Below are 144,179 nucleotides of genomic sequence, written 5' to 3'. Positions count from 1 at the left end.
TTATGGGTTTTCTTTGTTGCAAATTTACCCATTGTGCTCAATGCAGTATTATTGCTTAAAATAGTGCTCAATGTTTTAATCTGTGGACCTTGATGAGTTGAGGATCTCTGGCCTTGCTCCTGTCTGTTCCAGTTTGCTTTGGGGCTGTTCCTGATTTCCAAGGGAACTCACCTATTTTTACCTTTGTTTTAATGATATTTTTCTTCTTATAACAATGAGAAAAGTAAACATTAAGTTGGATCCTTTGAAAATCTTCATTAATTCTTTCTGGTCACTAGCTATCTATCCCTAAACTAGTTTTCTAAGGGTTTTGAAAAGTTTATCCATCTTCCAATAATTTGAACACTAAATAGCATTTAAAGTAGTAATGCCTGGAAATCAGAAGCAATATAAGATGATAACCAAACTTTTTTATTTCAATTTTAGACAGTATCTATGCAAACTAATTAAGTTAAAACCCAGAAATTTACAAATCAAGAGGACAAGGAGCAGAATTCTTGTTTCCCTTACCAATTTTTTTCATATCTGTATTTAGAGGAGAGTCTAAGGTCTACCAAGCAAAGTACCATGATTTTCCAAAGCCATCATCTTTAAAACAGACACACACACACACACACACACACACACACACACACACGTCTCTAGCAAAATATGAGTAATGTTGGGCTCTAAGCAGTGAAGTTAAGGAAAAGTCTTGTTTTCCTCTTACTACATTTTTGTATATTTTCCCAAAATTTATTCATTGAGATTGCCATATTTTTATAATTAGAGAAAAATAAGGAAAAACTCCTTGGCAAAGTTAATTATAGTAAATGCCTGCCTTCTAGGCTTCATGAATTCTGGTCCACCTCTGGGGTGTTGTTTCATCCTGAAAACCACATCTCATCTTCAGCAGAAGTAGTTACGCTAGAGATAATAAGGAAAAAGCGTTGAGGACTTGGCCACCTGCATCTCACTGAAAACTATCTTGAACTCTACATATCCCATATTTAAGGTATGACAATAGCCATATTCAAAATCCCACACATAGTCTAGCAGACATCTGAAAAGCACTTCGCCACACACTCTTTAGAAGTGTGCTATCAGATGCAACCTTAGGCTCTGACTGCTAGCTTGATTCATCAGCCTATCTCTGGAGCACTTATTCATTTGCCTAATCACAGCCTTCAAATGCAGATGTTTCTTAGGGCTGGGAATCCCATCTGGCCAGATCACCAGCTGATGTTGGCTCCAGTTCCATGATCTTGAAATTAATACTTCTGTGACTGCAACTTAGATATTTCCAAGTTCCACAGCTGTGAAACCTTCCCTCCGCTTACACAACAAGTCTCCAGTTATTTGAGTCCTCCGACTTCACACGACCTGTCACCAGTGCCCTCCTAGGAGCCTACTTTGTCTATGTGCCTATAACTCGGGCAGGGAGGGTGGGAGGGCGATGATCCTCAGGGCAAAATACCTTTGAAACCGAAATCGGTCAAAGGGAGAAATAAAGTGGGAGAACCCCGTTTATTGCTCACACACACTTGCCCCCTTTGGCTCTCCCGTGTCTCTCACCACCCAGCTGCAGAAGAAGAGACCCCACCCAACCTCTCTGGTCCAGATATGCCCTCCTGGCCCTTGTAATTATCTGTTGATATGGAGATGCACTAAAGCCAGGCTAGAGATTCTGGAAATACTGCAATGTTACCCACAGTCACTAATTTGGATATTTCACTCTCTGAAGCCCTGTCACACACTGGTTCCCAGCAGGGCTATCTTAGGGTGGGGTGAAGCATGGTGGTCGTAATCAGGGACCTTTACGAAACTAGGTAGGCCAGGTCTTACCCTCTCCAGAGTGGGTGGCTGTGGTCTGCCCCGGGGGACAAGCAGTAAGGGTGTTCGTATTCAGTATAGAATTTTAAAACAATAAGACAACTGAATGGAAGTTGACCTGCTTTTTATTACTACCATGTGCTAGCAATTCTAAATACGATCAGTGAGAAACTCATGCTCCTCAAAAAATTTCCTTCGTTATCTATCTTCTAAACAGCGTTGTGATTATTATTGAGTTTTAACTATATGTCTAACCTTCCAATTAGGACGTTTTAATTATTTATTCTTTAATAAACATTGTAGTCTACATGAAAGTTAATTTGAAGAGCTCCCCTTTTATACAGTCACCTGACTCCCCAACTTGGCTACTGTACAGATGCCTTTAGAGAGTAAGCTCAAAATTGTTCCCAAACCTTTGAGCTCACCCCAGGAGCAGTTAGCGTCTCCAGTCCGGGTGTTGTCCATACTCCTGTATTTACATAGAAAATTCACAGTCAGCCAGCGACTGTAAGACAGTTCAATTCTGTCATATTAACTGGCTCCTTGGAGTTCTTATTTCTGTTTAAAACTTAAGAGTACAACCGAGTTTGAACAACGAAGTGTGATATTTTTGTTTGGTCAGTGAAAATGTTAGCTCATGCATGCAGTATTTCGTTGAATGTTAATAACATTTTGTAACTCCAGGGGGATATCCCAGGGCAAAATACCATCAAAATCAGTCAAAGGGAAAAATAAAGTGGGAGAAACCTATTTATTACTTGCAAGCAGCCGTCCACTTCTACTCTTCCATGTCTCTCACAACCTGGCTGCAGAAAAAAGGGACCCCACCCACCCTTTCTGGTCCAAATAAGCCTTGCGCACCCATGTAATCACCTATTGATATGGAGATGGTTACCCTTCACTCCTTGGAAACACCCACTGGCGTGGAGATGTACTAAGGCCAGCTGAGAGATTCTGGAAATACTGCAGTTTAACCTACACATTTAAAATCTAAATTTATCCTTTTAAAATGATTTGCCTTACAATTAAAGAACAACTAAAAAATAATGATTACTGATTATTACATAATCATTACTCAAAATAATTTTGTTTTATAGATGAAGTGGTTAGCAGATCACAATAGCTGCTCTCTTTTTCTCTGTTATTTATTTGGTAGTTTATAGGCAGCAATGTTTGATTTTCCTTGATACAGTAATACAATATTCATATCACATACTAAAAAACTTCCAGACTCATATTCATTAAATGACAGCAATGCAAGAAGCTGACTCCCGCACACAGTGTCTTTATTTTCCCTTGCCCATGCTTGACATCATCTGTGCTCGGCTCCTACTTTATCTTCTACAACCTGGAAGGTCATTTATTTCCAATGACATGTTAATGGAACAATGGAGGTGTGTGTGTGTGTGTGCGTGTGTGTGTGTGTATGTCCCTTTGAGCTGTTACAACAAAATACCATAGACTGGGTGGTTTATAAACAGGAATTTATTTCTCACAGTTCTGGAGGCTGAGAAGTCCAAGATGGAGATGCTGGCTGATTCTGTGTCTAGGGAAGGCCAGCTGCCTGCTTCACAGATGGCTGTCTCTCCACGGGGTCCTCACCCGGCAGCGAGCAGGGAGAGGAAGCAAGCTGTCTTGTGACTCTCGAAAGGGCACTGATACTCACGTGACCTAATTAGCTCATCTAATCCTAAACACCTTCCCAAGGCCCCACCTACTAATTCCATCACAGTGGGTGTAGGCTTTCAACATAAAATTTGAGGGGCAGGGAACACAAACATTCAATCCATAACAGTGTATGTCTATAGCCATACATTAATCATATCCATCTCTCATGTGTACATTCATGTACATTCATACCCATTCTCTCTTGGCCTTTCTGTAGCATTTAATACTATGGACCACTCCTTTCTCTCTTTCCTTAACTTCTATGACATCCTTTTCCTGACTTTTGTCCAGCATTACTGACCAGTCCTTCCTTAACTCACCCTTTGAATGCAGGATGACCTAATGTTGAGTTCTGGACTTTTTTTCCTTTCTTATCCTCTTTCAAGGTTTTCAATACCACCCATGAGCCCACGATTCTTAAACAGAACATCTACCTCAGGCCACTTGCCTTTGCTTCGGGTCTGTGTTTCCAAGGGGATATGCCATTGGCACCTCAAACTCACATGTACCAAGTGTATCATCTTCCTCCAGCACATCTGCTCCTCTTGTTTGCCTCAGTTTGGTTAATGGCACTGTTGGGCAGGAAAATACGTATAAGTGGGGTGAAAAGAGTAAGGCCAGTAAAGCCCACTAAAAGGGACTCCAAAAGTTAACCAGTTAAAACTGGAAAGCCAGAAAAGACTCAGAGTTTATTAGTTAATCCGTTAAAGCTAAAAGGGCCAGGAGCAACTTGACCTGGAATGTTTGAATATTCCCCAGACAAAGAGAAGTATCTGAGCACAGCCCATGTCTTCACTGTGTCAATTAGATCATGCCATTATAAGATTTACTTCCGCCTGCTAAAAGGCCCAGCTATAAACAGCATAATGAAGACAGGAGGATTGCACCTTAAAGCTAAAACTGCATTTTAGAACCCAAGAAGTTAAGAAGTAAGATTTTTAACATACTCTTTAGCAAACGGACAGTAACTCAGCCCATGTTGGAGGCAGAACAGGCGGTCTTGATTGATATGCTCCCAGACAAGGAAGCTGCTATCCTGGGAGGAAACCAGAGGAGTAAATTTCTTGTGTTAAGCTAATTTTGCAGAATTACCCAGAGGACTGATAAGAAACTTAATGTCTCATCAAAGATAAACATCTTGAGACCACTTAACAAGTCCACACCCCTTTGTCACATTCCTGAAAAATCCTTAAAGGAGGGAACCCCCAATCTTTCAGCACACACCTCTCTGGGGTCACCGGCACTTTGTAAGTGGGTAACTTTGACTTTTTCTCAATCTTTCTGAGCGCACTTCTCTGAGGTTGCCCGTGCTTTTTAAGTGTGTAGCCTTAAACTTCCTTTCTCCAGCTTTTCAGGGTGCCTCTCCTTCCTGAGGTCACCTGTACACTTTGTCTCTTTAAGTAACTTTAAATAAAACTTTTACTCAGCTTCACTACTATGTCTCTGCCCTTCAATTCCTTGTTGCAGTGGGGATAAGAACCAAGGAAAATATACAACCCCCAACAGCACCAGAAATCTTGGAATCATTGAAAAACTAAACCTGAAAAATCATCCTAGACTTCCCCCATCAACCCCCATTTCCAAGTCCTTTCCTTTCTACTTCCTAAACACCCCCAAACATTTCTCTCTTCTCTAATTTGAGTCTTCCTAAAGAGTCACTAAACCGAATTCCTAAAATTGGGCTCCCTTCCTCTCCTTTCATCCCCCTCTTCCTCTCTGCTTCTAGAGGGTTTGTTCTAAAACATACATCAAAACTATGTCACCTCCTCGCCTCCAATCCTCTGTTAGATTCCTGATGCTATCATGACAACGTTTCAAACTCTTTGGGATGTAAACTATGGTCCATCGTCATCTGATGCCTCTTCACCTTGCCCCAGGTATCTCCAGAATCTCCTCGAATGTACCCTTTCCTTCAGCACTGCTGGGCTAGTTTGAACCCCCTAACCTGCCTTTCCCTCTTTCATATCTCTTGTCTCTTCTTGAAATGATCTTCCCCTTCCCGCCTCCTCTCCACGGCCTTTCTCTCCCTGGAAACACTGTCCTGGTCTGTTCTCCCTCGGCCCCCTGCAGATGTCGCTCAGCCTCCTGGGACTGCTCCTCCCCGGGCTTCTTTGCTCTCCCCTCCTCCTTGATGGTGCTGTTCAAGGCTTAGTGCTCTCTTTAAGTTCTCTCCCGGAGACCTCACCCGGTTCCATGGCTTTATGCCACGGCATCATCCGCTGATGGCTGCAACACTTATCTCCAGCTGATGCCCCCTTTGACATGTCCCATTTGGGTGTCCCAGGCTTCTTAATCAAGCCAGTCCAAAGTGGAACATCTCAAACTCCTTCTTTTTCTCTCTGCTGCTGCTGCTTTCTTTCCCACCCCAGCAGCAGGCACCACTGACCACCCAGGGTGGGAGCCAGAAATAAACCATGGTTTGAACCATCTCTTGCTTCTAACCCATCAATAGGTGTCCTTGGCTTTACCTCCGAAGTGCACCTCGGGTCTGCAGTGCCTGTCGCTGCCCTTCTGCCCTCCTGCTTCAACTCTTATCTTCTTTCCTGTGTCTTCGTGAAATAGCCTCTCACCAGGCTTCCCTGCTTCCACTTCTGCCTCTTTATAATTTGGTCTCCAAATAGCAACCAAAATAGCATTTGAGAAAAGCAAATCAGATGAATGGCCCAAAGGACCTCCCTTCCCCGAATCGCCTCTCTCGTCTCTCCTACTTGTGCGCTGCAGTCTGCTCGGACGGCCTTTCACCTCCTAAAACCGGGCAACCTATTTTCCGTTACCTGCAGTTGCTTCTCCCTGGAATCCTTTCCAGCTTCACCACCTCACTTGACTCTTTCTCATCCTTTATGCGCAGCTCAAGTATCACCTTCTTAGACAAGCATTCTGGAACCATATTCTCAGAGTAGTTCTGCAGTCACCCTAGTATTTTCTACCAGAACAACTGACTTCACCTGTGACATTTATCCCACTATTAATGTTTGATTTACTGACTCTCAAGCCTCCTGAAATATATGCTCCATGCAGACAGGGACCATCTCTGTCTTGCTCAGGGCTCCGATTCCGGTGTGCAGCACAGTGCGCCACTCATCACATATTTGTGAAGAAATAAGTGAGCATTGGATGCGCATGCTCTTAGGTGTTACCTCTTCTTGGAAACATTGCATAATCCCCAAATGAATTACAGGTTTAGGCAAAACTTGCTGAATTAAGGGTTTCCCCTGGACCTCTTTCCTTGCTTCTGCCGAGCAATTCTTTGGTGTGTACAGCCATCTGGGGCCTTGAGGACATTGTGTATCTCTGGCTTCAGGGTTCTAGATGCCAGTAGCAACCAGCCCCAGCCATGTGTCAATCAAAATTTCCAGACGACCTTTCCAAGTGTTATCTCTCTTTCTAGAAACTCAGAGGAGCTCAGTCTTCATCTTGGGAGAGTGACTGTATCTTAAACTTCTCTATTTCCCACAGGACTAGCACAGTTCTTTCCACACCCAAGCTTGGGAATTAATCAACACCTACTGATCTTTAATTCTTATTGGAAGTCATTTAGTTTGTTGGAAATCTACAAAACCAAGATCAGCCTTTTAGATCAGTTTAGGCATGTCACATGTCACCTTTCTGTAGTGTATTTACTTATAAATATACTCTATTGTTTCCTTAAAAAACAAAAATGAAGCAGCTAAAAGTATATACTAAGAGAAAGCCAGAGAATATAAGCTTATATATATATATATGTGTGTGTGTGTATGTATGTATTTTTTAGTCTTTCCTAAAGCACTTTGCTATCCGTAATGCTCTCATGGTACTTGTTAACTTGCCACTGAGTGAAGCCAGTTGTTTCCTTCTCATTTTGGGGTAGAATGAGCCAGCATTACATTTTTAATGTGAAATGATATTTATTTCTTCAAGTGATTGGCCTGTTAGGCGCATTTCTTCCTGAATCTGATTTCGTTCAGTCTTCTAGTTCACGTAAGACAGCATCGTAGAGAATAAAATCATAAAGATTAGACTAACATCAGCCCATATTAGTAAATGATATTCACATCTAGCTCTGGAATGTGTGGTATAATGTGTTTATCTTTTTTTCTTCCTCTCATTCTAGTGAGTTTTATTCTAATGAATGATTTTGAACTATAAGTTTATTTGTGACCATTGATTGATTTCCTTTGTTCTTTCTACTCCAAATTAAAACCCAAAGCCTCTCTCCTAACACCCCACCCTCCTGGAAGTATGTCTTATATGATGGCTTTTAAATATTTAAAAACTCAGTTTCATCATTCCCATACCATGCTTTGCTAGAGAACTTGAAGACTCTATAATGATTCCAACATGAATTGTTTTGATAAGGTCCTCAGTATGAACTCCTCTTTAATACCCGTATGAATTGAATCAGCTCATCAGTTACACAGAAGAGGTTGTCTTGTGGTGCCTGATCTCTTCCAGAGTGGCCCCAATCCCTTTATCCTGGGTAAAAAGGTGTGTTCTGACTGCCTACACCCTCCTTCGGTAAACAGTCGCAGGAGAGGACAGGGGGAAAAGAAATCTAAGGAGGCGATGAATTTTCAGACAATTCAGAAATTATACGGTATTGTCACAAGCAGGTTTCTTTTAGCAGTTTAAAAATAAACCTTTTAGTATTTTTCTAGAAAAATATTCCTCTCTCTTCCTCTTTCTAGAAGAGAAGCAGTAGCCTGTTGGATCAAGAATGGAAAGGGAAAATAGATATGAGACTTGGCTAATTAATGAAATGTTTAATCTCAGTATAAAAATGATTCCATGCTGTGCATCTCACAAATCCAGACCCGTGTGCTATTTTGGCTGTATTACATATTCAAATTCATTCAGATTTAACTGAGAAATCACTTACTAGAGCATGAAAACATGGACCACCCTTTTAACATTTGTCAAGTGAGGTTGTCTACTCCGTTTTACCCTATGTGAAATGTATGAGTCTAAATGATTTGGATTGTAAATCATCTATATTCCTGTAATTGATTGGAGCCAAGTAAAATGGAACTTACTGTGAGCAGTCATTTGAGCTCAATAGAATTTGGGAACAGCTTTATGAAATGGAAAATTTTAAGGTGGAAAAGATTAGCACAGATGTGGAGAGACACTAAACATAAAACCAACAATTTGTCTTACTTTCAAAGTTCCAGAATTCATTTGAAAGAAATACTGGAGTTATATTGTCACATTTTGAAAAGTGACAATACAATGTCTATGGTGACTAAGAAAAAAATTCTAAAAGGGACAATAGTCACTTGCTTGAGACGGTCTTTGTAGTTTTACTCCTAAGAACAAAAATATCTGCGGGCAACCTGCTTGGCACATTTAGAGGGGACTTGAATAGCATATTATGGTCCATAAATTAGGCAGAATGTTATGGAGCTGCCAAAAATGATGATATATAATGATATTTAATATTTAGGTAAATGGAAAAAAACAAAGGACAGAGTGAAACTGTGCTTTGATTTCTGTGTGTCGAGTTTCGTGCGCTTGTAATTATGTGTATGAAGATGATGGGCCTGTGGAATTTCCCCCTTTTGTTGCCTTTCTTACAGTAAAAATATGATTTGTGCATTAAATGAAAATTAGGTATTGCAATAAAGATAACAGTTCCATTCCTAACATGAAAATATCATACAGCCATCACCCATTGTTTCTTCTGTCTCTGTTTCTGTTGAACTTGATTCTTAAAAGGGACAGTGAGCTTGACTTCAATGATTCTGTTGTTCACCAGAGAGTCCCGGGATAACTGCATTTCACTGCTGAAACACCATCTGGACTTTGTTCAAAATCCTCCTTAGCATGAATTGCAGTTGCCGAATGTTTCTCCCTGTACAAACACCATAAATTATCTACTCTCGATAGGGACCTCTATCACTTTATAATTTAGGTGATTTCAACCTTTCAGGACATGGCCACTGGAACTTTGCTATACTTCACACTATATTTTTTTGGTTACAAATAGTATGTTTTTAAAGATATACTTTTTTTTTCCCACTCATATGCTCAGCTGAGGTCTCATACACTTATAGACTGGGTTCTTTCCATCTTCAGAAATTGGAAGTTGTTGTTTTTTTTTTACAAGACCGTCAAACCAAACCAAAATATGTCAGATACACCCTTAGAACAAGAGTAGCAAGGAACTATTTCAGAGTTTTCTCTAACTGATAGAAGTGTTGGAATCATTTCAATTCTCTCCTCCAACCATCTCACATTCCTTCCCTGTAATGGTCCAGCTCCTTGTCACCCCTGGGGGTTCCTGCTCCCTAAGTAGCAGGCAGCTGTCCGAGGTGATAAAAGTGTGATAATAATCACCTCGAGGTGATTCTTTGTGTTGACTAAAGGCAAACACTCCAGCCCCCAGAGATGGGGAAGAGAGATTGACCTTTGTCCCCAAACTGGGGAAACTAGAAAGAAGGCTTCATTCTGAATTTTCAGGAGCACAATGCTGCTTCTTAATCTCTCTGGGGCTGATAGGCCAGCCTGTGCTTTCCTCCATTTACTGCATTTTTGTTCGCATAAATACAATGAATCCCCTTGCAGCTGCTCAGTAGGTGCACTGGTAACGTGACCTCAGAAGAACATTAAACCCATTCCCTCTGCCCTGTGTTCTGGGTGTGGCCGTGACTCAATAGTCTATTGTATTTGGGTGTTAGGTTCCCTCTGCGTGGGAGAGCTGGGAGGACCAGTTATCAGCCGTGCAATAGCCCATCCAAGTCTGAACTAAAAGACAGGGAGGTTTTTCGCGTTGTTAAAAAAAGCAAACCCAAATAGAGTCATTTGCCCCCCCAAATTTTCTGGTCAGCACCCGTGAGGTAGTCTGCCACCAGGACCCACTCCATCCTCCTGCAAAGAAGAGTATGCTCCACAGTAAGACCCCTTGGTCTTCCCCCTGTGGGAAAATGACTTTGCTTGAAAGAATCCTTTTTCTTTTGCTAGTAACTTCTTACCCCACCCTCCTTCCTATAAAAATCTTCCATTTGTATAGTTCCCCAGAGCATCTACTTGGTAGATGAGATACACCAATTCATGAATCGCTCAATGAAGTCAATTAGATCTTCAGATTTACTCAGTTGATTTTTGTTTTTCTTTTTAACAAAGTCATTGCTTGCTTGTCATCTCAGAGCTGGGGCGCCCAAGTGGGCCTGGTCGATACCTGGCCTTCGCGACTGGCCTCCTGTGACTGCCCAGCCAGTTACCCATAGGCTGCTTCACAGACAGGCAGTAGAGGATTGATTAAAGGGGTACAGCGAATCACTGAGATGTGGCTGTCCTTACCTGCCCACTGATGTCACCCATCCAGCTCGGTTCTCTCCAAAATAGAGCCTTCCAGACTGAGACCTTCCGGACCCAAGTGACCCAATTATTAAGACCACCACGTGGAGGACAGTGGGAATAGGGAAAAACAAATGCCGACTGTCTACTGGGTACCTGCCCTGGGCCAGGTGTTTTACATACGCAGATACTCAAGAGTAACCTTGTGAGTGACATTATCATCCTGCTTTCTAGATGAGGAAATTGCAGCTCATAATTTTTTTTTTTGGCATCATCTATCTACAATTACATGAGCAACATTATGGTTACTAGACTCCCTCCATTATCAAGTCCCCACCACATACACCATTACAGTCACTGTCCATCAGTGTAGTAAGATGCTATAGAGTCACTACTTGTCTTCTCTGTGTTGTACAGCCTTCCCCATGCCCCCTGCCACATTATGTGTGCTAATCGTAATGCCCCTTTTTCCCCTTATCCCTCCCCCTCCACCCGTCCTCCCTAGTCCCTTTCCCTTTGGTAACTGTTAGTTCATTCTTGGGTTCTGTGAGTCGGCTGCTGTTTTGTTCCTTCAGTTTTTGCTTTGTTCTTATGCTCCACATATGAGTGAAATCATTTGGTATTTGTCTTTCTCCGCCTGGCTTATTTCACTGAGCATAATACCCTCTAGCTCCATCCATGTTGTTGCAAATGGTAGGATTTGTTTTCTTCTTATGGCTGAATAATACTCCATTGTGTATATGTACCACATCTTCTTTATCCATTCATCTACTGATGGACACTTAGGTTGCTTCCATTTCTTGGCTTCACAGCTCCTAATTTTTAAGTTGTGGAGATAATATTTGAACTCCACCTGGAGTCCATGGTATCCTTTTACCACCTGTTAGTCATAAGATGTCCATGCCTAAAATAACTTCTTGAACTCTAGGGGCTACTATGTGGAGACATGACTGTAAACAGACAGAGTGGAAGATCAGACTGGGTGGCAGTCCAAGGATTTTAGGGCAGCAATGGGAAGAGACAGGCAGTGGGCCATTTCTAGGTATAGGATAGTTACTGGAGAAATCATGACCCCTAACAGTGTGCCTTTATATTCAAAACCTTTCAAAGCAATTTCCTCTCCATTTTATCTGCCAGACTTCACCGTTTAGAGTGAATCCAGGCCTGGCCAGACTAGACATTTGTTGAAGTGCCAGGGTGAAGGCTTGCATGCAGTAGGGCTGAACTTGGAGTGGGGAATTTTATACCTGGGGCAGAATAAGACCCTGAAAGCAGGCAGTGCAAGTCAAGTCAAAGTCCATAGGAAAAGGTCAAAGGTCACACCCAGGGGGACCATGTAGAAACATTAAGTCCACAGTGCCAGAGGTGTGATTGAGGCTGGGTCAGAGGTCAAGAGTCTGAGACCAGATGGGGATGAGGTTGGAGCAAAGGAGGCCAGAGGGAAGCACCTTAAGACCGAGGGCCGGAGGTGCGGCTCAGGGCGCGTTCTTAGAACCGTGGCGGAAGTGGGCGTTTGCCTTTCTGGAGGCGGGTTGTTGTGCGCAGGTAGCGCTGGCTTAGAGCCAAACCAGGATTAACACCGGCACTTGGGTTTCAGGAGGAGCGGGGACTTAACACTATTTATATTTTTCAAAAAGGAAACCAAGACCAAGAGAGATTGACTAGTTAGCGGTTTCACAGCCTCTGAGTGACCGAGCGGCGGGCTGGACTTACAGGAAGGGCCCGGGAAGAGGTGAGCACGTCAGCATCCCTGAGAGCCGGGCAGAAGCAGGCAGGACCCGTGTGCATCCGCGCTCGGTGTGCAGGTTAACGCGAATGGGTGGGGACAAAACCCACTCCACAAGCGCAAATGTGCATGAAAGGTAGCTTTTATTATTTTTATGAATAATATTCAATATAATTTAAATTGCTGTGATGATCCCCTGCCGGGTGGCAAAACATTTAAGCTCCAGGTGGTGTGATAATACCTGGGCCGTGGTGGGCCAGGGGAAGGAGCAGGGTGCGGGGGGCATCTGGCATGAGCCCGCGGGTTCGCAGTGGTGTCTGCTGAGTCACCCTCAGTCCGGTCTGTCCTCCAGGCGGCCTCTTGATTTCTGTGGAGCCGTCGCTTATCCCCAGGCTCAAGGCTCCTGCAGGTCCCACCAACATGCGCAGAACGCACAGACTCATTTCCTGCCATACTGGGGCATCACAAAACCTTGTGGGAGGGCGGGGGGTTGGGTGGAATCTCTGGTCTCAGGTGCAAGAGAATTGTTCTCTTGGTGGAAAACTTGGCCCTGCACCTTTCATTACTATTTCCACACGTCTTGATCCCCGACTCCACCCCTCCTCTGATGTGGACAGCCGACACTTCCTCAATCGCATGTGAAATGTAGGCAAATGCCAGTGCAGCAGACCGAGACCCCCATTGCCCCCTAAGCCATCCTGCATGGAAATTCTGGAGCTGCCCCCCACCCCGGCCCCCTCACAAATCAGCAGGACGTCATGGGGTATTGGGCGGGATGCAGAATGCAGTGAATTCCCCTGGGGCATCCTGCCCCGGGATCATTTAGCTGCCTTGATGTTCCTAGTGACTAGACAGGATTGCCAAGTATCTAACTGACTGGGTATGATTCTGGTTCTTTCATCAGAAATTGTAGCTAAGGCCAGGTCAGCCTGACACGAAGAGAAGTCAATTGCTGGCGGCTGACCTCATCTCTGGCTAACAGTCTTCTGCAAAACACGTACAACCTTACATATTTTAGGAACATTTGATGAATGCTAATAGAATATTCTGCTAATATCCATCTATTAAAGAAACTTTTCTTTTTATTATAATAATTACGTGACTATTTTTAGAGTTGTTTGATTAGAGAGACTTTCTCTCTAATTCACACTATTTTCTTGTTTATGTCGTAGTGTCATACTTCAGTGGTGCCTGAATGTGTGAGGTCGCGGTGTAAGGGATGAATGTGATGACATGTCTTACATGAGCCTGTGCATCATTTTAGCTAATTGTGTTGTCATAAAGTTTAACTTATCCCAGAGATAATTCTGCCAGATATGTAAGTGGAGGCCGTATAGGCTGTTGTCTTTCTCTTCATCACTAATAAGACGCTCTGGGTACCACAAAAATGGAACTAGTTCAGACAGATGGGTTCAAATCCTGGCTAGTCTAGGGAGTAAGCGTCATCTTAAGTCAGTCACTTAAATTCTCTGAGTCTTCGTTTCTGCAAAATGGGTCAAAGTACCTGTTTTGTGAGGAATTTACTTTACCCTGAACACCTTTTCCAGTTTACCCCAATACACTTTCCTCTGCTACTTAGCAACTCCTTACAGATATGTTATATTTAGTAAAAATCAAGAACACAACGAGAAGGTCAAAAGAGGTCATTAAAGAAGAAAGACCTTTTCATTATTTCACCTGAGTGTATAGCTGTAGTAGACATAGTGCAAGTGTGAGAAGATCTGGTTTCAAAGCTTATCTCTGTTATTTCTGAGCAAATAATTTCTCCTAGTCTTGGTTGTACAAAAAGAGAAACAAGAGAGAGTCATGTCTAACTCCAAGAGTTGTGGCACCTAAATGAGATAGCACATGTGAACATTTTGTATGATACTTGGAACTTTATTGGCGTGCAATAAATGTTTGTTGAATTTGAATACTAAGTTGACTAAGAGTTAATTATTTGAATTGAATTTGCACGGACATAGCTTTGTATCATGGCACATCCCATAGTTTGTTCTAAGTCAGTATATCCAAAAATATGACACCAGAAAATAATCTTTCATAGACTGGCATTTTCCCCACAAAAATCAATGGTGATAATGATTTCATTTACATACAGAGAATCCTGGTGTATGTATCCTGTTATAATACAAATTTGGCTTTGATACAATGGGCAATCAGCTCCTCCACAGCAGGCTTATCCTGATCAGTTCTTTAGTCTTACAATCATGATACCAAGCTTCCGGGGTTGCATTTTTCAGATCTCGCTTATAGTACCATGGTGAAGTTAATGCCAGCTCATCCCTGTGGCACTACGATTATGTGTGCTCAAATATGTTAGTAGAATAATGAGTTGTCACTATGTTGCAGATGAGGAAACTGAGTAGAGAGATGGTCAGTACCTGCTCCAAGAAGAGATGGGATTGGGGGCGAATTGGGGGTGAACTGGGCATAGTGGAGGGCAGTTTTGAGACTGTCCTCAATGCTCTCCTACGTGACCTCCTTGCCTTCCAGTTTCCTATGTAGAGCTCTGCCCTTTTCTTCTTGCCTCAAGTTTTAAGCTTCCTTCACCCTTTCCCATGTCTTGAATTTGCTAAAATTACGTAGCAGTCAGTGTTCACTGTGGCCCCTTAGTTTCCCAGCCTTCTCTGGAGTTAAGGGCTGGATGGCTAGGGCTGACCAACGGAATATGAATAGAAGTGGCATGGATGACTTCTGGGACCAGGCACTTACAAGCTGGTATGCTTCCCTCCTCTGCTCCAGGGACCTTGGAAACCATGTGTTGGTATGGCAACATCCACGGTGGAAAGAAACTGACTCTGACTAGTTGAGTAGCTGAGGGTGCTTGTGGACTGCGTTAGACTGTGTGTGAGGAAGAAATGTACGTTGCTTGGGCTAATGCACTGAAATTTCAGGGATCATCTCTTATAGCACCTAGTATTAATAACTCCAATAAAGAACAAGATGTTTTTGCTTTTATGTGTTTACCTTCCTTTTGCAAAGTACACCAGGGCTTAGTTTTGCCTTTCCAGAATTTCATATAAATGGAATCATATAGTGTAAATGTTTTACAACTGGCTTCTTTTGCTCAGCCTAATGTTAATGCGATTCATCCACATATTTGCATGCTTATTCCTTCTGATTTCTAAGTATTCTTCCCCCAAATGGATATGTCAAAATTTATTTATCCCATTTGCCAGCTGTTGGATATTTGGGCTGTTTGCAGTCTGGGGCTTTTACAAAACATACTGTTTTAAAAATCTGAGTATCATCAATACATGAATATATGTTTCATTTCTCTTAAATAAGTTATTAAGAGTGAAATGGCTGGGCTACAAGGTAAGGGTAAGTTTAACTTTATAATGAATACCCAACTGTTTTCTAGAGGGGCCATAGCATTTCTATTTCCACCAAGAGTGTCTGAAAGTTCCAGTTACTTACGCATATGCAAGAATAAGATATAATATTCTTGGTCTTCGGTTTTGTTCTTATCTTTAAAATGGAGCTATTCTAATAGGTCTGTAGTGTGGTATTTCATTCTGGTTTAATTTGCATTTCCTTAGTAACTAATGATGGTAAGCATTTTTCACATGCTTTTTTTGCCATAAATATCTATTCTTTGGTCAAGTGTGTGTGTTCAAATCTTTTGCCACACACCCAAAAAAATTAGATTGTTTCCTTGTTGAATTGAAAGGGTTTTATATATTCTCAATAGAAATCTATCACATATATGCTTCACAAATATTTTCTCCTAGTCTGTGGCTTGCCTTTTCATTTTCTTCCCAGTATCTTTTGAAAAGCAAGATATTTTAATATTAATGTAGTCATATTTATTGTTTTTTTTTCCTTTTGGGTTCATACTTTTTGTGTTCTAAGAAATCTTTGCTTAACCCAAAGTCACAAAGATTTTTTGTTCTGCACTTTTATCTAGAAGTCATATAGTGTTGCTGAGATACTTTGCAATGGTTTTGTTTATCATGTGAAATATATTTATTTTTGCATATAGATACCCAATCACTCATTTTTGAAAATTTTATCATTTTTCCATTGAAACTACCTTGACGCTTTTGCTGAAAACTCATTTGCTATAGTGGTCTGGATTTCTTTCTGGATTTTCTATTCTGTTCCATTGTCTGTATGTTTATGCTAATGCCACTACCACATTAGCTTGCTTACTAAAGTAATCTTGAAATCAGATAATGGAAATTCTCCAACTCTGTCTTCCCACCCCCCATCCCAAAGTTGTTTAAGTGATTCTAAGTTTTTTGGATTTCTGTATAAATTGTAGAATCAGTTAGTCACTTTTAATTAAGAGACCTATAAGGATTTTGATTGGAAATGCATTGAATCTGTCCACCAATCTCGGAATAATTGACATCTTAACAATGTTGAGCTTCCAAGCATGAATACAGTTTGCTTCTCTATTTATTTAGTTCTTACCTAATGTCACTTAGTAATGTTATATAGCAGTTTTTCAATACAGATGTCCTGTACATATTTAAAAGAATATTTCCTAAGTAGTTCTTACTTTCTGATGTCATCATTAACAGTATTGTTTCCTTCTTCCAATTTACAATTGTTCAGTGTTAATATATAGAAATACCACTGATTTTTGTATTGACCCTGGATCGTGTGAACTTGCTAAATTCACTTATTAATTCTACTACATTTCTTAGAATTTTCTACATGGACAATCAAGTAATCTGCAGATACAGAAAAAGAAATAAAGTCTTAATGATGGACTTTCAAATGTTAAGGAAGTCCCAGGGGAGACATCGGGAAGGTGCCTCTCTGGTATGATTTGTGAAAGTAGACGCTAAATTAACCTGTGCCTGAAGCTGACTTCAGACCTTGTGGAAAAAGAAAACAACCAAACAAAAAACAAACCCCTCATCTTCTCTGTCCAGATATTTGTGTCCTAAATATTAATTATAGTGCTCTCTGGACTTCTGCTTACGATGAATCAGCACAAATTGTGCTAACGGTTAAATTAAATATAGTCATTTAATAAAGACTTCTCAAGGGGACTGAAATAATTAGTCCGGATTTGAATGAAACTTTCAAGCAATGTGCCTACAATCTTTTCTTAAAGAGGTGCAGGAAATATATGATGTTACATTCATTGCTACACGTCAATGAGGTTAAGCCTAAATAATTGTAATTAAGAAGGAACAGATATATAAATATTGCTTAGCATCTTCTCCTCTTTCAAGGTTACAATAAAAAATAACTTTACGGTTAAATGTTTGTTGATAAAGGTCCACCATATTTTATTCATTTAATTTCTAATGTCATCCAGCTCTTTCCCATTCTTGCCAGCTCTGACCATTTCATTGTGTCTGTGGTTAATTTATATTCTTCTGAGGGAATATCTTCCAGAAGAATATGCTTGTCTGGTTAAAAGCTATTAAAAGCATATTAAAGACCATAAGTCTTTCAAAATTTCAGAAGGTTGAAGAACCAATTTTTTAATCAAAGAATATCCTCATAATGTTTTTATGGATAGTTCATTTAAAAATAATGGCAATCTTACATTTTATTGATGCTACATATAGAGCTTTGAAATGTGCATCGGTTTTAAAAATGGTTAGTTTTATTCCCTCCAAATGTTGATTTACTCAAAATAGATTTTTTTTTTCTCTGAGACTGCATTCTGGTCTATATGTAAATTGAAACACACTCTGATTAAATTAAAAATAACCTTGAATTATGGGGCAGTTTCCTCACATGAAGTCTTTTCTTACTTAACCTTTCCATATGAAAGACAGAATCTGTATTTGGTGTCTACTAAACCTGTTTGACATTCCAGAGATGTTAGAATCTTGAAGAACACATCTTAGCTGGCCTGGGTAATGCTTTCATTGCATAAAAGAACTAAGCTGGAGAGGGATTTGTGATTTTTCAATTCTAGAAATAGTATGATGAAAAAACTGATGATCCCACGCAGAGTTCAGTGTTTGCACAACGTTTATTCAGCCAAACAGACAGCCGTTTTTCTCAGCTATTAATCCTCAGCTTTTCTTGAACTCTGGCATAAAGTATTGGTGGAAAGCAATGTTTCTGTAGTGTGTTACATTTCATTCAATAAATGTGGGTATGTGAGTGAATCACACAACTCTTTTGAAGTCAAACACATTTCCTAAGAATTTAACTCTTTAATTTGTATCAATTTTCACTCAACAGAAAATTATATTTTCATCCCATCTCCCTTTTACTTGCAAATTCGTGAGCAATAATGTAACGTAAAATCCAAAAATCTTTTCATGAGATCACTTTAAATGTCTCAAAGCAAAAAACATTTTTTGCGAGTGGCACACCTTAATTTTATTAAATTTGTCTTCACTCTTTCCTAAGTCACGCCTGAACATAACTTACGAAAACACTTAAAATGGCTTGATCCCATTAAGAATTCAAATTCCATTGCATGTTTCCCTCAAATCTCTTATCTTTTAGTTTTTGCATTTTTCCAGTGAACATGCCAGTTCTGATGGGATTACCATTTCAGCTTCCCAGAATCCCTTATGCATCCTTTTGTGAAGCAGGCTGGAATCAGTGTTGTCAAATTATCCATACGGTGGTAAAGAATAGAGCTAGAACACGTGAGAGAGACAGAAAGGAGGGAAGGAGGAGGGAGAGAAAGAGGGTGAGAATCTTTTGGAATCTTCATGAAATGCAACCAAATTGCCAATTTTATAAAACAATTAGAGCAATACTTGGCATTTGTTGTACTACCTTATAGGCCCTGCAGGAAGTGCCTTCCAAACCTTGTGTCACTATTATCCCTCTTCTATGAAGTAATCGGTCTGATTAAGCCCATTTAAGGTGGGGGAAATGAAAGAATGCAGAGATGTCCCAAGGTTACACAACAAAGAGCAGAAGTGTGACAGGCACTCAGGTGTGTTTTGCCTGGTTCCAGCAGGTCCTGCAAATCCATGTCACCAGCATGGCAGCCGGGTCTGTTACCAGCATCCATTTCCAAGAGGGCCTGTTTTCTTCTGAAATTACTCGGAATGAGGCCAAGCCTTGTGTGTTGGGTTTTCTATTCCTCTGACAACTTGTAGCAAAACCCTCACCCTCCAGAAAACTTTGAACTCTTATTCTTGGTTTTTTGCACAAGTCTCTTTGTAAATAAAAAGTGCAATACAAACAGAGAGGGATTAGGTTCAAGCCAGCATGAAATTTGCCCTCTGTTAGTCAGTCAAGCCCAGCTGCCGGCCCCAGAGGGGCTTGCTTCAGTCAGGGCAGCACTGTGGGAAGGCTCTCGAACTGCACTTGGCTGGGTCTACCAGCCACGTCCCACCTCAATGCCCACCAAACACCCTGCTTTGACTGTGCCTGCATTTCATTACTGAGCAAGAATAAACTTGCCAGCACTTTATCTTTTACAAACTGGAATAGCTGTGGTTAAAAGATGTTGAAATTTCATTTAAAATATGAAAATCTATTAATAGCATGATCCAGGTCATGTTCTCCCATCTACCCTTCTTATTCCCATCCTCAAATTTATAGCCAACTTTAATCTTTTGTCTCAGAGAGAACAAACTATTTTGTGCCCGTATTTCAACTGCCTTTGATTTCATGAATAATGACTTCTCTGTAAGAGAAGGTCTCATCGGGACTACCCATGGGCCTCTCTTCCTAAAGCTGGCGTAGAACTGCTGTCCCAGCTCAGTGCTAAAGGGTGCCAGGGTGTTCCCTTCCACCTGCAATTAGCAGCATTTGTATTTACAAAACATTTTGTCTGTGTAGGGGAGTGCTACGTGGCATTAAATTTTAGCTAAGGTAACTATACTCCATCTGCTGAAACTGTTCGCTTACAACTTTGAAAAGTATTCCAAATGTATAAACTATTCTTTCTCCCCATACTGTTTTACTGAGTTCTTAAGCAACCAAGTCTTGTATTGTAAGAATGGTTGAGGAAGAGGGCTTCTGATTAAGCCAATGTTCTGATTAATCTAGAGTTAGTGTGGGAGGGCTTTTGGTTAAGTCATGGAGCAGTCTTTTTTAAAAAGTGATGTGTAAATGCAGCATATGCAAAGTAATGCAGCTTGGGGCTTTGTTCCTTAGCCCAACGAGCTCCTGGGGAGAACTGTGCAAACTGACAGCCGGACTATCCTCTGCTTGGCCTCTCTGGGTCCTTTCTTACTTGGGTTCCAATTCCATCTTCTTACGTACTATTTGATCTGGGGCAATGCCTTATTTTCTCTGGGCCTCAGTTTTTACATATGCAAAAAGAATAACTACCTCAAAGGGGTGTTGTGAAAATTAGACAAGTTGATGCACATTATTGTCTCAGCACCACATCTCAGCACCAGAATGTGAGTACTGAGGAAGTCTTAGCTATCGTTAACAACACGCCTTCTTTAACTTTCAGTGTTTGCTGACCTCTGCATATACTCAGCATATTGCTTTCCTTTGGGTAAATACCACGTAAATCAAATTGTTTTCTTGCCATTTCCTTTTTTCTTTTGAAGAGAATTTAGCTGTGGCACAGGAAAAACTACTGTAGCAGGCTAGCTCTGGACTAGAGACACATAAAACATATTGTGAAATTTAACAGATGTAATAGTTATGTTATAGAGAGCAAAAATAACTTGGTTTGGTTTGATGAAGGCATCTGTAAACATAAGGCAGACTGGTTGGCTCACTCAACAATAGGAATTTCAAATACCTGTTTTGGATTAACAAGCGCCTTCATGATGATCTGCATTGCTATTTAAATGGCTTTGCAGAGTGAAGTGGCTGATGGCTGAAGTTTGCACCTAATTTGATGGTCTGCTTGTTTCTCATTTTCTACCTTCTTCCCCTAGATGGGCATGCAGAAGGTAATAGGAAAAGGCTTATCTGTCCACTCTGGTCCCACTCTTTGGCCACCTCCTCCATGGTGGAAGGTCGATGTACAAAGGTCACCTTCCAAGGCCCCTACCGTAAACACTCTGACTTCACAGCCAAATCACTTTTCCAGAGAGTGCCACCAGATCAGGTGTCACTTTTATGAACTTTTGATCTGGCCAACTAGATGCTGTGTGCCACCTCCTTCTTGGTTAAAATCTGTGCTCTTTAGAAGCAAGCACTATAGGAGGGTCGAAGTATGTTTCCAGTCCGATTTCAAGAATTTTCTTTCTTAAAAGTTGAAATTATATTTGAGATACAGTAGCACAGCAGAAACCTAGAATTCACTGACTTGCTCCTTGTTAGCATGTTATATTTACATAATGCACTAAAACAAGATTACAGTTCATGAACATTCTCTGTAACGAACTTATTTAGGAAGCCTATTTGAATTTCATTGAGTGAAAGAAGTCTACAGTTTGATCAAAGAGTTGACTCATATAAACATCAAGTTTATGTTTTGCCCACTTAAAAGCCAGTTTTTATTGCTTTGAAAGTGTTTGCTTTAATCTTATTAAATACACAAGGGTATACCGCTTACAACTTTGGCTTCACTAAAATGAATACAAAATGTTTTGCATTTAACTTTTAGAACATTCTAATGCTTATTTCTTTGCACTTCAATTAATAGTTAAGATACGCTTCCATCATTTAACTTCAGAGCTAACTTATTAATAATACAACAAAAAACAAAGCACCTCCCCCCCAAAAATCAAACTAGATGATAAAGCATTTTGTAGTTGTTAACATACACAGATCTCATGATTTACTTTTCATTTATATTTATGGAAGAGAAAGACATTCACACTCTTAATTTTTAAAAAATGATTGTAACTATCATTTGATAACGTGTGTAAATGTATAGTATATATTTTATACATTCTTCTAGTCATTCATAATTATCACGTAGGCTGTATATATGTCATATCTGTAAATTATGTCATTTAAAAATAAGTATTTATACAACATATAAGTTTTGGCATTGGGATTACAAATATTACGCTTTTCAAGTTTATTGACTTTCCTGAGTGTGTTTAAGTGATTGTCTAAATTTATCACGAACCAAATTAGTTAAAATCCTCCAGTAGTAGTTACATTTCAAAAGAATCTAACTCAAACTTGGGAACAACAACAAAAAGCCTCTATATTTATTTTGTGTATAAAAGAACATGGTCTATGAGAATGGTATTTCCACGTGAGGGAAATAACATGTAATTCACCAAAGGATCAGCGATTATTTCCAGTGGTCTGCAGGCTGTGGTTACAGGTTGAAACACCCTTACAACTTCACTTACGGCTAGTGCTGGGTGGTTAAATGTCGTAAATAGTCGTAAAAGGTAGTGCGCTTTTTCTTTTTTTTCCTAGCTTGAATTCACCAGCGCAGTGAATGAAAAACTGGAAAAACAAAACCTGTAAATGACAGAAACACAGACTTACAGCCCAAGGAGATACAAGCCCCAGAAACCTGTCGGGCCTGTTTTAGCTATGCGAGGCTTCAAAAGCTAGTGCTCTGTCCTGTTTTTACAGATCCCAACAGAAGCAGATTATATAACTTATTCCCTCCAGTGACACTGACTAAAATTAAGGTGCCAACAAGACTAACAATTATATCGGACTTGCTTATGTCCACTCTGATTTCAGTGCCGGAGAAACTGGGTACAGAACCATCCAATCACAGACTCTTTGTCACTTGGCTTCCCCTAGTCTGGACAAAATACAACAGTTGCCCTGTAAGACTGTTTTTGGAGGAGTGAAAATCCATCCCTTTATTACATCCAGTACTTTCTCCTCACTCCGGAAATGGGCCATCTTTCAGAGGAACATGGCATTAAGATGAGGGGGGTTATACAGTCCGCTGTAGATCCAGTCTGCAGCTCTCCCACAAGCGCCCCAATACATTGATGTCAAATTTCAGCTCTAATGATTGTCAGGCTTGAGACCAGGCATTGAATAGTTACATCCATACCTGTTCAATTTAGGAATGTAAAGGGGCTTCACTACTGCTACGCAGATAATCCTGGAAGGGATGCCACATTGAGCTGTTCATAGGTCATCTTTTTCTTAAAGTGGAGTTCTCTAGATAAACTGTCAGATAATTTGAAGCCCTGTTGGTGGCACTGGATGGGGATGATCGTACCTTCAGGGGATCCTGAGGTGGGTAACATGAGAGGTTAAAGAAATATCAGCAGGGGATCACTTTAAACAGAGAATAATAGCCAGAATCCTTGAGTGCTTACTAGGTGCCGGGCACTGTCCTCAGGGCTTTTACATATACCAACTTATTTAATTCTCCTAGAAACCTTATGAAGTACATTCGACAATGATCCCCCCCTCTAGAGATGATGAAACTGACACAAAGTTAAATAACCCAATGTCACAATAAGTGACAGACTGGGGATTAGAACCCAGCTAGCCTGGTTCCAGAGCTTAAGCAATACCGTTTAAAAACCTGGTTTCCTACAGTGAAGACCTGGGGTGAAAGCCTCCAGGGAGAACGCATCCAGAAAAGAAGTGTAGGAGCCTCAGAAGCTAAATCAGAAATTTCAATTTCACTTCAGATCAGTTTTCACAATCTGTTCAGGGAGGAGAAAGTCTTGATCTCATGCCCTCTCCCAGAAGCAGGAATCTGCGTTTTATTTCAGCTCTAAGTCTTACCATTTGGGATAAGTTTATCTTTTCTATCTTGGACTAAGTTACAAATAAATTGGTTCTACAAAAGAACATAAAAGCATAAATACTTTTAAATATGAAGTAATCATTCTGTGTTGGTACATACCATTGGTTTGAAAATTGTTTTTTAATATGGAAACAACCAAAAAAGCCAAGTAGGCTCAAATAAAACTAAATAAAAAGCGTGTGGAGAAGGAAATTAAAAACATCCTTTAAAAACAGGTAAACTTTTAAACAACCACTTTGATTTTTGTTGTTTTTGTAGATCTTATCTCCACGACAAGGTGAAAAGTTGGTGAAATTATCCAGATAATTCCTAAGGAAAGATACTTGTGTCCATGTGCCCAGACAAAAAAGGACAAGCATGCTTAGTCTGTCCCACCATGTATGTGGGTTTCTTTGATTGATTGATTGATTGATTGATTTTTGGACTGAAAATCTATTGTTCTTCTAAATCCTCAGGAAAATGTGCCAACAGCATTTAAGCCAACTGAAGCTTCTGGAAATTTGCTTTTCTTTTTAAACTGAAAGAAATTGGTAAATTCTCTATGGTAAAAATGCCAACTTAAGACAGAAACATTTTGCGATGGATTTTAGGATGATGCTTCAGTTCCATACTTGACTTCGCCAGTAGAGATTGGTCACCCTCCCCCAACCTGGTGGTGTGTTTTGGAACTTGGAGCTGCCCAGCACTGGGAGTCATTGCCAGATATTGCTCTGGGAAATCAACTCTGTATCTGTCTTAGTAGTTTTCCAGGAGAGCCATTCTACTCCCGTCCCTGCTCTGAACCAATAAACAGGTCTGCCATTACTCAGGCACCTGTCACATGTCTCTATGATGAGGCCCAGCCTGGGAAGCATAGGACTGGGCTCATGACAGCAGATTCTTCTTTAGAGGCATGTGACAAGCACCTGCCAAAGCATCTCAAATACTGTTTCATTTCGAGTTTAAGGGAGCGCATGCATCGTTTTGGAAGGTCAGAGTTTTTTGATGCAGTTGGAAAGCTGTCATCGATCCCTGTTTCCCTTGGAGGGACTGGATGCTGGCAGGCCCCCTGGATGCTGGCACGGGGGCACATGATCAGATTGATAATAGCAGGGTGGGTTGCAGGAAGCCAGAGTCAGCTCATGCAGATGAGTGAGGGTGGACTCCAGTCCCCTGGCAGCAAGGTAAAGCCAAAGAGCATTCGGCAAGCACCGCCAATGCCAAGGTTTCCTCGCTTGAAATACAGCACGAGTTCAGATGTCTAAACTCTACATGCCTCTGACCTCTGGCTCTTTCATGTCTCTATTTTTCTGGCCTGACAGACTACATGCCAATGTGGGACCCAGAATCCCTCACCCCTGTGATTTATGGCTTACAGCTGCCTCGGCGTCTCGGACGTGGCAGCTGCTTTTCAGATGTCTTCGAACCGGAGGGAGAGTGTTAATGTGAACTTGAGGGACTGCAGAAGAGAACAAGAAATGTCGATGGAAAAATCACCTGAATTCAGCCCCAAAGCTTTCCATTGATCTTTCCCTTCGGGGCCAAGCAAAATGTTTGGTTTATTTCATAAGCTAATTAGGTGTGTGAAAGGCGACTTGGCATCCGCTATTGACTGAACCCAATGAAAGTGATCACCAGGCCCGGTAATCAATAAGGGATCAATAACAAGCGTGTGATTGGATTAGCCGTTTGATCAATGCTGTGTGCTAATATATTAACAAGCAAATTACTGAGCAGCCCTTAAGAGCAGAATGCTGAGTCTGATTACATTACAAACTAGTGGGATCTAATGACCCGCCAAGTGCAAAGGGTTAGTTACACAAATCAAGACCTGAAAGTACTTTTTTTTTGATGAAGAGTTCTCCCCCGCCAAAGAAAATGCTTTTTTAAGTGAGATACAAATTAAATTACAATTAGCAAGCAATTGCACTGGGACACTAATTTCCAAGCAGATTTCATTCAGGAGGAAGCGGGTGTGTGGGTAGTTGAGATAAACAGCTTGGAGAAGTTTTAGAAAGACCCAGGTAAATATCAAAAAGAGCAGCCACAAAGAATGCCAGAATAGTCACTAGTATTTCTCCAATAAAATTCTGGTAAATAGATTCCCAATCTGAGCTCTTTCAGAATAGAATCTAATGGTGTTGAGCTTTATTAAAACCATGTATGTCTTCCCAGAACCCACTTTTGTTTTAAGAGAACTTATTATTAAGGTTTTTGCTTAAGGTAACTTACTATTTTACTTATTTCAGACTCAGAATGGGTGAACAATGAGCTACATCGGCGTGTGTGTGTGCGCGCGCGCATATGCACACAGAGTGCAGGATAGTGGCTAGCAACGAAAAGGGCAGTTTCATAAAAAAAGGAAAAAGAAAATTACAGACCAGGATGCGGTGGAGTGAAGACAGTACCCTCCACTTTCTAACCCTTCAGAACTTGTTACTGTTAGCTGATGCTCTAAGCCACCTTACAAGAATAAAACACACACACACACACGTACACACACACACACGTACACACACACACGCGCACACACACACACACATGCACACACACATACACACACGCACGCACACACACACGCGCACACACACAACCCGAGGGTTCTCCTGCCCTGCTTTCCCCCTGATCAGAGGAGCCATTTCTCCCAGTGACCGTGCTCTTTTCTGATTCCCTAAGTGGGGACCGGGCAAGCCCGGCTCACTTTCCTTCTTAATCCTTTTCCTTTTAAGAAACCCTTTTTTCCCGGTGCCTCAGGGAGGCTGAACCGATTAGTCTGAATTCTCCAGTGTTACTTTTCGCTCGGAAAGGTCTCCCGGCCGGAGGCAGGGCGGCAGCCGGCGGCGAGGGGAGGCGGGGCGGCTGGCGGAGCCCCAAGGCCGCGCGGGGCCCCCGGGGCGCAGGCGAGCCCGGCTGCAGGGCGACGCGGGCGGCCACACCGCGGAGGCGCAGGCAGGGAGCGCAGCGTCTGCTGGGACGCCCTGTCTAGTGCCCCAGGGTCGCGTGGGCACCGGGGCCATAGGCAGATCTTCCCCCTTGACATGCATTTTCGTGCGTGTCCATTTGTACACCCTAATACTTTAGTTTCTGCAAAAAGCGAATTCAATGCCTTGGAGAACCCCGAATGCTGTTTTCACCACAACTACTTTTCCATTTGGAGGAAGCCGCTGATTTGCAATGATGACAGCGATGTCAGTCCTCTCAGACCCGTTCCTTCACGGTGTTGCCCGGTGGAAAGTCCTGCTGTGTTCTTAGGTACTTTGTGGGGGGTGCCCAGGAAGCCAGGGATATACAGTGAAAGAGCTAAACTCGCTCTAAGTATCGCAGCATATGAAACTATGAAGTCACACATGTATTGTTGATGGACTCTCACCCAACACTTCACCAGTGTGAGAGTTTGAAGGTAAATGACAGATCTTTGGGATCTGATGAAGCCGAAAGCCCACCCTACAGTGACGTACAGTGTAATGACATAATAGTCTATGCTATAAAATTAATTCTTTCAGTCATCAGGGATTACCTCCACCCACGGTAAGGAGCAACATGCAGTAAAAGTCCATCTCATTAATCTCCATGCTCATCCAAAACTTAAATAGAACAGTTAAGAATATCCCACATCTCATAAATGCAAGACAGGTCACTATAATGCTCTAAACCCCCTACTGCGGTGTGGCTGCTTAACGCCTCTGACATTGTTCCACTCTTCTGCGGTGTTGTTAATTTGACGCTTTACATGATAGCACCACAAGTATTTCTCCAGGAAGAACCAGCTGCATGACTCTGAATGATAATGATCATTACGATTTAAAATAGAAACCATTGGAGGGCAAGCTTCTTGCTTGTTACTGTGTCTGATTTTGTATATTCCGGTTTGCAGGGAGAACTGAGAAAAAGAGTGAAAGATAACGGGCAAAAAAAGAAATTGCCCATGTTCAGCCATTTGTGGCTATTTCATTCAGGAATTTGTAGCTATTTCTCTTGGGAAAGGAAACAAAATCTTAAGTGACTTGATGAGCATAATTGTTAGAGTATATTACACCCTGAACATCAACTAAAGAATATACATATTCTAATCAACTTAGTTTCTAAACTGTTTTATTTTGCCTCATGTTAAATTTAATGACAGTTAATACTAAAGACTTAATGTGATGTTTGCCATCAGTTTGAAGTTGGGTGAGGTTGGAAGGGAATGTGTTTTAGAATCTCCTTTGACTTTAACCAAACTTGTAGAGCCTGATAGGGCCCCTCATCCGTGTGGGGGTGAAAGATGTCCTTTTATCTGCTTTCACACTCAGGGGCTTCATCTGCCCCAGACCTTCAGAAGTGGTTACATTCTTGAAGGCTGAAGCAGGCGGACTATGACTTGGTTCCAGTAGATGGTTCAACTGTTATCCCGTGAAGGACGGGTGATTAATCAGGATGAAAAGGCAGAGATGGGTCGTTAGCTGAAGCATACGTGCGTAATTTGTATGCTTATAAGAAGGGAACTGGTTCTGATGAGAAAATGTTACAGAATACTGGCTTGGGGTCTTCACACCCATCAGATTGGCTATTACTTAAAATAAACTAATCGCTTCACATCCCTTAGAATGGTACTAAAAACATCAGAAAATAACAAGTGCTGACAAGGATATGGAAAAATTGGGAGTGTTGTACACTGCTGGTAGGTGTGTAAATGGTGCAGCCGCTATGGAAAACAGTGTGACAGTTTCTCAAAAAGTTAAAAATAGAATTAAAATACCATCCAGCAATTCTACTTCTCTACATGGACCCAAAAGAACTGGAAGTGAGGACTCCAACAGATATTTGTACACCTGTGTTGATAGCAGCATTATTCACAGTAGCCAAAAGGTGTAAGCAACCCAAGGGTCTATTGATGGATGAGTGGATAAACAAAATGTGGTACATACACACTATGGAATACTATTCAGCCCCCAAAAGGAAGGAATTCTGACCCTGGCTATCACATGGATGAATCCTGAGGTTAAATAAGCTGAGCGAAACAGGCCAGTTGCAAAAGGACAAATATTATATGGTTTTACTTATATGAAGTCCCTAGAGTAGCCGGATTCATAGAGACAGAAAGCAGCATGGTGGCGCCAGCGGCTGGGAGGAGGGGGAAACGGGGAATTATTTTTTAATGGGTACAGAGTTTCAGTTCGGGACTGTGAGAAAAGTTCTGGAGATGGATGGTGGCAATGGTTGCACAACAGTGTGAATAGACTTGATATCACTGAGATTTCAATGACCCAGAGATATCAATGAGCTTCATATGGTTTTGAGAGAATGTATGGTGCATTTTTGCTCTTTTTTTTGGAGGCTCAGACCAGAGGAAATATTTTTGTTCCCATACTGCCCTTGGCAGCCTGGGGGCGAGGTTGGAAGGGAATGATGAGCAAGGAGTTGAACTGGTCATGCTGACCTCAGTCAGCTTTCCAGAGTAAGGTTTACAATGCACACAGGTGGGTTCTGCCTACTAGAAGCTTCCTCTACTGCTTTGAGGGTCCACAGCAAGAAAAGTCACAACTTCTGCTTTTTAATATTCATTCAACAAATATTTACTAAGTGGTTGCTGTCTACACAGATTGCCATGATAATGGTAAATGTCTGTGTCAGTGGTTAGAGCTGTAACTCCTACAAACCAGTGTCCTTTAAAGACATGTCATTGGCCATTACTTCTGAGTTTTCTAATTTTTTTTTGAATCTTATTTATATTTTTTGAGTTGGCTTTGTAGGGGGGCAAAAGTTTCATTAGTTATGAATATTATTGAATGATCATGATAGAGATCACTTCCTCAATGCACCATAGCCCTTGGAATTTATAAGTAGCAGTTTTATCTACTATGCTAAACTGGCAATCCTCTATTCTTACATTTTGAGATTTGGTATTCTTATTCATATATTTTATGTCAGAAATTTTGGGTCTAATCTTTATACATTGGAGTTTCTTGGTTTTTAATCACTTAAAAAGTATGAAGTATTCAACATGTTCAAAAGGCTATATATAATGCATGTGTAAATTATGGAGCATTAATAATGAAATGAATGTCTGTGAACTGACCATCCAAGTTAAGGGATAGAACGATCCCAGTATGGTTTAAACAATCTTTGTACTTCTCTTGGGTTCCATGTATGCACTCAAGAAGTAACACTGACCTAATTTTGAAAAACATTGGCTTCCTTTTCTGCTATGCATGTATATATTCCTAAGCAATGTATTTCCTTCTGTCTTGAATATGGAAAGTGGTGTTATGTTAAATGTATTGTCTGAAACTTGCTTTACTTACATATTATATTTATAAAACTCATCTTTTTGACATGGGTAGCTACAGTTCCATTCATTTTCACTGATGTATAGTATTCCATATGACTACACCACAGTGTGTTTACCCATTCTCTTGTGGATGGAAATTTATGTTGTTTCCAGGGTTCCTTTTTCTTTTGCTACTCTGAACACTGATGTCTGCCTTCGGGTGCACCGTGCAAAAGCTTTTCTAAGGTGCAGTGAGAAGGTGCTGTAAGTCATGTTAATGTCAGATACCTGGTTTTTTTTTTCCTTTTAAAGATGAAACAACTGGAAACTAACTTCTACTCTTCACCACACATGTACCACTTCTAATCTGTTTCCCTAGGTTTTTATTTACAGTCCCTTTAGTTTACCTTTTATACACTGTGGTGCCTCCCTCTACTCTAAAGAAATGCTTTTTCCAACCTAGTCTTTGACTATTTGTACTATAAAAGAGCCCTGCCTCCCCAGACTGTACATTTCCAGTTGATCTTCAAGCCCAACTGGAGGCAATTCCCATCCTCTGTTCCCCAACTCTCCCAAAGCTTGTGAATGGAATATTTCCAGGCTTTTTGGAAACTAATTAATTATAACTGTTAAGCACTACTTTAGTACTTCTACTGAATATAATTAATATGAAAAAGAAATAATTTAAAAATATGCAGCATATTTAATGCAACCTACAGATATTCTAGCCAAGAGTTAAAAACATCAGTATTTCAATTAGGTTTTTCATTCACTTAATCAATCTGTATTTATGAAGTGCTCCCCCTGCAATGGGTAGTGTACTAACTACTGGGGACATAGCAAGGAACAAAACAGGCATGATCCAAAAAACAGGTAAGAACTAAATGTGATCGACTTCAAGAGAAATGCGACATGCTTTAAGACAGTATGGTGGGCGGCCAACCAAGGCTGCAGATCAGGGAAGGAGGCCTTCTCAAGAGAAAAGACACTCAGTTGAGACCTGCAGGGTGTGGGATGGCCACCCAGGTTAGAGGGGCTGAGGGTGGTAGATGGGGGAACCAGTCCCAGTTGAGAAAGTCACTTAAAGCCCTAAAGAGCTTTAGGAGTGAGGAGTGAGATGGTTTTGAGAAGGTAGGCAGGGGTTAGGTCACAAAGGATTTCAAGAACACTGAAATGTTTTGGCTTATTTCCTCTAAGATCAGCAGAATGACCTGATAAAATTAATGTTTTAAATCTACTATCTGATAGCTATATGGAGAATATATTCAAGGGCACAATTGTTAGGAGTGGAGAGATCTATTAAGAGTTCTATTACAGTGGGAGAGGACAGGACACAGCCCAGGTTTGTGGATAAAGGGATGGAGAGGACTGGATATGTTTAAGATGGTCTGAGAGGCTGAAACCAGCCAGACTTGGGGATTGGTCATATGTGGGAGGAAGGTGAAGACGAGGAAAGGGTTAAGGAGACTTTTAGGTTTCTGGCTTGAGTTTTAATTTACTACCCAGACTCTTAACTGAGAAATATTCTGAGTTGTTTAAAGACATCAATGCTTCGTAATTACATAGTATTTTGATTTAAATGTTGCTAAAACCTTGTGAAGGAGACCACAGTTTTATCAGCTTTTACATTTATACAAGGGCAACTAAGACACTGAAGGTTCAAGCATTTATTCAAAGTCACATTCTTAAATAAACCTGGAGAAGGACTGTAATGTCTTCCCTTTCAGGCTAGTAGAACTTTCTTCCATTACATTTCATTACTGCATCCCTCATTGGTCTTGGACTTATCTCTGTAGAATCAGAAAAACCTACAGATGACTCACTGAACCAATTTTCTTTTTTTTAGGTCTTAGAAATGAAAAGCGTCCTAGATTTTGGTCTAGCTCCATGTTGAACTGGATAAATAAGCATTGGACCCACTTGACTTGGTTTTTCAGAATGGAAAAAACCTTTAAGATATCACATTATTTTCTTTTTTGTTTGTTTGTTTATTTTTTATTTTGGTATCATTAATATAAAATCACATGGGCAACATTGTAGTTACTAGATTCCCCCCATTATCAAGTCCCCAACACATACCCCATTACAGTCACTGTCCATCAGCATAGTAAGATGCTATACAGTCACTATTTGTCTTCTCTATGTTATACTGCCTTCCCTGTGCTCCCCCTACATTATGTGTGCTAATCGTAATGCCCCTTGTTCCCCTTATCCCTCCCTTCCCACCCATCCTCCCCAGTCCCTTTCCCTTTGGTAACTATTAGTCCATTCTTGGGTTCTGTGATTCTGCTGCTGTTTTGGTCCTTCAGTTTCTCTTTGTTCTTATACTCCACATATGAGTGAAATCACTTGGTACTTGTCTTTCTCCGCCTGGCTTATTTCACTGAGCATAATACCCTCTAGCTCCATCCATGTTGTTGCAAATGGTAGGATTTGTTTTCTTCTTATGGCTGCATAATATTCCATTGTGTATATGTACCACATCTTTATCCATTCATATACTAATGGACATTTAGGTTGCTTCCATTTCTTGGCTGTTGTAAATAGTGCTGCAATAAACATAGGGGTGCATATGTCTTTTTCAAACTGGGATCTTACATTCTTAGGGTAAATTCCGAGGAGTGGAATTCCTGGATCAAATGGTATTTCTATTTTTAGTTTTTTGAGGAACCTCCGTACTGCTTTCCACAATGGTTGAACTAGTTTACATTTCCACCAGCAGTGTAGGAGGGTTCCCCTTTCTCTGCATCCTCACCAGCATTTGTTGTTCCTAGTGTTTTCTATGTTGGCCATCCTAACTGGTGTGACATTATTTTCTTTTGACACAACAGTATGAAATCCAGCAGGATTTTATAATTTGAAAACCAGGGAAGACATTTAATTTAGTTAAGGAGAAAAAACAAATATATTCTCATTCTCCAGAAAGTGACTATTAAGTATTATATCACTTTCAAATAAATAAGTTATAATGTTATTCATATTAATGCATTTTAGTAATTACAGTTTCTTAGTACAAACTTTGGTGAAACTTACAATATTAGAAATATACAATAATGGCACCTATAAAAAATGGAAAAAAAACTAGCAAGGGATGCCTCAGGAAACAACATGCATTTTATTTTAATGAATTAAATAGGAAATCCTATAAACTTCTTTTATGCCATTCATAAAGTATTGAGATCCTTTGATAATATGCCAGGAAAAAACTTATATATTTCATATATAAGATTCTATCTATCTATAAAAGCTTATGTCGTCCTAAGTGAATTAGAGTGTTTTATATTAAAATGTTATGAATGTTTTAAATATTTCTGCTTACTATTTCCATGCATTTAAAAAAAGTCATTTTTTAACATGCATTTATGTATGCATTTAGTGTATACAAAGTATGTCCCTGGATGTACCTTCAAACTACCTACAAGCACTTTTCAGGAAAGCTGGGGCACTTAGCATCTGCCCCTAACTGCAGCCACATGCTATCAGGCACTCTGGCCATGACATCCAAACCAAGAGTCGCCAAGGGAGAGCAACAAAAATGGGCACAAGGTGAGTGGCAGAGATCCAGTGGCATCTGAATGGTGTTGTCCTCTATGCTGGGATTCTGTTCTCATGCCAAAAGGGCTGTTGATGAAATCTGGTCACCAGTGACTTTATCCAGGCATGAAAAAATAGAAAACTAGTCATACTGAAATTTTGTAAGAATAAAATATATACTAATTCATGGAAACAAAAGATACAAATGAGAGATAAGACTGACAGCCATCAACAGATAAAACCTATTCATATTAGTAAATACATATTTTGCTCAAATGTGCCCACTTTTAGTAATGTCAGTGTAATTTCAATAGCTCAGCTGAATATATATTTCAGGCAATATGAAAGATAAAGCACTATACGAACAACCCAGTTTTTCTTTGATTTAGCTTTTACTTATCCTTTTTTAGTATATAAAATACATAGATTTTAACATTTATAAAATGTCATAAATAAGATACAGGTTTTATCTTCACTTCTGGGTATGAATACTGCTTGACTCAGTTAAGGGTATGGATTATACAAGCCACGGACTTTTCCTTCCCTATTACGTAGGATGCTGGCTTGCCTTTTGTATTTGCAATCTGTATGCTGAATAAATTGGTGTGTTTTTTCCCTTGGAGAGACTACATATTTCATACATACATGGCAGTTGTAGGTACATATGTCTGTTGTAGGTACAGGTCACATTCATTGCAAGTAATTACATAGGAAGGGTTATAGTGAGCAAAGAGAGTTGATAAAAATAATAATGCAATGCTCTATATTTATTCATTTGCAATGATTTCCATGGCAGCTTCACTCAGTTTGTAAGTCTAAACATTAGTTCTCTTGCTGTCAGCACTTCAAACTCCACCTGGGCTCAGTCAGCCAAGCTGTGCTTTCTGCCTCCTAGAATCATCGTGCAAAGTAGAGATTCTGCATTCAGAATGTGGCTGAGAGGTCGGTGGGTAATGCATCCGACAAAAGGAATGCACTTCTCCTCCGCAGCTGTATGAGCTCCTCTGTTTCACAGGCTTATTTCTTTAGCCCAAGGAAAGCAGATGTGACTGAAGGAGCAGAGCAGAGACAAGAAGGTGGTAAGGGAAGAGTTATCCTTTCATAAGCACGTGTTTAATTGCAACACATTGTTTTCAGCTCATCTTAGAATATATTAAAATTTCCTGATGATCAACAGCTCATTTGATAGTCTTACTCCTGAAAGAAAAAAACTATCTGCAAGTTTTGCACATTTCAATGAAAGATGTGATGATAAATTTGCCAAATAATCGATTTTGTCCAGCTTATAGTTCTTTTCCTTTGAAATTTCACGTGTTTTATTTTTAACATTCCAAGTTTTTTTTTTTCCCCCTTCAGCGTGGACTGTGGTGGAATTTATTAAGCTGTTTAGCTTAAACATGCTAGTCATGTGTTACCTATCTCTAGGCTCTAGAATATTAAATTCACAGATTCTTTTCTACTTGAGGCTCTGACGGCCATTCATTCCTCTATTTCTTCTTTTGTATTAAATGTTTATATTCACTAAAGGCATTACCATTAAAACATGGCATTTGTCTTTAACTAATCAAAGCTGTATCTTGAAAAAAATAGAACCTGAAAAGCAAAGAAATACTCAGTAATTAGGTTGCTCATTATTAGTTGCTTTCTATGTCAGAGGCAAACTTTGTTTAACAGAAATCCAGCCAATGGTAGGTGCTGTTGGGTATGGTCAATGGTGGTTACAGATATAACAAATCAGCAAGTTGATTACATACACAGCAGCAAAACTTATCGTATTGCATTTTAGGCATCTTTGCATGTGGGCTTTAGCAAAGCTATGAATGGAAATGCTTTCATCAAGGAACTATCCCAGTTGTATATTTAAAGCTTACTTTTAAATCGTTCTTTCTGCTGTTTCTCCATCTCCTCTTCTCTCAAATACAAGTTAATCTGTTTATTTAGATTAGACAGAAGAGCAAATAATGTACCAAATAAGAGTCTGGGAAGCTGCACAGAGTTCAAAAGTTACCCTGCTGTTGATGAGAAAATAGACAAAAAAAAAAAAAAGATACCTCAGCAATATGTAATCATATTTCCTTTAGTATTTTACTGCATCAAACAAAAGACCATCCTGGATACTTTGCATTTTTTTTAACTTAGTGAATATATTTTTAAGTTAGTATTTGCCTATATATTTTTTTACCTCACTAATGAGGATATTTTTATGAAACTGTATTACATTTTAAAAACATCTCTCTCACTGATGAAGGACATTGGCATTTTAATACGGAATGAAATGTATGTCTCTTAATGTGCCTTATAGGGCTGATTGTTCTTGTACTGACCCTTCAGAGAGTCAGTTCATTAAACAATTATTCCGGGCTATATTCTGAGCTTGTGAGAGAGCAAATTTAAAGAATCTGAAGCAAAGATAATACCTTGACACAGTCAGTGAGCTGAGTGCTGGGAAACCCTCATTGCCTAAGAGTTTTCATGGGTTGCCTACATCCCTGATGTCCCATGCCATTGGGGTTCATATGATAGCACCCCAAGGAGACACTTTTCTAACCTTTCTTTACTTTTACAGCCAACATTAGGGATGCCTTTGTGGCTGTTTCTAACAAATGCATATTGAAAAAAATCCACAAATTGGTCTTTCCTTGGAATCAGCATTAGTGAAAAGCAAAATAAAATAAAAACAAATCCTGACAGCTTTCATACAAGAATTAGGGATCAGTAATGGGTAGGGTGGCCTGACACAATGCCTGGTACAAATTGTTACTCTGTAAATGTGTGGAGTAAGTGGAGAAATAAATACCTCACTACCAATAACCAGAGACCCTTCTAGGTGTCAAGTACTTCGCTTCTGTTATTTCTAATTCACACAGCAGTCCAGCAAGGAAAGCATCACTGTTCCTATTTTATAGATGAAGAAACAGAGAGGCTCAGAGAGGTTAAGAGGGAGATGTTCTCAAAGTCGTTCCAGCTACTCAGCCCCAGATCTGTTACCGTCTCTCTGCTGCCGGAGAAAGGCCTCCTGGGCTCCTGCCTCTGCCCCTCCCCTCGTTCCGAAGCCCAGGCCCCTTCACTCTGAAAGGCCCCCCATGCCCCACCAACCCCGCCAATCCCTCTCTCCAAAAAGAAATTCAAGAAACTCTTGTGCAGCACTTTGAAACCCAGCCCCACGTTGCCTCCAACGCTTGTTTGGGAGAAACGAAAGCCTTCTGGGTTTCTTTCTTGTCCCTAAAACTAGTCTGCACATGATAATCTTCACCCTCGCGTTCCCAGAGCACAGGTCCTGCCTGGACTGTCTCATCATCTAGTCCCTCTGGGGCTGGAGCCCCAGCTTGCCCTGGTCACCTCTTTTCCAGGACTGGAATCCTTCCTGTGAACTCCAGCCGGGAGTCTGGGGCCCAGCTGCCTGACGATGCATTTCACGGGGGATTTCCTAGCATTGTCTGTCTGGACCCCTTGGGGCTGCAGATTCCCTAACACGGTGCCCAAGGCCTTTGATGATGGGACTCCTGTTCACCTTCAGCTTCACCCTCAGACCCTACACCTCCGTCACAAGGAACGACTTGCATATCTCTGAATTTGGCCTGTCTGCTTTTTTCCTGCAGGACTTGATGTAAATTGCTCCCTCCGTTTGTATACTTTTTCTCTCACTCTTCGCCTGTTTTCTGGGTCTTCCCTTACTTAGAGCTCAATTTAGCACCTCCTCCAGGAAGCTGGCCTGGGCTTCCCCAAGGTACTCCAGGTTTTCTCCTCAGACTCCGTACTGTACTAAGAGCAATTTGAGGCCTTCATCACTGTATCTCCAGAAGCAAAGCTAGGACCTGGCACATTGTAGACTCTTAACAAGTATTTTTTCATTGATATCAAACTGCTTACAAGGCAATTTACAAGGACCATAAAAACCAAACAAGCAGCACTTAGATGACACTGATCTCCAGTTTCCTGGTCTTTGATGCAGGGATTTCCCTCTTGATGCAATGTTCTCAACATACTAGCTGACTCTCATGAATCTTTTAGGCAACCATGAGAATTTGAGTTCTGGTATGTGAGAAGTCTAAGTCCCTCCTGCCAGGAGAATGATTTCCATTCGTATTATTGCAAAAGGACTCATGGGATAAAGCAGTGTGATTTGCAGGTGAGGTAACACTGCAGATGAGTGTCGGATGCCATTGGGAAAAGCCTCAGTTAATGGAAGATTCGAATTTATGATCAGATTCTATCTCCACTGAGACAGAATATCGACATTTGGGGAAAGTTGCTAATTAAGAAGATTCTTTGTCTAGGAGTCTTAAGAAAGACAAAGCATTGCTCAGAATTTAAAAAAATTATATAAGGATTCCTTCCTAGGAAAAACCTGTCTTCTAACAATGGAAATAATAAACACTAAATCACATTATTGCATAATCTGGAAGGTAAGTAGATTTATAGCCACCACTGCTGCCGGGTTAGCTGCCACCCCTCCGTGTCCACGGTGTGGGCCATCAGAGGGCCAAGTCTCTGAGCAGTTCCACGCTGAGAAGGGAGAGGCTGTTTGCCCGGGAGTGGTGACGGCAAACTGAGTAGATGTAATGAGTATCTCGTGTGGAATGAAGCCACTGCAGAAGGCCTGGAACATTGTCTGCAATGTGGCAGGAGCTTTCTGGCCACATTCTCGAAGATGAGGAACCTGCTGGCCTTTTTATACTTGTGGAAATCTACTATGCAATTATCACCCTTGAAATTGTCCCTCTAGGAGTGGAAGGAAAGAAGTTCTCCGTTGTATGTTGAATTTGTGTTCCTTGAAGCTGCATTTGCATACACCGTATGCTTTTTAAAGCGTGCAATTCCTGATCATATTATTGGAAGACAACAAAAGAGAAAGGCCAAGCTATCTGGTACGCACGTAGGCTGGCACTAATGTTCCTCCCACATTCATTCATTCAACAAGGTTTTAGAGACCTAGGGTATGCCAGGCACGGTGCCTGGCGCTGGAGATGCTGTGGATACTGTGGTGAGCGCTGAGGAATGATCCAAAATGCCCTGGAGCCATAGGGCTAGTTACCATTAGGTGAGTTCTCCTCTGGACCCAAGTCCTCCTTTCTGAATTCAGAAGGCAAAATGGCCCATCAAACGCAATACAAGGAACAAAAACCCTTTCATGCGCCTACCTCTCTAATCTCCTTCTTAAATAAACTGATACTTCTCAGGCTGAATCTGCAGCTTCCTAATTATTGGTGAGGGAAGATTTATAAGTTGCCACGGTGCCAGGGAAGGTTGGGCACGTCTGAATACCTCCCACGCTGCTTGCATTTCCTGGGGGACATCTGTGCCCGTGTGAATTCACGTAGAGAGCAGAAACATTTCTTCTCGGATGCACTCCGAAGAGGTGTATTAGCCTCCACGTTTGAGACATTTGAATTATTCTGTAGTCTTCTTTAAACTATAAAGGGACATACTTTTCATCCCATGCAAATATACATTCAACCTTTTTTATTTAATTGAGTTCATGAGTCAGTCTCCTATTTTATTTTTATTTACTTATTTGGTAGTTCTGAAGGAAATGTCTCCATTTCACTAACCACTTTAAAATCCTTCCTCAAATTAAGATCAACATCTGAGGCTAGAAATTAAAGCCCAGAAAAGGTAGTAAGTAAAGAATCTTTAATTTATGAAACTGAACAAGTTGACTTATCCAAACATCTCTAGGGCTTTAATAGGGGATATCTATAATTCTCTGAATTGTATTCCTTTCACAGTGATATTTTGTAATTCCATTCTATTACCCTTGCTTAACATTAATGAGATAAAAAGATCACATTATGGCGATTGATGTTCTCCAAATTGAATGCACGTTTTCCTGTACAAAGCTGTCTGCTAATTTAAAAAACATAGCATGTAACATAGAATCATGACCATGGTCATCACTCAGCTGGGACCAGATAGCATTTTTTATCTATTCATTGGATTTAACAAGGCATGAGATGGAAGCAGAATACAAAGTATGGGTAGATTATCCCATAGCCCTCCTTTTGGCCAATTCTTGGCAGTCTCAGCAAGGAAACTGAGGCTTCATGTTTCCATGGAAATAAACCTCAAGGTCAAAGGGGCATATGGAAGGTCAGACAATGACAAAGGCACATCTGAGAGGCCATCTGGATGAGTGACCTGACATAATTAGTCACTAATCCCACTCTGGGGGACAATAGAGCTGGCAGAGAGTGTGTTTGGGCTTTGATCGTGGTCTGGCTGATCTCATGGGGAAGAGGGGAAAAAACCCCTCTTGGTAACTAAGCAGATTACCCTGGCATGCCATTAACTAAAGACGGGGTGGCCGAGGAGGCCACTGGGATACGCATTTTACATATTAGACTACATTTCCCTTTACTCACCACAAGCCCCTCTTAGGGCCATGTGGCTTTCGGATTAGCTTCTGGGTAGCATTTTTTACAGTTTACAATGGAAGGAGAGCAAGAGTCCCAAGACACGTTGCTTAAAATTCTCAGGCAACAGATGGGAAGATAGCTGGAGAACCAGCAGCATTAGCCAGCTTGGTTTACAGGTGTCAATATTTACTAAGCAAAGTTTGCCAGGGTGCCTTTTGGGAAAAAGCAGAGAGAATAGTTAATCAGTAAAACAATAGCAATCAGTCCGTCGTCTGTTTTTAGCTGAATGGTTAGAATTATAAGTTGTCTTCGGTGGTAAGAAGTGCTTGTGGGCTTCTGCCTTTCTCTTTGACTCTTCTTGTTCACATTTATTAGCCTTAGCTGACTCTGATCGGTTACCCCTCATGTGTAGCTAGCATCCTTCTATCTGAAGGGCTGGTGATGTTTTGATATTGATTGCATGCATTTTTGTAGGATGTGAACATGCTAACAGTCTTCATAGACACATGTATTTCAGCAACTGCTGAATTCACCCTGTGCCCCCCAGAGATAACTGATCACACTTGCTATGTAAAGAATGGTGACCAGCTGAGGCAGTAAGTATATTGTCTCTTTATTAGAATAGCTGTCTGAATGATGAAATTTGAAAGTCAGTGTTAGCTTTGTAATTTTGAAATCAGAATCCGATTAGTCATTTGAGTGGTATATTCCTGCAAACTACACATGGAGCAGTGAAAAGTGCTGGGCTGAGAAGCAGGCACAGGAGATGGACGGCCTCCTCCTAACTCTGCTGATGATTTGCTGTGCAATCATTTTGTGAGCATTTCTTTGTAGGAGAATGGGTGGTGCTATCTCAGGGAGAGCAACGTCTCTTTCTTGTTATGCCAACCCTGATAGCAGCTTCCTAAACATCCACTGAGAATTCAGAAAGACCTCAGGGGCATCCGTGCTTAGTGGAAAAGAGTGATTAGTAATGTCTGCTGTTGGTGTGGGAATAGAAGCACATGCAGGTTCAATATGTGTATCTCCAGGTCTGATTACCTGAAGTATCACTTCCAGTTCTATTCTAGGGAGTGGGGGGGAGGAGACTATTTACCTAAATACATTAAAAACTACCTAAAACTGTGGCATGCATTACTGTTGTTATTATTCTTAGTAGTAGAGTGACAGTAGCAACCCAGGACCCTTGAATTAAGAATGTTCGAGAAGTTACAGTGATGGAAAAAATCAAAGTGGGTTGGTTGCCAGTATTTAACTATATTTCTTCAAGTAGAATAGGCACCTAAGTCATGGGGTGTACTGACAAAACAAAGCTGTCAGTCCAAGGCTGCATGTAACTAATGACAGAAAACAGCTCTTAAATAGGGCCACAGACGATTGTTACTTAGTCTTGCTTCTTTTCTCCCTTAGGAAGGCGAATTTTGAAAGCACATCTTGCAAACTTTAACTATACCTTTGGAAGTGTTTTGAGTTGACTAATAATCCCCAGTAGTTGCTACAAGTGGCCAGACACAGAACACAGGAACATGCCCACGAGAGTGTTAAGTTGTGATGGGAAGTACGGCCTACAGAGCTTTCTGGATGCCCTTCCCTGAGGATGACATGCAGCTGTGCGTCCAGCACTGTCCCTCCTCCGTCTCCCTTCAATCTGCTACATCAGTGGTCTGTCTCTCTGCTGTGACATGTCAGTTCACGTGAGAGATTTACTGAAGCATTCTCACCAATGCAAAGGATTCCTGAATTCCCCCCTATGATTAAAAAGTACCTACAATCAGCAAGAAATAGAGCGAGTTGTATCATCATAATAACTTGAGTTATTTGAGGGCATCTCTTACATCTTCTATTTACATGGGAGAGTTTTACAAAGGGAGTTGCAGGTGTTAACAAAATTTTCATCCTCAGGTTCCACTAAATCTCTAATTCTTATGAGTTTGCCTCCTTACTCTCACTTTTGAATCTATGAGTTCTAGGAAACCAAGAAGTTGTCTGAAGACACCCATGTTTGGGAAAGTGCTAAACTCTTGTTTCTTTGGCCCACACCGTTTGATATGTAGCTGCTTCATGTCTTTACTAGAGAAGTTTGCAGGTAGGTAGTAATGTGACTTTTCAACTTTATTGAGGTATGCTTAAAATAAAATGGTAAGATATTTAAAGTGTATATTGTAGTGATTTGATATACACATGCAGTATGAAAACATTCCCATAATCTAGTTAATTAGCACACCCGTCACCTCACACATGTATTAATTTTCCTTGTCTTCCCCTCATCCCCAGCCTCTGGCAACTACATCCTCTTTCCTTCCTCGTTATATGCATCACAGGACCACCCCTCTCCAGTTTTTAATTTTTGCAGCTCTCTCTCATATATTTTCTCTTGCGCCATTGGAACATATTATTCTGTATTTATCATTTATGTTAGCTTCTTAGTACAACAAACAAATCCAGATTTCATCAAACAAATCCAAACTCCTCACTCTACTTCTCAGAGATGTCTTCCCAGAAAGCCTAGTGAGAATTACCTCCTTCCTTCACTGACATTCCAAACATTTTGCTCTAACACCTGTAGGTTTTGTCATAACTATCATAATTACTTCTCAAATATAAATTCTGATCTTTCCCTAAGATGTGAACTCTAAGAAACACTTTTTTCTCTCTCTCCAGCATCGCATACAGCTTGAGACACAGCTGGTGATTAATAAATGATTGTGAAAATAATGAATAAATGAATGAAGATATAAGTTGGTGTTGTCTTAGACTAACTCACTGCAATCTTCTTGGGCTGTAGATTTTTTTCCAAATACACTCCCATTTTTCCTCAAAAAATCATAGATTGGCTTATATATGATTTATTTACATTTTTGTCCTGTCATGTACATATTCCACTCATTTACCTGCAGTGGGGTCAGAACTGTTGAGTCCCTGCCAATCAGAAGCTTGGATGTAGTACAGCACCCAAAATGGTACTAATTGATACAAGCCATTTCACTCTTTTGAAACCAAGTAACAGCAACTACTGACTCATGTAAGAATTAGAGAGAGGAAATGAACCAGAACACAAAAGACCACACTGTTGGCTGATTTGACTAAGAAAACACATATTTTTTTCTCACAGGTATTTAAGGCATAATGCATTTGAATGCAAAAATCATAGTTTGTTTAAGTTGAATACTCTTTGTTCATAGGTCTTGCTTATTCATTGACAGAGGCTTTGTATTTTTCTGGTAATACATTTCAGGAGAAAGCGCCACGCCCGGTCTTTCTTTGTGATATACTTGAGTGATTATCATCATCTGAACATTTTCCTGAAGTAACAGCCACAGACCCAGCATCAGTTCGAAGCTATGAAATGTGAAATAATGCAAGATGTAGTCTTCCCACAAGGCTAATAATACTTCTAGTTACAAGAGGCACATCTAGGGAACGATTTGAGAACAATGCAGGAGAGGAGAGGAGTATTAAGTCATGTAATTCAGGTACTTTGTACTACCCTGGACCAGAGAGTGTTGGGAGAAGATTCTCTATGGGTCCGTGAAGCTTCTGCATGTCTTGCAAGCAGAGGCATTGACTGTCTTTGTTCTGAATTGTCTTTTCAAAGATGTGTGGCTAGTGAACACCCTTGGGAGATAAAGCTACTGTCTTCCTCTGGGGCAAAGGGCAGACATGCTTTACACCCATTAAAAGATTTGGGTTTCCTAAATTCGAGATTTCACTCATGTAATCCACTGCATGATTAGGCATCCATTTCTCTTGCCTGGTGGGAACCTGGGGACAAGAAGACTAATGCAAATACAATGCTTGCTGGGTCATGAATAATACAGTCCTTCATCGCTGATCCCAGAGTCTCATGTCTTTTGCCAGTATCTATGAAATTATGGCAAGCTAATTTGTTAGCTTGCAAGTATGGTAACATCTTAGGACCTTTACACCTTTTGACAGAAAATAAGAATAGTATTTCATGAAGAAATAGGATTAGAGCAGTACCTGAAAAATGGGTATTGTTCGGTGGTGAAGGAATTCTGTTCCCAATAGTGGACTATGTAAAATGGGCTCAGATTTTGGAGATTCTTAAATGAAGTTAAGTGGTTTGATTTTTTTCTTACATACTATACATATTTGAAGAGGGTGATAAGACGAAAGGCAATATTTTAGTAACGTTAGTCTATGGATTAGAAAGGAAAGCGAATCTAAAATGATGGAAGCTTATTTGGAATGGTAGTAATCTTAGAAGTAAGGTTATAGGGATGGAAAATGATAAAATTGATATAGGAAGAGAAAGAATAAGAGAAGAATACAAAATGTAATGGGAAACTGTCACTTCTTGCTTTAGGTTACCCCATTCAGTGTCTAATGGTGAGATGAGTTTTCAAGTCAGTACTAGCAGTGTGATCTTAAGCTCCACACCCCTGTTGTGATGATTCAAAGAAATGATGCCAGTGAAAGTGACAAGTCTTCATTTTGTAACTGTCTTCATCACACAACATACTCCAAATGATGGGTAGAAGAGGAAATAGCATATTTTGTCAAAAGTTGCTGATTTAAAGCTGCATTCTTTTACCAAGATGATTATTTCAGGATAAAGAAAACAAGGAACAAAATTATATTTAAAAATTTTTTATTAATAGATGTATACACAATTAATATATAGCAGAGGAAAGGTCTTTTTATTGGTGGTGGTGAGGAGGTGATAATTGCTTTGGATGACCTGGACAAAAATGATCTCTCAAAAGTCACAAACAACACATCTATGTTTGTTTCTTTTTCTTTTTTTTTGGTTACTCAAGAGGACCAGGGAAAAGAATAGAAAAACCTTTCACTGGACTGTGATATGCCAAGGGACCCTGAACTGGTGGTTTGCCAGATTTTCCAAGAAATGGATGATCTTTTTCATGGGATTTCTGGACTGTTTGTTTCTTTTATTTTTTACACCTCATTTTCATTTCTTACCATGTCCACCACACAGCCATGTGAGCAAGAAGAGAGTCAAGCTATACTACTTAGCACCCTTCATAAAAGATTGGCTTGTAAAAGAGAATGAGGTCAGGGGAAGACCCCACGGATTTCAGAGTCCTATCCATTTCTGCCACCAAGTTTTCCATGATCAGCGCCATGACCATGTTCTGTGCTGTCTGGCCTAGGCCCTCCCTGCAGTCTCGTCTTTGATTTCTGTCACCTCACAGGCTTAGATCAGGTTGTATGTTTAATACACTCAGTAAATAGCCCTGAGCACCAGTTGATCAGCATCGGTGAACAGAGACACAAGTTTCAGAAGCTGCAAGTCAAACATTTGCAAAAATTAGTTATTTCTCATTCTGAGAAAGATTAATATTGATTTTCAAATTCTAAAAGGATAAATAAGTGGGCAGACTTATTGACATTTCATTTAGTGTCCTGGACTTACCAGACTCCTAGGAAGCAGCCTCCATTAGCAAAGTGAGACTGTAGGGCCCCGGGAAGCTAGGGAGCCTTCCTTCCCCACCCAGCACCTGCTCTCCCCACCGCTGCTGGATTTCTCTTCATAGCATCTATCACTTTCTACAGCATCATTCACTTACTATATTGTCTGATGGAATCTAAGCTCCATGAGGGTGGGGGTGGGGCAGAGGGCAGAATCGTGGTTTTGTCTGCTTTGTTCTTCACTGTATCTCAAGCACCAAGGATAGTCCTGGGACAGGGAACAGTTGTTGCATAATCGTGAATATGGAGACAAAAAATCGTGAGAAACAAAATGATGCAAATTATATACATATGTAAATATTTATCAATGAGGAAGCTATCAATGCTTCCTCAAGCTAGCAAATTTCTTATGTTTCTTAGTAGGAAAACATGTGAAGGGGGGTGAAACAGGTAACTGAAGAAAGATTTCAGAGTTGGGAATATGTTGTCAGTATCAGGAGCTCTAGTACCTGCGACCTCTGCTTTGGGGTTCTTGTCCTCATCTAGTAAGGCAGGACCCCTAGAACAATCTGTAAGAACCCAGAGAGGGTCAACATGACGTTTATGCCCCAGATCTGCTTAGACAGGCCCCACCACGCAATCCCCGCTGCAGAGCCCCTTCTGCCAGCCTGCACCACATGCCCAGGCACAGCCAGTGCAGAGGGCTTCCCAAAGCTGGGAAGGCGCTGTGCTCGGTGCTGCAGGGGAAGCTGTCTTGTGTGTCTGCTGAACTTATATATATATTTTTTTCTTGCTTAGGACTTGTCTCCCTTATTTTTTATTTTTTATTTCGGTGTCATTAATATACAACAACCACATGAGCAACATTGTGGTTACTAGTTTCCCCCTATTATCAAGTCCCCACCACATACCCCATTACAGTCACTGTCCATCAGCATAGTAAGATGCTATAGAGTCACTACTTGTCTTCTCTGTGCTATACTGCCTTCCCCATGCACCCCCCATCCCTACGTTATGTGTGCTAATCGTAATGCCCTTTATTCCTCTTATCTCTCCCTTCCCACCCATCCTCCCCAGTCCCTTTCCCTTTGGTAACTGTTAGTCCATTCTTGGGTTCTGTGCTTCTGCTGCTGTTTTGTTTCTTCAGTTTTTGCTTTGTTCTTATCCTCCACAGATGAGTGACATCATTTGGCCTTTGTCTTTCTCTGCCTGGCTTATTTCACTGAGCATAATACCCTCTAGCTCCATCCATGTTGTTGCAAATGGTAGGATTTGTTTTCTTCTTATGGCTGAATAATATTCCATTGTGTATATGTACCACATCTTCTTTATCCTTCATCTACTGATGGACACTTAGGTTGCTTCCATTTCTTGGCTATTGTAAATAGTGCTGCGATAAACAAAGGAGTGCATCTGTCTTTTTCAAACTGGGCTGCTATATTCTTAGGGTAAATTTCTAGGAGTGGAATTCCTGGGTCAAATGGTATTTTTATTTTTAGTTTTTTGAGGAACCTCCATACTGCTTTCCACAATAGTTGAACTAGTTTATATTCCCACCAGCTGTGTAGGAGGGTTCCCTTTTCTCTGCATCCTCACCAGCATTTGTTGTTCCTAGTGTTTTCTATGTTGGCCATCCTAACTGGTGTGAGGTGATATCTCATTGGGGTTTTAATTTGCATTTCCCTGATAATTAGCAATGTGGAGCATCTTTTCATGTGCCTGTTGGCCATCTGAATTTCTTCTTTGGAGAAGTGTCTGTTCATATCTGCTGCCCATTTGTTAATAGGGTTACTTGCTTTTTGGGTGTTGAGGCATGTGAGTTCTTTCTATATTTTGGATGTTAACCCCTTGTCAGATATGTCATTTGCACATATATTCTCCCATACCATAGGATGCCATTTTGTTCTGCTGATGGTGTCCTTTTGTCTCCCTTGCTTGACTAGAGATCATTTCTAGTTTCCCACTCATCAAACACATGTAATTTTCTTCTAAAACCCAATTATTTTTAGCACATTTTGCACAAAAGTCTCCAAAATCTGACTCTTTCCTCTGGCCCCAATTCTCATCCCTTCTTACTATATTATGCTCTGGAACTGGGACCTCAGCCAGCAGATGTGTTTCATCTGATCATGAAGACTGTTTTAAAAATTGGGTAATTTTACACAAAGCTGTAGATTTCCAGTTTCTTCTACATAACCAGAGTTGACAGTATGTAGTCTGCTTTACCACAGACAAGAATCAGCTGAAGGTCTGCTATTGCTGTGACACAAGGTGGGCCTGCTCCCCGTCACCACCTGCCCTTCCCCTCTGCCCCAGCTTGTGCTGATGATCCAGTTTACTGTCTAGGCCAAAAGGTATTGGAGAAAGAGTAGAGCGAAGATGTGCCAGGCCACATTCCCATTTACCTTATTATAATATCTACTCATTGTAAAAGGTCTAGATGAAGAATCTACTCTATGCCGTTGCCCCATGCTCTTCCATGCAGAGTATACTCATCCACCTTCAGGTATTTACTGAGTACCTACTGGATGCCAGGAAACAGGGATTCAACTGTGAAAGTTCAGGGGAGAGGATGGGCTAGGGATATAAATTTGGCAGTCATTAGCATCAGATAGTATTTAAGCCACAGGATGGGAACTGTCACCAAGAGACAGAGAGTGGGTGAAGAAAAAAAGGAGTTTGTGCACCGCCCCCCCCATTTTTTGTGCCACAACTGAGCATTCCCACTGCCTTCCTTGAGGCCTTTGCATGATATATGGCAGCTACTTATTTTTCTTTTTATAATCACTAAAAATATTTTTCCCAAGTATGTATTTCCAAATGATTCAAACGGTTGCCAAATGGTACAATGAACAGTCACATACACTTTGCCTAGATTGGTGGGTTGTTAATGCTTTGCCATATTTTCTCTCTCTTCCCTCCATCCCCATCTCTCTCTACCACTTGAGAATTATTTGCAGATACCACTGAGTTTCACCCTTCGAATTTTCAACATGCATCTCCTGATGATAAAGATATTTTCCTTCACAACCACAATCAGAAAAAATATTAATATTGACGCTGTTATAGAATACACTTGTCCCTATTAAAATATCTCCCCAGAGCCCAGTGCCTCGTTTCATAGCTTTTTTTGTTTTTTGGATTTGGGATCCAACCAACAGTCACTTGTTGCATTTAGTTCTTGTATCTCTTTGTCATCTTTAATCTAGAACAGTTTCTTAGTCTTTTTTGAGGGGGTGGGAGTATACAGAGGGGGAGCTTTTGTGTTGTTGACATAGGTTTTGATGGACAGTTGTTTTCAGGATGTCCTTCCATTTGAATGTGTCTGATTTTTAGAATGTTTCTTTAGGATTAATTTAGGTTAAATTTGGGGCAAGAATATTACATAGATGACATTGGATATTCCTTATTGAATCACATCAAATTCATGGTTTCATTTTTTCCCATTAATGTTGTTAAATTTGATAATATAGTAAGATAGTATCTCTTAACTCAATTCCTCCACATACTGCTCCAAACAAGCTTTCATCCAATAATTCTAGCATCTGAAGATGATCCTAACTGAATAAATTATTTTTATAGTGCTAGTAAAATGATGACTTTCTGTTTCTATTATTCCTTTTACATTTATGAGCTGGGGTTTTGATTTTTAATAAAGAAAGCTTTTTGTTTTCTTCTTTCTAAAAAAAAACTTTTAATATATCAATTTGGACTCGTAAAGTTTTTGAAAGCATCAATATGTTGCTGTCTATTTCCGTCATTCTCCATGTTGGCGCTCAGAAGTAATTGTTTATTTACAAGCTGTCTCTCATTAGACTGTGAGCCTCTTGAATATGATTCAAAGAGTTATGTCTTGTGGATTTTTTCCCATTGCCTAATACATGGGGAACCCTATCCATGTTGATCAAATAAACGAATGAATATGACTATCAAATTGTCTACAAAATTTGTTCACAGTTTTTTTAGCAATTAAATCTTTGAGATACTGTTTATTATTTATAAATGTGACAACTATTAAAACATTAAATCCTTTTTTTATATTAAAACGTTTTGAGATCTTAAGAGGCGCTCATCTCATGCTACTAGAGGATAATTTAATAACATGTATTAAAAGTCTTTAGGGAATAATGGATAAGATTAGGAAGGAAATGATTAGAGCTAAAACACCTGCAAGTTTACAAGCAAAAGATAAAACATACAAGTCCTGTGACTCAACAATTCCATTTCTGGTGGTCTCAGGAATGCATATTTGAGCCATCAAACCCATGTTTTATCTGGCAGTCCCCTTTGTAGAGTTGTTTGGCGGCTGCCCACCCAATGGATCGATGGAATTCATCGCCATGTGGATGTGGCATGGGAAGCTACCAAGACCAAAGGAATCATAGCTTGATTTTAAAATTCAAAACAGAGGTTATTGAATCCATAGTGAACTAATAGCCTAAAAGCAAGTACTTTTGATTTTCAAAAGCCAGACTTTAATGAGAAACGAGAGAAGTTCGTACATTTCAGTGAGTCAGAGCTGAAAGGATTTGACCACAGAAGAGATGATAAAGCAGGGAAAAATCTAGAATATTATGTAAGCCTTTCCTATGGCCAGAGAGGAGAAACCAGAGGGCAGGGGAGGGAAGGCGAGGAGTTGAATGCGAATATCCTCGCAAAAACAGAATGGGGGTGCTTTGCATGGGAAACCAAAGCAGGCGCCCTGCTTTTTCCATTTGCTACCCTCTCAGGAAATTGCCCTGCACCCACAGGCGGTAGGAATGGCACCAGGGCTTGCTTAAAACAGAGGTTAGGTCTCCACGGGCTGTACATAGGTCATAGCCCAGGGAAGATGCCGGGCATAGCTGAGAATTAACGTCACACTTCTGCCAGGGCATCACGCCTAGCAGGCAAAGGACAACCCGTCGGTGGACTCAGAAGTTGAGGCTGGGGCATGGATGAGCTCCCTGACCTGTCCTGGAAATGGTCCATGCCGGAGAAGAGAGCAAGGGTTTTATCAGCTGCAGACCCCACAGATGGGGATGCCGAGTGCCGGTGGTGCACAGACCAATAGGATGAGGACCTTCTCCCGGGCAGCTCTCCCCGTACACAAGCTGCCCTTGCACCCAAATGCTATCTTGGGGAGGAGGAAGGAAAGTTTTAAAACCTCAAGAGATATTGCCTAGGTAAGTGGTTTGACTTTTAAGTTGAGTATATATATGCTTGAAAAGGACTGAGTTAAAGTGGTGACTAGGATATTATCTTTGATTAGCTAATTTAAAGTTTTTCAACTATTGAGTGGGAATAGAGATTCCTCAGCAAGATCATATCGATTCTAAGAGGGCTAAATAAGAATAAGAAAATTAACATGAGGAGTAGGAAATAAGAGAGTTAATATTTTTTTATGCACCTAAGTTGTAGTAAGGTAATGAATGACCTTGTAGCATAAGGAACTTGCCCTAAGGAAAGGATCAGACAAGCACACAAAACAGTGTTACAAAGATGAACAAGTCAGAGACATCTTAATACTAAATAAAGTGTTGTACAATTTTACAAGTCATCAGGCAATATGTAGAGTGATATTGTAGAATTGTGTTTATTGATACAGAAATCTGATCTCAGTGGGGGTATCAATAGAGTTCTTCTGTTAACCTGATCATCTGTCTAAAAGAAGTATTTCCATCCCAAATTCTGCATTTCCCACCTAAGTTCCTTGTTTAATTCCTTAAAAACAGTTAGTCTTATTTGTAATTACTGCATTGATTTTTCTGTGTGTGTGTGTGATATTATCTAAGCAATAACAGTAGAGCTATTATGTCTATTTTATGTACTCTTTACATCTACCTTATTCTCCAGTATGGTGCCCGGCTTGGGGTAGCCTCCACTCATCATATTTGTGGAAAGACTATAGAATAAATGAAAAACACATTCAAATTATAAACAGAATTTACAATGCCATCTTATTCTCATAAGAAAACTATATTTATAAATATGAATGGAAAGTCTAGACATATCTATGTATATGTATACATACATTAATAATGGTTACTCTAGGGAGGCAGAAATTGTGGGTGATCTGAATTTCTTTAAATTCATTTGTAACTTCTAATTTTTCTACGGTGAATAAGAATTTGTTCTATAATAATTTTTTTAAATAATTAGATTTTTAATGGGTTGTGAATACTTTCAGCACATACCATATAAATTTTGGTCTTAAAGGCACCTTTTTATATGCCTTATTTTAAAAATACAGGAATATTTAGTCATTTCATATTTATCTTTTACCAGAAAACATATGTAATCATTAGATTCTACATGTTGGCTCATGAAACATTTGGCAGTCCTGTTCTTTATATTTGTTAAAGATTCAACTAGCTTACTTTATATCCATACCTGTTTCTTGGCCCAAGTTCACTTACGTGCCAACTGTAAGATGTGCTTCCCATTTGTAAACTGGTCACAAGAAGATTATTACATTTTAGGGCTGGTTAGGCCCATCCACTGTGAAGTCCTATGCTTAGTGAAGTTAATACTCCCCACTTTGTTTCATATAGTTTAAAGGGAACATAAACTCTATTTTTACTACGTAACTGTTTGGGAAAGATGAAATCTAGCTGTCTTTCAGACATTTCTTAGCCTTACTGCTATGATCTAGGAACAAAGCAAGGTCTGAGAGTAGGAGTTGTGTAGTTATTTCAGGGTGGGTGGGTCATAGCAGCTGTTTGCATTAAACAGTGTTTCTGTTCCATAAAACACCGTTTCTGTTCCATATCCTATCCACCAGATCATAAAGGAGTCTCTGAGATGTGATTGGCCAGCAAGCCAGCTTTAGAGAATTGCCAATGTGCACAGTTCTCCAATGGGTATATGATCTCCTTTTGGGGTGCTGTGCACCATTTGAAAGAGTTCAATAGTGAAACATTTTCATCATGCTGTTGAATGGTTTTCCCCTTTGTTGCTTTGTTGTTTGTTTTGTTAAAGTAGATGTGTGGTTAAGTTTCGTTTACTCTTTACAATAATAGATGTTTTTTGCTTCAAAGAAACAAAGCTTATAAAAATCTTACAAGACATTTTGAACATCAAATGGCTCTTACAAATGATTAGTTAACTGTCAATTAATCAGGACATGTGGATTACATTTCTCCTCCTAAATACCCATGGGTTTAATATTGTGGGAGAGTTTCTTAGGCTGCCTCAGTGTATTTGTGGTTACTTACTGACTTTCCAAAGAGCCATAACGTCATGGAGGAAATACTAACTTACGATTTTGATCCCTTTCCCTAATTACTCCCAAACGTTTGAAGAATAGTTTATACATAGGCATTTGACATATGTACCAGTTAATGGGACAAAAGTTGCCCAATGACATGCTTTATTTAGAAACTCTATTTCTTAATCAAGTTAGAATAGTTGAAATCATGATTTACTTATTTTGAGGAGATAACCCAGGGCTTTCTTGGGTAGAGTATATTCTGTCATTACATGTTGGCATACTTCTTTCAGTGATATTAGCATATGTTGCTTAATTAAATTGAAACTCTCACTTCATATGACACCTTTTGTAGGAATCCCTTTCATATATGAATTCATAGACTGATGAATGTGACATCGCTTCTGAAAAACTAATGTGTTATCTTTTTGCACAAACAAAAAATTGAAAGATGATGCAACTTCATTTTGATGTTTTCCCTTGCTTTTTTTTCTATAGGAATAGCAACTGATTTGTGCTTGAAATTATCTCTATACATTTTTTAAAATTTGTTAATGTGTGACCAATGCTAACATTGACAACTGCTCTGGGGTGGCATTAACTCCACTAATGCATTGGTATGAACACCTAGCAGAAAATTCTGTTTTCAAATAAATTAGTGATATAAACATACACATTTTAGTGTCCGTGTTTTCTCTTCTTTTTCAATGGTGAGAGAGAAGAGTTGGGTGTCAAACTCCCTGCTGTGATCTCCCAGACCCTACAAAATCTGGTCTGGATCCACCACTCTGATCTCATTTTGCACCCTGCCTCCAGCCACATTACCCACTTTCAGGTTCTCAAACACAGCTCTTCTCCAGGCCACTGTGCTGATGGGGCTCAGAGATGCCTTCCCTGTCCATCTATTTAAAGGCACAGCTCCCTCACTGTTCCCTGTCCATACTTAGATTTGTTTCCTGCATTGCACATATCACTATTGGAATTAATATGTTTGTTTCCCATTTGTCTCTCTTCATTAGAAAATTGGCTTTAGAGGAGAGTCCGTGTGTGTCAATCTTCAATGGCGTGAGCAAGGGCTTGGCACATAGTAGGTTCTAAATAAATGTTGCCAATTGAATGAATGATCCTCTGATATGGCCCTTGCAGAGAACCATATAAATCTCTAGGGAAATGGTTTGCTGTAATAAATGGAAAGAATGAACCAAATAAAAGGGTTTTAATGATACCACCTCTGCAGAAGACTGAAAACCCTCGCTGCTCCATGTTCTCTGAGCAAGAGAATTTCACCCCTGGTTGGGGTAAACCTCTTGTTCTCATTGGAGCAGTGCCCAGCAGAGAAGAGGGGTCACTAGTATCATTCCTGGAGAGATGGATTAAGACTAGGGACCAACAGGCGATGTCAAAGGGTGGATAGGAGGATGCTGCTGAAGAGAGAACAGTCAGGAAGGCCACACTCTAAGTTCCTGTAGCATCGAAGGGATGGAGAGGGGATAATGGGTGATCCTCCTTGTGGAAGCTACTCCCAAGCATGGGAGGGATGCGAGGGCTGAAGCTTTAGTGATTTTATTATGGGACACGTGAGTATGGAAACTATTAAAAGGTTTAAAAATAATTATATTAGTATGCCACCTCTTCAGTGTATTCCCCAGGTTGACATAGTCTGGCAAATTCCATTGCATATTATCAGAGGAAACCTGCCGCCACATTGCTTCGAAGCACTAACATCCCTGGGGTCGTTACAGTTACACACCTATTTGAAGCTGGCAACCCATTTTTTAAAATTACATATTCTTCTCTCTCTCATCATCCTAAAACACTAAATAACTTGAGTCTTCTTATGGGTGTGACTGTTCCTTATTTTGTGTCCCTGAAAAAATCCAAGCTAGGCAGCAAAAGGAAAATTGCTTATGCTTCTAATTTGCACAAAATTTTTCTTTGAACTTCTGATTAGAAGATCTGAAGGGTCTACGGACTATCGAATTTTCTTTTGTGCCTACTAATTTTTATTTGTGGGATTATGTGTTTGTTGGATATGACTCAAATATTTCTACTTGGGAATAATAAAGTTCACAATAAACTAATAAAGTCTTTTGCCCTTCAAATAATGGGCAAAAGAATGATGAATGTGTGTTTTCTCTTTCTCTTAGTAATACACTAAGTAGTTTACAGATGGCAGCAATAAGTAAAAAACCGTTTGCATTTCCTCATTCCATTCAGTTTAAAACAAATCAACAAACATTTATTAAAGAGATACATTTTGCAAATTAACATTTGGACATTTGAGGGCCTGCTTGTAAAAAACAAGTGTGATTATTTCTATGACCAAATAACCTAATTCGGTAATCAAATCTGATCTTATTTGGTGGGCAGAAAGTTCCAGTCCAACATCAGATCAGGGAAGAATCCAATTGCAGAATAAAGACAAATGAGGAAAATCCAGATGCTGCTTTAAGTAATTCGAATAATAACTTTTCTTTGGTTGAGGGTATTTCAGTGGCTAGCGTGACATGAGATGGAAAGTCTGATGAAAGAGATATTATGAGCCAAACCTCCTTTCCTCAGCCTCCATCTCCTTCATTTCCAAACCTAGAGCAGACATCATAAGGGGCAGCAGCCTCAATAGGGCACAAGCCTGGCACGGCCCGAACCCAGGACGTGCATATGCAAGTCTTCCTGAAGTTCTGGGGTCCCTAACATTAAGTGATGACCTTTCTTGACCCAGTGAGAGAAGATACCCAACAGCACCATCAGCGCCGAGACAAGGGGCTCCCCTTTAGGCCTTAGAGTTCTGCAACTTGTGCTGTGTATTTTAAACAGTAGCATAATCGTGCTGTATAAAGACTAATTCTGAGATGTGTGATGTGTTTAAGTGTATTTAACTATGACTTAAACTATTAGGGTATCAAAATATTTTACACTGAAATCTATTATATAAATCTATAATAGATTTAGCTCCAGACCATGACATGCATGTTTCAACTAACATTTCCTACCATATTGCTACAGGGAGGTTACAAACAGTAACTAGAGTTTGCTGCACTGAGGTTTGAATTACCCATACATTTCCCATGCAGTTGCTATGAAGTTACTAGCTGAAAAACATTGCTATGGGTTAGGTAGCAAAGTTAATATGGTTCAGACCTTCCAATTTTCATGAAAACAATTCTTTGAACTTGTAAGTAGAAAAAGGTGTAATAATCAGAGTAATACTAAAAGTTAGTATGAACTGGCAAGGTGAATCTATTTTTAATATATATATATATATATATAAAGTTCATTGTTATCCTTTAATTAGGAGGAAGATAAGTACACAATGAGGGACATTTATTTCTTCATGTACTTAGTTTTAGACCAACTTTGGCACATTAACTCTAGCTTTCTTTTCTTTTTAAGAAAAATAGAAGGAACATGAAGGTACAGAAGCAAAAGCAGGGGGAAAAATACTTTTTTTAACAGAAAGGAAGAACTTTCTAGATGACAAGGGTGAAATTGGCTTTTTCTTTTTTCTTTTAGTCTGGAAAGGATTCAAGAGTGACTATGGTATATCTGTCTTCAAGTCACTACATTTCCATAAAGATTAACATTAAGCAAGGCTTTACATGCCAGGGAAGTTTGGTCCATAACACAGAGGACCACTGAGCCACTCTACCTCTAAGAGCCACGAAGATGGATTCAGGCCCCAGCATCCTCATGAAAGGGCTTGCCGACCCCCAAGGTCTCACTCATTCAGGTCATCTTTGGCATTGACCTCCTGCCTTTACTGCATTTCTTTTTTCTCTACTTTTTTACTGGACTATAGTCGATATGCAGTATTATATTGGCTTCAGATGTACCACATAGTGTTTCAACAATTATGCACCACACTAAAGGCTCACACAGTAAGTGTAGTTACCCTCTGACACTATGCCAAGATTTTACATTATTATTGGCTGCATTCCCTGTGTCAAGGTGCATTCTTGTCCTCCCAACATGCCGCGTCCTTCTTTACCTCCATCCTGACATTATAGTGGCCCAGACACAGAATGTGTCTGTTTCCTTATCTAGATACACACACACACTCACACATGTGGACTCCATCCTCTAATGAAAGACCCTGCTTGGAAGGAGCAGATTTTACTGAAGATTTTGAAGAACACAAACCCTTATTGAAGAACACAGCCTGTCAATTTACTCACCTATCCTTTATTCATACTCTCTCCTCTTTTCTTCCTGCTATTTTTTTATTGTTGTCTTTTCATTGCTCCACATTTCAAATGCACAATGATTTGATTCCTCTTGTTGTTTGTCTTCTGACAATTCTTGCTGCCATAGTTCCATTTTTCAACTCAATCAGCTTATAAAGTATTTGCCAAAACAGATACATCCTTCAAAGGAATTCCAACCCCAGCTATTTTAAGGTATTGCTTTTTCCTACTCTGCAATGATTAGACATAAGATGAACATATTTATCTATTAAGAATATTAAATGTCAACAGACTGCCAATCAAGATATGGCATAAAGGAGCCCTAAAGATAGAAATGCACTAATTCATTAATGCATTCAAGAATATTTATGTCCTAGGTTAATCCAAGAATTGGAGATACAGCAGGGAAAAGAAAAGCAAGGTCGTTATACGTGTTATAAAAAAGATGGGTGCTAGAGCCTGAATGGGGATACGTGTGGGACATTTATATAGGGTTCAGCAGAGCCCTGAAGGGTCTGAAGATGTGAGCCTGCCAGTATCTGGGGGAGATTCTGGAAAGCAGCAGCAAAATGATGTTTTGTTTCCAAAGATTAGCAAAGTCAGAATAACCAAAGCAATGTAAGGGACAGATACAATGAGTACCTAGTAGCCAAATCATACAGGGACTTGCAGCAAAGGATTTTACATTTTACTCCAAGTGAGATAAGGAGCCACTGTAAGATTTTGAGCAAAGAAATGTTGTGATAAGATTTTTGTTTTGATAAGGCGGAGACTAGATTGAAGGAGGTGGAGGAAAGAGCAGAAAGAGGGAAAGCGGGTAAATCATCACAATAGTGTAGCAGGAGACATGACCGTGGCCTGGACCAGGTCAATAGTGATGAAACCATGAGAAGAAACCAAGAATGAGGCTGATATTTTTGGCTAAATCAACTTAGAAAGGTGGAGTTGCCACTTACTGTGCGAGAAGGAGGTTTGCCGAAGAAAATAAGAGTTCAGTTTTGGAAACCTGGAACACCAAACAGAAGATGTCAAGTGGGCAACTGAATACACTCTTCCAGAACTCCAGGGGGGCTGGGACTGCATTATTAAACTTGGGACTCATCATCATACAGATGTTATTTAATGCCAGGGGTCTGGATGACCGGATGAAGCCATCCAAAGTGTGGTTCAAGAATTGAGCACATGAGGCTCAGATGTGGCGAATACTGACCTCAATCACCCATCATCCCACTGAATGAGACGACAGAAGTCTTGCCTCTTTGAGAATGCTTTCCGTTTTAACTCTTTGATTTACCCTATCTTCCAGGTGAAGACATTTATGGTTGAGAAGCTGGGAATACTCCCCCAAAGCAGATGCGGAGTCCCTGACTCCCACGGGCTTCTCTTCCCCGGTCATGTGGAACCATAAATAGTGGTGGGAAAATGGAGACTGAGTGTGGAGCATCTTCAGTACGGTTGGCTGGGAGGCAGCAGGGACCTGGAGGAGGCTTCAAGGCAGAAGCTGTTTATAGGAAGGTGAGACTTGAGGTGTTTAAATGCCAAGGGAAGAATCTATCTGAGAGGATATGATTGAATTTATGAGAGATGGTGTGACTGGTAAGGTAAGGTGTCTGAGGGATTAGAAAATATCACATCCAAAGGACAAGCAGAGGGACTGGTTTGAGGAGGCAGAACAGGTCCCCTACTGTTATATTTAAATGACAGAATAACATTCCATCCCAGGTACACCATCCTTTCCCTATTGTTAAACCAGCCTTCCTTCCCCACCCTCCCTGCCCCTTCCTCTTTCTCCCCTCATCCCTCTCTCTGTCTCCCTCCCCTTTATTTATCTCACTATTATAGGCAAGTCTCATGTGAATCTCCCTAATTAAAAGTAGCATTCATCACCTAGCTTAATGCTTTCCACATTATCCAGTGTGGTACCCACAACAGTCCTGGTAGGTAATCAGGGCAAACGTGATTATTCCTTTATCACAAATCAGGAAACAGAGATGTGGGTTAAATGACATGGTCGATGTCTTATGTCTAATACGTGATTCGAAAATAAAATCTGTGCTTTTGGACTTCTCAAACCCAATGTTATTGCAGAGAATACAGTAAAATCTGACTAGTATTCAAATGAAATGGTACTTAAGTAGAATTGTGCCCTATGTCCAAAGACATTCTCTATTTGGGGACTCTGAATGGCTTCAGCAATGTGGTATCCAAAAATAACAGCCTCTAAGAGTAAATGGAATGACAATAGAAAGATAAATTAAATTTTCTATTTTTGTGAGTTTAATTCATACTGAGAAAACACCCAGATTTTTCCAAATGGTTTACCTTGGGAGGGGGAAGAAGGAGACCAGGGGGCCTGAGAGGGACCAGTGAGTCATGGGCTCCCTGTTTCTGCTCAGCGCGAGTCACTTCATTTGCACGGATGCCACTGGCTGCCAACTGCTGCCCTTCAGGGAGGCTCTGAGTATGGTAGCCATGTGTGAGCTTTGCTTTCACACCTACAGACAGAGACTCAGTGGCAGCTGCTATGGGCAACGGAACACTGTTCTGATCGTCTTTCTTAAACTCTTGATCTCAGCAGCATCTTGGGTCCTAAAAACCTTGCGGACAAGAGAGTTTTTCAGCAGCCATTGTTTATGCCCTTGCGTAGGCAATTTCTCTCTTGTCGTGGGGTCTTCATTTCATAAAATACCCCACCGCGTGGGTGGCCTTCTGTCATCCACACTTGGCGTGCTTTATGGCTGTGCTTGTTTCCAAAACAAGAGAAGAATTTTTACCCAGTTTCACAGTTAACTTTTTTGGCAAAAATCTAAAAGAATGAACCCCAAATCTACCTTGAGGTGTGTGTGGCTCAGCTTCTTTTGGGAGACTACAAAATAAAAGCTTTATTCCTGGAACCCAAATTCTCCACATGCGTTTCTGCGTCTTGCGCTTCAGGTTTTATATTTTTAGAAAGTCTTTTCTGTGCAAGATGATATATATCAGGGAATATTTATTCAAACGGATCCATGGAAACGAATTCAAAACACAGTAAAATGTGGTCAATGCTGTCATTAATTCATGACTGAGAAGTGATGGAGATGATAACAAGGAGAGAGGTGAGACTGTAAGACTGAATGGCAGAGCGTCTGTTTCCTCTGGCACCTTGTAGAGTTGAGAAAATACTTCTAGGGTGGACTTCCCTTTTGCTCAGGATGCTTTTCACATTCTGGTAATAACTTCTGCCTAAACTCTCTTCTCCCCTCCTCTGCCTTTTTTTTTTTTTTCTAAAGAGAGAGAGATGGTGTAATTTCACAGGGGAGCAGGAAGAGCTGTTGATGTGTTAAGACCCTTAAAGAAAATCCAATGCACAGTCCCTAACTTCTGTTCTAACCCCAGGGATATGCTGGGAAGGGAGACCATTCTAATCCAGGAGAGAGGTGGGTTTCTTGTCAAAAGAGCTTGAAATCAAGTGGAGGCTTTCCATCTGCTGCAAAATGCCCCTCGTTTCCGTGTGGGTATGCCTTCCCTCCCCTTCTCTCTGGTGTCACACTCCAGGGGCTGCTGGGGTCATTATCACCGGCATCATCATCGCAGGACATGCAAGACTTCACGGGGCCCTTGATCTTTATACCTTGTCCCCAAGGGAGGATATGGTTTTCCTTCTTTAGGCCATTGGCCGGCCCTCCTCCCCAGGTAATAAATAAGGTCAGAGGGCCGGCCGGCAGCTGCCCTCCCTCTTTTTGTCACAACTAGTTGGTGTCTTTCTTCTGCCTCGTTTGGTTTGAGGCCTTCATTCACCCCCACTTCCTTTCTCGTCCTACTTCACTGCTTCACAATCCTCTTGGCTAAGAATGAAGTTCCTCCCTAGGCTACAATATTTCATTTTCTCTAATTCACAGCTCAGAGAAAAAGAAGGGATTTTTAAAAATCACATTTGCCAAAGATAGTGATGATGAAACTATTTTTCAGAAAAAATGAAATTTGGGGGAAAACATCACTCTTTTTTCATCATCGATCCATTTCCTTGTGATTTTTAATAAACCACAAGGTTTTGTTAAGCAATTAGCCAGTTGATTATGTCTTGCCCCTGCAAATGGGAATATTTCGTCTGATTACCAGATGCCCCCCTGTAGAAATCAGCTGAGTTAGCATGTATAACTGAGAATTAGAAAAGTCACCAACTTATGAATTTGTGTTATTATCCAGGTATAGCCCTCATGGTTCTCCTTAGTTAATACTGTGATAGCTTACTACCCTCTATGTATTTATGTTTATGTACCTAGTAATTATAAATGGAAATATTTTTCTTTTCATTTAACATAGGAACACAGTGTTAATCAAGTAAGATTATTTTAACTCTGTTACAATTTCTTATTTTATTCATTTATTTTATATCTCCCTTCAATGTAACTGATCATCTTAAATGTTGGCCTGTCAGAAGTATTTTTCATTGATTCACATACATATCCAAATTTGTATCTATAGAAATGTAGCCATAGATAAAAAGGTAGACATAGAATTGCCAAATTCTCTGCTTGGAAAATAGTCAGCAAGACAATATGTATGCCCCAGCATCTCTATTTGTGGGGAAATGGCTGGTCTGAAGAAAGCAAGTCCCTGATGTTTTTTGCAGCCTCTGTCAGATGCAAGTCATCTCGTGGCTTCTCAGTCCTTGTCCCCTAGGACTCAGCTCAGGTTACATGCTCAGGAGGCCTGCCCTCTGCACCCATCTAAAGAAGTCTCTTGTCTCCTTACTCCCATATGCTCTGTGGTATTATTCTGATTCATTTTCTGCATGATCCCAATTTATTTTGGATAGTATCTTGCTTACTGTTCAGACACGTATTTATTTTGATGGGTCCTAAGTACAGCGTAAGTTCTGTCTAATGTTTTGTCACTGCTCTGTCCTCTGTGCAACAATGCCGCCTGGCACTGAAGAGGTGCTCAGGAAGGAAGTACTCACTGGATGTGTGCTCTAAGCTGGCTTGCTGTCTACATCACGGCGAAGAGAGACAGAACTGGTACAAAACTGAAGAGAGAGGCACCTCCCCCCGGCAAATGACACTGAGAAATGCTTTACAAGCCACACTATTTTATACCACAAGGGTAAAGAGACTTCAACAGCCCTATCCACTGCTTTTAAAGGAAAACAGAAGACTCCTTAAAAGTGTTATGCCTGAAAAGACATGGAGAGAAATCTTTTTTTAAAATCCAGTTTTTAAAGAGAGGAGAAAATGAAGGGAAAGGGAGATGGTATTGCTAACGTGGTTAAGGAGTTAAAAGATGTATTACAAGGAGACTTTAAATGAGTTTCTGGTAAAGATTATTTTTATCCTTTGAACTTTCACTGGAGGAAATTTCATTTTGAAGCAGATTCTCACAAGTTATCATAATTTAAATCCTATGCACAGAAGGCTCTTTCACTTCCCTTGTCAAGTCTGTGTTTCACGTTGGAAGGCTGGGGAGACCTCCACACCTGGGTGGAGAAGGTCTCTGCTCTGGCTTCCCTGTCGCTTCCCCAATGGCACTGCCCTCCTCCTGGGCCAGCAGGCGGTCGCAGAGGGCAGGGAAGTGCCCACTGGAAAGAGATCAAGCCTGGAGCCACACCTGCTCCTTAGATAAAGGAAGAAGAAGGCTAGGAGCCCGTCGGAAGGAGGTGAGAAATCAGGGAAAAGCAGGCAGCCGACTCTACCCTCTTTTCGTTTCTGTTTTAACTTTTTTTTTCAGGGGTAATAGTCTCAGAGAAAGTGCACAAAGCCTGTGAATAACAAGTTGAACTTTCACAAACTGAACACCCCTGTGTAACTGGTACTGAGATCGGGAAGCAGAACATGACCAGCACCCCAGAATCTCTTCTTGTGGCCCCTTCCTGTCCTCAGTGGGGAGGAGGACATTCATTCTGCGGCCAACAGGCAATGAACAGTTTCCTTTCCTGCTATTCTAAACAGTGTGTGATGAACATTCTAGTACATCTCTTTTGCTAAAAGTATATATATGCATGCAGATATATACACACATGCACACACATGTATTCCTGTTGGACATAGAGCTAGGAGTGGAATTTGTGGGGGATGGGGTGTGCATATGTTCAGACTGGGTCGCTAAGCCCGTTTCCAGGGTGGCCGTACGTACTTAAACTCACACCAGCAATGGATGAGAGCTCTAGTTGTTCTACCTCCTCACCAATAGGTGGCCTTTTCTTCCTTTTTCCTTTTATCGAAATACTGTTCTGATGGATATATATTGAATGTGGTTTAACGTATTTCCTTGAGGCTGCCTTGTTTTTAATTGCTTCAGTCACAGGGTTTTGATATCATGTCTGATGCCAACACCAGGAGTGGGCTACCCAGGAAATCACACATAGGATGAGACAAGAGACCACATTTGTTCCAAGAGAACAGAAACATTCAAGAAGGACTTAGAACCAAAGAGGAAAAATAAAAGAGGGCAGAAAGATTACTTTTGAATCAATTTTATCCTCCCCCCCCCACAGCAGTTCATCAAAGTGGAATCCATCTTCTCAGATAAAAAAATAGAAATAGATTTTTTAAAAAATATGCAGCCTTTACTAGAGAAATGGCCACATAAATACTTGATTATAAAATTCAAAAGAATCCTTAGGTGATGGACAGATCTGTGACAGTCTTGGTCTTCATGCTCCTAATGAGCCCATTCTAAAGGACAAGGAGAATAAGAGCCCAGAAACTCACAAATCAATATCCTTCATAACCTTCAGAAATTACAGGTCTCAGAAACATCTGCCCTTAAGTGCTCTTTTTGGTAAGGTGAACAGATATGGGGGTAAGGATGGGAGGGAAACCCCTGTATTTTGTTTCTTTCTGCTTTTTTTTCTATTGCTAATGTGTCAAATTGTAGGCTGGACTCATATAAGTAAACCAGATAGAAATACAGGGCATTGCCATGGGAGTCTCGGGGCTTCCCAGAGAATCATGACGTTTGGTTTCTGGCTCTTAGAGGCAGTCAGTGAAGCTTGATTTTGTGTCTTTTTAACAGGCCTTCCTCTGAGGGCTGAGGCCCATCAAAAGTCTCTTCACTTAAGAAACCCATTCAAGCTCTGTAATCGTGTTTTTTCCTTGGAATAAGCTGGGTTGAGCACACACAGGACCTCTCAATGTGGGCAACTTCTTGTGAGCTATAGACATTTCAAATAAAATAAAAAACATCCTATATATCTGTCTTCCAAGACAGAGAACCCATAAAAATTAATTTCTTTGGATTCCAAACAGATATAAAAATTTTCTGCAATTTTAACAGCAATCACATGTATTCCTTTAGATTAAGCACCATAGAAGGTCCCTAGTTAAAGATTTTTTAAGTCACTGGAAGTGTTGGCATATTAAGCTGTGGTGCTTAATATGCATCTGTTTAGATGATAGGTATATCATAGTGATTTTTCACTGCTTTATTTCTCCAACATGAAATTGCCACTTAGTCTTCATAAAGATTTTAATGAAAAATAAGAACATAATCAAATAGTCTGCAAACAAACCAGCAAACGAGCTGGATATAATGGCCTGTGGTAGGTCACCTATGTTAGCCTCACAGGAGAAAGACAAATAAATAGAATCATTTCTACATTCCCATGAGATGCTGATTGAACAGGAAAATGTAACTAAAGAATCCATCCACCCCCTTTTGCTTCTAAAATCATTCCCAATTTTAGTTCTTTGGACTTAACTTTTAACCATCTATGACCGGATTTTTAGAATGTGAACATGGAAAGCAATTACACCACACGTAGCAACTTTAATTACTTCAATTAAAATTGAGAAGGAAATAATGAAGATTATGCAGTTACACTTTACTGTGACCACTATCCAGGAGAGGTTTCTTTCCATAAGCTGGGGAAGGAAACAAAACTTTCAAGAAAGTAATTATGCTTTACTGATTTTTGACACATTAATTTTTCTTCGGGAAAAGTCTGCTATGAATCTCTTTGCAAAGCTTGCTTTCTGGGGATTCTCACACATCTTTTTTTTTTCAGCAGATAGTTGTCTTTAGTGAAGAAAGGCAAAGAGCAAACAAAAAAAAAAGGAGTGATTAAGTAAATGTCTAGCTGTAGATAAGCACCTCATAAAAAATGACAAATATACAAGACATCGGGATGATTTAGTGGAAATGTTATGCATGTTGTAAAACATATGTGAATTTATCCATAGGATAAAGGAGAGTGGCCAAAGCTAAATATTCCCACCAGGTAAATAATACATGTGAAGCTGGATAATTCAAACGAATTCTAAATATGCATAAAACATACCCAACTAAATACATATTTACTTACAAGGCCCTGTAGAAATTTATAGTAGACTACTCACTAATATTCATATAATATTAGTATGGAAGAGATTAAAGGGCATTTGGTCACACATACCAAACATGCAAAGACTATGAATGAGTGTTATATATCAACTAATGTTAGCTTTACACAGAGGAATGTGAGACCCCAAGAGAGGTAATTAGACATTATGGTGGAAAGAGGTGACTGGAGCATTATCTTACCACGGAACTGGTATTTGTGGCCATATGATAAAGTTATGAATACATTTGCTCTCAGAGCCAAATAATAAGAACTTCGATCAATCTAGCAACCTTGACGCTACCAATCGAGCCAAATCATTTTTAGATAAGCCTGAAAAAAAAACAACGTGCACATCATATCACTTTCATTAGAGGAAACTAGCATTTCTTTCTTTTGAATGCTGCATACAGAATTAAATAAAAAACACATTCACTCTTTTATTCATTTATTCAACAGCAGTTGAACAAAGGCCTTATGAGGACAGTAAACACAGAGATAGTAAGACAGAAAATAGTATGTCAGATGGGGAAAAATAAAGCAGGAGGGAAAGTGGAAAAGGGATGGTTTGCAATGAAAAAAGGGGGTCAGGGAAGTTGACATTTGGGAGACAAACAGAAGAAAAGGGAGTAAGTCACACAGCATGTCTGGGAGTAAAATTCTAGTCAGAGGGAGCAGCAAGTGCAAAGACCTCGAGCTGGAAACAAATTGGATGTGTTCAAGGAATGCACTGAGGCCAGCGGGGCTGTAGAAGAACGAGATGGGAGAAACTAATAATAGAGGGGTCAGAAAGGGGATGGGATGGTGGGCTGGGTGGTGGAGGCCACGTGAAAGGCTGCAGCCTCCTCTGAGATGAGGAGCATGTTCTCTTCATGGAAGGTAGCAGCTGGCAGGGGCCAAGTTAGCTGGAGGGAAGAACCGGTATGGAGGTCAGCGAGAACTTGGGTGGTTGATCTGGTTTTCTTCTGTTTGGAAGCTTATCAATTAGCCCTAAACCTGCTTCCATGAGGATGAGTGAAATAATAAACTAGGATCGGTCCCGTTAGGAGACTTGCCAGCCAGGTTCCCAGCCAGGACATTGATACCCTCCTGTACTCTCGTGCAACCACCCGACCTTTTGCTTATCTTTTTATAGTAAAATATTGTGGGTAGGTAGACTTTCTCTCTTTCCTTTTAGGGCTTTCTAATTTGGACCTCCCATACTGACATTAACAGCCAGCCAGCAAATAGACCACGCACGTGTCACATTTCTTCACCCAGACCCAATGGCAGATTTTATTTTGATAAAATAGAATTTAAAAGATATTCTGCATTTTGTTAAAGTTCATTTGCTGTGCACTCTCACACCCTCTGCTGGTTGTGAGGGATGTGAAAAACCACAATTCTTACATTGCCTGCTTAGGGGAGTTCAAGAACAGCCTGCCTGCTGTGGTTTTACCATGGTTTCAACGAGGCAAGTGGTAGGCACGAGGCAGACAAGCCCCTGGAGGGAAAGTTTCATTCTCTGCTCTGCTCGCGGTGGAGCTGCGGACTCATGCACTCCAGCCCTGAGGTGTGCTGATGAGGAAGCGCAGTTCCAGGGACCCAGAGCCTCCCTCAGCTCCAGGGCCGCGCGTAACTCAGCGGGGAATCAGAGCTTGGAGGACGGCTCTTGGGGCTTGTCATCAATCAGGAAACTTCATGAAGAGTGAGATCATGCTGGTAACGGAGGGTTAATGCAGCGGTATTTGGAGCACCCCTTCACTGTGAGGTGAGGTAATTTTTAAGGTGGTAACTGGTAGGAGAGGACTTCTCTCTAGCCCTGAAAAGACAGAAAGATGTTCCTTTCTTAATATGATAGTAGGGCAATAAAATTCTAGCTTGAAGTCACTTCAGTTAGTCTCTGCATTCATTTCATGACTACTCTGATGAGACTGTAAAAATCTAGTTCCATGAAAATAAATGCTGAGTCCTAAAGGCTTTCTTGGGTTTTAATGCCTTCCCTCCATGAGGCCAGAAGGGACTAATCGGCCCCATCAGCATAGCATTTATTTTCAAGTTCTTGAGTGTGCCTGGTGTGACCTGGGGTCTTATGCCAAGTTAAATAAAAGAAGCTTTTTCTACACATAATGAACTTGTATACTTAGTGTTTTAAAAAATCACCCATTTCCTACTCCCCTGCTTCCAATCCCTAACACCCAAAACAGAAGCAGAGTCGGTTGACAGACACCACAGTTCCTGGAAAAGCTAAGAGATACAAGACACACATTGGTTGGGGTGTCTGCCCCGCGTGGGTGGTTCTGCTCGGCCGGGGACGTGCCATCTCCAGCCTGCCTCTGACAGGTGACGTGGGAGTTGTGCTGATGCAGGCGGTAGAGGAGAAAACGCCCGGCTCTTAGGATTTGTGAGCGCTGCTGGCTTCACTGATGAAGTTGCTCTTGTACATCACATGCACAGTGTGTGTTGCCTTCTTCCTTGTACAGTAACTTTTCTTATTGACTGTCTCACTGAGGGCTGAGACATGTCTTATTCCTTACAACACCTAGTATGCATTCATTCCCAGACAAGGCTGTTGAATAACTAAGAATCATGTACTGGGTTCTGAATAAATGTTCTTTGAATGAAAGAACTAATAAAGGTATTCATTTGAGACTTTTCCAAAGCATGCCAGAAACTATGCATTTTCTTTAATCCATATTATTATAAATAGTAATAACTGTGTTTGTTAAGCTAAGGACTGTCAGCCCTAACCATTTACCTTATCTTTGATTATTGTTTTATGAAAGGACTTGGCCTTATGAGGCCCAGGTACCAGGAAAATGGGGTCTCATTCTGCTAACCTGAAACTATTTCAAGCCCCTTTTCCAAAACGAAACACTCACACACACACACACACACACACACACACACACACACACACACACACACACATTGTTTTACTAATGTTTGATGTTTCTTTGTAAATTCGGTAAAATCTGCCCTATCTCCAAATCATTTAGACTCCTTTTATTACCCACAACTTTAATTTCCTGTTAATATTATTTTTTAACACTCCTTTTCTCATGTCAGATATGAACAGTGCCTTAAATGTAAATGCATATATAACCTGTTAAACCTGCTACAGGAAATCATATCCATGGGAGCTAGACTTTTTAGGTTTGGCATGTATTATTGGATTTTACAATGCTCTGATAAAAACATTTCCTGGACACTATTCTTACTTAAAATGATAATTAGCAAAGCATCCAAACTGTTTATTCCTTTATAAATGATTAAACATCACTGAGTTGAAAACTATTTCTCAAAACACATTTATAGGTATTTGTTCTCTGAAAGGCACTGACCATAAGATTTGGTATGTGATAATAATTTTTTTTAAGGAAAGACAATTTGCTTCACATTTAACACTAAATGACTAATGTAAATAATGTGGGGATTATAGGCTGTATGAATTTTTAGTATATTAGGTCTAATTCCCCTTATTCAGTCCAGTTGAAAAAAGCACGTTTCAGTTGATAAAAGAATATACCACTTGCATGAATCTCTAACAAGCCAAAGGGCTTGTCCATTTTCTTGACATTGTATTTACTTAAAAGAGTTTACCTAAAGGGAAAGAACAAGGTTGCAGGCAGCTTAGAACAATGTTGGAATTGTCACTAATTAAGTGCCCTCAGCTGTGTCTATACTGGGCCATTGTTTACTTGCCTAACACTCACTTAGCTGTAGGTAGCCACACTAAAAATTCCTCAAAATATTGACAGATACGTCACATCTGATTTTCACTCTTTGTTCAGTGAATAGGTAAATTGAGGATACAGCTATCTCCTTTATTTGGCATTTTCTGGACAGAAAGTGCTTGGAATGGGGGGATACTGGCACCTGCTCATGGACTGGACTGATGGAAGGATCCTGAGCAGCAGAGGTGTAGGGTAATTGTGCATGGAGGGGTGCATGCTAGCACTAATCCCTCAACACACTCTCCAACATGCTCTTTATAACCATGGCAAGCACTTCCCAAAGCTGGCTGGTAGTCAACCAGCACCCAACTACCAGCAAAGTTACTGTGACCTTGGCATTATAGACCTAATCCATTATCAGGAGCTATTTAGCATCATACTTTAAGCACTGTAGCTTTCAGCCTTAGAGACACTTGAGAGTTAATTTTTGCCACGTTGAACAATTCTTATCTTCCTTCTCATTCATTACCACATGTGTAAAAACATGATGAAAGACTAGGCCAGTGTTCTCAAATTTTAATGTGCACATGAATCTCCTGGGCATTATATTAAATTCAGATTTGGATTCAGTAAGTCTACAGTGGGGAGGGAGAGTCCATATTGGCTCAAGGGTACTGATTCAAGGCCATATATCGAGAGTGAAAGAGCTGGCTGGTGTCTTGTGAGTCCATCATCTCTGGCATTCTTGCATAGGTCTTTGCTTGTGAAATATATTTCATCCTAGATTATGTCATAAATTCATAATTCACTGATTTTTATTTTATTTTTTTGGATATCATAAGGTCTTATATTGCCAGTGAACATGATAAAGAATGAAGGACTAAATTCAATCCTCAGCCTATTTTCTAAAGTTTTGAAACTCCTAAGTGTGTAATAATAATAACTGAAGGAATTAGGTGCTGAGGTTGTGTACCATGATCATATACATATAGCAAAACCATAGATAGTGTCTTCATAGGGCCGAATGAAGTACCCATTGTGCTAGCTATTACATTTCCTTTCATGTGAATAAATACACATTATAAGAACAGAATGAGCCTTCAAATATTCATTTGTAAAGTGTCTCATGGATTTTATTTTGATGCATTGATTTTCTTGAAGATACCCCAGAATTCTGGACATCTTAAATTTTTCTCCCCTTTTGCTTCTGTTCACATTTTTCCCCGTACACCACACTGCCACTGAACTCGAGTTCCCGAAGACCAGATCAGGTGGAATTTTACTGTAGAGAACTCTCCTTCAGGAGTCTTTTTATTTAATTCAATTGAACAGGTAGGCTTCTAAGAACAGAAATACATTCATGGAATTTAAAAGCCTCTATGGTGTCTTGTTTCTTGGGATATTATTTTGGCTTCTGCATTCAATTTCAATATCAGCTTGACCATTTCATATCCTTACGATTTTATCAATCTTAAACAACATTATTATCTTGGTCTCTTGGTTTTATGGCACCAATTGCTCAGCAATGATATGGAGGATTTTAACAAAAATAATCATTTCATATTCTCCTTTAAGAGATTAAATGCAGCAGGAGCAAATACTTTTTTAAAAAGTGTTTCCAACGTTTTTCAAAGCACAATATGGAAGACTGGGGTAAGGGTTTATGCAGATAATGCATTCATGACTGAACTATTTGTATGTTAAATATGGTCATAGGATATAAATTAACTTAAGCTCTTGAAATTTATAGACGAATTCAAAAATGTAAATCTGCTCAGAAAAAGCTATTTATCTCATCCGTTTGTATGGTAATTGATGGTTCGTAATGAAATAATCTGATGCACACAGTCCAGCTAAATTAGCCTGCCTGTAATGCACTATCTTGAAGTGACTTCACATTCTCATTAGAGTCTTTCTAATTTCTAAAGCAAAATTAATGCAATTAGTGATTAAATCAATACCTATTGATCATAAGTTTCTTCAATATGGCATGAAAATATCAGGTCAAAAAGGAAGGACTTTTTTTTTAAATCATAGAATTAATATAAGAAATTTAAGTTGGGGGGAATAAAACAGTTTTGTGCAATTTTTCCACAGTAGCTATTATTTATGGGCAAGTGGAAATATCACTTTCACCATTGTTTGGGTGAAAATCAACATAATGCGCTATGCTCCATCCCTTCCCCCTAACACATCAATACTGTATTCATGGTCTATATGGATTTTTCTCCCCATAAATATCCAAAAGCAAATTTTTTCCTCATGGTGCAGAATTTCAGATGACTAATTACTCCAAAGCATTTCTTTCTTTTCACATGCAAATGTAAGCAAGATTCCAGGGAGAAGTACACTCCCAACCCCTCGACCCGGGAAACGCGGTAGAGTGGGCCGCAGTTAAATGTATGCAGGAAGGAACTTGAGGCCCAGAATAAAAAATCAAAACACATTTGTGGAAATCAAGGGACTGCTGCTTTCCTACATACTAATCAGCTTATTTCAGTGTGAAATAAAATGGCACTTCCAAGAAGAAAAAAAAGACTTCATGCTAGAAGTTCCTCCCACCCCCACCCAAAGGTACTCAAAGTTGTGTTCAACTGGTGTCTGCTCCTGAAGTTGTGAGGGAACCTAGCGACGAACTGTCTTAACTGTTCAACATCTCCTTCTAGAAGTCACGAGATGATGTAGATCCTGGCAGAAATTTCCATAGAAACACAGAGAAAAGGATCATATTGTTGGGTAGATCTGCCTTTGAGAATCCACCAGAAGTTCAGCTGGGTTGAGAGACCCCATCCAAAGCCTTAAGACTACAGATGGCAGTATGGCGGTTCATTCGCTGCTACATCTTGGGGACGTTAGGCCATGAGCCACTTTTCCTAGGACATATTTCATGACTGTATTTCCAGGAGTTTTATGGCGTGTGAATAAACTCCCTTTCTGTCTGTAATAAAATCCAATTGCTTTGTTTAAAAAAAGGTAATTAACTTGAAGTTTTTCTTGCAATTTTCACACCATACAAACATGAATAAAGCTTTTCATGGTGGGTACGATTATAAACTGTGATTATTGAAATGAATGGCAGTGACAGGTGTACATTTTATTTTGTTTACAGACTGCTCCCATTTACTTGAAAGTGATTTCACAGATTATGATTGAAGTTCAGACATTTATTCACTGGTATGAAACTCTTTGGTGTTTCTGGTGACGCAACCTGGCAGAATTGATTTACTGTCCTCACTGAAGCCACAGTTTTTGAAATTAGAGTGTTTCGTGAAAATAATACATGTATGTTTGCTAAGTCGTTTTTAAATTGTCCTGTGTTTATAGGTATTGCTGGAATACTACTTTAGAACAGCATTGTTGCAAATGTGTTTTACTGATCATTGGTCCAATGGGATGCTTTGCATGAAAGGATTCCACGTATAAATATGAAGTTTGGAAATGCTTCATAGACGCTATTATTTGGGGGGAAATTTACAATGCACATTACCTTAACGAAATCCCTGAGAAATCTTGCAGTAAAGAAGCCTATTTAATGTTCTTTAGCTCAGTTATTTCCCAAATTAATTGCTTCACCCAATTTTTTGGTCTTTCTTCCAACACCGAGTAACGTCCCTATTAAATCTGAATTCTGGGGATATGCTAATGAAACAACCATTTCACATTTGATTTTGATCTTCAGGACAGAGCTGGTGAATCGAGCTCGTGAACATACTTCTCCTCCTGACGTCAATGTCTCGTTCCTTGATCTGAAATATTTCAAATCAAATCAGCACTTTGAAAAACCACTGAAACTAACAGCCATGACCACTATCGCCCACCTATTCCATTATCTCCCACTTTCAGAGGAGAACATAAAATAGATCTTAAAAATTTTTAAATAAATGTTACAGATTCTTTATAGAGAATACACATAAGCACAAGGAAGAAAAAAAATTACTCACAATCCCTGTAAATACCTTGATGTATATTTCTCCTGTCTCTTTATATAAATATAACTATTTGTTATATTGGATTTGGTACATATTATTTCACACCTATCTAGTTTTCACTCAGTACTACACAGTGAATGTATTTCCATGTCATTCATTTACAACATCCTTGTTTTCCCATTGCGTGCATGTTATACATTTTAAAAGGTCCAAGGTGTATCGTCAGGCAACAGGTGCATGTCCAAGGGCTTCCATGTGTCCGTGGTAGGTATCTGGCAGGGAAGGTCCTGTGCAGACATCACTGTGGTGTGGCAGGGGCACAGGGGCGCCAGGAAGTCGGTTCCTCCTGGGGGCGAATCACCTCTGCAGAGGGAAATCAAGGACTGAGCAGAAACCACGGCATTGGACTCCCTGTGCAGGGTGCCTTTCTCACAGGCTGGAGGAGGCGTGTGCCCGAGAGACGGTGTCTGCGGGGTGGACTAAGCACTGCCCTCCCTTCCGGAGCCCAGGGCAGGAGAGTCAGGCCCTCTGCCTCCCTGGGTCTCTGGAGGGGTCACAGTGCCAGCCAAACCCACCAGCCAGCTAAGGCTGAATAAGCTAACACCATGTCGGGGCGCCCACTGACGCCCGAGATTGGCCCCTGGTTTCTGGTCAAGGTCTGGAAGCCTGTATTTTGCCTCTGTGGGCCCTGATCTGGCAGTAGCTTTTAACAGCACCTAAGAATGGTGCTCATTTGATTCAATTTGATATTTGAAATTACTCCGGTGGACATGCTTTGCACCTTATGCCAAAGGCTACAAGAATGCTTGCAATAAAACCTGGGCACATATAACTCGATTTTCTAAGGAAATGGAAACCAAAACTCATTGTCGTTTTAAAAAGACTTCTCTGAAGACCCTAGTCTCAATTACATGCTTCCTTACGTGGTTTCCCAGCTCTTCCGCACATTCCTGATCCCTGTCGCCCCACGGTGTTTGCCTGTCTGTCACTGGCCAGGCCTGTGAGCCCCTGAAGGATACCCTGCCCTGTTGTATCTTACTTATTTTTTATTTTTACCATCAAGCAGATAGTAAGCCGAAGCCCTAGTTGTGGAGCAGGGAGCTTGGGCTCTTGTTCCAGCTTTGAGAAGCAGTTAGAAGCATGGACTCTAGAGTTCAAAACTCAGTTTGCTGCGATCTTGGGCAGGTTATCAACCCCTCTGCCTGGATTTCTTCATCTTAGAAAAGTGGGTGATAATCACAACCTGCTTTGCAGGGTTACTCTGAGTAATAGTGAGTTGGTATTTGTAATGTGCTGTGACTAACACCTGGCATATACAAGAATTACAGCTATTAATTTAACTTGAATTTAGTCATGTCGAATTGCTCCCAAAGCCTCTGTTTCTTCACAGGCACAAGTGAGATACGTGGGGTGACCAGCACAGTACCGGGATCATACCTCAGGCTCAAAGGACACTTCCTGGGGCACGCTTCCTCTGCTGTGTGTGTCCATGAACGTTCTGGGTGCAGCAAGCATGCAAGTACACTAGAGACACACCCCACAACAATTTCGGGGTCTCGTGCTCCTGAGACCTTTCCCCAGCACATCGGTAGTGGTCATGCCCTGGCTACTTTAATTAAGTTATACCACCCCAGTCGGCGGTCGTTCCTCATGAAGAGAGACCGGAACAGAGATGGACAGATGATAGATAGATGATAGATGATAGATAGATGACAGATAGAGAGATACAGACAGATGATAGATAGATAGGCATAGATAGATAGATGATAGATGATAGATAGATATAGATAGATACATATAGATAGATAGATGATAGATGATAGATAGATATAGATAGATAGATATAGATACAAGATAGATATGACTACTCACATTAAAACAATAGGAAATGCTCAACCCTGTGTTTCTTCAATCCTTTCTCCCACAAACTATGACATTTTGTAATGTAGATAAGAAAAGAAATCATAGCTGGGTCTTCTGACTGGAGATGGTGAGGAGGCCCATTTTTAGTGGCGTTGAAATAGGACGTGAACCTCAACTCGCCATTGCTTATTTATGGCTGTAGCTACTTTTCTGTGCTACATCCCGGAGGGTTACTCTCTGTTGTTAATTGGAACCTCTAAGCCATTTTTATTCACAAAGTGTTTTACAGTCATTGGTATTGATGACTTCTAACTCCCCCATGAGTAGGTGTCAGGCCGAGGCCCTGACCGGCTGCTGGGTCAGGAAGCTGAGACGTGTGGGCCGGTAGACGGGCCGCCCCTCCCGCAGGCAGCCGCGCGTCCCTTCGCTTTGTTTTGGCTTGTGGGCGCCCTCACCTGCTCCCAGGGCTCTGGGGACAGTTACACTGGATGGTGGGATAAAGGGTCTTCGGAGGGGGGCTGAGAGAAACAGTGCCTCGGAATCAGCTTAGCAATTCTATTATTCGTTCTGCTCCCCGTTCAAGCCGAATGGTCCTCGCAACTGTCTTTCGGCACACTTATTTTGTTTTTTTTAAAGAACTAAGACAAATAACTGCCTGTTTATTGTTAAATCTGTAGTGCCAGTCATGACAGGATAAGGATAGTAACACTTTTGCCAGCAGGGTGCTTATCTGTTTTGCTAGTTCAGAAGGGCTTGATTGATGTGAAAGACCAAGGTCTCAGTGAAGATAATTTAGCCATTTCCATACAGTTTATGCCTGTGTGAGTTGTATCCTGCAGGGGAGTCCCAGGGGGTGGCTTCCTTGACCTTCCCTCTAAAAGGTAACACATAGGAGATTCCTAAAGGAACCATCGTCTAACAAGACTAATGATGGCTTCCACGCCTATTATCATTCAGAGACATAGAAAGAGGCTTTAGAAATGCAGCCCCACATTCCTCCCTTGATGTTCCACATGATCTATTAAGGCGTTATGTGACAGATAAATTAATCATTAAAAACTTACTGTTAAGTCTTCACAAATAATAACCAGGTGTACCTTGATTACCTCTGATCTCAATATATATTTTTTCTGTCTCTAAACAGATGATACATAGCAGTTTGTTTTATTGACACCTTTTCTGAAGAACTCAAGGAAAGAAGGCTGTCTGCCTCCAGCATTTTTTCTGCCTCTTTTTTTTTAAGTTAGAAGGGTTAAAAAGAAGTTCTTCCTTCAGTAATAGCTCATGACAGCCAGGATCACTTTTCAGATTGTTTTGCTGGGTGTGAGCATGAGGCATCTTTGCTGTTTATTATTCCAGATAGCTGCCCATTTGATTTATTTCTCCCATTCATTGCTACTTAGTATTTAGGAGTTCTGACCCAAGGGCATACTCCACATCTTGTGTGCATTAAATTAGTTGTTCCACCATACACTGGATTCTACTTAATGCCATCACTTTGGATTGAGGTGGATTTTTTTTATAGCATCTATTTCGTCACATTAACCACAGCCAGAGCTAACATTTTCTACATTCCAAAGAGAAAAGAACAAAGATAACATAAAATAATGCAAATGCAACAATCAAGGTTGATATATATAAAACAAATGAAAATACATTAGTATCAGAAATGACTTAATCACTTCCTATTAAGAATACTTTCTAAATGTTTTCATATGTTTCTGGGGAAACTCATGTTGATAGAAATTTGTGTAAGTGATAAATTCAAGAGTAGCCCCCGGGAATGAGGTAATAGAGGTGGGTGGTAATGGGAGAGGAAATTGTCCTTCTGCAGACAGTTTCCTAAAGAAGCTTAAAGAAGGAAGTTTGGTTGAAATCCCTGCTCTTCCCACAGATCATCTACTCTAATGAGTAATATGCACTTTTACTGAAAGTTGACTTAGAGAGGTAAAATGTTAACTTTGGTATTTCAAAAATTTAATTTGAAAATCATTTCTTTGGAGATGTGTGAGCTTCTGTATTTTGTTCAATATCTTATGGACTGCTTTATGGCTAGATATCAAAATAGGGGGATCACTTGGGAGAGAGAATTAAGATTCTTTTTCCTGCTTTGTTGAAAATAGCCTATGTTAAAAGAATGTCTTCATTCACTTTGAATTCTGAGCAACTGGTGATTCAATATGTAGTTACTCTCTTAAAGTTCATGTTGAACATTATTAGCCAGCAGTAAAAATAACTATATATTCATGAAGATGCCAATTATAACAGTAACTTACTCTAGAGCTTGCAATATTTCAGGGATGCTGATAAAGCTTAATGTTTTCTTTAAAAATTATTCTTGAAGGGACTTAGGGTTATTATTAACTGTGATAACAGCTAAAATTTATCAGGCATTTAGTATGTGTTAGGACTGTTTTAAGTGCTTTACATGTGCTACCTCATCTTATAATCATAACATTATAATCTAGTAGCTGTTGTTTTTCCTTTTCTAAAGAGGCAAAGACAGATGAAATAAACTTCTTAAGAACAGATGTCCAGTAGCGGGCAGAGCAGTCATGGATGAGATCATACATGTTTTCTGATGAACAAACTAAAAGCCCTTGATGATGTAAGTTTTACTTTGCTTTCTTAGTGAGATTGTCAAAGCATCCAGTGCCACATTGGCTTATAAAAGGTCCAGAGAAGTTCAGTGATTTTCCTGAGGTCACACAGCAAGTTAGAGGTAAACAGGGAAAGCTCTTTCCCACCACACCCTATGGTGCTATGGTAGCCTCCTCTAGATCACAGTGGTGCCAGGGGTGAATGACTCCCACTCAGACAGCAGGAGGGATGGGGATTTGCTTAAATAAAATCCACCCTCTCTTCAACTAAAAACAAGACACACGTGGAATGAGACCAAGAGTCAGGACCAGCCCTAGGCACACTTAAGAGGAAAATGACATTTTTCCTGGGCGTGATCCTCACTTCCTACCCCTGCATTCTCATGTCTTTTCTGCACCACCCAGCAACTCAAATTCAGATTCATAATGCTTATGCTGTCTGCTGTCTGGATTCCCTGTAAGGCCACCTATTTTAAAGTGAGGGTGCTTTAATAATCCTTTTGTGGGGTTTTAAAAAGAGACCAGCTCAAAAGAATATTCCTTGCATGCTGATTTTTTAAGTATTATAGCATCTAGAGAGAGAAAATAATTGAACAGAAAAGGGGTTTCCAAGCATTCTTCAATTCAGATCATGTAAACCACCAACTTTTCCATTTGTGATTAGGCATGACCCCTAAACAAGGTAATAAAAATGTTTGGAAGAACACTTACAAATATGAATAATATTGCATATCTACTTTAAGACCACCTACTTTTGAGATGCTTAATCATGGTCAGATTTAAAAAATAAAACCAACTCTGTCTTAGACTATTATCCAGTATAGTAGCCCTTTAAAAATCCCCCATTAAAATCCCTGCAGATGAAAGGGAAGTACAGGGAAGTTATTTTCCAAAAGGTAAAATCAGAGTAAAGACAGAGCTTTCCTGATTCCCATGTGCATGAGCCATTTTACCAGTTTATTTTGTAATAGTTGCCTGGATGAGAGTAGATGCTGGGAATATATAACTCTTGAACTTCCGACTAAAACAATTATTTTGAGTTCTTAGACTTCTGGACTAGTTTGAGTAAAAACACTCACGATCTGTGTTCTCTTGCCTCTGAGGTGCATTCAAGCGGAGCACCCAGACTCACAAGCAAACATTTTGTGTCCCTCCCTGTCTTTCCTAAACCCAGTGAAGAAGAAAACGGAGGACGTCCCCAAAGAGTGAAATGCGTCCTCCTTATCACAGGAATAGAGATGTCAGATTTTTTAAACAACAAAACAGGACACCCAGTTAAACTGGAATTTAAGAAAAAGAACATATAATTTCATTTGTTTTTAGTACAGGTATGTCCCATGAAATAGTTGGATATCCTGTGTTTTCTCTGGCTACTCTGTGGAGAGAATCCCAGCCCACTCCCCGTGGCAAAGGGGCATAGGCATCGTTCCAGGAACATTGTGGGTGCCCGTGGGAACCGCTGCCTCAGCAGGGCTGTGGAAGAAGAGCCCTTCCACCAAGAGACCTTGATGCATGCAGTCGTAGAGGCACTGCCCCCGAATTTGTCCTGCAGTCTCAAGTTGTGCTGATGAGAAACTCATTGGGTCTTCTCCACTTATGGGGCCAGATTCATGCAGGGGAAGTGGCCGGGCATTCAGGAACTGGGCCTCCGAGGCGAAAGGAAAGGCCCTTTGAGCCTTTTACACTATGTTGATGGAAGCCACTCAACATTTTAAGCATGACATTGATGTCTATATGCAAGCTGCTGCGTTGTAATCCAGTTGCATTAGATGGACCATATTACAAAATAGCAGGCTCCATCTAATCTAGGATGTCATTTGCCAAGGGAAGAAATAAATATTGTCACCAAGGAGTACTTGCTGGGGGCGCCCTGCACAGTCTTCCAAAGGGCATCTTCCTTGGTGCCCCTCCCAACACTTTGACAACCAAGTCAAATCCTTTGTCCTTCTCAGTCTTGGTTTCCTCACCACCTTATAAAAAGGACAGAAGGTGAAGCAGTTTGAGGGATGAGACTTAGTTGAATGATACTGTAACCAGTGCTAAAAGGAACGACATGTCCAGCAAGGGCTCATAGGAAAGCCGGTGCTGATTTTTTTTTTTAATGGTAAAGTAGTTCCCACAGTAATAATTTTGTTCCCACCCCTGGCTATTACTGATAATTTTAAGTGTAAACTAGAAGAAAACACAGATCATTTAGAATGATTTTAAATGTTTAATGTGAAAAAAAGAAATTCTCAAAGCATCACCCTTATTTATTTTTTAAAATCGGGTGAATTGTTTTAGCCAAGGAAAACAAAAATGATGAACACCTTTGACCCGTCGTTTGAATACTAAGAAAGGTAAGATTTTGATAAATCAATCCAGTAAGAAAGCATGGTAGGTGCACTCATTAAGCAAAAGGGAAAAGCCAAAGAGCTACGTGGAAAGGCGCGTTTTCCAGCATCGCTGTTGGCAGTTGATGACCGTTCTCTGCAGCGTACGAAGGGCGCCTACCGCCCCCTAGCTGAGGAATCCCTCGGTCTGGGTCCTGCCCGGCCGACCGCGGACCCTGGCGACTGTGCCCTGCGCTCCGCCGGCTGGTGGCAGAGAGCCGCTCTCTGCAAGCCACTGCTGATGTCGGTTCCCTCGCTGGCAGCAGTCTATGTCTTTTGTGTGTTTTAGCAGTCAAAACTCACATCTCCTCGTCTCTGCTTTTAAATGATTTGTTTCTTTCCAGTACTTTATCCAGAAGGAAGACACTTAGCGTGATAAAGTGGTCCAGCGCCTCTGATGCCACGTGGACCAAGAGGAGCATGCTTGCTCCCTGAAAATCAAGTGCATTCCTAGTAAGGGTCTGGAAAAACATCCCAGTCCATACCTGCAAGTGTCCCCACCAGTGGCTTCTCACCAGGAAGAAATTTTTTTTAATTAATTTCATAGAAATTAAGACAATTGTCTAGACAAGAAAAGCTTTTTAAAAATTCTTGCAAGGAAGTACACCAAGATGGATATTTTGGGGTGAAGGACTACAGCTGATTTTTTTTTTAAATGTGTATTTGCTATCATCTAAAACTATTCTCAAATGAACACATAGAACTTTATAGGTAAATAATAAGGGGGCAGGCAGGCAATCATTGAACTTGGGCATGGACATACGTATCAAGAAAGATTAATTCCATCATAATTTTCAAAGATGATTTGATTTATGATTTAATTTCTCTTATTTTCTTCAAAAGATGCACAACCAATAACGAGCATGTTATTAGTAAGAATTTAATTTTCAATTCTACATCTTCCTTATGAAAGGATTAATGAGAAAATATATAACCCATAACATTATTTAGCAAAGACAAGAGTCAGAGAGAAAACTGTATTGTGTGGCGTCGCTAAACACACATATATGTCGCAACAGGACAACAGATGTGGAACAGCTGCTCATTATCCATAAGGAAGGGGGAGTCTGTCTTCTTTAAAATTATTTATAAGTTGCTTCGTGTTTAGATCTAATAATTTTTTCTGTGGGGTAAATAAAGTTAAGCATTCATGATCAGAATTTAAAAATTTGTTGCAGCAACGCTCACATATATCAGATTATCAAAATGCTTCACACTTTTGACATGGCGATATTCATGAGGGTCCTGTTACACAGAGTAATTATAATAAAAACCTACCAAACCCTTACTCTGTGCCAGGCATCACTCTAAGAATTTTACTCACTCAATCATCACAGCTGCCTGCAGAGGTAGGTACCAACTATTCATTTTACAAAGCTCAGGCTATTACCTGCCCCAAATCACACAGCTAGTAAATGGTCTTGCCAAGATTCAAACACCAGCATCCTGACTCCAAAGTCTACACTTGGCTAAACTATCACATTGCATGTTGCAATTCATAAAACAAAATAGAGACTCTTTCAAATGGATGTTATACAGTGTGTGACAATCTTTGCCTTAGAAGAGAAACTTCCTGAGTAACAGGATTATCAGTCAAGATAGGCCTGGCTAAATGTGGAACCAAAATGACACAACAACATGCCCAAGATGGGTCAGCAGGAAGCTCTGCTCCCACAGTTACCAGGGACCCAGACCTCCCATTTCTCTGGCTGCAGAAGAGAGGCACACGGTTCTCAAATGCCTCCACACCGAAGTCTCACATTTCACTGCCATTCACATTTTATTGGATGAAGCTAATCAATTGACCTCTTCTGCCTGCCAGGCTGTTGGGAAATGTGAACAATGGGTGAGAAAAAAAATATTAGAAAAAGACAATGGAAGCCAAAGATGAATATAAAGATTGCAAGGAGGCATTTAGCTACTCGATGGTTAGCTGCTCTGAACGTAGACAATCTTTTTTTATTGAAATATACAGTTTATGTATATTGGTTTCAGATGAATAACTTAGCGATTTGTTAATTATATTATTATATACATTATTAAATGTTCACCATAATATAATGTATAATTATAATACATTATTAAATGTTCACCATAATAAGTGTACTTACCGTCTGTCACCATACAAAGATAATACAATATTATGAGCTATATTCCCTGCACTATACTTCCATTCCTGGGCCTAAGTTATTTTATAATTTGAAGTATGTATCTATTTATCCCCTTCACCTACATCACCCTTCCCCTCCTCCCATGATATCCAACTGTCTATTCTCTGTGCTTATGAGTCTATTTCTGTTTTGTTTGTTTGTTCATTTGAAGTGTTGACAGAAATTTAGGAGACGCAGTCAGTCCAAACTTCAACAAAGCTTTGACAACAGTGTCGAGTGCACAAGACAGAGGACTGATGACTGGAAGATACTGTGGTTAAAGAACCAGGATAGTCTCTAGGGAGTTCAGCTAGCTGCGCAGGGTAGCCCTTTGCAGGGGCCCTGGCCTGCTATCGCCTGGCCTGCTATCACCAGTCCTTATGCCCAGAAACACCAGATGGCTGTCGCGTCTGAACATTCAGGTCTCTCACTGACAAGAACGGTGTTGAAATCAGATTGCCAAATTACTGATTCATAATGTGCACTATAAAGGTGAAGCAGTCTTCTTCTTTTGGCTGATGTATACATTCTGCATGTGTACTCTATGAAATCAAAATGTACATGATAAGAGCAAAGAGAATGAATTGGATTATTTTAATTATCATTGGCTTGAAACTAGGAGAGCCCTGAGCTGTGCCAGACACAAAGGCAAGTCCAGGTGTGGGAAGTGAGCAGAATGGACTCAGCCATGTCTGCTTTTACCTGTCTGCCATCACTTCACCTGCCAAGCAGAGCAAAGGACACACCGGATCAAGGACTCACGGAGGAACAAGTAGATGTGGCTCCTGGGACTTCTCTGGTCCTCACAGAGGCACGCCTGTGGCTCAGCAGATTTGAGAAGTAGGTACGGAATCTGCCTGGTTGGAGGAACCCAGAACTTTAAACTCTCTGCCTTCATACAGTCTGGGGCTGGAGAAAGGGAGTAAGGAGTCACGTGGCAGCCATGTCATGAGGGCTTAACATCTGATCTCTAGGCTCATAAATTTTTAAAACTTTGGTAAATATACATAAAATTTTTCATTTTAATCATTTTTCACTGTGCAGTTCAGTGGCATTCAGTATATGCACATTGTTTTTGAACCATCATCACTATCCATCTCCAGAATTTTTTCAACATCCCAAGCTGAAACTCTGTACCCTGAAACCAAAATTTCTTTATTTTCTAAAACTTGAACCATAACTGACACATAATATCCTATTAGGTTTAGGGGAACATCATAATGATTTGATATTTTCATACATTACAAAATTCTCCCCAAGATAAGTATAGTTACCATCTGTCACCATACAAAGATATGATAATATTATTGACCATATTCCCTCTGCCGAACTTTACATCCCCATGACTTATTTACCCAGAAGTTACAAAGACCTCGGCACCCCCACGTTTTATTTCTTGTCTGTCTACTACCTGCTCTAAGGCTGTACCCATTTACATTGGGCTACAACCTGCCCAGAGGACTGAACGCTCAAGTCTCCTGGTGAGGGCTGGAGGCTCACAGAACAGATTTCTGTGCACTCTCATCTATTCTCCTCCATGTGAGTATCTGCATCCACCATGGCCTCATTCTTTCCTCCTACTTAGTAGTTATGACAAGTATGAGCAGTAAACGCATGCATTCTGTCTTAGTTCATTTGGGCTGCTGTCACATAAAATCCTGGAGACCTGACAAACAACGGGCATTGATTTCTCACTGTTCAGAGGCAGGAGCCGGCAGATTCAGTGACTAGCAAGGGCTCAGTTCTAGTTTCGCAGAAAGCACATTTTGCTACGTCCTCACAAAATGTAAAGGCCAAGGGAGCTTTCTGGGGCCTCTTTTACTTGGGCACTAGTCTCAGGCATGAAAGCTTTGTCCTCATGACTTAACCACTTCCCCAAAGCCCACCTCCTCACGCCATCACATTGTCTATTAGATTTCAACATTTGAATTTAGGAGGGGAGGGACACCAACCATTTGGACTACAGCATATTCTTTAAAGAGGCTTATGTTCTGTTTATAGTAATCACAAAAAAAAAAGTTTGTCAGGATACCACTGGTATTTATTTAAAGATTTCTACTACAGATGAACAGTCTTGTCCTTATATGTATTTCTTTACTAATTTAATTGTGAATGAACTCTCAACTTGATGTTTGAGTAATACTCAGTTCTTCCTTCCATTTATTATCTACAGATGCCCGGTCAGTTAGGCAATCCATGAGTGTTTGAATAGCACCAGAGGATGCTGATGGAGAGATTGGAATCAGCCTGGAGTCTAACCTCTAGAGGCATGCTCCAGAACATACTCCTTGGCCCTGTGCTACTTAGAAGCTTATCCCTTAATGGGATAAAGCTATAAAATGAACGCTGATCAAATTGTTGAACAACCTCAAGCCAGGAAAGAAATTCAAGATTTCAGAGTCAGGATCTAAAAAGACCTAGTGGGCTGAAATGATGGCTGAATCTAAGTGAGATTGAATGGTGGTAAATTTGAGATCCTGCTGTGAGGTCCCAAACTTCAAGTCCCTGGGGCAGGGCAGAGACTTGTGGAGACTGAAAATGCTCACAGGCATGCCTTTGCTCTTTTGTATGTCCCACCTCCCTGTAGTGAGGCTTGCCATTGACTGATTCTGACAGTGGAACGTGCATGGAAGTGACATATATCACTTCTAAGATGAGGTAGTGAAAGATCAGGTGTGCCTGTCCCCATGATCTCTCTCTGCCTTCCTGCCAGCAGCATGAGGAGACCATGAAATGCAGGACGCTGAGCCACAGACGAAAGCAGCATAAATTCCTCCACGACCTTTGTGAAGTGAGCAGATCAACCCTCATCAGAATGGGATGCGGGCAAGAATAAACTTTGATTCAATGAAGCCATTGAGATGGTGGGGTTGTTTCTTTCTATCATTTAAGGATTATAATTGGCAGTAAATTTACATGAATCAACTAGAAGGATGCTTCCTATTCTTTACTTTCCAGCAGCACTCAACCACCAGCCCTCCCTCCTACTGGAAGCACTGTTTCCTTTGGAAATCCCAACAGTCCTGTGTTGCTAGCTGCTTCCTCTCTGTCTTTCTTTGCATCCTGGGGGCCATCAATTATCGAGTTTCTCTAGCTTTTCATTTCATGTTCTTTCCCACGGACTCAACTACCATGTATATGCAGAAGACACAGAAATTGACATCATTACTGAGAACATTCTTCGGAGGTCCAGACAACCATAATCCAGCTTCCTACTTGAGGCTCCCTCGTTGACTCGTCAATGACCCTTCTTACAAAACCGCCCTGGCAATCTGTCCTCCCCCCTCTGGCCCCTTCCAGTCTTTCCCACCTCGGTGAATGGCACGCAACCCCTCCCGTCACGTGAGCAGAAGCCGTGAGTCCGTGAATCCTTCCCGCCTAGTCCACCCCTCCCCTTCCCCACCTTACATGTTCCCTTACCGACTTCTGTTGTTTCCTTCTACGCATTTCTCCACTCCGCCGTCTTCCTGCCGCCCCACCAACCCCCTTGCCGTTGCCTCGCGCCAGGCTCCCCGAATAGTATTTGTACTGATCTGTCTGCAGATATTCTACTCCCGCGTCTCCTTCCACTCTTCGTGGTCATCTTTTAAAAAGTTAAAATCTCCCCTCCCTCCTGTTTAAAACTCCTCCTGGTCTCCCATTTGTTGTGTCACGGCCTTGCAGATGCTACAGGACCCGGCACATTTTGCTCCTCGGCTCACGACGTTCCTCACCAGCTCCCCATCTCTGTGCTGCATTCAGGTTGGGCTTCGTCCCATCCCTCCGACTGTCAGGTTTTCTCCTGCCACCCCCACTGCACACAGTCCTCAGTGTCTGAGACAGTTCTGTCTCCTCTCCCTACCTTATTAACTCAATCCTTCCTTCAGCCTCCTGCACAAAAGAAGAAAAGTCTTTTTGGTCTCCCTGATCAGCTCCAATTCCCCTACCACAGGCTCTTTTAAGACTACACCTTTTGACAGAGAAGACAAGTAGTGATTTTACAGCATCTTACTACGCATATGGACAGTGACTGTGAAGGGGTATGTGGGGGGGACTTGGTGAAGGGGGGAGCCTAGTAAACATAATGTTCTTCATGTAATTGTAGATTAATGATACCAAAAAAAAAAAAAAGAGTACATGACAAAAAAAAAAAAGACTGCACCTTTTGGAAGGGGCTTTGATGGATGCTATCTGCAACTCACTGGTGAGATTATTTGATTCCTTGATTATTGGCATCCTTCTCTGGAATATAAACTCAATGAAGGTAGGAACCACGTTTTCTTTTGCTCATTTTAATCTCCAGCACCTAACACTGAGCCAGCCATAGGTGAGGCTCTCAGTGAGTATCTGCCAAAGGAAGGATAGAAGGAAGAAGGTGGGAAGGAAGGATGCAAAGAAGAAAGGAAGGAGGCAGGTCAGTTTATTCTGTACATTTGCCAGTTCACACCTGCAGAAATGGGTTAGGTTCAGAGTGCTACATTTGGAGACAAAAATAACCTAGAATATATTCTGAAGAGAAGAACCAAACAAGTAAGGGGAGGCCAGGTTGGGATTTAAGCACCAGATGCAAAGCTTTTTTAAAGTTTCTTCCGATTAAGAGATTCCATTATAGAGAAATGTACGATGTTATCATTTCATGATGTGAAACAATTTTCTTCATTCCTCTGTCACAAAGTAAGGCATTTAAAAAGAAAACACTTTCAGTTGTATAAATAACCTTCAAAATCTTTTACTGGACAAAAAAAGATTCAAAATTTCTGCAGTGTCTCCATGCACATATATTAATTGTCACTTTTGTCCCCCTTCTACTCTTTTCTTTTTCTGTGCTAATATAATGGAATTACCTGCTTCAATAAATTTCATGAGCCTCCTGTAAATATCTAGGATCTCATTCAAGAGGAAATAGTTTATAACAATTGTCAAAACCATTGTTTTATGTTAAGTAGAATCACCGCTGATTACTTCTAGGTTTGATTTTTTTGGGGAGGATCTTTTAATAATATCACATAGGAATAGGAAATTTATATTCATGTAGTCATGAATTTATATATATATATATATATATATATATATATATACACATACACACACAGGCAAAGTTAAAATTCATTAATAACAAAATTAGCTATAACTAGGAACACTAATAAAAGCAACTAACCAAATTATAAAACCATCTGCTGCTATAGTCACTTACTGGGAATTGGCAAGTTCCTAAAAGTTGCTGATATTTATACCATAAGCAATAGTTGGGGCTTCCACAGTTTTTTCATTTGTACTTCTCTTTATCTTTCAGAACTCCATGATGCCAAATATATCCTGTTCACCACTTATACACCTTTGAACTGCATACCAGTGGAGCTTTTTATTTGTTTTTTCAATACCAGTAAAAATAAAGAAAGAATCAAATGGCTTGATTCTGGATTAGGGAAGGATATTATCTGAGTGGAAAGAAGTATCTATACTCTGCAGCCCTTAGACCACAGCAGAGTGTTAAACTGGACCCACCTTAGCCCCCAAGGGCCCAGTCAATGACTACACTAAGGGACCAGGAAGAACACTGAGCCCCAGTCATAGAGCCGATCTTACCAGCGGGACAGGGAGCACCCTGCCGTGTGGGCAAGGGGCCTGGACTGAAGACTGCTCACAGCAACATGGTTGAAGAGCAACCTGAGAAATCACACAGGATTGGCCCCCAGCTTCAGACCTCCTCATAGGTAAAGGTCAAGGGTAAGGCAAGTGGAGGAACTGGACCTCAGCCACTGGTAAAACGTCATGGGCTTGCCTTAGAATAGGGTCCACATCAGCTCTGCTGCTGGAGAGATCAACCGGTCAGGGGCCAGCATCACAGAGTCAAGAGCAAAATTGCTCCAAAGGAGCCTTAGGTAAATGGAAGGTGGGTAGAGGGCTTCAGGTAATGCACAGAGAAGAGTGTGAGACAGAAAGCAAGATGCTCACATCGATGCTGTGAAAGTCATCTGTCAATCAGAAAGTTGGTGATGTTTAAAGAAATCCTTCTGCCTCACTTCCATAATCATCTGGGTTACTTTCTTCGGTTCTTTTGGATTCTAGCCACGGTATGAATATTTCCCTTTGTAAGTGTGAAATTATGAATTATTCTGAGAAATGAACTTTGACAATAGCAAATCATATGGCTAACTCACTCAGACCCCACCCCCTCTTCATCATTCTTGCACAAATCTGCCATTGGCGGCATCTATGCAGAGCAAGGAATGAAGATTTCAGGTTGCAAAAAACATTTCTGGAATATATCTTTTAAAATGCACTCAGCCATCATCTGGAAACATTCACTTAGAAACACTGTTACTAGGAAACAAGAGGTGGTGATCCTGTCCAATGTTTGCAGAGATTTTATAATTGGCAAATACAGTGTAAAATTTGCAAAGATATCAGGCTATATCAGGCTATAAGTATGTTTACAATGGATAAGTGAAAACACCCAGCTTACCTATAAGCTTCATTGACATTCACAGTTTAAAGAATATAGGCCTCAAAGTTCATCTTTCTTATCAAAACTTTTGGGGTCAAAATTACTGGGAAAAGTATTTCAGCTCACACCTCCCTTGGTTCTTGAGGGAAGAAGTATCAAATTTGTGAAACATCAAATATTTTTTGCTTGACAAAATTAAACTAAATTCCATTTGAAAATACTTGCTGGCTACCTGTTCTGTGATTTTTTAAAGAACTACTAATGGCATTTTTGTGTGTGTTTTTTTGGATAGCCTTGGACCTTGTAAGCTTGAGGCAGTTATATTTTACTTGCAGGAACTTTCGGAAGCGGCACGTGTCATTCAACCCTGAATCTAAACCTCTAATCACTTGGGCTTGACAACTTCTGTTCAGTGTGTTCTGCCAACAACATATTAGTTAGATAGGCCCCAGTGGCTCTAGGTCATTGCTGAGGGCAAACAGTTCTCCAGGGATTACATGCGAAGACCTCACCATCTTCTTGGCTGCTTTGTGAAATAAAGTGCAAGCTTAAAGTAATTCTTGCAAAGACCAGCTACATGAGGACAGAGAAGGGACTGGGGCACATGGATTCCCAACGTTCCATCTCTGTGAATCGTTGACTCTGCCTGTATAAATCTCACCAACCTTCCCTACACAATCAGCTGAGTTTCTAAGGAAAAGATGATGGACTAAAGGAACAACTTTAATTTTGTGGCACAGTGGGTATAGAAAGCATGCTGCCGAATAACAGAAGCAAGTGTGAAACACATTGGTGCACCACAAGGACTGTGACTCAGTCACTCGGGAGAGAATTATTTTGTCACCTGTCTCAGTCTTGCCAGCATTTTCTTGAGAGTATTTCTTCCCCTAAGAGATTGATAATGAAATGGTGCTTCTCATCTTCAGTATGACAGTAATGACGGGGCTCACTGCAGAAAATCAGTGTGCGCTGACAAGACTGGTTTGAGTCACTGGATAAAACTTATTGCAGTTAAAATCTTTGGGTTTGTAAAAATGAAGTGAGGCCAACAGTAGTTACATGATCCTAATGCTGATGATCAAAAATAAAAACACTAATGGGAAATGAATCTCCGTCATATATATTTTGACTTTTCATTCTTAGAATTTTAGCAACAAAGGTATCCTGACCTTTTAAACAATTTCCCTGTCAGAAACAAAGTGCCCGTGCCTATGCAGCGCTGGCAGGGCTGCGCCTCCTTGGCTTTTCCCAGCATGTGGTATTGACTTTGGAGTAAACTTAAATGGGACCCAGATGTTTCTGCCTTCAGCCCTTCAACTCCTGCCTGAGGGGTCTGTGGTCCTTGGCTTTTCCTTAGGCCAACTCAGCACCTTCTGGAATTCCTTGAAAAGAATCCATGCACCCAAAAGACTTTGGAGATCACATAGACTTTATTAAAGACTTTGAGGGGAGAGAAAGGAGGTTTGCTTTGCAAACTCCATTACAAACGACTTAAAAATTAATACAAAATCTTCTCCTAAGCTCTTTTCTTAGACAATCCCCACCCTTGTCTTTCTAACTAGCCTGGTTAGATTTCCTGCTCTCTTTCTGGATTTTACCCCAGAATCTTCAAACTACTCGCCCATCTCTTGTTCAGAGCTATTCACCTCTGCCCATCTGCCATGCCAAATTGGCTCATCACTCCAGGGCAACATGGACTTCAGGAAAAGTGCCCTCCAGTAAGAAGGCCCACGTGTTTTATAAGTTAATTTATTGACCCATAAAGTATCTCATCTTCCATAGTAGGAAGTTCAACCAGGTGGGTTTTTCTTTCTAAAAGTATACCATGGTTTCCCTAAGAAGAATTCTGTAGAATAAAAATTTCTCCATTTCTTTTAATAAAAGTCATTTTCCCTGATAACGACACAGCAAGAAATGCCAAGGAAGGAGATAAACTAAAAACATATATCTATCAGCTCCCTGGAGATTTCTCTCCTAGAATAAATTTCAGAAAATGCTAATTTCAAAGTATAAATTGGCACAGATGTTTTGGTCTATCTAGAAGACCTGGTTTTACACAGATGTCCTTGTTGGGAAATGACCTTTGATCACCCATCATGGCTTTTCTACTCCATTCCCCAACCGTACATACATTTTTTTTTTAGAAGTAAAACCCCAGAAAATTATATATCTCATAAGTTCATATCAGATGGATCTGAACTTTTTAAAGGAGAAGATTTATCCAGTGAAATAATTTATTCGAAGGTCGGCTTCTTCTCTTATAATAGACCATACCAAAGGCAACTGGGACTTGCCAATGTGAGGGTTAAATGTAACTGCCTGTTTAATGGGTAACTGACAGAACTAAATTGCATTGGTCTATGGATCTAAGAAAGGCCTTGCTGGCGTGGTGAGGAGTGGAGGTGGGGAGGGGTGTGTGGAAATTATGGCTGTGTTATTTTCCAGTTGTGCACTGTGACACCATGTTAATTGGGTAAGAAAAAGGATTTTGGCTGCTTAGTCATAGATTCAGGTCTGACTACAGCTTTATCTCTAACATTGGTGACTTACATCATCTTTTGAGTTCCAACTTCTCATCTGCAGAAGAGGGATAACAAGTCCCTTCTCAGAGCATTGTTGTGAATATAAATAAAGTCAGTTTTTTAAATATACGGAAGACATCAAGACAATGTTATTGGAATTTTATAGATGCAGAAAGTGAAGCCTCTTCTCCATCTTGTCTCAACTCCAGGTGTCTCACTGCCAGTCCCCCAAATCATCTGCGCTTTACAATCAGCAGCATTCCATGGAGATTACTTTGATCCAACATTTCTCTAAAATTTGTACTCCAACTGTCATGGGCTCTGGGCTCTTTTGCCCGTGGGGGTGCCTTCCTTCATAAAAGCATGTTGAAAATCACGTTTTATGAATATGTTTGCATAAAGACTTAATACAATCCAAGCTTGATCATTATTATCATATTCACATTTCTTCTGATTTTTGAAAGAACTTAGAGCATCCTGGGGGTCCCAGGCTCCCTCTCCCTATGGAGCCGAGTGGGGAGTCAGTGCCATTAGCTTTTGTACTCCTGTTTCAGGCTCCAACTTCTCATTTGTGGTACTTTTTCTCAGTTATTGAAGGCAATTCTCAATTTCCTCTCTTCTTTCATTCTGTGTTGCACACATTAATTTTTCTCTAATCTCTCTTCACAGACTCAGACTTCTTATCCTTTTATCATCTTGGTTCCTTTCTTTGGGTGGCTTCCAGCCAAGGTATCGATGTTTCTCTTTGGTAAGTGTAAACTTCTGTATGATCTCGTAGGCCACCTGATGTGGTCCATATTGAACAACATGATTTATTTCCTCTTCAGACATGTGGGACTCCACTTCTTAAACTTTCATAAGTGCATTTATGCTGTTTAATTTTTATGTATTTTTAGTAGCTGTCAGGGCATATTTAATTTCTTCTGAACTCTTACCCTCACATTTTACTGCTTTCCAAATGACACAGTTTCGTTTTTTTTCACCTTTTTCACTTTATACAGAGAATTTTCCCAAATCAATAATAAATCAAACACTTAGCCATGGAGATTCAGCACACCATCACCTGTCTCCAAAGCGCAGCCATTAAGAAAAGGAACAATCCTGGAGACCCAGATTTTAAGAGGGCTTACAAGAGAATGGCACACGAAATATGACACAATTCACCTTTCCCTGGTACTTGGTGATCACTTAACTTGAAACATTCACTTTACATTTATCCAAAAGTCATTTATACTAGTTTTTGTTTCATTTGTTTAACTAATCTTTTTATTTTATTCCTAGTTTTTATAATGTAGGTGTTTAAGAAGAAATGGTTTGTCTTTGTTTTCTCCACAGTTCCACTAATAAGCATTGAAGCTAAAAAACAATTAATATGATACATTTTTACTTCATTCTGCTGTATTCTAAAGAGTTACGGCGTATAACATCATAATGTATGCTTTAATCACACACTCTTGCTGGAACCTGGTCACAGATTTGATTCTAAGCTCAGTTTTTGAATCCTAGGTAAGACAAACAATGTATGTCTTATTTTGCCCACCTAAAAACTGATGTAAAGAAATATTTACCAGATACTTACTGAGGGCACACAGAATGAATGCCAAATAATTGTTCACATGGTTGTGACTCCTTTAAAGGGAAGACAGAGTGTTATACTGTAAAGCTTACCTCCCCCTCAAACGTCCCATCTGCTGTCTTTGATTCCTTAGTAGCACGAGGAAAACTGTCAATTATCTACAGCCAGAAATTCTCATCTGCTTCTTAAAATCATTAGAGCTCTCAAGTTGTGCATTGCCAAACTAGCGGGTATTATTCACAGACTACACTGTTAGAAAAAAAATTTGGAAAACAGAAAAGTACAAAGAACACACAGAAGCATATAAGATGTGCCTTAATCACACGGAAATGATACCTCTTAACATTTTGTTTCTTTTCAGTTCCTTTCCAGCTTAGTCTTTCTAAGGATAACTTCCTAAAAGTGGAATTCTTGCATCAAAAGATCTGATTTTTAAAACATAATTAGTCAAATCACCCTCCAGTCGGTAGTATATGTGGATGGCCATTTCAGAATACCCTTGTTTAAATGTATGGCTCAGTTTCTTCCTTTATAACATGAAGATAATAGAATTACCTAACAGTAAGCCTATTACCTTATAGGGTTGTTGTAAATATTAAATGAGTTAGCAATATGTACTTAGAGCAATGCCATACACATTTTTGTTATTATCTGCAAATTTCTGTAAGCCACATGTGCTTCCTCAGTGACCTTCAGTGATGCTAGTGTTCAGCAGGTCTCCTCCTTGGTTGCTTGCTGACTATGTGGCATCATAGTTGGCAATGCCTTGTACTTTAAAACGCCACAGTAGCAGAGAACATGGATGTTTTAGTCTCTCAGACTGTGATCCTCTCTATCGTGCCTGAAATGTCTGTGCATAGACAGGTATGTTAATTTACCGCAGACCAGGTATATTTTTCTGGAGACCTGTGTACTTCTACTGAAGATTTTAGGGAGTTGGGCATCCCCCTAAAAACTCTTGTATTGAAGAAATGTCATCCAATTCACTGAGATACTTTCTGGATCATATAAATGCCGCTTAACAGAAGATTTAAGCTGTCCTTCAATTTGATACATATATTTCATATGAATCTACCTAACAGTAAAATTAGGAAAAATTAGCTTCCATCAGTTGCTAAACACACACTCATGAAAACACTACCTCTGGATCTAGATGTCTGGGTGCTGAGAAGAAACATAATTTAAACCATAGGCTAGTAGTAAATAAATATGAATACAATAAAAGCCATTTTTGGCAGAATGAATCACCTCTGTAGCTTCTTTCTCTTATAGAGTTTAATTTAGAATGTAAGTGATTAAGTGACATTAGGGCATGTGGACATTGGAACTCCGGGTGTTCATCTTTCACGTATGAATGTATCTAAACATTGTTATCTTTAGACATAAAGCGTACAAACGTACAACATGCCCCATTCTAAACTCTTTCTGCCAGGTTGCAAGCAAAGTTGTCCCCAAATATAAATATATTCATAAGCTCTCTAGGCTCCCCTTATTTTTCTGCATCATTGTCATCATTAACATACAGTTACTGAGATCTACAAGCTGCCCTCCCTTGAAACGAGCTTTTATTGGACCACAACTCTGGGGGCTGTAAGAGAACGTTGGTTCTGCAAGAGACAATATGTCCTAAATAGTATTTTTAGTCTAGGGATATTAACAGATTTCTAGAGGTGTCTGACCTGTCATCAGGTTGCTGTGAAGGCCTGGTTACCATCATGATCCATCTATTCTATTCATACCACAAATAAGTACTGAGCACCTACTGTGTGGCAGGTCCGATGTAGGCGTTAATGGACAAAACAGGAAGCCTGTCATCAGGTTGCTGTGAAGGCCTGGTTACCATCATGATCCATCTATTCTATTCATACCACAAATAAGTACTGAGCACCTACTGTGTGGCAGGTCCGATGTAGGCGTTAATGGACAAAACAGGAAGCGACTCCCTGTTTTTATGGAATTTACTGTACAGTAGATCATCTTTAAGCCACCCTGCAAATTCCACAACCCCCTAAGACTAACGTCTCAAAAGGGATGTCAGGAATAACAGAAATAAAGAGGCTTGCTTTTGAGCTCTGGTAAGAATGGTATTTTTTGATGCACTGGATTAGATAAGATCCTACTCAATTGAGAGAAGGAATGGCGCCCAGATCAACATTTTAGTAACAGTGGAAAAAACTGTTCTAAGGTAGGGTGTTACAGCCACAGGGGTGAAATGGCTGTCTGTGAATACTGTGTTAGCTCAGAGAGGGAAGTCTTGGCCAGTTGGGCCCTCGGTAGTAGTCAGATGAGTGCAGTTCATTAACGGGGGAGCTTATACGCAGCGAGGTGTGGCGCAGATTACCTGGTTGGGGACTGTGCTTTCTTAGAATCCTAGACTTTGGGTAAGAACGGAACCAAAGCACATACTGTGTTCATCTGGTCCTTTATCTTTTTGCCCAACACTGGAATGCTAAATGACAGGAAAAACTTCTTCCTGAACAATAATGATTTGTATCCCATGTCAGCTGCAAAGCCATCTAAAAACAAGCCTGCATGGTCGCCTTGCTCAGCGGGGCAGCTGCCATCTCCCCGGCCCTGCTTCTACTGTGCAGAACTGGGCAGCACAGACAATGGCCCAGCACCTGCCGCCAGGCCTGCCAGAGTGGCTCTGGTGCCACCGTTTAAGCCAGGAGGCACAGGGCCATAAAACACAGACCAGTGCCCCTGCCAGCTCAGCTGCTGTCCTGTCAGATCCACCGCCAGGCCACTTTTGCCTCACAACTGTGGCGTGGACACAGAGAGCATCACGAGGGACAGACAGTCCTTCAGGCACACAAACCAAAAGGCCAGGTCGGAGTCAGCTTCCTTAACTTCCTGTGGGAGACAAAGTGTATCCAGGGTGTTAGGGTCACATGTGGGCCTCCCGAATCCCAGGGCCTGTTGTCTTTGTTTCCTTCGTGTATTTTCATCCGTCATTGCCCTCAGTCAGCACAGTCTGGTTTACCGCACCCAGGGAAGGGAGGTAAAGACTATAATGGCTCCTAGCTCCTCTGTGACTTTTTCCTCCTTGGTGATTTTACTGATTCGGGCTATGTCCACCCCTCCTAAGAGGACCCCCCAAACCACATTTCAATTTAGAGTCCTGGAACTCTGGCACTGGAAAAACCATTGAAATGATCCCATCTAACCCCCAAAGTTTAAAGGTGAGAAACCTGCAGCTCTGGGATGCAAAGTGAGCTTGCTAGTGCATACAAAGAAGGGGCCAGTAAACCCCAGAGTACAACCTGGACCCCTGGCAATCCGTGTGGTGTTTTTTCCGCCTCTCTGTGTTGTCCGGATGCCTCTCACAATAGTCCATACCCACCCCTTATTTCCCTTACTTTGACTTCAGCAGCCACTGCTGTATGCCAGGCAGTCATTAATGTCTACACACCTCTGGAATAGTTTCCTGGCTAATACCCCACCTGCATTCTCAAATCCATTCTAGGATAACCGTTCTAAAAAAGATTTAGAGAGCTCTCTTTATTTTGTGATTATTCTTTAATGGTTTCTTAATGGTTAGGTCAAAAGTGGGTCCACCCCACCATACCGACCTGCCGCCAGCAGCTGTTCTTGGAATGCTGCTCTTGGCTTTCTATTTCCTACTCTCTCTGTGGAGTGACCACCCACTACCTCCACCTGCCAAGATTGTCCCCAGCCTTCAAGTCTCAAATCAGCTTCACCTCCTCCAGGAAGCTGTCTCATCCCCCAAATCAACTGTAACTTTTTCCTTCTATGCTCTCCCCTGACATTTAATTTTCTCCCTCATATAGCACCCAGTCCCACAGTATAGCTACTCGTGTATGTATTTTATCAAGTAGACTTTAGATTTTCCCATGCCTGAGATTCTGTCTTATACAGTCTTGAACCTGCCCCCCTGCCAAAGCACCCAATACAGTGCCTTGAATATGGTAGATTCTCAATTGGTGCCGTACTTACTCAAAGGAAGATCTGACAATGATATAGTCCCTTAGCTGAGAAAGTTCACTGTGACTTTGCAAGCAGTATCTTAACAAATTTTGCAAAACTGAAACTCCATTCCCAGTAGAGAGTAACTCCTCACGGCCCTTTTCCTTCAGGCCCCCTGAAAACCAGCCTTCTATGTTCTGTCTCTATGAATTTGACTGCTTTAGGGACCTCATCTAAATGGGATCATAGAGTATTTGTCTTTTTGCGATTGGCTAAATTCCCTCAGCATAATGTCCTTAAGGTTCACTCGTGTTATAGCCTAGTCAGAATTCCTTCCTCTTTAAGGCTGAGTAACGCTCTATTGTATGCATCTGCCACATTTTGCTTATCCATTTATCCGTGGATGGACCCTTGGTTTGCTTTTATCTTTTGGCTATGATGACTAGTGTCCCTATGAAAGTGGGGTACAGATACCTCTTTAAGACCCTGCTTTCACTTCTCTTGGGTACAGACCCAGAAGTGGAAGGCTTGGATCATAAAAATGGTAATTCTGCTTTTAATTTTTGGAGGGACTGCCACGCTGTTTTCCACGACATTTGCACCACTTTACATTTGAAAGTGAGATTCTTTTAAACATTTTTTTCCCGAAATCTAAGATGTAACAGGACACCTGAAGTAAAAACTACCGGAAACGAGAGCTCTGTGGTCCAAGCTGCTTCAGTCTCGTGAATCGCTGCTGGTGTTCAGAAGCCAGTTTGTTCTGAACAACAGGACGCCTGACCCTGGAGTTCCTGAGCCCGACTGGATCGGAACCCCCTCGCCAGCTATCCGGAGCCAGAATCTCCTGGAACTTGCAATTACAGAGTCCTCGGGGGTGTATGTGGAGACTTTGCTCATGGATTTGTTCTGATGCTGATGGTATTGGGGCTGGGCGAGAGGATCTGCCAGTTAGTATTTATTTTAAACTACTACTTATTGAAATAGGTCCACATTCATGGTCAGACCTTGGGACAGGCCCCTGCAGGTGCTCAGTCAGCTCCAAAGAAACGGGAGTCGGGGATGGACTTTGGGGCCAGACCAACAGGGAGGAAGAGAACAGAACAGTGCGGGGGGCGCCCAGGAAGTCAGGGGCTACGGACCGGGCTGCCTCTCTACACGGTGGTCAGAAGATGATAGCAAAATGGCATCACAGAGAAGGCAAGAGTAGGCAGAACTTGGAAGCCAGGTGGCTGGGAAAGCGGCTGACACCAGGAAGTGCCACCAGAAGGGAACAGGGGTGAGACAAAGTGGAGGGTAGGGAAGAAAGACCGTAGTCCTAGGGGAAATGCGGTATTTGGAACTTCACGAAATTAAGAAGGCTGGCATAATGGAATAAGCAGGGCATAAAAGAAGAAGTAGGCTGAATTTAAGGCCACATCCCTCCTTCCGCCCCTTCGGCGGTTTCTCATCCTTTCGTCCATGTAACAACGATTGCCATAGCCCACTGGGTGTGTGGCAGTATGATTCTGGGTCCAGGGTGCTTTTCTGGAATCTTCCAATTCCTTTTGCTTAAGGTAAGGAATAGTCCAGAGATCCCACCACAGGATATTGTTACCAACACCTTATAAACTGGCTGATTCACTTATTCTAAGTAGTGTATTTGTGTATGTTTTCCAAACAGCCCTGGTCTGTGGATTAAAAAGTAGGCACTCACTCAATAGACATTTCAACAATACCATTAAAAAGGACGTTTTAGTTTGTCATCATCGTTATGATCGCTAATGTTGCCAGCACTCTCTTGATTAATTCAAGGAACAGTTACCCAGCCAGGAGACATTTTTCCTGATGTTTTCTGTCTTTTTTTTTTTTTCACTTCTCTCTCCTGTGCCTGCTTTATGGACTTTCATTCCTTGTTAAATTAATGCATGACAAAGAGTAGGACAAATGACACAACTAAATTTAGTCACGTTTTTTAACAGCGGTGACATGATTTACTAGAGGAAGAAATTGGAACTGTGAACTAAAATCAAGCTTTTGAATTATCTGAAGATTTCACTGATCCTTGTTATTCCTAACCCCAGGGAAAAATTGTTCACCGTGAGTGGGGAGAAGTTTCATGCAGGAACACAGTCCAGTTCCAAATGCTTCCTGCTAATTCTGAACAAGCATAAATTGTGTTTATTTCTCTAGCATTTAGGTTAGCAGTCTTAATTTAAAATATGCTGCCCGTAATCTCATCACTTATGGATTCGTTAATTAAACTGGTAATGTCATCAAAACAAAACTGAGTTTCCATTTAGTTCTGCAAATATATTTTTCAATATATTTCCAAAACAGTTTTATAGTTGAATATAAATACTGAGCATTCTTTGAATAGATAATCACCATTACCTAAATTAAGCAAGTGTTTTGAGTGTTTCTTCAATCTTCTGATGGCAAGTTATTTCTGACTTGAATTTCTAAGGGGCTGACTTATTTGCCCCTTGGTAAGTGACTTACAGGTAACTTCAACTGTATCCATTATTCCTTCCAAAACTGTGACCTTTTTTGTTCTTGATCTGAACCATCTTCATGACATCTTGGTTGTTAAACAGGTGTTTAGGGTTAACACCTCTGAGGGTTTCTATGGAAGATGTTCAGTGCATTGGAAATAGAGAGAGAATGGCTTATTCGGCTCTAATCTTTGTTACCTTGTGCAAAAGATTAATATGAAAATTCAACATAGATGCTTTACCACTGGCTAAACTCAATATATGTATCATGACTGATAAATCCTGTTTCCAGTCCATTGTTTTCCAAACTCATTGTAAGCATTCCTAGCCCATTGGATGCACCACACAGCAAGGTTCTGAGGTCAGAAGACTGTGGAAAGTGTTGCACTGTGCCCCACTAGCATATTATAACCTGAGTAACCTGAGTAGACTTGCTGTAAAGTGACCTGTATAATGTATTCCAGTGTGCCCAGTTATCAGAAATCACTTTCTTCCCCCATGGAAATAATATTGTCAGAGACCTAGTTCAAAAAGGTTTTTTTCCCCTCATGCTTAAAGCACATTTACTAGCATGTGTTACTATATGTTAAACATACCCACAAAAAGAGATGCTTTCTGAACCAGCAAATTATGTACTAGCTTTAACATACAATATAAATTCCCCACAAAAGGTCATTTTCCATTCTGTTTTTCCATTCTAGATGATACCTAGTAAATAATACCAGACCATTACAATTAGTGCAAAACCACATTGTTCATTTGCACTAATTAGTAGGATGTTGCCTATCCGCTGTCACTTAGAAAAGTGTTTTCCTCCATTTTATTGGAAATCCAAGACCACCTCTTGGCATGTTCCTCACTCCCAGATTCAGTGTCTTCCTTGACTCATTGAGTGGTCCTCATAGATCTGCCCCAACATCCAGCACACTCTGGCATACAATCCCTTTACGATGTTTTTTCAAAAGAAAACAAAAATAAGAACCCCGAAGGCATGAGCTATCTCCGTGTCCTGGGCTGTGACAGCACTTTGAGACCACAGAGTGAGAGGAACGAGCACCCAGAGAGCTCCTTCTCTGCTCCTCCGCACGGGGACACAGCCAGCGGCGGTGCCCCTCCGAGTGACCCGCCTGCCCGCTGGAGCCCCACCTTACAGAGGTTGTCCCCCCTCCAGCTGCTCTCTCCACTGCGGCCTCCATCGCCAGGGAGCCTGCTGTGCAGCCAGTGGAAGGCTGAGGAAGAGGACAGAGGGAGGCCGCCATGGCGCTGCACGCTGGGACCGCCGGGGTGTCTGCACGGAGCGGGCGGGCGGCTTGCCTCTGTGCTGGGGCTCTAGGCGGTTCTTGGAGTGCTTTTCAGAATCTGACATCATTGGAGGCCACAGGGGATGAACGGGCTGTCCCGTGGGTGGCCGCTACTCTAAGCGCCCACCTCCTACTCTGGAGTCACGCAGAAGGCACACAGCCACATTCCCAACTGGGCCTGCATACACTGACCCAGAGACGGCGGTTTTTCCTTAGGCCATCGGGTTTTGGCTTGATGCTCCACCGGGAACTGCAGGACTGCCTGCCCGCCCCTCATTACCATGAATAATTGAAAGTTGCAAGTATGTCAGACGTCTTCTGTGGACATCACTTCTCACCTGCTATAAAGTGATGGTAGTTGGTAGGAAAATCATTTCACGGAAGGTCCCTAGAACGTGCTGATCTAAGCAGCTACCAGCAGCCTCTCTAAATCAGTCATGCCACGGTTTCAGCCTAATTACTGGAATTGGTGTTTGGGCTCAAGTCAGTAAATACCAGAAAATAAGTTTTACTGCAGAACAGATTGCAATTTCAGTAAAGACGCTGTATATGAACAGAAACGTGCTGGTTACAGATGTCCACCAGTCTAGTCCTGAGCAATATAGATTACCAGATGAGGGGGCAGAGTGCCTGCAAGTGGGCAGGACAGATGCCTGCAAGTGGCCAGGACAGACGCTCCTAGCTAGGCATCACAAATCAAAATCAAACCTAAATGTTCACAGGGGGCATGCTGTGACTGGGTGGAATAAAATCAGACAGCCTAGATTTTTAAAAATTTCAGTAGGTGGCAGTCGTCCAGGAAGGAAAAATGGTTCCATTTTTAATTCAATGCCTGTTGGAAGGACTTCACCTAGAGCTCTACGCCTTGCGTAGAACAGGCGCCCAGCGATGTGAGCTAAATGACTTCAGTGGGTATGAGGAGGAGAGTGCACATTTCAGTGAGCTTCCCATTAGTCCTGCTGCTCAGGATTCTTGGCCTCCAAACTACAAGGGAGTAAGACCTGTGGCCAGCAGGGGGACAGGAGGGTTGTTTTGCTTTGGGAAATCGAGTCAAGTTCCCAAACTTCTGTCCAGTGTCTTCCTGAAAAGCAAGAATCCCTTGCTGGGAGTTTGATCTTTTCACCACTTCTTCCCCAATTTCTTTTCTCAGATGCAGGAAGGTAATGATCTCTTTGAACCTGAGAATCTGTTAAGCCTCTTACCCGCAGGCTGTAAGCCTCTTTGAGAGGGTAACTGTAACTCTTGCCTAACATAATAGATGTTCAATAGATAATTGCATATTCATGACAGATGTAAGCCTTATGCACTAACCTTGCCAATGAGGCCACCGTCAGCCAATGGCGTTTTCAATCCATGCCTTTATATTCTGGACACTTTCCCATCTATACAGATGGGCTTTGTTTCTCTCTTCATTTATCCTCCTCTCCTCCCTCCCAGTCTATGCCCCCCTCACCCTCCACCAGAGTGTATGGTTCCAGGTCTGGCTGCTTTGGGGAGAATTATCTCCTACTTCATTTATATGATACTAGAATTAGTGATGAAGATGTACAGAGCTAACTCAGAAAACTTGAAATATATTATCCCTATCCCTTCCTCCTGAATTGTTTCATTAAGAAATTACATTTTCCACAAATGAACCTCAGGTGTACCAAATTGGACTGATCCACATTTTTAGTTCGAGACATCCTGTCACTATTGGCTCATGCATGCTCTCACTTTCAAACCTTTCGTTTATCTGATAACATAGTGAGCTCTCGTGAACACACTGCCTGATGCAAACCCTGGAACCCTGCCAGCAACTGAGATCAGCCTGGGTGTCCCAGCTCTCGCCTCCAGTGCCCAGGGGCCACTCTCCTGAACTTGTCTTTATCTATCATTCCCCAGGCCTCTGAAAATGTGGTTTTTATCTCATAGATGCCTAAATGATCTATTGTTTAGTTTAGTTGCTTTTGAGCTTTTTGGAAAGGACACCCTGTTGTCTGAGGCCCTCTAGCACTCAACGCCACTCTCCCGTGATTTACCCTCAAGTCTCCTTTTACAAAGAAACAGATGGATCTTCAAATGCAAACAGAAAAAAGCAACAACTCAAAATGCTTATATATTCTCCCCCTGTGAATGGTGTGACCCTGAATTTAGGTTATGTTTAATCAGACGACCTTTCTATAGATTAATGTCTGGAAAACAGCATCAGAATTTGTCTTGTTTATTCTCAGTGGCTTTAGGAAGGCCAGCACAAGAAGTCCCCCATTCCTGTGTATCTGTGTGTCATGTTGTTATCCCATCCTGCCGCCTATCAAGTTGTTACATGAGGTAGGATACAAAAACATCCACATATGCTAAAATTTACTGTGTATATTTTTAAATACGATGCTCAATAATTCGATTCAAAGAACTCCTCCTGTTAGCATCGTATCTGGTCTTTTCAGCTCGTAGAAATATATCTCAGAAAGGTATTTCTTTGACATTTCTGGCTCAAACAGTAGCAAACACCCCTGAAAATTTTCTAGATAAGTTTTCTAGGCTCAACAAGGGCTGCTCACAGGAACTAAGTCCTTGAATATGCTCAGACCTGGTCATTAATAATCCAAGCTAATACTTTCACTCAGTGGTCACCCAACTCGCCACGGAGCTGCAGCATCAGATCTCGAGTCTGGCCACTGAAGTCCACTCTGCAGGGCTGACAGAAGCTGGGCCACTCCTCATTCTGCAGCTGGAGGATTCGGACCCTCACACACCATATCCCCTCCCGCCAGCTAATTTCGATGGCATCATGGAGTCCTGGTTACAAGAGGGAAAAAAAAGGCCTCTGCATATCCTCAGGCGCTGTTGCTGAAGTTCTGCCTGCATGAGAGATGAGTCTGAGACATCAGCAATAGAAACACAGGAAGAATAGTTGGAAAAATCCAGGCTCTAGTTCTTCCCCTAGTAATAGTGAAGAGAAAACCCCTTAGTGTTAAACAAGCGCTGTGATTCTAACAAAAGAGGAAAGATTTCTTCTTCATTTCCCATGGCTTCAATGAGAAGCTATAGCTAAGGAAGCAACTTTGCAATGAATTTACTTCTGTTACATGACTATACTCTTCCTGTGTGTTTGGCCGGGACAGACACCTGCCAATCATTCAGCACTCTAGTGCCTGGCTGAAAAGGACACATAAAGAAAGAAGGAAACTAACATTTATGACCTGCCCGCACTGTGCAAGACACCTCCCTTTAGAGAGGGGGTGTGTAGCTGGGGCTCGGACATGCTCCCTAATTGCCATGCTCTGTAGTGTCAGCACCACGTCCGAATGCAAAGCCTCTGGTCTTTCCCTAAAAGCATAGTCTATTCCTAAGGGTTTTAGACTATAATTAAGGAGAAAGGAAAAAAGAAGAGAGAGAGAAAGGGAGAGAAAAGGAAAGAAAAAGAAAAGAGGGAGGGAAGGAAGGAAGGAAGGAGTAATAGTAAGTTTATTAATGCCCAGGAGACCAGATTGGACCAGCATTGCCCCATCAGAGTAAAGGAAGAGAGGTAGAAGCCATTAGGATAAATGCTGGTCCAGGGTTCACGCTCAAGCTAGTGATTATCAGGGAAAACACTAGAGGCTTAAGTAGGATCGCTTTGTTAAAGATGTGTGTTAGAGAAGCTGATCTGATTATAGTGGCCCGGATTTGATAGCTGTGCTCATAGGAATGGAGAGGAAGTGTCTCATGGAAGGGTCCCAATTTTTAATCTTCATGGGGCTTAGTTAGAACATGGTATATGGTAAATAAAAGTTCATTAAATGAAAGATGGAGATACTGTGAAAGAGGGCATGACAGAACCCAATTGTGTGTGCGTGTGTGTGGGGGTGTGTGTGTATAGAGAGAGATTCCAAAAGACAGAATCATCATGCTGTTGAAAAAAATGGGAAAATAATATTACTAGCTAACATACGGTGTCAGCTATTAGCCAGGTGCCATTCTAAGTACATTCACATATATTAACTCAATTAATATTTCTAACATCCCTAAGGGTAGATACTATTATTATCCCCACTACGCAGGTGAGATACAGGGAAATTAATGTCCTGTCCAGGCTGACAGGGGTACTGAGTGGTAAAGCCAGGATTAGAACCAGGCAGCCAGACTGCAGTCTCCCTGTTAAGCTCCATGCATGAGACCTGATACGTGAAGACTAGGGCAGAGAAGAAACTTTTGGCAAGCTCCCAATGAAGAAATTCTGAAGTGGGGTGGCTTTTACTGAAAGGAACAAGATATACCGGTGAATTGTGGGCATGCAGATAAGCTAGTCTGCAACGAAAGTGAAACACTCTCGAGGCGTGTTCAAGTCCTGAGTCACTTCAGCTGATGTCCCAGAGCTGGGACTGGTAAGAGCCAGGAGCCAGAACACCAGCTCGAAACATGGCTTGGCTGCGGGCTACGGAGCCCACCACCCTGGCTACAGTTTTACGAATTGCTTTGAGTTGATCGTTCATTTCGCTTAGATATTTTTCAAGCCAGTCTTAGTTTGGGCTGTAATAAATTACCATAGATTGGGTGACTTCAGCAACAAACATTTATTTCTTACAGTTCTGGAGGCTGGAAGTCCAAGTGTTGGCACTTCAGCACTGGTATCAATATTATTACATTAAATTTGTTTTAGTTAGTGTTTGAATGACATATCTGTGTCCATGCTTTTTTCAACTCTTCTGTCTTTATAATTAAGGACGTCTCTTGTAAGTAGTTTATAGTGGGGTTTTGCTTGTCAAAACAATGCAGCCTATCTGTTAGAATATTTAGACTATTTAAATTAGACTATATAGAAAATTAGACTAAATATTTAGAATATTTAGACTATAATTAACATAATTACTGATATAGGTGAGTTTCGACCTACCGTTTTGATATTCACTTTCTTTTTTGATATTCATTTTATATCATTCTTCTACCATTTCGCTTTTTTCTGAATTAATCAGATAATGTTTATTTTTCTATCTTTCCCCCTCTATTAGCCTGATAGTTATATATCCATTTACTGACTGTTCCCTATTTCTCTAGAGATTATAAGAGGCATGCTTAACTATTAGAGTCCAATACGACTGAACGTTCTTGCCACACTGCAAACAGTGCCGGCGCCTTAGAACACCTTAACTCTGTTTATCCTCTCCTCCCTTTTATGTTATTGTAATGTATATGATTTTTAAGCGTAGTAACTTCTACCACAATATCATTGCTAATGCCTTTTCCAATCAGTATTTATTTGTTTTATTGTATTATTTACCCATATATTTGTCATTTCCAGTTGCGTTTCCTTCTTTTTGTGAAGTCTGTGTTTGTCTCTGAGATCACTTGTCCCCTGCTTGAAGAACTCCCTGTAATATCTGCTTTATTTTGCACTGCTGGTGAGCCTTCTCTCTTTCTGACTCTCTCACCCCCCCAATCCCCTCTCTCCCGCCCTCCCTCTCTCCTTCTGGTTTGGGAGTAAATTTCATATTCACTTTTGAAACTTATTTTTACTTCTCACATTCAAGACTGGCAGTTATTTTCTTTCAGTATTTCTACAGATGTCCTTCCATTATCTCTTGGCATCCATCCTTTCTGCTGAAAAATAACTCTAACTGTTGAACCTTTGAAAAACACTAGCACCTCTCCAAACCCCAGCTGTGTGGTCTTTCGTATCCAATCATTTTATTATGATGTGTGGTTTTCTTCGTATTTACCCTGCTTGGAATTTATACAATTCATTGTATGTATGGCTGTTCTTCTTTGATCAGAATTGAAATTTTTTGGTCACTATTTCTGCAAGTATTTTCCCAATTCTACTCTTCTCCTTCTTCTAGGACTCCAATTACTCATGTTAGATCTTTTACACTGTCATATATATATATATATATATATATATATATATATATATATATATATATATATATATATATACTTTTTTTAGTTTTCTTATCTTCATATTCCACTCTAGATATTATCTTCCAGCTCAGTCACTGTGGTTTTAGGTTCTAGCATCATCTGTTCTATTTATCAGGTGAAATTCTCCATGTGTTTTATACATTTCATACATTTCAAAGTATAGGTCTGAAAACTCCATTATCTGGCTCAATCCTTGGTCTCTCTATTGCCTATTTAATTTTGTGGTTCTGTTTCTTGATGTGCCTCATAACTTCTTATTTAGTGCTTAACTATGTATATAAAAAAATTGCAGGGTTTCTAAATATTGTTACCTGCCTCCAGGAAGAGTTTCCCATTTTCTTGCAGCAAAGAGGCTTGACTGAATCAGGGACTAAGTTTATTCATAACAATTTGTCTGTATCTTTTATACTGATGGTCAGTTTTGCTAGTTCTTGTTAGATATAATCCTTGTCTCACATTTTCTTTCCTTAAGAATTATAAATATGTTGCTCTATTTTCCTCAGATATAAAGTGGTCTGTTTGAAAATTCTGATAATCTGTATTTTCTTGGAAGTTATATGCACTTGTTGCCTGAAGGTTCGAAGAATTTCTTATTCTCTTTTAAAGTCAAATAATTTTACTAGAGCATGTTTTGGTATTGGTCTTTCCACATGAACATTCTTGGGTGTTACTCTGCTCTTTTAACATGTATTTCCAATCTTTACTTTTATTATGGAAAGCTTTCTTGAATTAAAGGTTTCAGTATTTGTTCTGTTTCCTTGCTTTGTGTTTTCCATCTTCAGAAGCTCCTATTATCCATATTTTGGATCTTCTTTTACTATTGTCTATTTGTTATTTTGAATATTTTAAAAATCTCTTTCATATTTTTAAAATTTTCCTTTTTTTTTTACTTTCTATTCCTATTAAGGAACATGTTTTTTATGTTTATTTCTCTTGTTCCCTTCCAAGTTTGCTTTTGCTTTAAAAATTATCTTTTCTTTTATTTCTAATTACTTCTTAAGTGCTGTCATTTCATTTCTAAATTTCTCCTACTCTGACTTTTGTTGTTCTTTCAGCTCTTGTAACATATTCCCAATTTTTAAAGGATTTTAAAAATAGTATATTATAGTTTTATTCTGTTTTAAAATGTATATATAATATTTAACTTTAATAATTTATTATCACCCATTTAGATGTGAAGTTTTCCTTAACTTCTATGAAGATGAAAGCTTCAGGATAGATTTGATAACTAGAGTTTCCTTTTGCATTATTATGTAGTATTAAAAATTTTGAGAGCTCTTTCTCAGATTTTTCTAGCTGTTTTTCTCCCCCAGTTTTTCTGGACCTTCTCTCTCCTTCATCTCTATTCTCTCTGTCCTCAATTTTTATTAAAATCTAATTGCTTCTTCTCAATGTGGGGAAGTGTCATGAATGGAATCATGACCAGCCCATTTTGAGAGTTCACAAGGTCTGGCCTATTCCAGTCCTTCCAGGCCCTCAAGTCCTTGTGCCCAGACTGTTTTACTACTGTCAGGTTGGGCAAATCTCTCCCAATCTGTCAAACTGGCATGCTGCATTTTCAGTGAATACTTGTTGGCTGTGTGGGGACCCTATTCTCAGGTTGACCGATATCCGTTGCTTACCTATGCTTCCCCCAACATAGAAACTGACTTGTAACTTTTGTGGCTATTTATAATCTGTTCCCATCTGCTTGTATTTTAGGGTTAATGGGGATAATTTTTCACTTTTTTTGTTCTGTTCATGGGTTTTTTGTTTTGTTATTTGGTGATCTGTCTCTTTTTATGTGGTATTTGGGAAGATCCAAAAATTATATTGCTATGTCTGTCCCAATCATCTCGGATTTCTTCTAAATAAATTATAATTTATGGGTAGATTTTTTTCTCTCTGAAGTCCTTATGAATTACATTGGAAAGTTCCCTTAATCTGGAAACTTAACAACTTTTTTATAACATCTTGGTTTATTACAGGAGCAACTTTTTCCTTGGGAAAAAAATTGTAAAATGAATCCATGGTAATTTATAGTTGATTCACAACCCATAAATTATAATTATTCCTAATAATGAATTTCTAATACATATTTTACTGATCTCTGGGATAAAAGAAATGACAGAAAACCCAACAAAGTCACCAACAAGAGTAATTAATATTTTTGAGTGTTTATATTAGGCACTGTTCTTATTGGGTTTATATGAATTAACTCATTTAATTCTCACACCAACCTTACAAGAGATCATTTTTTGATATCATCTTATTATGGATGATAAAACTGAGACACAAGGAGGTTGATAGCTGACCCTCGTCACAGAGGGGTAAGTGGGTGTCATCTCTCTACTCTATTCTGTCTTCAAACATGTAATATCAGAAAGAAATATCTTCCAAAAATGGTTTAGAGGGCAATTTTTTTCTTCAAGTGCTGTCACTGGGGTAGAATATGATTTTTTAAGAAATTGATGTGGGATTCGGAGAGCAGAGTTGAATGGACTCCTTAGTCATTCTTCATGTATTGTGAGTCTAGCTAGAATGTTCTCCTGGCCTCCCAACTACCTCACCCCTTAGTTTGTTCTGCACTTTCACCAATGATAGACAATGGCATCAGAGGTAGGCAGGGAGTCATGCAACCTTAATTCAGTCACTTGATCCCGAGCACCAACATGTTTTCTGCCAGGTTTTCTGCAGTGTGAAAAGATGAGTCATACAGCAGCAAGGAAATCAATGTTCTCACCTCACCAGAAACTCTGGGCTGCCCGGCCAGCAAGATTTGTGGAAAACAACTTCTTTCTTGACTCATACAAATGGGTCTTGACTTTCAATAACAAGGGGTTAATTTAGACAGACATCAGTAGCCAATTCAGTCTCCAAATAAAAGACAGCCAGGAAACTTGAGAGGCAACAGCTTCTCCTGCAGGAGGCTGGAAACGGTGTTCCGCTTGCCTGTTAGTTTTACTGGGATGTCTTCAATTTTTTGTTTGCCCCTCTCCTCAAGCAGCCTCCAGAGCAGATAAGAGGTTTAAAAATATATTTCCTTAAACTTTTTATGAGAAAGAATGCATGACTCCTTTACTTCTAAAAGCCTTTGCAAAACCTGTAGGCTTTTGGGGGTACAGAAGAACAGAAAGACAGACACAATTAAGAGAGAATCTTCTCCACTCTACTGCACGCTCAACTCTTTTGGGACACCTCTCCTCCAGGCTCATATCTACACCCACTATGGAAGCGTGCAAGACAGGGTGTGGAGCTCCTGAAAGGGGCCCTAGGAAGGAGTAGATTCTGAGTGATAGTTTTTCCCCTGTGCCCCAAGAAGAGGGTGCAGAGGTCAGGAGACCCCTTCCTATGTAGTGTACCCTTTGAAGTCTGACACGGGTGCTTCATTAAAGCTCACCAAACAGTGAATAACTCTCACAAGAGCTAGAAAATGTAGGGTGCAATTTTCCCTAGTTCTGAACACCAAGAAGACATAGAATATGCTAGTTATGTGTGACAGACCATCTAATCAAGAAGGCAGGAAAGCTGAATTGGGCAGTGACAGGGAGTGCCAAAAGCCAACGACAGAAGCTGGGGGTAACTCTCCTTTCCCAGGGCTTCAGTCTTTTCTGCCCAGAGGTTTTCCTGCCTTTCACTGGGGACCATTTCTATGAATCCTTGTGCAGTCCAGGTACTTGGCACACGTTGATTTCCTTATCTGTGGAAGCTAGTCTCTGTAAATGTGAAGGCTGCTGGTAATTAAGGGCAGTTATATCAAGTACTGAATATATAGACAAGCACAAGGGGTAACAGAACAAACCCACATAAAAAAGTTAGTCCCTAAATATCCTATGTTTATCCCAAGATGTATAATTGCACTATCTGTTTTTACTTCAGGAGTCAGCTTCAGAAATAAATGTGTCTCTAAAGCAACTGGTGTATGTGAAGCTGGAAATTCTAACCAAGTCATTGTCAATCTCTCCTTTCTCCCAAGTCCCAGGAGGCCGAGGCAATATCAGTAATGGAGATACTTGGAAATGGGCAAGACACACATTTTTACAAGTCCCACGAAGGAAAGCTCTTTTGCCATCTCACTGAGCTATCCAGAGTCCACTGGGATGGTGGCAAAGGGCAACTGTCTTGTGAACCTTTATTTTAATGCAGAAAAATGTCCTCAATGGTGAGGATTACCTTATATAAGGCAGTCTTCAAAACATTTCTAAATGTCACAGTTCACCACTATATTATATACTGAAACAGTGTTGTTAGAAATCAAATAGAGCTATGTAATAGATCGTGTTATTAGAAGATAAAATTATTAAGCTAGAATAAGAGACAAGGCCTTCTGGCAGGAAACATGTTGAAACAACACAGAAGATGTTGCAGTAACCTGATCTTTTTGTTACCAATTACAATCAAGTATTAACCTTTTTGTATCACATGAGTAGTCACGTAATCCTCTACAGGTGGCTTTTACAATGAGGGGCTCAACGTTGTCTAGTACATATGAGGAACATTCTTAAATTGAATCCTCCCTTTTATGAGTAGAATGACATCTAGTCTTTCTGTAAGATGCCTCCTTGGGGACGAATGGCCATGATCAGCATTGGTTGGCCAGCAGGTATAGAGAAAACATTCGGTTTGCTAAGCATTTCTTGACAAGTATTTCTTGACTACCTACTATGTGATGAACACAGTGAGTGAGACAAAATGAGTGAGAGATCCAGAATATGCCTTTCAGAAGATCATAATCTTGGTGGGAAAAGGACAAATGCAAAAAAAAAAAAGAAAATAGAAAGGAAGACGAGGTAGAATATGGAACAGAAGCGGTAAGTGCCATGGGAGAGACTGCAGTGAAGGGAGAAGGGATGTTAGGGGAGGCCTGGGGGTTGGCAAAAGGGCAGGGAAACCATCTGGGACCAATGCCAGAGGACAAAAGAGCCTGGCAGCTACAGGACATGGGGAAGAGCTTTGGGAAGTAAAATTATTCTCGTGAGGAAGGGTCAGATGATAAGAACATCAATCCTAGAAAAAGGGATTTTCCGGTTGATCTCATAAATAATGGAGTCATGGTTGTGAAAGCGAATCACGCAAGTGGGCGGCCATAGCACGTAGAATAGATTCAAAGATTGAGCATCTGCAATTATGACGATTTAGAGCAGGATTTCTGCAGTAACGTGCCCAGTAAGTGATTAGTGTCTAGGTGAAGTTCATGGGGCTAGAAAGGAAAAACAAAACTAAGAACTTGAGGGAAGGGCTGACTGACGATAACAGAGCGCTGACATCAGGCCCTAGGACAGTGTCTGCCAGTTAGACAATTATTCAGTGGCTGGGCTTTGAATGGGTGGCTAAGGAGCAAATCCCAGATTCCGAGCCTGGGTGACTGAGGCATCGATAGACAATCAAGGATAGACAGTAGTCTCCTAAACACCCTCCAACTGGCTCAGCTGTTCCGGACTCTACACAAAATTGAAATATGGTCACTCAAGGTCAGTTCACTTAATTCAGTAAATCCACTTTGAAAAAATCAAGCTGGCTTGTTTAGGAGACACAGCTAGATTTTACATATTTCCCTTCTTGCCTAGTTATTTTCAACGTGGAAACCTGGATTCATGAACTCAGAAAGGTGGAGCCATACTGGGGATCGTGGGATGTTGCTCGCCTTTCACATGGTCTTCCCTTACAGAGAAGATTGTTGATTGAGCTGAGTAGACTTTCTGTGAGTAAATACTTACCACAGGACCATTTGCAAAGGACAAAAATAAACAGGGCTTTTCAGTGAACAGTCTGTGGGTTTTCCAAACACACTCAGCTGTTCCTGCCAGGGCGGTTGTGCTCACCTTCCACAAGCTATATGAACACCTGTCACTCCCTCGCTTTTCCTGCCCCTGGTTTTAAATCACGTCTTCATTGCTACACCTTGGTTGGCTCCAAGCTCCCATAGTAGCTTCTACCTTAAGCACGGGGACATGGAAATTACGGCAACGGTCATAGCAGAGTAGCACACCTCGTGTGCAGGACGGGGAAATGCCAGGCGGTGATGAGAAACGGGCAGACACACTGTGCTCTCTTAGTGCGGAAGTCCCAGGCCACAGCCTTATCCTTAAACTCCATGCTCTGTCTCATTTTCAAGTTTATAAACTTGCAGTATTTCCTTTTCATATGAAAATCAAACATGCAACATTTAGTCGGAGGTAGAAGAGATCATTCGTGATTTAATACTTGCACAGTTCCAGCTGGTGGTGCCTTGCAGGCAATTATTCCTGGATCCATTGCTTTTACGTAGTTACTCTATCTTCTAATTAAAAACTTCACTAGAGGAGAATCTGAAACCTATGAAGATGCTGCCACCTTGAGGATTCTTCCTGTCCATTTGGAGATTAACCTTTACCAAGCGAGAGTAGATTAGAGGTGGTATTTTATTCTATAAGAAACTGAAGGAAATTACAGTTCTCCATTTTTGCATACTGCAGAACACGGAGGCAATCATCTTGCTGGTGGATGACACTTCCCACTCTTCAGCTGTGAGTTTCGGCACGGGGCACCCCCAGCACCGATCGGAGGCAGTGTTCCACATGTTCCTCGCTGGTGACCGCATGGACTCTGGACTCACGTGAACTTCATCACACATGCCCTCTTCTTCCTCACTTCCACCTCCCGTGAGCAACATAAAGTGACTGGAGGAAGTAATATTATTTTTCACTGAGGTTGAAAGTGGCATGAACCGAGTACGTGATCTGCAATACCGAGGACCACAGCACCCTCACACTCCCCTGCTCAGAAAACAGGAGCTGGGGGTGTGCGGGATCTCGGTCCTGAATTCATAGTAAGAGGCAGGCCGGTTGCCAAATGCATTACCATCTACAAATGAAATGACAGTGAGATGTATTACCGAAGGTGCTCTTTGATGAGCTTGAGTTTTATGTACCTTAGATGGATATACTTTTAAAAATAAACAGTAGACTGTTCGTTTGAGGAATTCTTTCAAAATTTCTTGGCTTTCAGCAGCCCTTGTCACAGCCCTTCAGTAGGTTCCCCATGCCACCTTCAGCATGATGTGCACCAGGATGCCTGCTTCTAGCTTGCCCAGGAAAAGGAGACTTGAACTTCTGTTGAACCTGAGGTCTCAGCACAACTATGGGGCAGAAATGGTTCCATTTCCTCATTAAAAAGCTTTTATTCGAAATCCACAGATGAAATTTCATCTGCTTTGCATCAGTCTAGTTTATAACTCCAGAGATCTTGGCACCACAACCCTAAACCCCATTACTGGTGTTCCCCCTGCTGAGGGGAAATAATATATTTAAGGCTTGTTTTTTGTTTATTTTGTTTTTGTTTAAAAAGCAAAACACGGTGGCACCCTCACCATCTGGCCCCTCGTTCAAATCTTTATTCTGGGCTGCTGTCTACCGAGCGAGCATCTCCAGGGTGACGGCCGTATGTATTTTTTTTGGTCTGCCTGTGCATTGCCGGGCAACCTGGATCTTTCTTGGCACTTAACAAACGTCCTTTTGCTTGCTGAATCCACTTGCGTCAGAAACACTGTTTTATATATAGGAAAATAAAATTGCACATTTTAAGTTTTCCCTTAGAGGATATAATCATGGGACAAACATTCTTTCTCTTCCTACATGTTCTTACATGACCAGGCTGCTACCCACTAGGTACTTAAGAGGCCCACACACAGCAGTTTACCTGGAGGGGCCCCAAGTGGTCCTGACAGCCATGGGGAGGAGCCCATGGAGATCACCCCAGGGCATGTCTATTCAATAATAAGCTTTCTGAGGACAGGACCTGGTCTTTCGCATTCATTGAATATGTATTTTTTGATTAAGGATGTAGAAGGATAGATAAAAGGGAGACAAGAAAAAGAGGCATTTGCTGGAGGGTGGATGAGAGTTACCAAAAATTACCATTGCTCAGAGAGCCCTTGGCGTGGAGGAGAGGGAGGGCAGTGAGCGTCTCTCTTGTCCCTTCCGCAGAGGGGGGGATCTCGGAATCAACCCTTTTCATCTCTATGTGTATAGAATGCAAATATAGTGGTGAAGTGGAAGCAAGATCAACTGTGTAGGTCTCCATTTCATTCTGGTAGGCCTTTCCTTGTCTTTTGGCCAACTTCAGTCTTCCTGAGCCAAGCCCTGTAACTTCACTAGTCTCAGCTGTTAGCACTTGTAACTTAGCTTAACTGTTACCGTCAGAAGAAGCATCTCGTCAACATTTATTTTTCCAGGGCAGAGAAATGGTTTGGTCATAAAGTATCTGGCTGAATTGAATAGATTTTAGCCTATATAAGAGAGAGGGCAAATCTTTTCCAAAAAAGTAAAATATAGAAGTTTTTCTCTCCAATGAAGTCTAAAAAGAAATATGTTTAACTTATTCTGTAATCTAGAAATAAAGGAAAGGGAAAAGGCAGTTGTTAAACTTCTTGACAAATTAAAGTCACAGGACAAATGATGGTGTGACTCATATTCCAAATTGTGTTATTATGTCCCAATATGAGAAGCACTTTCTGCAAAATAACTTAATTTTTAACTCATGACCAAGTTAATCAATTACACTGTATGCATCCTATCTCTCTTCTTCTTCTGGAAGCAGAAATATAACTTACAATGTAACTACCAACACAGACAGCTAGAATAACGAGAACGTCAAGCTAAGCAGCTAATTCGATCATACGAATCTGTGTCACTAACATAAGATAATAACATAGTAAAGGTAACTGTGAGCCAGGTACTGTGAGAGAATCTTTAGATGCATCAGCCCATTTAGTCCACCAGCCCTATGAGGCAGTCTCCGTTATCACTACATTTTATTCTGACATTTACCAGAACGGCACAGCTTTCCGAGAGTGGTACGGTAGTGAATGGCAGATCGGAATTCAAACACCTACAGTCCAGTCCAACAGCAGAAACCACCCTGGGAGCAACCTCACAGCAAAGATCTTCCTGCTATAATCATTCACTTACTCTATTTCCATTTCAAGACTGTTATCTATGACGACTATTAACCTTAGCTCATATTGACCTTTGAATAGTGACTTGATGTCCACAGATCCTAAATTAATCTTAGGGAAGTCTTTAAAAAATCTGCTCAGTTTGTTTTGGCTTTTCCAAGTTACAGTGAATGGGGCAACAGTCACTGAAACTACTTAATCTCTAAAAAGTCAAAAGGATTTGATTTTAGATAAACCAAGCTGGCAATACAGTTTTTACATCTAAAAGAGGAAGACTGAGTGAAAGAATGGACGGTTGAGCACCGTTTGAATACGATTCCTTGCCTGTGATAAAATGCATTCATTGTATCACTCCACTCAGCTTACACACCAACCCCCCACAAAAAAAGCTCAAGGAAGAAACTAGTAAACTTTTCTGTGTTTTATAAAAGGGGCAACAGCTATCAGCCTTGTGGCTTGAGAACTGATTCGTGAGTAGGCAAGGGGATCCCTGAATCATGGCTTTATTGGTCATGGCAGTATGTGATTTTTTACTTTGTCATATGAAGAACAAAGAGAACTACAGAAACCCAAGGTCCTTGACTTACCCACAGAGATCATCACAGCCTCCATGTACCTAAATTTTGCAACGTGTTCTAATTAATGAGCAGAGCTACAGTGCGCCTTTTACATATTTATCATCCATTGTAGATGTTAACTACCACAACGAGGAAAGAGATAGGGTTGAAAGGGTTCTGAAAAATTTTTCATGGTTCACATACCAGACAGGCGTGTGCAAGATCGATTTACAACAGAGGGCAGAGGTTGCCGTGAGAGCCGTTCTCTTCATTTTATTTAAAAAACAAGCACAGTGGAATTAGGGAATTCTTTTAATGACCCGATTAAAAGCTTTACTTGGTAAATATAGGCATACAATCTGTTTTAGCTTTTCTGTACCTAAAATAAATAATAAGTAAAACTTCTTAGGAGTTTTGTGATGGTATAAGGAAAACCAAATTTATGAGACTTATTTCACCTCCAAGTGATCTACCTAAAGCTTCTTACTCACCCCCCAAAAGACAGTAAAGGGAAGGTAAGCAGACTTCCCATCTGGAAAAAATAAAAGGATTTTGATCATCTCAGAAGTACAATGAGATTTAAATGCAGAATGTTCACACTATTTTCCTTTTCAAAATGTATATATCTTTTCCCCATTATACAAAGACTCCACTTCTACATTTCTTCCAGAACATGGAAGAACATCCACTCTTACACACTTTCTCAACATTCCTTGGCTTTACAATACTATGCATGTTCCCCTAAAGCCCTGGGAGAATTTGACAACGCTTTCACCAACAGGAACTTTAATACGAAATTTGTTACGACCACGATGTTATTTATAGACTACGTAGAAAATGCTTCTTAAACATTTTCCTGTGTTTAAAATCAGATGAATGCGGTCTAATTCTAAACTCTGCTTGGTCAAGGGTGTTCTTTTGTTACTTGGGATTTTATTTATGGTCCAGGATGTGGCCACTGTTCGAATGAGATTCCTTGCCTGTGAAGAGCTTGGGCTGATGAAAAGGATGAATCAGCTCTCATCCATGATGCTGCATACAACATGACATAAGCCACCTGCCTGCTTATTCTGGGCACTTCATTATCCCCATCGCTGCCAGACTCCTTGGTGATCTCATTTTAGAAACCTAAGCAAACTTGAAGAGTTGCAGAGACACTTCTGCTTTGAAAGGGAGCTGGGTAAGCCACCTCTCCTCTAGACAAGTGTAAGTTGGTCTGTTCGTACACTTCACTTGGCCATTTGTAGTTGATGCACCTTCTCTTTGCACCTTCTCTTTGCACTTTAAGCATTCATTCCCTCACACATTTGCACTGGCTCATTCATCAACACACTTTCCTTTCTGATTCTGCCATTACCTTTGCTCCAGCTTCCTTACCTGGGGCCTATGTTCTCCAGAAGAAATGATTCCTGGGATGTTCCAAGTGGTGTCTGTCTCACACACAGTTAGGAAGAACTCTCCCAGCTGGGACGTTATCACTGAAATCTTCACTCTTCAAGAATTGTTTTGTAGGAAATAGCCAGAAGTAACTTTCCCTACTACATTTTAATGAAAAGAAGTCTCCCAGCCTACACAATAAAAACAAAGAGAGACACATCTCCCTCCCTGACAAAGACCGATAAAACAACGCCTGCAAGAGGCCATGGGCAACCGTGGGCAGAGCCCCTGAGCAGGACACGGTCCACCTACCTGGCTAGGTGACCTTCAGCAGGCACTGAACTCCTCTGGGCCGTGGTGTCCTCATCTAAAAAATGAGAGTTATGCCAGCTGGTCCCTAAGACTCTATCCAGTCTTACGTGTAAATAGCCCAACTACTAAATACAACAGACGGCACAAGAGTTGACATTTGGCTATTCACTGTGTGCACATACCTGTGCTTATTTCACATATTTATTTCATAACAACTCTTCCCCGTTTCTTCTTTTCTGATGACTAATCATGCAGGTAAATCCTACAAGGGGTGGGCCTTCTCTCCAAGCACCAGCAGAGCAACCAGCTGCTGATCATTGGAGCCCCTCCACATTCGAGTAGCTCTCTTTCAAAAACTGATTAGAGCACTTACATCAGGATTTTTAACAAAAAGATATTTTTTGAGAATAACTCAAAAGTAATATGGGTAACATGGTGACTAGCTTTCTGGACACGGACTAAACCACTGAACAAAGGATACTCCCAGTCAATGACTCAGCAGCAGGCCTCTGTGGGGGGTATTTTTCACATTTTTTTCACACGTCCTTTGCTGTTAATAAGTTAACCCCTATCAACCCATTTCCTCTTTTTGAGCATCTTCTTCATGAGGCCCTCATGAGGTGTTCAGCACGTTGGGTCTCCAACACCGTTCGTCTGAGCTGCTACGAATGCTAAGGACACAACAGGCCCTGGCTCCACGAACGTTTCTCAGATCTCAACCTGCGTGATTACTGTCAGGGCTGTTATGGTTCAATCCTTTAACGTCTTTGTTTCTTGGCCTCTTCCTTCCTCCCTGCTTATACGGTGCCCTCTTCTGCATTCTCTCCCCTCCCAGACTCTGAGACAGCTCTCTCCACGCTCAGCACTGCCCTGCGCTAGAACGTGGCTGCTTCAACTCTCTTCCTACCCTTTTCTCCAACGTGGTTGGACAATCAGCTATAAAACAGGGCTGAACAAGGTGATCAATAAAACCCCGACCAGCTCCCTTGCATGGGTAGCATTTGGGGTTGCCTAGAAAGATTCTCCCATCCTTGGTTCTTGGGACTTACTGCAGAGGTTAATTACCCCTCAAATGACAGTTTGGTGGAAAGGACAAAGGAGGGGCATGCACCATGGGAAAAAAGATGCCTTTAGGAAGCCAAAGAAAGTTTGTCTGTAACTCATTTCTCTTCATTTTAAAGTATTCCCAGGCCACATCAAAGTCCAATGACTCTTTACCCCTTCCCTGCCATACATTTACATAACTGTAAGCAATGCTTTCCAACACTCTGCGCCAGGTGCTATACAAAATGCTTCTATTCATCCTCTCAACCACCCTTGGAAGAAAGCACCATTACATCCCCATTTCAAAGTTGGGGTAAATGTGGCTCAGAGAGGCTAAGTAATCTACCCAAGGCCACATGGTAGTGAACAGCAGAACCAGGCTTTGAAATCAAGCAAGCTGGCTCCATGCCTACGCTCTCAAACTCTTTGCCCTCTGCTGCTTCTCCATTTGGGTTCCATATGCACAACAATCTTCTCTTTCTCCTTCTTCAAATCCGATGCTTGAAAAAAGCACACCTTATTTAAGAGAGGAATGCTGTTTCTTGTTTGTTTAATTTCTTGTTTCCCACAAATCTAAAGTGGCAGATCTGCTCCTTCAAAATTATCCATCCTGATAATGGGCTTGGAAAGGAAGATTTTCATCTGCTTTGGAATGGAACAGCTTCTCAAAGAGGGTGCCATATGAATAACAAGAAATAGAAATACCCAAATGATTAGAGCAGGAAGGGACTGATCTTTTTTTATAGGAAAGAAAACGGAGACCCAAGAAGATAAGGTGACACACCTGAGTTTACCAAGTTTGTTAGTGATAGAACAGCATTAGAATCACTGATTTCTCTTTTAGAATTCTTTCTGGAAATGGATGGTACCTCTTATTGGGTGGAACTGAAAGTTTCTAAAATAAATGCCATAGCTCTGCTACTGTCAACAGGCTTGTATTTTTAATAACATTTATATATATTTTTCTTACACAGTGTCCAAGGGAAAAGAACATGTCAATAAGAAACCAGCAGCCATAGCCGCTGAACCTCTTCTGTCATCTCAACACAGAAAACGGTTCCTTCACCCCCGGTTCTGGGCCGGCGTGGCCACAGCAGAATCTGGAGTGGGGATGTGGTGAAGAAAGCAGAGCCAGGTTCACCATCTGTGAACCCAGCCGTATTCATGGTATCTGTCCTTAGAAATCTTTTAAAATCTTAGCAGGCCCTTTAGATTATCCAGACTACCTGGAGTTGAACTGGGAGAGGAGGAATCTTTCAACAAATACCCCTTCTGTCCCCAAACCCTTCATCAGGCTCTTAAGGCAAATACACAAACAACTAATCACTCAGTCATTAGACCTCCTCCACGCCCTCTTCCCAAAGATCGGCAATAAAGCTTCTGATGCCAAAGAATACTTGCCTATCACAAAATCCTTTCCAGATTATTTGCCTATGGAAAACAATTTATTTAGCAAATTTAATAATTTACTCAGTTTCGGTTTCTCCATGACATTCAGCTTGCTTGTGGCTTTGACTTGCTATGTCACTAAATCTGGCTCTGCTTCTATCTGACCTTTCACTCCACCCCTAAACCCCAGATTATTGTAGCATACATGTTTCTGTGCCTATTTCTCGGGAAAGCCAGTTGATAGGCTTCGGGTGATGTGTCCATCCGCGGTCTAAGGGCCACAGTGGCCAGAGGAACAAGACCACCTTTCTATTACATAGTCTTGAGACACTTAAAAATGCTCATCAATTCAGTAAAGTTCAACTGGAACTATTAAGGCATCAAACTGAAGTGAAGAAAAACACGTGAGCAGTATTAGAATACTCTTGATTAATATAGTTCAACCTCTTATGGTAGAATAAGAACAGTCCCTATATATACATAAAAGCAGACAGTCTGTTCAGAGAACAGCATTGCTTTATGTAAAGAAATGTATTACAGAAACTCACCAATTTTTACCTGATGGAATTTCACTACAATTACATGCAGCAAGGAAGGAAGCGAAGCTTTTACTCGGTCTAAAGTTCAGAGAGAAAAACAGACTATGTGGCTTCAGAAGAACAGCAAGAGCAGTCCCACTGTCTCTCAAGGACTGTGGATTCCCAGCTTCTGTCTTGGAGGTCGTATTTTCTTATAGGTCCTTAACCTATTCCTGTGGCCTTTAAATTATTTCCTTTTGTCTTAAGCCAGTTCAGATAGGCTTGTGGATTTTTTGTTTTTAACCAAACTCTAAGTAGCAAGTCTATGTTATCACCCATATGCAAAAGTCTTACTTGTTTGCTTAATCATTCTTTTGCTAAAATTATAAAACCTGGGAACCACAATTGGCAATTGGAAAGAGACAGAGATAAAATGCTTCCGTTCTTTGAAAGGTCTTTATTTCTCATGTTCTTACACCAAATCTATGTCTATATATGAACTCACATTAATTAACAAGAAGCTTAGTTTGAGTTCTGCTACCAATAATGGAAGTCATTTGTTGAGGAAATAGACTTGCAGACTTGCAATAATTAACTATTCACAATTTGGCAAACTTGAATCTCCAGTCATTCATAGAGCTCAGATTCGGTAACTAGAACCCCAGCACTTGATGTCTCCAAACCAGAATGTATGCTGTAATTTCAACATCAGGAACTCTAAACGTAAAAGGCGACGCTGGTGCACACACACACACACACACACACACACACACACACACACACACACACACACACACACTTTAAAGTAAGTAGCACCACATAGTGGTGAGACGGGGAATAGCCCATGTTTGAGGGAGGCATCTGCCATTGTTCCCCTTTGAGACAGAAGACTAGTTTTTGTTACTTTTCCAGAGAACTTTAGATGTGCTTAATACCGTGTGATTTCTGTGAGAAACCATTTTTATGTTTCCACCTCTTAACCTCCGGACAAGAATAACTGTGGGCTAAATTTCAAACTTACTTACAGATGAAAATGCTAACAATGAAAAAAATAGTTGTCATATTTTACCATGTGTGGTTGTGTTTATTACAACCAAATGCATTTCAAAAAACAAATGATTGAAAAAACACTATTGCCTGAGGGCATTCCTTTTATTCTTTGGCACTGAGAACATTTTATTGCTAAATTTAATCTGCTGAAAATCAAATTTTATAACTGAAAATTTAGCACAAATGTAACCACAGGCATTATGGTGATTGCATTAAAGAAATGAAAGCAAACCTCTATGATATTGTAAATTTAGCCACACTTTGGTTTATAATTTATTCTGTGTATGAAGCATAAAACAATGACTTAAAGACCATTTCCACCTATTTCCATCCAAACATATTGCTTCGTTAGTTCTTTGAAGTATGAAGATCTTGATTTCTAGAATATATTATATTTGTGTTACAATGGGGTGTTCATCTTCCTTCAACAATGCTTGATCTTTTAATACCTTCACTGACACCCTCGGTGGGCAGCCTTCCTAGGCATTTCTCCATAAGCGAAGGGTTTTCAAGAGAACTTCAGCAGAATCACTACTGTCTAAAGAGTCATTTTCTCATTATTTAACTTTTTAAGCCTTCTTCCTATTGAAAAAAAACGTGATTAGCGGCAGAGCTGCAAAACAATCTGTAGTTAAGAAGAATGCTTGGTCGGGATCAGCAAAGCTCAGACAGCATCTTTGAATGGTTAACAGAGCATAAAAGTAAAGACAGCCTTTAGCACGGTTGAGTGACACACTGAGTGATGCCAGCCCTAGTGTTTTCAATATTTTAATATGCTTCAAGTCCCAGAACACAGAGAACGAAAGGTCCTGTATTAAACATATTTTCATATTTTCTCTATTTGGTTGATGCCCCGGGGCCTCACTTGCCATAGGGAGACTGCCCCTCCCTGAGCAATTCCTAGAGATTATAAAGGACTTGCCTGCAAGCACAGCTTTCACATGCAAACCAACCAGTCCAGAGCCCACACACCCCAGCTCCCAGCTTCACTGAATCCTTAAGCATCAAGCCACTACCCCTTCTTCCCTAATCATCCCAGGACCAGATAGAAGACAGCTGAGGACAGCCCCTTAACCCCAGAGCCTGCTAAATCATTCAAGCTAGCCAATCCTAAACCTGCTTATCCTGTCTTGCTCCTTCTTCCTACAAACTACAACAAAGGCTTCTGCCCACTACCCACCCTTTCTCCCTGGCCTGATGGATCCCGGAGCTCCCCTGGCCTCCTGTTTCTAAGGATCTGAGTATAAAAACTCCTTCCTTCATGACAGTCATTTCCATGTCTGTGTGTCTTAGCATAAACAAATTTTAAAAACTCCTTTAATATTTTAAAACAGGTTCCTAGTACTGTAGGGCTCTCGCATCTCCATCATTTTCGTTTCCCATTTCCACTTTATTCCCAGAATCATGCAAAAGTATCATTGGTCCAGGACCCTGTGTGGACTTGAGGCCTAAGAGACATATAAAGGGAAGACGACTACTCTCTCTGTTACTTTGACTGTTTCTGGACGGTATATATGCCATTGAGAAACGTTTTCCATAAAGTTCAGCCAGAACAATGATTCTGAAACCATGCTTTCTGGAACTTTATGACCTAAATTTAATTTCTTGCTTTGAAATTTGATTATGCCTCTCTAGTCTCTGTGTTAGTTCCAACCTCTTTTTTTTTTTAATTGCACTGGCTTTTAACTGATTTTAAAGTGTTAAAACCAAATACAGAACTGGTTAAATAACTAAGGCGTTACTTTGGCAGGAATCAATAGTCATCACATTTACGTACTTGCCCCATATAGCTTGATGCATTTGGCATATTATGACGTATTATATTTTGACTAAATAATTAACTTCCAGTCTGCCTGATAAATTGTTTCACTCTAGTTGCAGCTTGTGCCCAAATGACTCTCCTATTCAATTTCCTCTACTGGACACAGAGTACCCCAAGCTCAGCCCATTTCATTTGTACAACTAAATAAACACTGTTTTCCTAGGGTTACGTTTAATTAAAACAGCATTATTTAAGAGAAATATTTCCCTTCTGAGGTTTAAACCATCCTTCACTAGTGTAATTACTTTGCAAAAATCACACTGTGGCAAAATAGGAAAAAACCAAAACAGAGGCAGTTGTAGACTCACTATCTGAAAGCTGAAGAACAAAATCATCAGGAAACCGCAGTCATTTTTTTGCCTTGTTGCTACTTAATAAATTCATACACTAAACATATCAGTAACATTTTGAAGTAGGTCAGGGACATGGGAAAAGCATCATGATTAATTTTTCCTGCCTATGATAAAAAAATGCCGAGATATAAATAGTATAGTAGGAACAGGAGGGACCCCATCTTAAGGCTAAGATTCCATTTTAAAAGCCAAGGAGTTAGGAGGTAATATTGCTAACATATTTTATGGTAATCAGCCAAAACTGACCCTATCTTAAGGCAGGGCAAGCAGTCCTAAATGGTATGTCTCCACTGCTTGAGGGTAACCATTATCTTGGAGAAGAACAGGAACAATAAATTCCTTATGTTGAGTTTAACTTACAGAACTTCTAGAGGACTGACTGGAGGGTGACATAATGTCTGTCACTGGAGACAGACATCATGAGACCATATGTCAAGCCTGTGAGCACCCACCACCCCACCCACCCTCTGCCCCATTCCTGAAAGCCTTAAAAGACAGAATCCAAAGCCTCTAAAAGCACCTCCTCTCTGAGGTTGCCTGCATCCCTTTCTTCAAGTGTGTACTTGGCCTTACGTAAAGACTTCTCTCTGCCCAACTTACTGCATTTTGTCTCTGTGCTCTTCCAGTGGTGCACATCTTTGTTACTCTGCTGTTTCATTCAATTTTCTAGACTGAAGCACAAGTCTTCACTCTTTTTGTCCTACTTCAGACAAGTAGGGAGGAGCTGCTGAGATCTCTGATATGGGCTTGTAAGTTCCCATCGGCCGGGTGACCGGGACAGGACCGCAGCTGGACAATCATGCTCCTTAGCAGCCTGCCCCAAAAATCTCCTTTCTTTGCCTTTGGGAAGTTCTCTGAACATAATTACACTCCATCCAGGGCTCTGTGGCTCCCCAAAATCCTGGGGTGGAGGGGGCTTAGTTCCCATGCCATGCAGGTTCAAGGGGCCCCTGGACACCAGGTGGCCCTGGCTTCAGGAGCTGGCGAGGGACCTGCCCTGTGCCGAGTAGCTTCCTCCCTCTGCTCCTCCTTGCTCTCTGCTGCCCAAACGGCTGCCCCCATTCACTGCCACTCTCCCTTTAACGAATTCCTTCCTTCCTTACACTTGTCGGACCTGTTCGAGAATTCTTTCTCCTTCCGAGTCAAGAACCCTCCCCTACTCAGGTTGAGGTTTCACCTGGTGTCCAGGGAGAGACCTGCCCGGCAGCATCATCTGTACTAGATGCCCAGGCCTAATGCATTTTCATTTTTCTGAAAGAAGAAAGCTTCTGAATCATATCTGAGTATGCTAGGTGTGTCTATGTGTGCACATGTGCGGGGGCGAATGCGTGTGCATGTGTGTGTCACAGGGCACTATCATTAAACACTACACACAGGCGCTTTAACCACTGTACATTTGTTCTCTTATTTAAATATCACAGTTCTAGCAACATTATGATTCTTAAAGCTATAGGCCTATGTAACTAACTTATCAACTTCCAATATTCTCAATAACATAAGAATAATAAGAATAGATATTTATGTTTTATACAGAGGCAGAGGACCTAACTGCAGAAACGCAAAATATTTTAAGAAGCTTCCTTACTTTACAAGGAGTTGACATTTCTATGCCAGGCCCTGTGTTACCAGCGTGCCTGTGCTTTCTCATTTAAGCCTTCCAACAATCAGTGAGATGGGGTTTATTATTCTCTTCTTACTGTTGTGGAGAAGGGAGCTCCCCAGAGGTAAAATGACATTTCAAGTTTACGTAGCTCTTTCTGGTCTCCTGTATTTTTGGTCAAGGAAAAATCCCAATAGTGAGGTGGATCAGATTTTAAGGCTCCTTCTCATGCGTTTTCTTAGCTTGCCGGTAGCTTTCCTCTCAGTGAGTCAGGGGCACTTACCCTCTCAGTGGGGCGGGCAGATGCAGCGTCCCACGCATCCCAGAGAAGTCCCATGTCAGGTCCCCAGGGCGTGCGCCTGAGCAGGGAAAACAACGGTCCCGGCCACGGTTGCTCACGCTCACTGCAGCGAAGGAGCAGTTGCTTATTTAATAAAAACTAAACAATACCAATAAAATACTAAAAATGAATTCCTAGATATGTGAAATGAAAAATCCAAAGACACAAAAAACACAAGTCCCAAGCTTTAATTACTCAATTCAAATTTCTATCAAAGTTTCTGAACGTTTATTCTCAACGTCTGTACCTATCCCATTGAAAACTGGTGACAAGCAAATTAAGTAGTTTATGTTCTAGTACCATGATAGCACGGGGGTCCAGGCCCGAGGCCGGACGGTTGCCACTCACCTTAGTTTGGGGAGGGGAAGCCAGTCAGGGTTCCAGGTGCCCAGGAGGGTAAAGAAGTACCTAGGGGTCTGAGAGACTGGAAAATCCTTGTGAATGAGTCAAGAAGGACACAGAGAGCTTGGATTAGACAACTGGTGGCCAACACCTGACTGCAAGCATCGTGAAAGATGGAAATGGAGGCAGAAGTTGGCACCAAGACCTGGTGGGATGGGTTACACTTCAGCAAAGGCCTCTGAGGGCAGGAGACTGTCACAGACCAGGCGTGCACCCCTCAAATGTACCACGATTCCTTCCATAAGCCCCCATAAAACCCAGATTCTTCCAAGGAAACAGGAAGAAGAATGGCGTAAGAACCCTGAATGGCTGAGTCGTGAGTTCCCAAAAAGACAGTTTAAAACCTCAAGTGACTGAATTATCTTAATTCGGCAAGATCCAATTTTCTCCTATTGAAGGGAAAGGGGAACTCATGCACTACAGTGAATGTCACTCCAGATATTTCTTAAATTACATTTTTGAAATGCAAATATGTACTTGCAAAACATCCTTTTTACAAAAAGGGTTATTTATATTTTGACCAAAGACAATGCCATAATGTGAAAAAGTGAATCTTTAACAGAAGAATTTCTGTTAATGGTCACAAATCACTAGGAAAGACATTTTTTTAAAGGGAAATTTAAGTCTCCTACATCACAGTGCCATAGAGTCACCCACCCATATGCTCAGGCTTTTTGAGAAGTTCTCTTGTCCCCCATAGATGTCACTGGCAGATCTGCAATAATATATGACACCATATGGCTTTGCATTTTAGAAATCACTTAATATTCCATTTGCTTATTTGAGAATTTAAGGAGATATACAGTTAAATATCTGAGTGGTAAATAATCCACCTAGATGATGCACTGAAACTGCTCTTTCGGTCAGATGTTTTTCTTGCATGGCCTTATGTATGGCTGAGACCATCCGTCTTACCACGGTGCTTATGTCTATGCCCTCCGGACATGGATACTCAACTATCATGCATGACAAGGGCTGTCCAAATGTTTTAACCACACCTTTTTTATTCCCCAAATAAAACTGGATGTAGAATCTCAATATCTAAAATGCCAACTTATAAAACAGAGAGAAGAGGAGGAGAATGGAAACACATCCACCAGAAACTTCCTCATCCCATTAGTCCCCGAGGCTATGCAATCTCTGGCTCTCTCAAGAGCAAATTTGGAAACCACTCAGGGACCCCACCTATACAAGTGGCTACCTCCTCTCTGAAGAAAACTGCGCCTGGGGCTTTACCCTAGTGTGGAGTTCCCTCGTATTCAAAGTGGTCAGCAGTCAGAAGACACTGAGTGGGAAATACGTGGGCTGGTGATTAGAACGGGAATGGTTGACCAAGACAAGTCTTATCTCTGAGGACATGGCCGGGGTGATGCTGTAATTTTGGGCTTTAAAGCTTCTTCTATGTGGACTGGAATGAAAGGCATGTTTGCTTTTATTCTCTGTGTCTTGACCAGAAGGCAATGCTTTACAGCAAAAATCTGAAAAGCTCTGGGCCCCCATTTTCACTCGTTGACATTGACTCAGTTAAATGACATCAACAACATGTTTTTGGTCGCACATTTTCAATGACTATATCCAGATTGACTGTTTATAGACATCTTGTGATGACATATGAAACAAGTTTTGACAAGTAATGACATGAACATTTTATGCTGTCTCCTAACTTCCCATCCTGTAACATCCATACTGAGGGTTCAGTTTCTTCCATGAACCAGCCTTCTAACCATCTGGCTGTAGAGGATAGTAATGCCATATGGCAGCTAGTATCACAATCGCTAGCAAAAAGAATGAAAAAGTACTCAGTTTCAAACATAGGCACTTTCTCAGTCCATGGACTTAAGAAGATATTTTTAAGCCCACGTATTTATATTTTATTTAGTCATAGAAATAAGCCATTATTGAATCCATTCTTTAGCTTCTCATTAACTTGTCTTAAATATACATTTATCAAATGTACCTATTTTATATGTACCATAAAAAATACACCTATTTTATATGATGCCCTGTGTTGGGATTACCAAAGTCAATGAGCCATGATTGAACAAATGAGATATCTACAGTTCAGTAAGACTGTCAGAGATTTAGAAAGGAGTGAAATCTTTGCATTCCTCTTCCTAACAGAACCTTGAGTCTCTCGGTCATGAATTTTGGTTGTAATCGACCCCAGGTCTACTCCAAGGACAGCCTCTAATTACCTTAAACCATTCAGGGTAACCCCATTCTCCTAACCTAGTCCCAGAATGAAAGACATGATCTAATTTGAACTCATCAGAGTGAAGTCCTGTTTGGAACTCTGTTCAAGGGAAGAGAAAGAGAAGTTTTCAATTTCTGGGCTACACAGTGATGGCAGGCATGGTATCTTGACTGTATGACCACTGTGAGGGAAGCCAGTTGGAAGATAAAACCTAAAACAGAGCTGAGAAAATTTAGAGAAACAGAACCAGAACTGTGATGGAACCAACCCTGTGGGTTTTTACTGGGTAGGCACAGGTTAGGTGGTTTTCTGTCACTTGCCACCAAGCACTCCAACTGAAACAGTATCAGTATCAACCTCAAAGCAGGTGGGAAGTCACCCAAACTATTCTCAGAAGTTTCCAAAATCATCTATTACTTTAGACGACAGTGAGACTGAGCCGAAAGTAGTCATCAGTCCTGTGATAAGTTGTCTCCTATAAAAGCAGAAGCAGATTTTCTGGTGTCTCTCTTCCTAAAGGGATGGTGTCTGCAAGGACTGACTTCAGAATCAGCACTTTCTTCGATGCCACCTTATCTCTGGATAAATGTTTCATCTACATTCCTCCTTGGTTTTTGGAATAGTTGAATATGGTTCTGGAGTTTGAAATCATGTGAACCGATGAGGAAACTCATGAAAGGAAAACAAACTACAGCATATTTACAATGACCTCTATTATTCACCGTTGCCCTGTATCCCCAGTCATGCAGCTATAGGACATCCCAGCCCTAGCAGTCTATGATTTTAAGTATCTGTTAAGCAGCTCCTTTGGACTCGACACTGTGTAAGTCTCTGTGAATTCCAAACATTTCAGTGAAGTCTATAGAATACTAACATACTCAGCCATGATCTAGGTGAAGCTTACTAAAAATAACTGGTTGTCTTCTTTAGTTAAAATTACATGTTGACTTTAAAACATGTTTGGTTTACTTAGATCCCATTGATATGAAAAACTTAATAAAGACACTGCTTTTCTACTTTCAACTATTCACCGGAGGGACAATGACTTTTTCACTTTATTTCTTAGAAAGAATGGCCGAGATAAATTGTATAAACACTAGGTGGCACTATAGCTTGAAGTAACATTCAGATAAAAGACAGCTAAAATACATGAGATGGTAAAACAAAAAAGAAAACCAAGAGAATATAATAAATCCATATTTAAGAAAAGATTAAACACTCAAGGCTTTTAGTGCTTCGTAGAGAAAATGAATTAACCTCATGCAGTTAATGAATTAACTCAATAAATTAATTTATATAACCTAATGGATAAAAAAGATAAGGCTCCCCCCCACCTCCCACAACTAAAATAAAACCAGTATTCACTGGAAGGCAGGAACTAATTAAACCATTCATAATTACTCAAGAATCATTTTGTTCTTCCAGATGAAGTCTAAATTTAGGTTTCAGCTTGTCCACCAACTTTTGCAACTAAATAGTTTTCTTTCTCAGAAAACGTAAACAAAATATCTACTAGCATCATCCCTTGATGAAAGAATAAGTTAGGTAAGAGACGAAGTATATGGTTTATTGTTTTATTTCTATCCAGATCATAAGTGTATAGGTAATTTATGCCCCCAAACTCAATAAATTATACCTCTTACAAATTTAGGATCTTTGCCTGAAGTAAGTTTTACATACACAGGTGCCCCATTTTGTTGATGGTGCATAAGCCTCTGTTAATCAGCTCCAAAGTAAGAACCCTGAGTGAGAACACAGATTCCCATGCAAATAGCCCACTGGGCACCACTTTGTTGAGGACCCTGAGCCATCCAGAGACTTGATTAGTTTCCAAACTCCTGTCTTCTGTCCTTTGGGGAAGTCTATTTGCATGATATCATGCCAGGCTTGGAGAACTCCCTCCCAAAGTCAGAAAGTAGAACCTAACAGTGAAATTCCCTCAAAACTTTGGTGGGCTCCTAACCTATCTATTCTCATCAGTTCCTGTGGTAGGCAGAATTATAAAATAGTCCCCAAGATTCCCCACCCTGTGGTGTACATGCCTTACACATACAAGTCTAAATGACACCTTGATTTTGGGCAGCCCTGTGATTTTGTGGCATCACTTCCATGATGAGGCTGCCAATCAATGGACTTTGAGCTGATTTAAAGGGAGAGTAATTGGGTGGGCCTGGCCTACTCAGGTGAGGGCTTTCAAGGAACTGGGCCCTTCCTGCAATCCAAGATTCCATGTGAGGGGGACTCTCTGTGCTGGCTTTGAAGATGGAGAGGAGTACATGGCAAGGATCTGAAAGCAGACCTGGGACTGAAAGCAACCCCACTGACATTCAGCAGGAAAACAGCGACCTCAGTTCCACAACCTCAAGATACTGAATTCTGCTAAAACCAGTATATTTGGAAGGGAACTTGAACCTCAGATGAGACCACAGCCACACCTCATACCTTAATTTCAGCCATGGGAGACCTGAGCAGGTGTGGTAGCTCTGCCATGCCCAGATTTCTGACCTATGGAACTGTAGCTTAATAAAGACTGCTTAAAGTTCCTAAGTTTGGGGTAATTTGTTATGCAGCAATGGAAAACTAATATAATTCTGAAGTTGCTAGACATAATTCTCAAGCCCAATTTCTCCTTCTTGATTCCTCACACTCATACTTTTTCCCTTTAATTTAAAGTATCCTCCATAAGGCCACCAGACTTAGGAAAAAAAAGGCCACAACCTTAACACAACATTTTACACAAGGCTAAATATTAATGGGCTTTCTTTACTTAAAAACTTTAAAATTTTTTCTTCTTCCTTTGGGGCTGTCTTAGTTCAGCTGATAAAATGAAGAATCATAGACTGGGTATCAACAATAAACATTTATTTCTCACAATTCTGGAGGCTGGAAGTCTGAGACCACGGTGCCAGCATGTCAGGTTCTGGTAAGAGCCTGCTTCCTAGTTGGCACATGACTCATTTCTTTTTTCATCCTCACTTGGCAGAGAGCAGAGACAGGAAGGAAGCTCTCTCCTGCCTCTTTATTTGTGGGCACTAATTCCATTTCATGGGGCTCCTCCCTTATGACACAGCAACTTCCCAAAGGCCCCACTTTCAAATACTGTCATGTTTGGGATTAAATTTCAGCAGTATGAATGGGGTGGGGAAGGGCACACAAATATTCAACCCATAACACAGGCCTCTAGGTGGCTGGAGATTTCTAATTCCTCTATACCCCAAATTTCGGGGCTGACTTATTCCCTATCCTTTCTCTTGCAAGCCTGTTAATTCTTGCTTATGTTCCTCTCTTTCTGATATAACCACAGGAAACCAGTTACAACCACTCACTACTAACATTTTGTTTCCCACCTACATTTGAAAATCTGAATGGAAAGGAAAATTTTTAAAGAAAAATATGCTCATAAACAGAGGAAAACAACTTGTACAAATAGAACAAAATGACAATTTGGAAAGAACAACCTTGAAAACATAGTATTAGGCTCAGATAGTTTTTTGTCCAAACACATTAAAACCCAGAAAGAACAATTACTCTCACACTATTTATGTTTCCATAACAGAGAGGAAAAGTAAACCTGACACGTGTTTTTTTTTTCTCAATAAGCTATTGACACCGTGATTCCCAAACCTGACAAAGACAGAGTGTGGATATAGGTCAACCTCACTTTTGAATAATCCAAAAAAACAAAACAAAACAAAAACAAATATGTGTGTGTGTGTGTATATATATATATATATATGAAAATATTAGCAAAGTACACTGCAATATAACACAAAAATAGAACTCCATCATCACAGGAGTTTATTAAAGTACTGTGAGTATTACTTAATGTTAGTACTAGTTAGAAAGATGAAAATACATACTATTAAACAAATAGGCCAAAAAAGATGACTAGATCTTTGTAAACTTCAAAAAAGATGTTTGATGACATTTAACAATTATTTTGGATGAAAGTTCTCCATATTGTAGGAATATAACATATTTCCTTTAATGGAGGGAGGGGTTTAATTCTATTTCCAATAGCCAACATCATGCTTAATGAGGAGAGAATCAGGAATATTTATTTTCACTGTTATTATCGAACAGAGTACTGGAAATTCAAGTCAGAGTCATTTTAGACAAAAAGTTGTAAATATGATCATAATTTGCAAGTAATATGATTGCATACTATAAAGGTACCAAATAATCCATTGAAGAAAACATTGAAAGTAATTTATTAATAAGTCATGGGTTAGGCAACAAATTAAAAAAATAAACGCACAATAATATTTAAAATGTCAACAAAAATTAGTCAAAATATAATAGGTTAAAATACTTAATCATAATAACACAAAAATAAATACTTAAAGTGTACTTAATAAATATGGAAAATACATGAGGAACAAGACTACAGTGCTTTTTAAAAAATCATTTGAGAGAAGTAAAAATCATTTGAGAGAAGTCAAATGTTATTGGCAAAAACAAGACAGCCAGCACACCTTAGAAATAAAAATAAATTGGAAACATTTGGAAAATCCTTACTCATAAGTTACATCATAATGTATTTCTACTGAATTAAAGATTAAGTATAAAAAATATGATTATAAACCTAGAATGAAGGATTGGTATTTTTAATTTTGGTGTGAATAGGGGCTTGTAGGCTCTACTTCAAAGGCAGATTCCTCTGAAGAAAAAACTTGGTAAATTTCATCATATAAACTTTAAAACACTCATCTGTCATTTTCAACGGAGAGGAGGTAGTGATCAAAAGGCAAGCCCTCTGTTTCCCACGGCTTGAAGCATATCAGAATCTTCATGTGTGTGTGAGATCTAAAATTATGCTTGCTTTGTGTAATCTTTATTTTTTTAAGCTGTCGTTCACTGGGTGTGCCAGTCAATGTGCCAGGCAATGACCATATAAGGTAGGCATCATTATTTTCATTTTACAGATGAAGACTGGAATTTAGAGACATTAGTATCACCATTATCATCAGTACCAAGGTAAGATTATTAATAGCTTGCATATTTGGAAACTGTGCTAAGTACTTTACAAGGATTCTCATTTAATTCTCACCGTGATTCTATGAGGTAGGAACTATTTCTACTGTGATATTCAGATAAGAAATCTCAAGCTCAAAGAGGTTAAAGAATTTGAGCTTGTAAGGGGCAGCCCGGAATTGAGACCACATCTGCCTTCACATACTCCTCCTCCACCACCCAGAGCCCAGAAGCACCCCTTATGAAATTTAAATTATGTGTTGAAATTCTCCAATAATCTTAAAGGTAGACATAGATTTTCATGCTTTTCAGAAACACATATTTGTTTGGACATGTTGAGAAATGAACTTAAAGCTTCTATAAATTCAAAAAGTACTAATTAACAATGTTAAAATGCAACAAAAAATTAGGAAAAATTATTGGTAGCATGTTTAATAAGTATTTATTGAATGCCTACTATGTGCTGGACAGTGCTTTAGGCACCAATATTTAAACAAGTAATAGGTCCCTAACCTTATGGAATTTACATTATAAAGTAGGGTTAATATTCTTACATATCATTAAAGAAAAAATGAGCAGTGACCCGTAAAAAAAGGAATAAGGATGCAAATAGGCAAGAAGGAAATGAATTCTCAGGAAAATAAGCTCCCATGCTTATTAGTAATGAAAGAAATTAAATTTAAGCAATAAGACACTACTTTTGATTTATCAGAACAACAAAGATTAGCAAGAATGATTACACATAGTGTCAGGGATGGTGTGTAGAAGGTCATCCTCTACCAGTGGGAGCTTATAAATTAGCCTACAAATCGATGTAAAGCTGTGGGTACGGACTGTCACCAGCCCGAAAAGATGGACCTAAACAATCAACAATAAGGAATCAAATAATAAAATGGAATTTACATATAATGGGACATTATTCAGTCATCAAACATGATGCTTAGATCACTATTACCAAAAGGAAAGATGGTTAAGAAGTAAAGAATATCATTATATGAAGAAAAGGTTAGAGAAAAATATATGAAATGAACTCATTTTTTATGAAAATTGATATATCTATCTCCAGTCACAGTATTAGGAGAAAAATGTGGCATATTTATGTTTTAATAATAGATATGATTTCTATATTTTTTATGCTGTGGCTATACCACACCGAAGTTGCATAAATTCAGTAAGTTCTGAAGTCAGAGACTCCATCCCACTGTTGGTGTCTTAGAGACAGAAATCCTACAGATGGCATCTCACTGCCCCTGTCCTATTGTGCCTCTGCTCATTGGCTAAAGTCCATCAAACCCTTTGTGAGCAGGCAGAAAACATATACTAGAATTAGAGGGCATATTCTAAACTATTTTCCTCTAGAAAATACAAACTACAACTATTTAGCATTTGTTAGTCTCTAAAAATTGAGTATAAGTATCAATGTCTTAAAAAGGCATTGAAGATGCAGAGGTCATGAGTCAAGTTTGGCAAGTTAAATATCTTATTTGCCCCTAGAACTTGGACTGTGTCTTTATATTTCATCAGGTGAGCCCAATTCGGCTTCAGGAGAACAGCTAAGCCCCTCTGCTGTCCTACGTCACTGTTGATATTAAATGACCCTTTCATCACTACCCAAGTGCTAAGGAACAGAGTGGAGCAACTACAACTTTGTTTATATCGGGAATGAGATGACTTAGTTAGCTCAGGACTTGCCTAATTGTGGCTGCTAGGCTGAGTGTTTATTCAACTGGCAAACCAATTTAGATTTTTTCCCCCACTAAATTGATGTTTTTAATTGGGTATAACTAACTGCCAATGGTGTTCGTACTGCACAGATGCAGTCTGTGGAATTTAAGCATTTTTTCTATTGCTTTTTAGGTTACACATGTTTTATTAACAAAGGATCCTGTGGACCTAAAAAAAGAGTGTTTCTGTTGGGAATGATAATATGTCACCTGTGTCCAGTTTTTAGCTGGAGATTGCCATCTAATCTAAGCCAGGACATTGGGTTTACGAAGGGTGTAGAGTCTCTAGTAATGGGAATGTAGGATTTACCTGTCAGAAAATAACAGATTTTTCTTTCATAATATGCAATTTCTGCAAAAGGAGGTCTAAAGCAGAACCAGAACCCTGTGTGCTGAAGCCTGACATGCTATTGACTAGTTAACTTCTCAAAAATATCCAAATTTAAGTCTTATGACATATTTAAATTAAAATGGTACATTACTCTCTGAAGCTTGACCAGTGTTTTACATTTCACAAAGAACTCTATGTAGTTCTCATTTGAGATAATTCACAAAACAACTCTGCTCAGGAAGGTTGAATGCCCCACCCTGAGCCACTCATAAAGCAGCAAGGTTCAGCTCGAATCCTGGTCTTCTGAGGTTATGTTTGGTATTACTTTCCGTATAGCGGTCATCTTTCTATGTCCTGTGTTTTCTTTGGGCCAGCTTTGCCCTGAGCACGGCTTTGAGGAAGATGTCTCATAAATCTTCCATGCCCATCACAACTCTAGGCATTAAGGCAAAGAGCATGAATGAAAAAAGAGCTGACATTTATGCTGTGGCTCTGCTCTCTCTTGCCTACTATTCCTGGACGTGGCCTCAGAATCCTTCCCAATACAGCCCATCCGTGCATCCACGGTAAATTAATCAGATTTAGAATGCCAGAGGAAACCTATTTTTTAAATCCCTAGAGTAATGTTCTATCATATGTCATTCTCCTAATTCTCAACAATTACAAAATCATAGAAAGTACTTACGTGCATCTGCAATGAATAAATTTTAATCGTAGGTGATCAGTACTCAGCCTTTAGATTTTCCCCCTCCTCTCATCCCACCACAAGGCTGTCTTCCTAAAGGGCTGTCTTTATTACGGTACCTCTTTGTTTGAAAGTCCTTCTTGCTTCTCCAAAGACTACTTAAAAGTCCAGTCTCCTTGCTCTGGCATCCAAGACTCAACACCACCGGCCCAGCCTCTCTTTCTAGTCGGACCTGCCGCTATCGCTCAACGCGAACACCATTCCCAGACAACCGGGCCACTCATTTCCTAAGACACATTCTTCTTAACACCACCCTCTTCTTTCATGAGCTCTAATCAGAAATGCCTTCTTTCCTTCCTTACCTTACTCTGGCTTTATTCATCAAAATCCCTGCCGCTTTTTTAGTTGATCAATTGCTGAATTTTGGTTCTTGCATTTGGCCCCCGTATGAGGCTGAGCAACTTACTTAACTTTCCTGTGCCTCTGATTCACCACCTATAAAACAGGAACAATAATACCTCATGGGGTTGTTATGGATGATATTCTCTGCAAAGATCTTAGAACAATGACTGACACATGGTGTTACACAGTACTTGCTACTAGTATCATCATCACTTAAGAACTATGTTTTTCATTATACTCTAATAATAAAAGTATTATCTTGTGATAAGACACATCATGCACAGCCTTAATGCCTTAGCATTTGTATATATGACCAATGTTCTTTTCTATATTTTAAGTACCTATAAGGAAGTGGCTGTGAATTTTAACATATTTTTATCTCAGAAAACCAATAATATAATAATAGTATTATATTTTCCAATTTTATTGCCTTTTTCCATTTTACATATAATAAGAACTAAATTATTCGTTAGAATCTCAGATAAGGCAATGAACTTGAAAAAGATTACAGTTCACTCCCTGACTTCTAGTTTATGGGAAATCTAAGCTCTTCAAAACAAATGACTACTTCTCTACATTTAATTGATCTCAAAGGAGAAAAATACTTCAAATATCCCATTTGGCTTATTCCAGTGTTTATTTAGCTTCACGCTTTTCCTCAAGTCTAGCGAAATTCTCTTGCCACAGTCATTATCTCCCAGATATTTACTTCTCTGTCTTTAATCCAAGTAAAGCAAGATTATTAGTTTCTCCTCAAAGGATCTATTTTTCTCATCTTTAAATCAACATGAATCCACTTCCAAAATTCATTCTTATTCCTTCACTGAAAGAAAATATGGAAACAAGTGCCAAGAATCAAGAATGAATGACTTTCCAGATACATTAAAAGATTATCTTGTATTTTTCATAAAACCTACATTCTTGCCATGTGTTCGCTGTGATTAATAAGACCTTTGGAACTTGCCGGTATTTGGGTGGATTTTCTCCATCCCAGAGCTGTCTGACTTAGTTTGAGTCCCTAAGTGTTCTTTTCTGCAAAGGGGTCGGTCTATAAACCATGCCAAAATATATCAAGGAAACTCTAAGAGGTTATTTGCCCCAGCTAATGTAGTGTCATAAACAGACGTGATGAAATCTCAATTTCTTCATCCAGGTCAGAGTTATCCAAGACAGTCAGCCCTTGAGGGGCTGCTGAGGGGAAATTCTCAACAGGTGATCTTTCAGCTTGTTACTGTACCCACTAAACAGAGGTATGGTCTAGACTGCATCTCTTCAGCTTGTAGGCTGGACTGTCAGAAACATGGAAGTGGTGGTGGAGAGGGGAAATTTAAAACTGTATTGAAATCAGTCAGGGTAAGCCTATTGCTTCTCTAGGTCTAAATGTAGCTCAACCTCCCATACAGCACAAATGCAGTATCTTCTAACATGACTCACTGCTCGATCAACCACGTCTCTCATATCTAAAACTTTGTGTTTATTTACATATGTGAAGTGGACCCTTGAATCATTTTAATAATTTAAGCATTTTTTTTCTATTGCTTTTTAGGTTACAGCAGTCTGGAAAAACATTTTAAGAATGCTCTTCTACATTACGGCAAAGGCTAAGGAGTTTACAAAATAGTGAATGAATCTGTGGTTGAAGTCTAAAGTGATAAATGATAACCACAAAATCCCACATGTGAAGAAATTCTCTGTTCTTTTTGGAAAAGGAAAGGCAATGAGGGAAGATTAGATCTAAAGTTTTCCCAAAGGCTTATGCCCTGAAAATTGGAAAAAGACCAAATTCTGGAAACTGTTAAGTTTTTTTTTTAAGGGATTATGTCTGAAAGCAGGCTGAAGAATAACTACTCTAAACTGAGAGATGGATTGTGCCCAATTGATATCAGATGTCCAAAGTTAAACACCAAGTAATCTTTCCATTTTACTTTCCATGATAGTGACAGGCAAATCAGAATCTATTTTTGATGCTCTTTCATGGCAGATACTGGAGAATCTGTCCTGCCTTAGTACATTTGATGTTTATGACAGGTCATATTTTCTTTGCAAGCCGTAGGCATTATATATATACTAACTCAGGAAGTGGCATAAATGACCCAATAAAGATGTTACCAGTCCCCCAATGGTATATAATTAGCTTTGAAAATCTGCCCAAGGAAGTAAAACAGTAACAGAAACAACAATAACAATAATAATTAAATAATAATCCTTCAATGCAGGTGCATTGACACTTGGTGTGTTTCAAAATGAAGTATTTCACCAATTATAAAAATTACAGGTACTGAAAAAGATGAGGAAAGTGAACAAATTGACAAAAAATAAAGTAAAAACATCTGACAGCCTTTCATTCAGATAACCACTTTTAATTTGTTTGTAAGCATCCTTCCATGTCCATGCACACACAAGCACATGTAAAGTCATTTATGTACATAAGATCATATTGTGCAACATTTTCATTTCACAATATAGTATGAATATTTTCAGGTTATGAAAATATATCTTGAATGGTGCATAGAATTCTATTAGATGTGTGTACATTTAGATAAATGGATATTTAAATTGGTTTCAATTTTTTGCTATTGTAAGTAAGACTTCAATAAGCAACCTTCAGCATATGTATTGGCAAATTTGTGCAATTCTGTCTTTATGAAAAATTATTGGATATGGGGTTTCTTGGACAAAGGACTGCTGACTTAAACTGTTGGTACATATTATCTAACTGCTCCTCCAGAAAAGCTTTATTACTTACTCTCAAAACAATGCATGTCAAATTCATTTGCTTTTCTCACACTAAGATTACTGTTGCAAGCACCAAGTTCCATCAATGTTTCCATCTTTGCTAAGTTGTTGGGTGAAAATGATATTTAATTTCTATTTATCTTAATTTTTTGATTCATAGTGAAGTTTAAAATATTAACTCGAATTTTTTATTATTTTGTCAACCGTCATATGGTGCCCTTGACCATCTATTTTTGTATTATTCATTTTAAGGAGCATATTTTTAAATACATATTAGGGATGGTCAATTTTGTCTGCCATATGAGTTTAAGTATTTTCCTGAATTGTTACCTGTCTTTTGACTTCATAATATTTTTTAATTGTACAAAATTTTTAATCTATATAGTAAAAATTTTATTGATCAACTTTACGTTTTCATGCTTAGAAAAATACTCAGCCCTAATGATTTCATGACTTCTCTTTTTCCATTTAAATTTTGTGATACATGGGGATTTATTTCTGTATGTGGGGAAGATAGGAATCAATTTTGTAATTTGTAACTTAAATGGCTAAACAACTGTCACAATATCTTTCAGTGAAAAAAAAAATCATTCCTTTGCTCAGTTAAACGCCCTTCTCATTATGTACAAAATTATCATATATGCAGTCATCTTTTTGCAGGCTCTCTCCAGTTCAATTGGCCTGTCTCTTCTACAGCCGTAACGTCAGCTTTCATTACTGCAGCTTTATGAAATGTCTTGCTAGTTAGTGTAGAAAAAAGTCTTTGTTATGTTTCAAGAGAATTTCCAGTTCTTCTTATGAATTCTTCCAGATGAACCATAGAAACATTAGTAAAGTTCTGAGCAATGTCCTGTACTTGTAATTGAATGAATAGTTGCATTTAAGTAGAACTAACTTTTGCCCTCTGTAGCCGTTTATGACGTGTCCCCTTGGACGTGGTGAATCCCCTTCCCAGGATTCACTTCCCTGGATGTGTCCTGTTAGGGTAGGTCACGAGAGAGCTTCTTGGATGAGACCTGGAGGGTGGAGCTGGAGCAGCAGCCATTTCCCAGCTCACTCACCTTATCACTAATCTGCTGACTCACTTGATATGAGGCAGGAGCTGGACCTGCAACTGTTCAACCTTCTAGATCCTCCTTTAGCATCTCTGACTTCTGGTCCACAGCCAAGGTCCCTGCTTCTGAAGGGTGCCATACCATCAAGATTTGAGATGGACAGGTCTAGGGTTAGGAAAGCAAGGCACCTAGGCTGCCAAGGTTCGGGGAACACTACCCCTCATATTCGTGCAAGCACCAGCCTCTAGTTGCACAGACTTGTGAGAGTGCATGCCTACTTAAACGTGCACTCCAGGAGCCTCTACTTACCTCACCCTCATTCTAGTGCTAAGGGATGGGACTGGGACTGGCCCAGGTTTTGGTTAGTACCCAGAGCCTCTTGATTTGATTGTGTGTTCCAGCTGTTCTCATTCTTGGCCAGCATCAAACACAAAGGCAATAGCTTCACAGAGACAGTTTAACTAGCTCCCACAATTGCATGAAACCAAATCCCTGTAACAAGTCCTCCACACACAGAGAGAGCAAACCCAGGAAAATATTTGTATTAATTATGGCAGACAAGTTGGAGTGTCCTAATATATATAAAGATGCTCTTCAGAATCAACACTAGAAAAATAGAATAAAAACCCAAGGATGTAATAAACCAACAATTCATAAAAGGTTGAACACCCAAATTAATATATTAAACTTCACTATCAATCAAAGAAATGAAGATAAACACACCAATTAAATGTCATTTTCAGCCACCACATTGGCGACGATGATGTGTAGGTGGTCACCCAGCTCCTTTAGTAATCCCAAACCCTATGACTTCCATAATCTACGTCAATACAATTCACTGTCCCCTCATCTCTGTTCCATCTTGTTCTTGTCTCTACAGAACTACGGACACTCATTTACCTCACCGAAGATTTTATCTTCAACTCACCCCTTTATCAACTGCTAGTCCTGTCACCATTTTTGATGTCTCACAAACTACCTGTTCAACACCCTGGACCCTCAGTTCACAGAAATCTTCCCTTCAAGGATCTTGCCCTCAGCAACGTTTCCCATGCTCTCAGCCTATGCCAGCCTATCACTGGGCACAGTGCCCCATCAGAAATCTTGATGTCAGTCATCCCACGGTAACTACAGAAGCGGGCAATGACATGTATAAGGATTATGGAAGCCAGGGCTTAAGCCCTTAAATCATCATCTCACAACAGTAGTGTTTTTGCCTACGACTGGTTTTCATTTACAATAGTCTAATTAATATGCATCCTAGCTCCAAGATTTTAGTGTCCAATGCCATTTTCTATCCAAAAAGAACCAGACAAGGGTGAAAGTGGCTGAATCCATCTCTTGGGGATGGAAAAAATCAGACGGGTCTACAATATATTGTTGTTTCCAGAAATCAAGAATACTTTTTTAAAAAGTGCTTAAACGACTTAAAGTTGCTCTTCAAGACTGTTACCACAATTTAAGAGCAAAATATGATCAAGTGTTTGGAGAAAGTTGAATCTGTGAAAAGCCATTAATCTATAATGAAATTCATAAAAGGGAAGTTAATAGGACATGTACTTTTTAACAGGTAGCTATAATAAAAAGAAAGGTGGTAAGATTAGGACATGGTCACATTTTAAACTGAATTTTAATAAATGGGTCTTTTTTGGATGTTGTTTTTCTCTACTTATATGCCTGTTTATGAAGTACATGAAATTGCCAACATTCTCTCATTTTGACTTACAAAAATGGCAATTTCATATGGTTCAGGCAATACCTGCTCATTTGTACCTGTCTCTGTAAGAAAAAAAGGGTGTGAACAAATAACTATAAATGCCACAGATACTAAAAACTGTATAAAGACTTGTAAAGAACGATTTGCTCTAGAGGCCACCAAAACCACCAGTTAGGAAGAAGGGGACAGTGTGAGAGACCAAATAATGAATCAGCCCAAAGTCCTGAAAGGAAAGCTCACTGCACAAAAATTATCTCCTCATCCTTTGGATGGCCCTGCTATTTAAATGAATTAACAAAAATATGCAAAAAAGTGAACCAAGAGTATCACCCACAAATGCATGATGGGAACAAAGAGAGAAGTCATCATCAGACATTAAGGAAAGATCTGGTTTAGAGTGTCCCCTATAGATAGCAACTGACCATAAAGATGATTCGAGTCACACGGAAGAATGGCTCATAGAAGAATGGCCCCCCACAAAGCTTTCGTCACCTCGCATCTCTCCATGAATCACACAGGCACCACCTGACTGCAGTCTGACCAGTCTGGGCAGGATGTCCTGCAGGTTTTCAGGAAGCAAGGGGAAAGGAGCCTGTTGAGAACCCACCAGGAGACAGTGTCGCATCCCTGTCTTGAGGGAGACCGCCACAAGGCCGTTCCTCATCCATCTCCCACGTTCCGGTGAGCACAGGACTTCGATCTTGAGCCTCCCTGAGGATCCAGCTGCAGGCTTCCTGTGCAGGACTATAAAACTACATGGCTGCAGTTTAGAGGTGGCTTCCTCTGCCACAGAGCAGCCCACCACTCATATTGTATGTCGTCTGGACTCTGCCTGGGTGCCATCACGTAGTGCTAGGGACACAAGGAGCTGACACCGTGCTGTTTGCTTCTGATGTCTAAAACCACATGGACTCACTGTTTGCTTACGAGCTGAAATTATAAGGCTATGTGGGAAGCCAAGTGACAGGTGTTGGTAGTAATACCTGTGGTCCAGTGAGCCGCAGTGCTGCTGCTGTGGGAATGCTTCCCGGCTGGACATCCTCAGCCCAACCAAAACTCAACTGTTCAGCAGCTCAGAAAGGAACATCTCAGCTGGTCTGAAACATTATCCTTTTCGTTTTAGAGCTGATACCTTGAAGAGGTAGAGAAATAAGTACAAACACACAATAGAAAAGAAGCTAACCCATAACTTTGCTTCTTTGAACCAGCATGCATGAAATACTAGATGTTTGTCATTATAATAATTTGTGCATATGCTTAAGGAGGAAGCACTTAAGCTCTGGTATATTAAATCATGTTATCTTTTCTAATATTTAGAATTGTGCAAGTTTGGAAATAAACATCTAAAAGTTTAAAAGAACTTAAGTGATGCATTTTGATTAGTAATTTATTAGTTATATAAGTAGTGTTTCAATTTTATAAATTTAACAGATTTGTAAATTATTAGATTGAAAACTGAAATAATTAAAGTTGGTAGCAAGTGTTCTTTTCCTCATACAAAGAAGCCCAGACATTACAGGTCCCGGACACATCACTCCCTCCCCTTCTACGCAGCTCTTTTCTGTAGTGCAGACACAATTCTATGACACCGACAGCATTTGGAGCACATTGATCTTACTAATTTACACTGCTCATCACCCCCATTCTGTTACCACATCTCTCCTTCCTGGCTTAGGGTCCACAGTCCAACACCAGAATAGCTCTTTTGCAAACATTCTCCATTTTCTTGTTCTCTTTCTATACGTATCAACTGGCAAAACACAGGTCCAGTTTCACCCATTTGTTCCCCTGCTCCATGGCTTACTGCAACTGGCTGACTGGTTATATTTTAAATGTATGACTAAAACTTTAAAGTGGGCCTTTAGCATCACTCGGCAATCTTAGAAAATTCACTCTCTTTCAAGATGTCAACTTTACAGTTTCCTCTCTATTTCAAATCCTCAATATCCTCTCCTCTTTTTTCCATTGCAGCTGACAATCTCGCTTCTCAATTCCCTGGGAAATGAGAAGCAACCAGAAGAAAACTACCTCATCTCCCTACCAGCAAACCTATGAACTTACCCACTTAGGTTACCACAAACTCTGCCTTCCTCCTAGCGTTAGGCAGGGCCACTACCTCCACATGTATACTTAACTGCATACTCTCCTGCCTGCCTAAGAACTTTAGTCCTATAATTCCTTGCTTTTTCCTCCTACAATTACCTGACACTCCTTCCAGCAGTATAAAAATGCACTAATTTGCACATCACCCAACAACATTGTTTACTGTCTACAAATCCTCCTCTAAGCTCCATTTTTCTTGTCAATTTTCTGCAAAACTCTTCATAAGATTTTCTATAAAGCAATCATTCTTTCTTAGCACTGTTTCTCTCCATTTATTAAATCCAAATCACTTCACTAGAAGGGTTTGTGTTGAGCCTGTCAAGGATTATCTTGCTGGATTTAGTGGTTAGCTTTTGGTCTTCGTATTCATTCCTCTAACCTGTTGGTTTACCTCCTTCTGGCCTTTCCTTGCTTGGCTCCAGAGATGCCTTCCTCTCCCTGTGTTCCTGCTCACTGACTGTTGCTCCTTCTCAGATTCCTCTGCAGGCCTCATGTCTTCCTTCTAGGTTCCCCTTCTCTTCCCCATGTCTTGCTCCACACCTAGTTCCTCTACTTCTGTATCTTCAAACACCATATATACCGATGGCCCTCAGTTTACATCTCCACCCTGACCTCTTCTTTGACCTCCAGATTCCCATATCCCACTGCGACTCACTTCACTTGGAAGCTTCACAGGTGTACTTGTCAGGGTTCCTCAG

The sequence above is a fragment of the Manis pentadactyla genome, chromosome 12 (genome assembly GCF_030020395.1).
Source record: "Manis pentadactyla isolate mManPen7 chromosome 12, mManPen7.hap1, whole genome shotgun sequence".
Taxonomy (NCBI): Eukaryota; Metazoa; Chordata; class Mammalia; order Pholidota; family Manidae; genus Manis; species Manis pentadactyla.
Note: the sequence above shows the minus strand (reverse complement) of the source record.